The sequence below is a fragment of the Leopardus geoffroyi genome, chromosome E2 (assembly GCF_018350155.1).
Source record: "Leopardus geoffroyi isolate Oge1 chromosome E2, O.geoffroyi_Oge1_pat1.0, whole genome shotgun sequence".
Lineage (NCBI taxonomy): Eukaryota > Metazoa > Chordata > Mammalia > Carnivora > Felidae > Leopardus > Leopardus geoffroyi.
In genome coordinates this window covers 3,131,641-3,238,802 of record NC_059335.1, presented here as the reverse complement: position 1 = coordinate 3,238,802, position 107,162 = coordinate 3,131,641, and the positions used below count along the sequence as shown (strand labels likewise).

Sequence of the window (107,162 nt, the reverse complement as noted above, 5' to 3'; positions counted from 1 at the left end):
TTCCGTCTAGCTTATCTCTAGACTCGAAACTCTAGATTCGAAACTCTAGACTCTAAACGGTTTAAGAGTTTATTTTTTTTATGTCTACTTATTGTTGAGACAGAGAAAGAGCATGAACGAGGGAGGGTCAGAAAGAGGGAGACACAGAATCTGAAGCAGGCTCCAGGCTCTGAGCTGTCAGCACAGAGTCCGACTTGGGGCTCCAACTCACGGAGTGTGAGATCATGACCGGAGCCGAAGTCGGACGCTCAACCCACTGAGCCACCCAGGCGCCCCTAAAAGTTTATTTTAAAAGGACCTGAGGCCGGCAAACTTGAGAGGTCTGTCGGGATTAGCTACAGAATTCCGAATGTGGCCGAATGGAAATCGAGTGTTTCCGAACAGACCCGAAAGGGCAAGCGCCAATAAGAGAAGGCCACCACCCCGGGGGAAGAGCGTTTCCTGAGATTTCCGAAAACGGCCGAGCGGGCCTCCGTGCCTTCGTCGGGAATAGCCGAGAGGTTACGAAGAGCGGAAGGATCCGACGACGCTGGAGCTGGCCTTAGGTAATTCACGCATTGGCACGTTCATTCATAAAACAAATGCTTGTTGAGCGCCTATACTGTGCCAAGCGCTGGTGAGCAACCCCGGAGAGAAACCGCTGAGGAAAGGGACTTGGGGCCTCTCGAACTGGACCCACTCGGAAATCCAGCCGTGGAATTCCGAAAACACACGAAGGGCCCCCGGAACGGTGGCGCTCCGCCTCCGAGAACACGCCCTCGGGTCCCTGCCCGAAGAGTTCCGAAGGTCTTCGAGCGGCAGGAGACCAGCTGGCGGAAGAGGCCGAACATTTCCGAGCCGCCTCGGAGGCGGACGGAAGGAGGCGGGGACAGGCGGGGGCGGTGCGAGCTCACGGAGGAAGCGGAAATGCGTGTTGGTATTAAAGGCGTCGCCCCGCCCCCTGCTTGCCTCTTTCCGTCTCCGGCTGCTGTAGGGAACGGAGGTGAGGTTTGGGCTCTCCGTCCGCCCGCGTGGTCGCAGCACTTTTCCACGGCCCTGGGTCTCTGCCTTTGCGTGGCCTCAGTCGCTGCGCCCCTTGTGTCCTTGGCTGTCCCCCCCCACCCCCCGACTCCACCGCTGGAAATCGCTGTGAATTCTCGAGTTCTCACCCCTGCATCCCCCGCAGTTAGTCTCGACCTCCCGAGTTCGGGCCGCCGCCTCCGGTCATCCAGCCTCGTCTGGCAAAGTGCTAGGTCGCTGTGTGGCCCCTGGGGACCCCTATTCGCCCTGGTTCCCAGTCACACCCTGCCCCTGAGGCGCCGGTCCGGGACTCCCTTTGACTCCTGTCCCTGCCCCTTTTCCCGCAGCTGCCGCCATGTCCGCCCACCTGCAATGGATGGTCGTGCGGAACTGCTCCAGCTTCCTGATTAAGAGGAACAAGCAGACGTACAGCACCGTGAGTGGGGCTGGGACGCCGGGGTCTGAGGGGGGCACCCTCGCGGTCGCGGGGCCCCTTCCCTCCTCGCGACCCCGATGCGTTCTCCTTCCCAGGAGCCCAATAATCTGAAGGCTCGCAACTCCTTCCGCTACAACGGGCTGATTCACCGCAAGACTGTGGGCGTAGAGCCGGCGGCAGACGGCAAAGGGGTGGTGGTGGTGATGAAGCGGAGATCCGGTGAGCATTCGCCCTGGCTTGGCTCCGGGCTGCAGGCCCCTCTGGGGCCACAGCTGTAATGCTGTGGAATCGAGGATTCCCCAGATCGGGAGGGAAGCTGTGTGAGCATCTGTTAAGCGTAGCAGGATCTCATCCACACCAGGTGGTTCTAAGGGCTAAGTTGCAGGATTGCACGGTCGTGTGATGTTTTCAGGTTAAGTCCTTGAAGCATGTCGGGGAGGTAGGTGTCCCCATTGCACAGGTGGGAAAACAGGCCAGCAGGTAAGAAGTGACAGGCTAGTTCTGCATGGGAAGCAGCAGTAGTGTGACCCCCATAAACTGCTCTGGGGCCTGGACAGGTGTCTTTAGCAGGTCACGGGGACAAAGCTTCAGAGGCTGGTAAAGGTTGAGTCGGTATCCCAGCTCCACCATCTTTGTTTGTTCTTGGGGAGGTGGGGAGGGGGGTTAGTTTAAGCGATCGGAATGAGGATTTCCCTGGGCTCTGAGTACGGCTGCTTTCTCTTTGGGTTTGCAGTCCAGCATGCTGTTCAGTGACAGCGGTGGCCACAGCCTGTTGGCTCTTGATGGGACTCCCTCCCACGCTAGAGGGGGATTACTGTCCCTTCTGAGGAGCACAGCACCCAAGCAAGAGAGAGCTTGGAACGAGCTTGTAGGGTTCCGGTACTCCCGAGAACCCTGTTCTGGTGCTCTGGCCCCTGAAAACTACTTTCTTCTCACGTTGTTGGGTGGCCTCCCCTGGGCTGTCAAACTGGACGGACATGAGGAGGTAATGTTTCTGCTCTGAGGTCAGCAACTTGGTCAAGGCCAGTGTTTAAAATCACTGGTGTGGTGCAGCGTCCTTAGTTTCTTGGGTGACTCCTTTTATTACAATTTTTTTTGGGAGCCCGGAGTCTACCCAGGACCCCATTGTTCTACTTGAGATCCTAAACCTAGGCCCGCGGCTTTGTGGCACAAGAAAGGGGGTGCTTTCCTTTTGATCGTGGGTAGCGGGAGTCCTGGCTCTGCCTGTGCAGGCACGCGGGAGGGCAGGTGCTTGGCCCAGGGCTCTTCCTCACCTTGGCCTTACCTGGCCCCTTCGTGGCTTGCCAGCAACTCAGCCAAGCCTCACGGCTTGTCTCACACCCTTGTTCCAGACGGGGTAGCCTGGGCCCTGGGGGTAGGGCAGGAAGAGACCAGAGCTGTGGTGTCCAGAGCACTGGCTGCCTGGCCAGCATGGGGGTTGTGCCCGCAGGGCGCGGGCAGATAGACTGTGTTCACCTAACTGCTGTGTGCCTGTGACCTTGGATGAGAGTTCTCATTCCAGTGCTTCTGCATTCCTTTGTCAAGTGAGTTGATGACTGTTAGGGACACGGGAGAAGACCCGTCAGGGTGCTCGGCTGGGCCTGGCCTGTGGCTGTACATGGGTGGATGGCATTGGCACCCGTGTGTCAGGTGTGAGACCGCACCACCATTGCCTGGGAGGTCCACTAAAGATCCAGACGACTGTCAGGCTGACCCCTGCCACCCTCTAGGCCAGCGAAAACCTGCCACCTCCTACGTGCGGACCACCATCAATAAGAACGCCCGGGCCACCCTCAGCAGCATCCGGCACATGATCCGCAAGAACAAGTACCGTCCAGACCTGCGCATGGTGAGTGGGGCTGCCAGAACTGAGGCGGGGCCTCTGCCGACCCCTCCTTGGGGGAGGGCTGGTGGGCTGAGCCCGTTCCTTGTCGCTCCAGGCCGCCATTCGCAGAGCCAGCGCCATCCTGCGCAGCCAGAAGCCGGTGATGGTGAAGAGGAGGCGCGCCCGCCCCACCAAGAGCTCCTGAGCACCTGTTTCCCCTCCCAAGCAATAAAGATGTCAGCCACCTCGCCTGGGGCTCCGCGCCTGCGTGTGTGTGCCTGCTTGTGCAGGGTGTTCTTCGCCATAACATACAGGTCACAGCGTCCGGGGACCGGAGGGCCCAGGGAGGGGGCTGGTGGAGCCCAGGCCCAGCTCTTGCTGGCGATGTCCAGGCCAGCGTTCCTGCCCCTCAGGCTGGGGGTTGGTACAGGGTCTTCCTTTTTCTTTTTTTTAACGTGTATTTGTGAGCAAGCAGGGGAGGGGCAGAGAGAGGTGAGAGCATCCCAAGCAGCCCGACCGGGGGCTTGAACTCCGGAACTGTGGGATCATGACCTGAGCCGCCCCGGTGCCCGTGGTACCAATTCTTAGTCTGAACATCAGAGGTGACTGTCCAGTGCAGCAGATTAGAAAGTGGACGCCAAACACGTAAAGTTGGCTACACTCCTCACAGTCTCAGACTCTGTTGACACGGGACACAGCTTCAAGAAAGACTGGTGGAGCCTCAACTTCATGGATGGGGATTGGGGCCAAGGGTCGGCCCACTGTCATGTCCTGTTCATGTCCTGGTTCGTGCCTCGTGCATGTGTGGCCTGTGAACACGAGAGCACATAGGCTTTAGGGCTTTGTGGTCTCAGACTGGACAGTGGACCCTTCCTAGAGGGTGTCCAGATGGTTCCTGACGGAAGCGGGTCCTGGGGCAGCTCCCAGCCCTCACGGGGATGAAGCACCAGGCCCACGGGAGTGAAGGGTCCCAGGAGGGATGGGCAGAGCCCTGGCCATGGGGGCCAGGAGTGTGTCCATCTCTGCCTTGCCCGTCTGAACCCAGAGTTGCTGGTCTTGGGCTCAGTGGTGGCTCCTGAGTGCTCAGCCCCCATAGTGGGCAGGAGCCACCAGCTATGGGTGACCTTAGGCGTCCTGTTCGGGCTGGGAACCGCACACAACCCCTTCACTGGGCCACCCCTTCTCTCCCATCCTGAGGAGCTAGAGTAGTTTGTGGTGGCTTCCACCCCTTGCCTCCGGGTGTTTAACAGCTGGTGATGGCTGCTAGGCATGGGACCTGGTTGCCTGGGTCCCACCAACATGTCCACCACTAGCTGTGTGGCTCTGGGCAAGTAACTGGACCTCTCTGTGCCTCCTGTCAGAACTGAGTGGGCTGGCGAGAAGAGGGCCTGCACAAGACAAGTGCTCAGTAGCAGTGGGTTTTTGGTCTTCCAGAAGCAAGTACAGCAAGAAGCTGGTTGTGTTTGTGTGCAAATCTGTGTGTGTGTATGCAGACACATGGGGAGTGGCTGTTTCTCCCAACAGCGGCGGCCACTCCACAAAGCAGGTGTCCTAGGCTCAGGGTGGGAAGGGGTCACGTTGTCATTGCCTTGACCTGTTTCCTGCATACACACCCTGTGCCAGCCAGTATGCCACAGGTCAAGGATCCCACACAGGAGACCCCTGGTTTCTACTATTCTGGAGACCATGTCCTGGAACACCCCTGCTCCCTGTCTCCACTCCAGAGCCCTGCGGCCAAAGGCATCCTGCAGAGGCCCCCCTGTCTGCATCAGGGCAGGACCCCTGCCTCAAGGGGTGCCTTTGTGGGTGGGTCACCTGGTGGCTCGATGCCTCAGTTTCCCCATCTCTGAGAGAAGCATTTCAATTGCCTGATTCTTCAGGGGTCCACAAAGCAGAGATTGTGGTTTTGTTTGCTGCTGTGTCTCCAGCACTAGCTCAAAACGTCTGCAGAGTTGAGTTGAGGGTAGAACACACCCTTGGCTGCTGTCACAGGGTCACTCAACACAGGGGCTTGGCTGAGAGGCTGGCCTTAATCATACTATATTTCCATTAGCACTGGCATATCAGATATGTTGATATGTGTGTGTACATGTATGCATATATATGCATATATACGTATATATCCATCCATTACATACGTACACACACAGATATTTGCATTGCACTCCCTGGTCCTGCAACCTTGGGCAAATTACTAATCTTCCCTATGACCTTGTTCCCTCATCTGTGATGTCTACATCAACAGATCCTACTTCCTAAGGCTGTTGAGAAGATACAGTGTGCAAAAAGCTTAGGAAGAGACCTGCTGTCATGCCCACAAGTCATAGTTGCATGAATGAATGTTTATTATTATAAATCATTTTGACCGGATGGACTCAGACCATCGGAGATGTCTTCCCATGTTTATAACTCTGCTTGCACGGGAAACCACGTGTGTTTTCTAGGGCACCTGGGAGCACACGTGCCGAATCCATACACCCCAATACCCTGTGGTTCCCGAGTTCGTGCAAGCGGCCGTGTGTGTTTGTGAATGTCATGACATCTGCAGCATTTCTGATCCAGGCTGTCCAGCAAATTTGTTGATTTCCCTTTGTTTCTCTTGTAGTCACTTGGCTGGAATAAAGCCATCTATTCTTTTAAAGTCATTATGAAAATAACATGTGCACGTGGTTTGGAGATGTGCAAATGGAAGAAGAGTATCCAGGGTCAAAGGGGCCCCAGCATCCCAGCCCCTGGCTCCACAACCTGTTTGTTGTGTGTTGTTCTTGGAAGTTATTGGAAACTCTTCACAAATACCCACGTGCATGCCCCGTGCACGTGTGGGGTTTGAGCAGCCTGCTGAGTTAGCCCTTACTGTATGTTCACCCCTGGCTCTGGGCTTTCAGCAACACCAGCAACTTTGTTTTAGCGTCTACATTTTTTCTTTTTTAAGGTTTGTTGATTTTGAGATAGCGAGTGCACACACGTGCCTGTGCATGGGGGCGGGGCAGAGAGAGGAGAGAGAGAATCCCAAGCAGGCTCAGCACTGTCAGCTCCGAGACCAATGCGGGGCTCCATCTCACAGACTATGAGATTATGACCTGAGCTGAAGTCGGACGCTTAACTGACTGACCCACCCTGGTGTCCCTAGCATCTACATTTTGTATAGTATTTATGGGAGAGAGGCAGCAATAGGGGACACATTTCATAATTTTTCCATAAGTCCAGAACTGTTCTAAAAAGTAAAGTCTGGGGGCGCCTGGGTGGCTCAGTCGGTTAATTAAGTGGCCGACCTCGGCTCAGGTCATGATCTCACGGTCCGTGAGTTCAAGCCCCGCGTCGGGCTCTGTGCTGACAGCTCAGAGCCTGGAGCCTGTTTCAGATTCTGTGTCTCCCTCTCTCTGACCCTCCCCTGTTCATGCTCTGTCTCTCTCTGTCTCAAAAATAAGTAAACGTTAAAAAAATTTTTTTTTAAAGTAAAGTCTGTTAAAACAAAAAACAAGATAGTCTGTAACTCCCAGACTGGGAAAAATCCAAATGTTGGGTCAAAATCAAAGTGCTAGTGAGGGCATGGGGGAATGGGCACCCTTATATTGCTAACAGAACGCAAACTGGGACAAACCCCACGGGGTACAATTTGGCAATTGTAACACTTTGGCCCAGTAACGTCATGTATAAGATTTGCTGTAAGGACATACTCCCTGTGTGCCACAAGGCCCACCTCCAAAGATTATTTGTTCCAGCGTCGTTGGTTGTTGGTCAATCAATACAGGATGGGGTAAGTCATGGCGCGTGTATATGATGGGACACTAGGCAGCTAAGAGCAGGGAAGTGCTGATTTGAACAGACTTCCAAGACTTCTAGTTACGTTGAAAGAGCAAGGAGCGGCATGTGGTGTGCAGGACGCTGTGTGCTGTGGGAGAATAAAAGGATTAACAGGATTATATATTTGACTCTGCCTCCATTTGTGTAGAATCTCTCTAGAAAAATATACAAGCAGCTGGTAACACTGGTTGTCCCCGATGAAGGGGGCCGTTGGGGAGATAGGAATTAGAGGGATCTGTTTCTTTGTAGAAACTTTTATCTAAAAAAAAAAAAAAAAGTCTTTGTGTTTTGAAAGAGTAACAATCACAAGGTATCCCAAGCTCTGCTTCCTTGAGGCAATTAATATTTGCAGGTTCTTTTTTTTTTTTAATTTTTTTTTTTACATTTATTTATTTTTGAGAGACAGAGACAGAGCACAAGGTGAGGGAGGGGCAGAGAGAGAGGGAGACACAGAATCAGAAGCAGGCTCCAGGCTCCGTCCAAACTGTCAGCATAGGGCCTGATGCGGGGCTCGAACCCGCGAGAACTGCGAGATCATGACCTGAGCTGAAGTTGGATGCCCAAACGACTGAGCTACCCAGGCGCCCCAATATTTGCAAGTTCTAAAGTAACCTTCCAGAAACTTTGAATGCATAGACAAATAACACATATCCTATTTTAAACAAAATTTAAAAAAATAATAGTTTGCACTGTTCACATGTTGCTCCCCACCCCCCAACTCAATCTAGTTTGGAGATTGGTCCATATCCACACATAAAGAGTTTTTTTGTTTTAAAAATCCTCAGGGACACCTGGGTGGCTCAGTCGGTTGAGCATCCGACTTCGACTCAGGTCATGATCCCACGGTTCGTGGATTCGAGCCCCGTGTCGGGCTCTGTGCTGACAGCTCGGAGCCTGGAGCCTGCTTCAGATTCTGTGTCTCTATCTCTCTCTGCCCCTCCTCTGCTTGCAGTCTCTCTCTCTCTCAAAAATAAACATTAAAAAAATTTTTTTTAATCCTGAAATAGTGTATTTCAGGATTCAATACACACACACACACACACACACACACACACACACACACACACAGAGAGAAAATTATAAAGCAAGCATCCACATAATCAACACCCAAGTAAAAAAACAGGACTACCTGCTCCCCAGAAGTCCATCTGGGTTTCTTGCCAGTTTAAGGTAACCAGAATGGCCAACTTTATGTAGACAACCTTTTACAGTTTTACAGCCTACGTATGTATGTTCAGCAGTACAACTTATTTTTGCCTGCTTTGGAATTGTGCACGAAGGCATTCGAATTGTGGGAATCTTTTATGACTTGCTGGTCTGGCTGATCATGACGTTTGTGATTTTTCCCTGCTGCTGGGAGCAGTGGTCGTTCATTTTTTGTCCTATGGTATTGTTTCTTGAACCTACAGCCGCGTTTACAGTACGTGTAATGAGGACAGATGTTGTTTAAAGCCTGCTGTGTGTGTAAGAATGCCGAGTAACAAGGTACGCGTGCTTTCGACGTTTCCGCGTGCGTTTTAGCATTTGCTGCTCCTACCAGGGCCACACGATGGGGTCTGTGGCTCTACAACCTTGGTATTGTTAGACACGAACGACCGTTATTAGTTCCGTGGGAGTGGAGGGTATCACTGTTGGCTTACACTGCATTTTCTCCACTACGAGCGCGGAGTAGCTTTTGGATTTCCTCTTTTGTGACGTGCTTTCACCAGTTTCTCTTTTGTGTTCTTTTTCTTATTGATTTGGAGGGGCTCTTTATACATTCTTTGAATTAGTACTTTTTGGTTATATGTCTTGCAAAATCTTCTGCCCCACTGACTTATCTTCTACTCTAGATAAATGAAGTTACTGGCTTAATTAAATAAGCTTCATTGATACAGTTTACATAAAAATACACCCATTTTTAGTTGAAGTTTTGACAAATTTATGCACCTGTGTGACCACCGATATGATCAAGATCTGGGATATACTCCTCACTCCAGAAGGTTCCCCCTGCCCCTGTACATGTTTTCCTTGATTGCAGATAGCCAGTGACCTGTTCTCAGCCGCTAGTGACCAATATTGCCAGTTCTAGAATTTCATTGTAAGTGGAACCAAATATTTTGTACACTTATGTATAGGGCTTCACTTAGTAGAGAATATTTTTGTGATTCATCTAAGCTGGTTTTTGTATCAGTATTTTGCTGAGTAGTATTCCATTCTATAAACTCACAATTTTAGTCCATCTGTTGAACCTTTGGATTATTTCCACTTTTTGTCCATCAGAAAGGGAGCAACTCTGAAAGTTCATGTACAAGTCTTTATGTAGACATGTTTCCCTTTCTCTTTTCATGATCATTTTTTGACAGGGGACCACAAATTTTGTTAATGGACAATAAGCCAATTTGAAGCCAGCTGGCTGCCGGGCCTCTGCCTTCGAGGTCCCTCCCACCCTCCCACCACTCGGGCTTTACAGCCTTTACCTCTGCCCCACCCCCCATCAGTCTGAGACCAGGACCACCAGCCTGCAGTCCACAGGGCCAGGCCAGTAAAAGCTGCCTGTGTACATGAGGCTAACCTGCCCCAGGTCCTCCTGCACCACCCCCCTCCCCTGGAGTGGTGGGACAGAATCTGTCAATTTGACTGGTCACCTGGAATTAAGCAGGAGCACCTGGGAGGCTTCTGCCCATCAGCTGAGCCCTTCAGAAGGACCTGGCCCTTAGGTGGGGCACTTGAGCTTCCAACGAGCTGAGGACAGCCTCTGGGTGACCGGGTCCTACAAGCCTGAGGATAGCTAAAACCCACCAGGAGGGGTCCCTTGCCGGGACTGGAGATTGGAGATAGGAACGTGGACGGGGCAGATGCCTTCAACTGTGAAACCAGAGGACAGTGGCCAGCTCACCACACCCGGGCTGCAGACCAACAGAGACAGGTGGATGGGCATCGTTTTAGGCCTAGGATTTGGGGAACATGCTTTGTTCCCCTGAGCTGAATCAGGTGTGGAGAAGCCAGCAGCTTCCCCCCCACCTGTCACCTGACTGTCTCGGGAAGAAAGGGACACTGCCGCACACCTACCTCAGGAACGAAGACAACTACCATCAAGAACAGGCCCGGCCCCCCCTTTAGACAGGAAATCGGGGTCCTCCCCCACTGCCACAGGATGAGCGAGCTGCAGCCCTACATGGGGACTTAACAGGGGGACCCGAGTGGCTGAGGCCGTGGTCCTGGGGTGTCTGTGAGGCACAGCAGCTGCTTTTCCAACTTTATTTAGAAAAACAAATCCAGGTCCCGGTGCCCCCATACCCTCCCCCACCCCAGCCATAATTTAAATAACTTAGAGACAGAGTTGGGGGTCAGTGTCGGGGAGGGGGAGGTGGGGAGGGCTGGATTAGAGCCACTACAGCCGCCGCAGCGCCCGCTTCTTGTCCGTCTTTTTCTTGGCTGCCAGCTTCTTGTCCCGCTCACCCGCGTGCTTCTTGGCCATGGGGCCATCGGCTCCTCCAGGACCCCCGGGAGCCAGGGGGTCAGCAGAGGGGGCTGCGCCCGCACACGGGGCCCGGCCGGCCTCGGCGCTGCTGGGCCCGCTGGCGCCCCCGTGGATCTCCGTGAGCAGGCGGGCTCGGGCGGCGTACTCCTCGTAGTTCTCCAGGAGCAGGCGGCCAGCCTCCTCGTTGAGGGCAGACTCGGGGTTAGGGTGGATCAGCAGGCACTTGATGGTCTGCGGGCAGAGGACCAAGGTCAGGGGGCTGGGCCTCGTGGCCTCCACACCGGCTGCTCCCTGTTCCCGATGCTGTCCCCCAACAAGACGCTGGCCCAGCTCACACCTGTGTCCCCTGTGATCGAGGCCCGGACTGGAGAGGGAAGGGACTTGCCCGAGGTCACTCAGGAAGCAAGGGAGACAACTTAGGAACTCACACCTGGGCCTGCTGGGACTCCAGGGCTGTTCATCTCTCAACATAAACAGGACACATAAAAACAGGGCTGTCACCAAAGGTACCAAGGAAGAGCCAGACTCCGGGGGGCGGGCCGGACCAGAAAGGCATCAGGGTGTAAATAAAGGGACCTGGCCCGTGAGGAACCACCAGAGGGAGGTGTAGGAAGGGAGCCGATCCCCACCCACACCCCTTTAACTGGGGGGTAAACCGAAGCCAGACGTGCACGGGCTCCGTGAAGGCGTGGAGCGAGACCAGCTACAGTGGGGTCTGTCCCAACCCCCCTTTTGGCCACTATGAAAGGGAGCCTGCAGGGCCCTAACCGTGCCTCAAGCAGGGGACACGACCCTTCTGGCCTGTAAACAAGGACGAGAACAGGTGGTCCCCTGGCTGCTGTGACAGGCAAGGCACATGGCCCGGCAAACACCACTGATGCTGAGCAGGGACCCAGGACCACACCCAATTCTAAACTCTGGCCCCACACCCACAGGCCCCTCAGGCGCTCCCTCACGGCCAGAGCCAGACCCAAGCTCCTAGGGATCATCGGGGACACAGAGTCACTCTGTGAGCTCACCTCCAGAGTCCCTGGCAGCCGCTGCAGACACGACCGGGAGAGGAGGACAAAGTATGTTTACCTTGGAGCTCCATCCTCCCCAAGTGCCCAGCAGGAAACTCCGCGTCCCCACCCCTACCATCTGCCCCAGGGTCCAGAGCAATTCCATTTTCAAAAAAATGTGCTTTTTTTTGAAGTAGCCCCCATGCCCAACATGGGGCTGGAACTCACGACCCCAAGGTTAAGAGTCACAATCCTACCGACTGAGCCAGCCAGGTGCCCCTCAGAAACCTTTTGTAAGCTTTGAGTGGGGTGGGGAGGCAGCATGTGACCTAAATGCCTTAGTGGCCGTGGAGATGATGGGTGTCTCCACCTGGGCTCAGTGGACACAGAGTCCGAATCACCCTCTGTGAGGCCGCAGAGCAGCACAAGCGCCTGGGCTTCCCGCTCGATGAGACATGTAAGAGTCCCCTACCACACACCGTCCCTGGTGGAGCAGAGTTGCTCCTGGTGGAAACGACAGGTTTGAGCTTCGGCAGTGACGGCGGTACAAATTCTGTGACTCCCGCGTAACCAATGAACCGTATGGTCCAGGAATTTCATACTGTAAATTATAACTTGAAACCAACTCCCCCCTCCCCCGATGCCTGACTTGCTCCCTCAGGAAAGTGTCCCATTACACAAACCCCTTGCGCGTTCCACACACAGCAAAGGTACACCAGGCACGGCACAACCTGTACAACCACGCTCAGTGGGTCAAGCACTGCCAAGCCTTCCAGAATTTTCCAGCTGGAAACCCGGACTTTTACACAGAAGCCCCCAACAACTTCAGAGTTTATTTTAAAAAAGAAAGAATGCACCACAGCCCAGGCGCCACTGGGATGTCCAGGAGGGGGGAGCCCCCCGCCAAGAACTCACCAGCAGCACATGCCGGATGCCCAGCTCCGCCGTCCAGTCCCTCTTGAGCACATTGACGCAGATCTCCCCGTTGGCGCCCACGTTGGGGTGGAAAATCTTGGTCAGGAAGTAGCCCTTTGGCGGGGAGGCGGGAAAGTCCTTCCCCAGCAGGAGCTTCATGCGGAACAGGCCTCCGGCGTAAGGGGTCCCCTCTGGAGTGCAGGAGGGGGCCGCGTCAGGACGCCCAGTCTCCGGTCTGGCTGTGAGCCCAGTGCCCTGCCGCCACCCCCCCCACCCCCCACAAGACCGAGGCTTTGGTGAGAGTGGAGTGAGGCTCAGCTCCCTGCCTCAGGGTGATGGCCCTGACCTGGTGCTGGTAGCCACCCCCGGACGCCTCCTCTCTCCTTCCCGAGGGCAGACGCTCCCACCCACAGATCTTCTAGGAAGCAGGAAGATCTTCTCGGAAGGCCCGCAGGCAAATGATGGGGCTGTTGTCAACTCCAGGTCTGCCCGCCAGCCTGCCTCAGTGAAAGGTTCTCGTCCACCCACTTGCTCATCACACACACACACACACACACACACACACACACACACACACACGAGGGAGTTCTGTACCCACTGTTGTTCCTCGTACCCCAATCCCCACATCCCTCAGTGGTAGCCTGGCGACTGACGTCTAGGCGCCCCTCCTGCACCTGACCCCGCCCCTACGGTCACCTCTTTCCCGAGGCCAGCGGTTAATAGTTTCCTGACCGCCCTGCCCCCTCCCTGTCAAAGGAACACTGCAGCCATCACATCTTTGAACCCACCAATGGCTTCCTTTCCCAACTCCTTACAGACTCTTCTGCTCCCTGAAAGCTTCATCAGTCTCTTCTCTGTCCCTACAAAGTACCCACGGCGCCTGCCTTGGAACCCGGCCTATCACCATCGAGCACTGCGAGATGATAACCCAGAAGTCTTCCCTGACGCCCTCCCCACTGTCCCATGCGCGGCCAAGTCCTTCACCATGCGCTCTCGCAACCTCTTGTGTCACTGTATAGAAGCAGCACACTAATTCACTGCACGGTTAAACGATCACACATAATCACCGGGTTATTACTGTTCCCTCTTGCAACACCGTGTCCAGCTAGTTCCCTGCTCTGTCCCGTGGGTCCCGGACGTGACAGCAAGGAGTGTGCGGTCATCCGGCCCACCCTCCAGGCCCCAGAGAACCCCTACCTGACAAGCCTGCTACAGCCCCCATTAGATGCTCTCACCACCTTGCAGGAAACATGTACACGATCAGTGGTTGTGGCGTCCGGCCCTGCAAGCCGTGAGCGCCAAGTCAGAGGGCTCCCTGGTCCACCACTGCGTCCCCAGCACCCGGCACAGTCCAACTTGTAACTGGAGCTTCCTATTGTTCTAGTTCTGCTTTTTTGGTTCGTTTGTTTGTTTGTTTTCTAGATGCCACGTATAAGTGAAATCACGTGAAAACTATCTTTCTTCCCGACCCATTCTCGTACTAAAGAGGAAGCCACAAGCACACTCCTCCTGCCCACACTCACCAGGGCCCTCGATGGTGACCTGCAGGTCAGTGAGGTCTTCCTCGTTGGGGAACACCTTGATGCCATCAGGCGGGTCAGCAGTCAGCGTGGTCACCTCCTTATACACCAGGCGAATGATGTGGGGGGGCAGGTTCTCCACATTGGAGTTCTGGACACAGAAGAGAAGGGGTGGGTAGCTGGCGGAGCCGGGGCTTCCTGGATCTAAGGATGCAGTGGCCACCCTGGTGTTGATCCCGCAGTCCCCAGATCCCCCACCCAGCATGCTCCAGATGGTCGTCCAAAGCTGACCTCCCACTAGAAATGGGGACGGGCCTTCCAAGAGGCTTGTGGATGGTTCTGCCTTCTCCAGAAGCCCCCAAGTCTTGCTCACAGTCAGGCATGGTCCCCAGTGTTTCGGGGTACGCCCGAGGCCTACCCTGGTCCCCCTCCCTACCTAACCTTGGTGAAACCATCTTCGAAACCCCAGCTCGGGCCTGGAGATGGAGGCGGAGCGTCCTTGCTCCCGGAACACCCACGGGCGAGCCACAAAGCCCCAGAGCCCTCTCCGGGACTCAGCCGGGCCTTCCCCTCTGGGGAACCTGCGGGCCGCCCAGGCTCCGCTCCTGCCCCGCCTCCAGGAGGGCCCGCGGGCCCATCCCAGGCCCGGGACCCCAGGCGGGCCCCCCGATACCCCAGTGAGTCCGCGAGAGGCTCCTGAGACCCCGCCTCCTCCTCCAGGGGGGCCCCTGACCGCCCCTCCCGGGCCTGGCCTCCGCGCTCACCATGACTGTGGCCGGCCGGGGGCGGGTCCCCCCGGCCCCCTTCCTGCGCTCTGCGGGCCGCCGGCTGGGGCGGGGGGCCCAACTGCTGCCGCTGCGGCCCTAGGGAGGCCCCGGCAGCTCCGCTCCACTCCCCGCTGCCTCCGACGCCCGCCGCGCTGAGCGCCTAGAACTCCTCCTGCCCCGAGCGCCCAGCCGCACTGAGCCGGTCGCGCGCGCACCGCCGCCCTTTTGTAGCCGTCCGTAGGCCACACCCCCCCGCGGCCCCGGAGCGCCGCGCCTCGACCCGTGACGTCACCGCGCAAGGTCCTCGGCGTTCGGGGCGCTCGCTCCCTTCCCGCAATCTGCGGGCAGAAGCAGGAGAAGTTGGGGAGGGGGGCGCGCGGCAGGTCGGCCAATGGGGACGCACGGGGGTCGTAATGGGGTCCCCGGAGAATGGGGGGCTCTGAGGCGGGAGAGTAGAGAAGGAGAGGAAGCGAGAGGCAACGCGACCGCTGATTGGGCCGTTTGAATGAGACGCCTCCTCCGCCCGGCGTACGCGCGCGTGCCCTGACGCCCAGGAAATCGCGCACGCGAGTAACGGTCGGCCGCGGAGCCGGGGAGGGGCATGGGAGGGCGGGACTCGGGGGGTTTAAACGGATGACGGAAGGCTCCCTGGCCAATGGGGACACGTAATGGTGGAATGGCGTCACGGGGCTCGTAAGCGCCAGTCCTTGATGGAGAAGGCGGTGCCGGGGGGGGCGGGAAGGAGTGGAGAGTAACCAATGGGGACCTTGTCTAGGTCGGGCCAAGCCGTTCGTAGCCAACGAAGTTCGTCGGTTTTGTATATGCAAATTAAATGTGCGCGGCGGTCCGCGCCCGCTCCTCAGCCCGCGGTGGGGATGGGCGCTGGGAGTCGGCTGCATTTTTCTATGAGGCGCCATTTTGTGTGGGCACTGCCCCGTGACCCGTGTCGCGTGTCGCGGGCGGGGCAGGAGCAGGTTGCACGGCCTTGAGGGCTTGGCCGTCTGTGGCCTGTGACTCTGGCCAGGTGGCAATCACGACGTCGGGTTTCTGTTTCCCCACGCGGGAAGCGGGCGCCGGGCTCCCTCGGGATGTGCCGGAAGGAGGTCGGGGCCTGGCGCTGCCCGCCAGTGATCCTCGGTCTCCACCCTGTAGCCCCGCGGCGGTGTCCCCGTGTCCCCGACGGACCTCGCCACCCTGCAGCCCCGCGCCGGGGACTGGTGTCCCCTTGTCCTCGCCGTGTCCCGGGCACCGGCCTCGGCCTCCCATCCCTGCCCGCCACGCGTCCCGGGAAGACCCCTGAGCTGCCTCCCTCGTGCATGCGGCCCGAGCTCCAGCAGCAGGGACCCCACTGTTGTGGTCGTAAGCAGCACCCATGGAGGATCCGCCACGTACTGGCGAGCCCCACCTGGCCCTCAGTCCCAGCCAGCCGGTTGCAGGGGACTCTGACCCGAGGGGTGCTCAAGGACACTGAGGGAAGAAGCAGGGGCCTCACCCAGGTTCCCCCCCCCCCCCCCCGCAAGCAGAGACAAGGTCGAGGTGGTATTGTAGTCAAGCCGGGCCCTGCTGCAAGGATGCATCCAAAAGACACAACCGTGCCGATAGTGATGGTCATGATGCAGCCCCTGCGAGCTGTGCGCCAGGCACTGCCCTCGTTCCATTGCAGACGGCAGCCCTGTCGGGTGGGAGCGCGATGTGCACGCATGAAGCTTTTGGAATAGGCGGAGGGTAACAACGGGCAAAACCCCTGGCGGCGTGGGGCTGACGCTCTCCTGGGGGTGCCAGGCAGGCAAGCAAATATATAATGTGCTGTGGGAGTGTGATAAAGACCGAAGGAGGGAATATCAGGGCCTGCGCCGGGGGGGGGGGGGGGGGGGGGGGGGAGACAAGGAGTGATGGGGTAGGGGGAACCTTTAGAGAAAGGCAAGAGGCAGGTCTCGGGTCCAGGCCGCAGTGAGCAGAACAGTGTGTTCTTTCCTTCGATCAAGGAGGAGCCGCGGGAGGCTCTGAGCCGAGCGCGACTCCGTGTGACTTCTGGTCGAGAACAGAGAGGCCGAGGAGGAAGTGCTGGCAGCCATGGATGAAGACCGTGCTGAGCAGGTTTGTGGCAGTCAGGGTGGGGAGAGGGGTTGGGGTTCGGTGAAAGTCAACAGGACCTGCTGTGGGGGAGAGGGAGGGGTCGCCTACCCCCTGAATGGTCACTTGAAATTGAGGTCAGCAGACCTTTTCAGAAAAGGCTTTCAGCTTTGTGGACTGTGGGTCTCTGTCTCAACCCACTGCTCAGCCCTGCTTTAGTGGCCTCACCAACATGAAGAGGAAGGGGTGGCCGTGTTCCGCTTAGGCTTTGTTTACAAGAACAGGCAGTGGCCCGAGTGGCCCTTGGGTAGGTCCTTGTTTACCATCCCCTGGAATCCCAATCCCGACAGGTACTGTCCCTGCTGGAAACTTCGCAGGACCCTTCTGCCCCGCTACATTTTGACTAGACCCCAAGCTGCCAACAGCACACTCCCCAAAGCCCCCCGGGCTGCCTTTCTGTTGGTCCCCGGTATCTGCCAAGCTGTCTGACCTGAGAACATTTGGGCGTGGGTCCCTTGTACCTGGAGAACTTTCCACTGCCTTGCTCACTGGCATACTCCACCCTCTTTGATCCCGGTCTGTCGAAATTTGTCATTTCTTGATCACTTAGGACGTGTTTACTGCTGTCACCGCTGATTAGGTGAGCTCCAGGAGATCAGGGACTCTGTCCTCAGCCCCCAGCAGGATGCCTGACAGGTCAGGGGTGTTCATTCACTCAGCAGGTGTTTGCTGAGCACCTAGTGTGTGCCGGGGACCATCCTGGGTGCTTAGGGTACCTCAGGAAACAGACAAAGATCTTTGCCCAAGTGGGGTTTGCTGTAGTGGGCCAGGGCAGACATAAAACAGTCCAATAAATTCGTAAGACTTGGAGTATGTAGAAGGAACAAGAACTGTGGACAAAGAAAGGAGCACAGGAAGGGGCTCGGGGCACGAGGTCCTGCAAATGTTAAGCTAGGCGGCCAGGGTAGGCCTCGGCAAGCAGGTGTCATTTGAACCCAGGTCGGAAGGAAGGCGAGAAGTGAGCTATAGGCTTATCAGAGAAGAGCATTCCAGGCAGCAGCAGGAACAGCTGGAACATCTGAGGAACTGCAGGGAGGCCAGTGTGGCTGGAAGGTGGGGAGGAGTGGGGGGGGGTGGGGATGAGGTTGGGGTGGGAGGTCTCATGCAGGGCCTTCCCAGCCATGGTTAGAACTCTGCCCCTTTCTCTGAGGTAGTAGGGAGCCACTGCAGGGTTTTGAGCAGAGCAGTGCTGTGGTCTGACTCGGGTGTTTGCAGGTTACTTGACTGCTGGGTGGAGAAAAGAATGAACAGCCCTGCCTCCCTGCGAGGAGACCATTGCAGATCCTGAGAAGGGACTGTGGTGGCAGGGAAATGATCTGTAAGTGGCCAGTAAGCATGTGACAAAAATGCTCAACAGCATTAGCCATGAGGGAAATGCCACCTAAAACCACAATGGGATCCCAATTTACACCACCAGGGTGGCAGTTATAAAAAAAAGTCAGCCTATAGCAAGTGTTGGAGAGGGTGTGGACAAATTGGAGCTCTTTTTTTTTTTTTTTTTTTTAATGTTTATTAATCTTGAGAGAAAGAGAGAGTACAAACAGGGGAGGGTAGAGAGGGAGAGAGAGAATCCCAAGCAGGCTCCATGCACTGTCAGCACAGAGCCCAGCATGGGGCTTGATCCCTTGAACTGTGAGATCACGACCCGAGTTGAGGTCAAGAGTTGGACCCTCAGGATGCCTGAGTGGCTCAGTTGGTTAAGTGTCCTACTGAGGTCATGATCTCACGGTTCGTGGGTTCGAGCCCCACGTCGGGCTCTGTGCTGACAGCTCGGAGCCTGGAGCCTGTCGCGGATTCTGTGTCTCCCTCTCTGTCTGCCCCTCCCCTGCTCACGCTCTGTCTCTCTTTCAAAAATAAGTAACCATTAAAAAAAAATTTAAAAAGAGTCAGACACTTAACTAACCAAGCCACCCAGGTGCCCCAAGAGATCAGAACTCTCACCCATGGCTGGTGGGAATGATAAATGGTACCGCTGCTTTGGAAAACATTCTGGCAATCCCTCAGATGTAAATACAGCTACTGTGTGAACCCATGGTTCCGATTATTACTCCAGATAATTGAAAACAGACGTTTGCGCAAAAAGTCACACTTAGGTGTTGCCAACGGCATTATTCACGATGACCAAAAGGTGGAAACAACCCAGAAGTTCATCAGCTGAGGAATGGCCACACCAGCTGGGGTGCCTCCCATACAATGGGCTGTTCTATGGCCACAGAAAGAATGAAATTCCTGCACATGCCCCAAGATGGAGAAAACTTAGATGCCTCATGCTCAGGGAAAGAAGCTAAAGCGGTGGCCTTGGCAGTTGGAGAGAAGAGGACAGATTGGAGAATTAGTCGGGAGGTGGCCTAGTGATGGCCCTGAGTCAGTTTGGGAGAGGTGGGGAAGGGTGGGCAAAGGGTGCCTTCCCTTTGCTAAATACTGGTGACCCGGAAGCTTACTCTTTTTTTTTTTTTTTTTTTTTTTTTTTAATGTTTTATTTTTGAGAGAGACAGAGCACAGGGGAGGGGCAGGGAGAGGAGGACAGAGGATCCGAAGCTAACTCTGTGCTGACAGCAGAGAGCCCCATGCGGGGCTCGGACTCACAAGCCCCGAGATCATGACCTGAACCAAAGTCGGAAGCTCAAACCGAGTGAGCCCCCCAGGCGCCCCGGCCCAGAAACATCTTCTGCATTGAAACCCAGGTTGTCCCTTCAGCCTAAATTCTAGCCTCACAAGTCAATTTTCATTTCTACTGTTTGTTTGTATTACATGATGAGAGAAGTAGGCTCTTGGGGGGAGTTCGCATGGCTACTGAGGTGCAGGAAGGAAAGACGGGAGGTGCAGCTCTTGTCCTCCCCCCACTCACGCGCACCCCCTCAGCTACCGCTGTGAGCACCCCGGGGGTCCCGGAGCGGCTGTGCTCGTGTCTGTGTGCACACGTCCACACACACCTGCCCTGGGGGGTGGGTGTGCCCTGCTCCTCGGGAAGAGCGCCCGCACTTTCTAGCACTCTCCGACCCGTGAGCATTTACTCCAGGTCCAGTCCTTGGCTACAAGCTGCAGGGAGCACACGTGAACATTTACTTTTGGGCCCTGTCCCGAGCTTTCCTGAGGGAGAAGCGCCTAGAAGTGGCCCTTGTTTGGATTCTCACCACCATCAGGACCTGACCTGTTTAACAAGTGTTTTACTGTTGTTGTTGTTTTTAATGTTTATTTATTTTTGAGAGAGCGCGTGAGCGCAAGCGAGTGGAGGAGGGGCATTGAGAGAGACAGACAGACAGAATCTGAAGCAGGCTCCAGGCTCTGAGCTGTCAGCACAGAGCCCGTCATGGGGCTTGAACTCACAAACTGTGAGATCATGACCTGAGCCGAAGTTGGACGCTCGAGTGTCTGAGCCACCCAGGCTCCCTAACAAGTGATGTTTCTTTTCTTTTTTCTTTTTCTTTCGTAAGCACCATCCGTTTGTCAAGCGCTGTTCTAGGTGCTTCGGGACAGATCCAAGAGCGGGACAGGAGACAAAACCCTGTCTTCCCGGGGCTTTCGTTGTAGGGGGAGATAGATAGTAAACACCAAGCCCAAAACCCAGGTGCTCAGCTGTCCTGGTTTGCGCAAGACACAGGACTTTCGGTGCTAAAACTGGGAAAGTCTCGGGCTAGTACGTAAGGAAGGCTGGTGGTGTGAAATGATACTAATTACTGAGAAATCAGAGCAGGGTAAGGAGGACCAGGAATGCCGTGGGAGGTCATTTTAGGCAGGATGGCCGCGGTGGACTTTCTTGAGAAGGAGGCATTTGAGTACAGGCTTAATGGCGGTGAGGGAGCAAGTTTTGGGGAAAAGTGGAGAAAGCCGTTCCGGGCAGGGGTGCAGCCGACGTCGATGTCCTGATTCAGGAATGAGCCTGGATATCAGCAATCTTCAAAATGCATGATCGATCGCGGGCAGACCACGGTGCTTTCCCCTTCAGCCCTGTCTCCTTTCCTCCTGGTGTGGCTGAACATTTTCCATGTGTAAATACCCCCATCTTCATTTCTGAGGCCACCGTCTGTGGTGGTCAGCAGGTCCTCTGCCCCTGGGGGGCTTCAAACCTCTAAGCACTTGGCCGTCTGCGGTTGACTCAGTAGGTGATTAACAACACCGCGTGCCCTTGTGTCCAAGAGCAGGAGTTCGAGCTCTCCTGGGTGGGAGGGACCTTCACTGATTGGAAGGATGCCCCGAAATGGATCAGGTGATGGACACGCTGGTAATGAACCGCTTCTCCCGCCGGCTCTTCCAGGCGCTAGAAACCCTAGAAAGCAGTGCGGACGTCACGTTGGCTGAAAACACACTTTCTTGCACCAGGGCCTGCCTTTACTGGCTGTAAAACCAGTACCTCTGCTGCACACCCAGACCAAGCAGGGTAATGATCAGTGCCGGTGAGGACGGAGGCAGAGAGATGTTCTCACATCCACGGACCCGGCAGGACTTCTGAGGCTGCAGCGTGGCATTTGAGTAGCAAATGTGTAAAACACACCAGCGTGCAACGCAGACATTTGTCTCCTGGGAGCTCATCCTAGGAAACGAGAAGCGAACGCACCAAGCGGTTTGTGAAAGATGTTCCTCCAAGCGTTGTTTACACTAATGGAAAAGGGGAAGAACCCAAACGTTGTGTGGGTAGGGACGGGAGTCTGTCACTCCCATGTGCCATTGAGAGTCCTGGTGAATTTGTTGTCGGAATCAGTGGTGTCTCACAGAGTCTGACGGGGGTACTGAATCCTGTTCCCCTGGAATGATCGTGTGCAAATGCTAAGTAATAAATGCCAGAGGAATGGCGAAATTAGAAAATTATCATTCGGCAGACACCACAGTAAGAATCACCCAGATTCTAGGCAAGAGAATCACCCAGGGAGGCTTGAAGCAGCAGGTACAAGTTTGAGGGGGAGCAAGTCCGAGGGCCCTCAGGCAGGGTCCTTCCTGTTTACCGAGGGGGAAACAGCCCCTCCTCGGTGCCCCGGCCAAGTGGTCCAAGCTAACAGCAGCAGTCCCAGCTGGTGGCCAGCACAGGCTGTCCCCATGGTGATGTGCCAAGAGGTCGGTGTCACTGCTGACTCTCCTGCCGGACGTGCGCAGCCTGGACCTGTTCATGAGGAGACCTCGGACCGGGTGCAGGGACATCCTGCAAAAGAGCCGTCCTGGACTCCTGAAAAGCATCAATGGCGTGAAAAAGACAGAGGGACTGATCAAACGAGACATGACAATCACATGCAGTAGCTCATCCCCAGACAGCAGGGACTGAAAAGAAATTGCTCCAAAGCGGGGTTGGGACAGTCGGTGAAACCGGAACATGGGCTTCATCAGCGTGAAGTGCTTGGTTTTGGTCCCTGTGCTGTGGATGTGGAAGAGAACGCCCTTGTTCTCCAGAAATGCCCCTTCGCGACAAAAGGGTATGACGTGCGCAACTCACCCTCACGTACCTCTGGAGAAGAAAAAGAAGGTGTTTATATGGAAAGAGAATCCCGAAGCAGTGCGTTGCAACGTTAACAACTGGTGAATTGGCGAAGGATGTGCAGGTGTTCTCTGACTTATTCTGGTAGCTGTTGAGCAAGTTTGAAATTATTTCAAAACCCGAAGTTAAAGGCGGCAGAGGGGAAGGCACGTGGACACAGCGTCCGGTGTAGATTTCAGGAGCTCGCAGGCCCTCCTGTCCAGCGGGTTAAGAATAGTCTCGTGGGAGCTGTATTTATTGACACAGCGGAGTTGCAGACTGAGCAAGTGTTAGGCTACGAAGGCAGAAGTGCTCATGTCAGACCATAGCCTTGACTTGCCCATCCAAAGCACGGTGTGCGTGGATCAGATTGTTCTTTTCTGGGTGGAACACAAGTGGAGAAGGCGACTGGACTGGCACACGGAGGCCGTGTCCAGTGAAAAGTACGTGCCTTTAAGCCCTGGCCTTGCGACTCAGTGTGGTCACTCTGCAGGGCCGAGGAGTGAGACTGGGACCTCCCACCTTGCAGTCCCTCCTGGGCACCCACTCAGCGAGGGGAATGCCAGTCAAAGCTGGCACCGTTTACATTTAAATTTATATTTGATTTTAGGGGCGCCTGGCTGGCTCCGTCGGTCGAGCGTCCGACTCGATTTCAGCTCCGGTCATGATCTCACAGTTTATGAGTTTGAGCCCTGCCTCGGGCTCCCCACTGACACAAAAATTCAGAAGCACAAAAGAGTATATGTCGAAAAGCCTCTAGGCACCCATCCCCCCCCCCCCCCCCCCCCCCCCGCCACAGGCAACCTGTAACAGCCAGAATGGACTACACTGTGCTGCAGTAACAAGTAGCCCCCAAACCCCCATTGTTAAAGGAACAGAGTTTATTTCCCCCTCACACTGCATGTCCATCGAGGCTTGGCTGAAGTCCCTATTTGGGGCCCTGGCTGATCTGTCTTGGATGCAGGCCCACAGAGCAGGCATCACCTGAAACATTGCCAGTGGGGAAAGGAAGAGTGTGGGGATCTGTCTGCACATGGGCTCTCAGAAGCTTCTACCTACCTCTGTTCCTACTTCAAGCACATCACGTGGGAACATCTGATCTCAAGGGGACAGGGGAGTACTGTCCTTCTGTGTCCCTACGGGGAGAATTGTTGCGTGCTCAGGGAACCCATACTTAGATGCGCTGCATGGTCACCTCTCCCCCACCCCCTCCAGTTACCTGCAGACAAAGACGCCAATGAGAAGAGGTGATTTCTAAGAACATGCAGACAACCCTTGCGCTCACCAGGTGACACATTTAACGAGGGAGCATAACACCAAGATTCGAGTGCACTGCACGCGTCCCTCCTGCCCCACTAATCTACAGCCAAACAAATAAACCTGACTAGGTGAGCTCTGGCCAGTGCTGAACAGTTGACCACACGGAAGGGGATGAGGCTTTCTCCAAAGCAGATCACACTGTCCCTCCAGCAAGCTAGGAGTGACCACTTCCCCGCAAGAACAGTGCGATGGTTAGATTTCATATCCACTTTGCCAGCCTACCATTCCCATTTGTTGGGTCAAACCCGAGTCCAGATGTTGCTGTGAGGTATTTTGTAGATGTGATTAATGTCTACTATCCGTTGACTTCAAGATCACATGGGTGGGCCTCACCCAATCAGTTGAAGGCCATAAGACCAAAGATAAAGTATCTCAGAGAAGAAGAATTTTGTGTCAAGGCTGTAACATGGGGGCGCCTGGGTGGCGCAGTCGGTTAAGCGTCCGACTTCAGCCAGGTCATGATCTCGCGGTCCTTGAGTTCGAGCCCCGCGTCGGGCTCTGGGCTGATGGCTCAGAGCCTGGAGCCTGTTTCTGATTCTGTGTCTCCCTCTCTCTCTGCCCCTCCCCCGTTCATGCTCTGTCTCTCTCTGTCCCAAAAATAAATAAACGTTGAAAAAAAAATTAAAAAAAAAAAAAAAAAAAAAAAGGCTGTAACATGGAAAGCCTGCCTGAATTTCCAGCCTTTGACCTGCCTCACAGACTTTGGATTTGCCAACCCCACAATCACAGGAAGCAGTTCCTTAAAATGAATACACACACACACGCACACACACACACACACACACACACAGTCTTATTGGCTCCCGTTTTCTGGAGAACCCTGACTAATCAAGTAAAATCTAAAATTTGGGAAACGGGCTCCTGGGTGGCTCAGTTGTTTAAGTGTCTGACTTCGGCTCAGGTCATGATCTCCCGGTTTGTGAGTTTGGGCCCCATGTCAGGCTCTGTGCTGACATCTCAGAGCCTGGAGCCTGCTTCGGATTCTGTGTCTCCCTCTCTGTCTGCCCCTCCCTCACTTACACTCTCTCAAAAAATAAATGTTAAAATTTGGGAAACAAATGCACCAGAGAGGAAGGGATTTTCTTTTCCTTTTTAATAAAGGATTTTATTTTTAAGTAATCTCTGCACCCAACATGGGGCTCAAACTCACAACCCCGAGATCAAGTGTCACACACTTCCCAGGAAGTGTGTTATCTTCGAGATGAAATTAGGCTTCCCAGGAAGGGGTTATCTTCGAGATAAAATCAATACTGGAATGAACTGCACACACAATCCACCCGCAGAGGGATGTGCAAATGAGCCCTTCAACGTAAGATGGAAGTCTACGATTCATGAACAAACACTTTGGTGCCCCTAGGGGACAGGTGTCCTAAAGTTCATAAAGCCTTGGAGGCACCTACTCTCCCCAGTGTGGCTTACTGTCAGCTCTCGTCCTCTTTATGCAAATATTTTAATGCACTGGGGGAAAAATCCTTCCTTGTTATCACAAAAACTGGTAGTTGAATGAACCGTGCCATGTAACACCCCCCGTTATGGCTTGAATTGTGTCTCCCCTCCCCCCAGAATAGAGACATTGAAGTCCTTCCTAATCTCCAGGACCAGTGAAGGTGACCTCTTTTGGGAGTAGGGTCTTTACAGATGATCGGGTTTAGAAGTCACTGAGGATGGGCCCTATTCCAACATGACTGGTTGTCCTTAGAAAATGGGGAAGTTTGTACCCAGAGATAGAAAAGTACAGAGGGAAGATGATGTGTGTGTAGAGTGCCAGCTGTTGCCAGCAAGCCACCAAAAGCTAGGAGAGCGGCACAGCACCAGTTCTGCTCTGCCTCAGAAGGAACCAACGCGGAGACCCTTTGCTCGCAGACCTGCAGCCTGCAGAACCAGGAGGTGGCACATTTCTGTTGCGTGAGCTGCTCGGTTCAGCGGCCCCAGCAAACCAACAGCACAGAGCACCCCGCTTCGGCCAGACTCAGCCAAAGGCCTCAGGTAGAAGGAGGTGCAAACACATGCTTAAATGCACAGAGGGAAGAGGCTTTCTTTGGAAGAAACCGAGGACTTTTCAAGGTGCTGTACCGGTCCCTCCCACACCCAGCTCCTTGCTTGGTGACAGACCGGGGCGGGGGGGGGGGGGGGCAGCCCTGACCACCTGTATGGACTCTTAGATGCCCACCCCCGCCTCGGCCAGTGACACAAACGCAGAGGTGGAAACCCATTTCTTCTCGACAGTAAACCTTGAGACTGGGGCTCAGGAAACATCTGTTTATTCCAAAAAATACCAAGTTACCACTCCACCGCTGTCCTCACCAAGGAACTGGGGGGGAGGGGGGGTCTGGTGTAGAGCCCGGGAGGGGCAGGGATAAAAAGGTGTCCAGCACTGTCTGGTCCAGAATTGTCTTCTCTCTGCACCCCTCCCCTTGCCCCCTCCACCAGAAGTGGGGGGGGGGGGGGAATGTGTGAGTGTGCGCGCATGCGCATTTATCAGGGGCGGAAGACTCCGATGGCGAGGTCCCGGCTCCGGAAGCATCGAGGGTGATCGGGCAGGACAGGGCTGCTTCCTCACCCACCTTGAGACCTCTCCCCACTATGGCTTATTTGAGATAAGAGGTCAAGGCCCCGAGGTCAGGCGGCCTGTGGCAGAGTGAGTGCGGGGAAGCGGGAATGAGATTCCTGGAATCCAGGCCAGGAGAGAGCAAGTTGAGGTGTGTGGGGGCGTGTACAAAAGCTGAACGATCCCAAACCCCCAAATTCTGGGGGCTGGAGAAAGCTGAGTGCTCAGTGGGGAAGGTGAGCAGAGGGTCTGCAAGGGGGGCAGGTGCCCAAGCTGGCTCCTGTCTTGGGAAGTCACAGTCTGCCTGAGGGGCACTGGGCGCCGCGAGGCCCTAGGAGGGATTGGAGGAACCCAGAGGAGCAGCCATACGCATGGAGTCAAAAAACTGGCACTGGGGCCCAGGTAGATGGGGTTGGCTCCCCAGTTCCCCCGGTGTGGTGGGAGCTGAGGGCCAGTTCTCTGCCCCAGGCTCCTGACGGGAAGGGATGAGCTGAGGTGCCAGTATGGGGGGGGGGGGGGGGAGACAAGAGGGAGAGGGACGGCCCAGAGAAGGGAGAAGAGGCCCCCTCGCCTTGCCTTGGGGGCTGGGGAGGGGGTATGTAGCCCTTTAAAAGTGGGGGAATGGCCGCCCCCCTGCAACATGGCTATATACAAAGGGAATTGGGGCAGATTGTGCGTTGGGTGTTGAGGAATCCCCAAAACCCCTGGAGGCTCCCTGGTGTGTGAGGGGGAGGGAGGGGGAGAACACTACCTCTCCGTCGTCTTGAGATGATGCAGATCACCACCCCACCATGGCACTGGCAGTGGCTGTGGCCCTCAGGATGGGCCTGCTCCACGATCAGGCCAGCAGAAGACATGATTGAAGGCCCCAGAGAGGCCACAGCTGCCCACCCAGCCCATGGGGTCAAGTCTGGCCCAAGCCAATGGAGTGCTGTTTTGGATAGGGGTCCAGGTAACAGGGGCAGTGATATCACCTGAGACCTGTAAAGCCCCCCACACATACACACTCCCTGGTGATGATAAAAGGTATCTGTGTTGACCCTGTCACCGATGAGATGGTTGGGTGAAGGGCTGTGAGTTATCAGGAGGGGCCTGGATGCCCTCACCAGGGGGGTGATGGGGTCTGGCCAAGACCAGGTCTGTGGTGGGGTTGATGCAGGCATCAGCTTAAGTCAGGGGAGAGGCAGTGACATCATTAAAAAGGGGCAGACTAAGGATGATGTCATCAGAGGGGTCCTCACCTTATTCCATTTTTGAGGGAATAGGAAAATGGTGTGTTATTGTGCTAGTTCCCCTTACGGGAACGATTATAGGTGCCATGGGACCCCAGAAAACAACTGAAATGCAGCCATTGTAGTACTTGGCCCTCAAGATGATGGATCCTGGAAGATGATGATACATGGTTGAAGTGGATCCTAGTAAATGATGACATATTTGGGTGTCATGGATCCTAGGAGATGATGATGCTATGGTTATGGTGGGTCCTGGGAGGTGATGACACCATGGTGGGAGTGGATCCTGGGGGGTCATGACCCCATTAGCTCTCATGGATCCTGGGAGGTGATGACCCCATTAGCTCACATGGATCCTGGGAGATGCTGACACAATGGTTGGAGTCAGTCCTGGGAGGTAATGACATCACGGTTGAAATGGATCCTGGGGGGTGATGACTCCATTAGCTCTCATGGATCCTAGGAGGTGATAACCCCATGGTTGAAATGGATCCTGGGAGGTGATGACATCATTAGCTCTCATGGATCCTGGGAGGTGATGACACCATGGTGGGAGTGGATCCTGGGGGGTCATGACCCCATTAGCTCTCATGGATCCTGGGAGATGATGACACAATGGTTGGAGTCGGTCCTGGGAGGTAATGACATCACGGTTGAAATGGATCCTGGGGGGTGATGATAGCATTGGCTTTCATGGGTCCTAGGAAGTGATGACACCACAATTATCAGGGACTATGGGAAATGGTGGCATCATCAGTGCTAGTGGATCCTGGTAGAGGATGCTACCATCAGCCATTGAGGATTCTGGAAGGTAATGACATAATATGTCATGATGGGTCCTAGGAGATGATACAATGGTTGTGGTAGATCCTGGGAGATGGACACCGTAGGTCATAGGGAATCCTGGGAAATGATGTCATCATCAGACATGGTTAGCATTTGACCCCAGGTACAATGCCATCATGAGTGGTGGAAGTCTTATGGCACCGATGATATCATCAGCCAAATCAATAGTGGGCACACCCCAACCATCCCCATCCCACCTCACCCCCAACAGAAATCCAGGAGTTTGTTGACAGAGGCAATGATGTCTCTCGTTATGGCAGAAAGAAGCGAGGCCAGCTTTTGGGCCACTGTGAGTCCCACGACTCTGGGAGGCTGGTGGGCCAGAGTGGCCTCCTTGGGAGTCCTGTCCTTGAGGAGTCACACAGGAGGTGACATCACTGCACAGGGATGGGGTCTGAGGCCCAGCCACCCTTTAGAGGGAGAGTCTGGTGGAAGTCCTGCAGGGCATGTCCTTGCTGTCAGGGACAGGAGTGACCAAGTGAAGTCATGGCAGGACAAGGCAGAAACTCCAGTGACACCATCACAAATGATGGCCCTCTAGAGCAGGCAGTGTCTGTGGTGATGTCATCACAATCCCGGGACAGAACCTCAGCGGGGGCCTGCTGCCAACAACCTACAGTCAGACCATTCTCTCTGGGTGGGGTTGCCTCCGCAGCAACAACATCCCTCAGATGTCTCAGCTCAGGGCACTTTCTCTGGTGACCCTGGGGGGTTGTCATGGATTCTGGGCGTGCCCTGCCTTCTCATGATAGGACAGGAGCAGTGCAGGTGTCTTACAGCATCATCTCCGAGCAGGCAGAGTCCAGTGGTGATACCACCGAAGGGGCCTCATCCTGGAGTGCCCCAGGGGCAGGTTGTCACCTCTGGTGATGACATCACGGGAAGAGGCACGGTCCCTCTGAAAATGTCATAGGGCAAGGCACCTTCTCTGGAGATGGCATCACAGGAAGGAGGCAGAGTCCCTGTGACAATGTCGTGGACAGTCCTATGGATAGCGAGGACACAGTTGGCAAGGCATTTTGCTTGCGATGTGTCCCAGGAAGATGGCTTTGTCTGTAGTGACAACATCATAGACAGAGGCATCTTCTCCAGAAGAAAATATCTTCCTGGCGATGATGTCAGAAGAGGCCTTTTGGTGCCGGAGATGACATCATAAGGGTGAGACTTGTCTCTGCAATGACATTCACAGGAAGGAATCTTTGTCTCTAGGGATGATGTCATAGGGTAAGGCATTGCCTCTGCTGTGACCTCCCAGGAAGAAAGTCTGTGATGACTTCATGGAACATAGACATGGCCGCTAGTGTTGACTTCAGGAGCGGGCCTATTCTTCTGTGACGGATTAATGGGGAGGAGGTTTTGTCCCTGTGATGACATCACAGAACACAGACATTTTCACTAGTGATGAGCTCACAGGCAGGGCTCTTCCTCTGTGATAACGTCATGGGAAAGAGGCCTTGCCTCAAACGGTGACATAGGAGGAGGGATCTTATCTACCGTGACATCCCAGAAGGAGGTTTTGTCTCCGGTGACGATTTCATCCAAAGCAGTGTCCTCGGAGGCAGCCCCCTGGCCACAGGCTGATCCTGGGTCCCAGGCCCCTGGAGTGTGTTGAGGGATCCGGGCTGGGATGGGGGCCCCCCCGCGAGGCCGCAGCCCCCAAGCCCCCGGGCCTGGCCTCAGACGGTCACCTCGTTCTTGCTGGCGGTGCGCAGGTGCTGCGGCAGGTGGTGGCCGGGGATGAACTGCAACTGCTCCAGCGTGCCCTGGCGCTGGAAGGGCGGCCTGCGCGCCAGCGTGCCCCCTCCCCCGCCGGCGTCCGACAGCCAGGCGGGCTGCGGCGAGCCGTGCAGACCGTGGTGGTGGTGCGGGTGCAGGCCGGGCGGCGGGGGCAGCCCGTGCAGCGGCGTGGGGGGCCCCCCGGGTCCCAGCAGCAAGTTGGAATGGGACGCGGCCAGACCCGCGCGGGCGGCGGGCTCGGGGGGCAGCGCGGGGCTGCGCGGGGGCGACAGCAGGTGCTCCCGGCTCTGGCGCAGGGCCTCGGGCGACGAGAGGAGCAGGTGCTCCTGCGACACCAGGCGCGCGCGCGGCAGGGTGAATTCGTAGCGCGCGCGGCCCGCGTCGCCCAGCAGGTGCTCCTGGGACATGACGCGCCGCGGGTTGGGCGCGGGCGCCAGGCCCAGCTCCTCGGGGCCGCCCCAGGCATCCATGCGGTAGCCGCCCCCCGTGCCAGGTCGCCGAAGAGTGTGCAGGGGCAGCGTCCCGCGGGGCATCTCCCCCAGGTGCCGGCGCTTCAGGTAGGCCTCATCCAGATCCTTCTCGGCTGGGGGAAGAGGGGGAAAGGCCATACAGGTAAGTCCCCAACCAGTCCAGAACGTGCCCCCGCCCCCCCTGGCTTCCGTACATCCCACACCCATGAGGACCCCAGGGATCACCAGAATGCCCTGGTCATTATTAGCCTGGGCATAGGTAGGTGACATAGGTGACAAAGGTGGAGGGATCTTATTTAAATAAAAAAAAAATTTTTTTTTAATTAAAAAAAATTTTTTTTTAACATTTATTCGTTTCTGAGAGAGAGAGAGACAGAGTGCAAGCTGGAGAGGGGCAGAAAGGGAGACACAGAATCTGAAGCAGGCTCCAGGCTCTGAGCTGTCAGCACAGAGCCTCAGGCGGGGCTCGAACTCACAGACCAGGAGATCATGACCTGAGTCGAAGTCGGCGTGCAACCGACTAAGCCACCCAGGTGCCCAAGTGAGTCTCAAATTTTAGTCGGCCAAAACCATCAGGCTAGCTGTGTGACCAAACGCACATTCCTAGGCCCCACACAGATGGTGGGCCAGTAGATGTGGGGGGGAATTTCCTTCCCCCCGCCCCCCGCCCCAAATTTGGAGATGTGACCTATTCGTGGGTTATGAAGTCAGTTTTGTAGAGGGTGAATGGCATTTTAAAATTAACTAGAATAGAAAATTTTCAGAAAGCATCCACCCAGGGACACCTGGCTGGCTCAGTCAGTGAAACATCCGACTCTTGGTCTCAGGGTTGTGCATTGGAGCCCCACACTGGGTGTAGAGATTACTTTAAAAAAATAAATAAACATTTAAAAAAGTTATTTAAAAAGAGGCATCGGTATACTAGGGGAATAAGGGTAAGCAACCAGTTCCTAAAATTTTTATTTCAGTTACGTTTGTGTTATTGAAATATTGATGGATGCAGTGACAGTACCTGGGGTTTGTTTTAAAATAATCCGCTAAAAGTGGGCCGAAGGGAGTCTAGATTAACAAAATGTTGCTCATTGTTGAGTTGAGCGATGGGAACGTGGGGATTCGTTTTACAATCTCTTCTAATGCTGGGCATGTTTGAAAATGTCCATAACAAGTTTCAAAGTTTTGCTGTAACTAAAAATTATACATATTATATGTGTCTCAGGGGTCATGACATAAAAAGCATTTCTTAATGTGGCTCTCAGTTTAAATCTTTTTTTTTTTTTTTTTAATGTCTATTTTTGAGGGGGTGGTGGAGGGCCAGAGAGAGAGGGAGACAAAGGATCCAAAAGCCAGACTCAGGGCTTGAACTCAGGAACCGTGAGATCATGACCTGAGCTGAAGTCAGACGCTTAACCAAGTGAGGCACTCAGGTGCCCCTGGCTCTCAGTTTAAAAAGTTTGAAGGCTTAGGGTGCTTGAGTGACTCAGTCAATTAAGCGTCTGACTCTTAATCTCGGCTGGCATCATGATCTCGTGGTTTGTGGGTTTGAGCCCCACATTGGGCTCTGCACTAACAGTGCAGAGCCTGCTTGGGATTCTGTCTCTCCCCCTCTGCCCCTCCCCCACTCTCTTTCTCAAAAATAAATAAACAAACTTAAAAAAATAATAAAATGTGGGGTGCTTGGGTGACTCAGTCAGTTGAACGTCTTAACTTTGGCTCAGGTCATGATCTCATGGGTCATGGGTTCAGGCCCCGTGTCAGGCTCTGTGTTGATAGCTCGGAGCCTGGAGCCCGCTTTGGAGTCTGTGCCTCTGCCTCTCTCTGCCCCTCCCCTGCCTGTGCTCTGTCTCTCAAAAATGAATAAACGTTAAAAAATTTTTTTTAAAAATAATGAAATGTTTGAAGGCTCTTGCCACTGACCCAGAAATGTCCAGAATCACAGTGATTGGTCCAGGGATGAGCGTGTGACCCAATTTGGACCAGTGGGATCTAGACCTGGGAATGCTGGGATCATTGGGAAAGACCCTTTTCTGCTGGCAGAATAGCATCTTGAAATTTCTCAGGTCAATCTTTGCTACCACTAAAGAAGAATCTGTCTGAAAATAAAGAACAGATGTAGAATCCTGGAGATAGCTTTTGAACCCCTGGATCCAGCCATACCTGAAGCTCATGATTCATAGGCTTTCCCGTATCAAGCCAATGTAGTTGCCTTTTGTTTTTGGCTTAAGTTGTATTTCTGTTAATTGTAAACACAAGTCCTAATGAATACAATAGATCTTAGGGGGGCACGGATATGCATTTTTAAAAAGCACTTTCAGAGGCCTATTGGGCCTCTGTCCACACTCCTAAACCCAGACCCTGGCCCCACCCCATCACCTTCGCCCTCCCCTTCCTGGGACTCACCCAGTCTCTTGAGGGAGGAGTAGCGGTTGAGTTCAGATTTCACAGCGGCCTCATAGGACGGGGGCAGATGTGAGAGGTTGTGGAAGGACCGAGAGCAGGACAGCGTGGAGTAGTGCAAGGAGGGGCTGGGTGGCGCAGCGGCACGCCAGTCTGGGGCAGAGGGGCATGGCAGGGGTCAGTCCAGCCCCCCCTCCCTCAGACCCAGGAGTCCAGGCTCCCAGCCCCTTCTCCCTTTGACCCAGCAGTTCCAGCCCCCATCCCCTTAGGGAGTGGAAACCAGGGATTCTGGCCCCTCAGGGATACTTGCTCCCCCGACCCCAGGAGACAGGCTCAATGCTGGGGAAGCAGGTCATGTCACAGGAAGAGAGGTAACTGGCACGTGCTCAGCACCTGCCGTGTGCCTGGCCGGAGGCTGGAGGGGCCGTCCACTCCACACATTTCCCCACAAACCCAGGCGGGAGAGAGATGAGACTGGGAAACTGAGGCTAGCTTGGTCACCTGGCTGGACTGGGAGGTCAGGGCTCACAGGATCTCACACCTGCTCTATCCTGGGCACCCAGCTCAGGCTTAAAACAGGCAGGGAAGGAAAGGAGCCTTTGTCCTCCCCCCAACCCAGCCCCAGTCCCTACCCATCGTGGCGGCATGGTGCTTGGGGCTGTTGACGTTGAGGTGCAGGTAGTTGTGGTGCAGATTATCTGTGGGGACCAAGAAGGGAAGTGGTGTCACTGCCATCACCCACTCCCAGCTGACACTGCTGTCCTGGTCTCATGGGAGGATTTCCACTCATGTCCACTGGGTTCCCAGCTCTGATCCCTCCTATCTCCTGAATCTCTGCTCTGACCTTCCTCACCCTTCTGGATCATCAAATCGGCTTCCTGGCCATTTGGCCAGCCCATCTTCCAGATCAGCACCCCCGCCTTGGTAGTACTCCTGACACCCACACCTGCCCCTGCCCCTGTGCTGCTGGAGTCTCTTCCCGCGGCTGACTGTCATCCACAGGACAAAATCTAAGCCGGGAATGGTGTTCGAGGCTTACTCGGCCCTAGCTGATGCCTTGCCTGAATGAGCCTAGCTCAGTCCTGCCACAGGGCCTTTGCAGATGCTATTATGCTGTTCTCTCTGACTTGAATTCCTTCCTCCCCTTCTTTGCCTGAAGAACTACTCATCCCTCAAGATCCACCTCAAATGTCTCTTCCTTATATTACGATTCAAACCCATCTCTTCCCCTACATTTCTGACCCCAGCTCAGGCCTTGTCCTGTGTAGCCTGCATTACTACCCAGCCTCCTCCTTCCTGCACCTTCTTCCTCTCATCTCTCCCCCTTCACATGAGTTCCAGAAAAATGCTACCACTCACTTCTGACTTTGTTGCTCCCCTGTTCTAAAGTCCTCCATGGCTCCCATTGCCATCAGGACAAAGACAGAGCTCCTCAGCTCAGCCTGGTGCTCAGGTCCTTCCTGAGGTGTCTGCCCACCCTCTCCCTGGCCTCACAAACTATGCTTCAGAGGCTCAGACCTTGCCCGGCCCAGGTAGGCCCCTCACCCTCCAGGCCACTGCTCAAACGGTATCCTGGGGGAAGTCTTCCTCCTCCTCCTCCTCCTCAAACCAGACGAGGCTCTTTTTAACCTGTTACAGCTCCCTGGACTTCTCCCTGGTGAACTCATCATAAAATACGAGAACAGCTCATATTTATATGGACCTTTTTTCTGTGCGAGGCACTGCTCTAAGCCTTCCGTCGTTAGTTCATTTGAGCTTTGCAGTAACCCTGTGCGGTGAGCGCCGCGACGCTGCTTGTTTTATGGCCGGGGGAAGTGAGGCCCAGAAAGGTGAAATCGTGTGTCCCAGGTAGCCAGCGGCAGAGCCAGGGTTCAAACCCAGGCAGTGTTCAGGACATTCTAATTCAATAGTTAGGTGCTTTCTTGTGTGTGTGGCTGTTAGGAGCTCTGACACTGGCTTTCTCAAGTGCAGGGGCCGAGAATGTCTACATTGAAATCACCGTGGCGTCCGTGGCACCCACCCAGGGGGTTCACGGGAGGGCAAGGAGGGGTCCTGATTCACAGCAGGGTCCCTCCAGCCTTGCCGGGAACTGGTCGGGTTCAGAGCAGGAAGAGGCTGGAGGGTGGGCTGGGGGCGCGGGCGGGGCCTGGGCACCGGGGGTGGGGCTACCCGGGGGGGGCGGGGCTACAGGGCAGATGGGCGTGGTCAGAGGCCGCAGCGGCATTCCCGGCTCCCAGGTCCCACTCACCGAGATTGGAGGGCTTCACGGTGTTGTAGAGGGTCTTGGGCGTCCTCGGGGGCATGCTGTCGGGGCCCCCGACCCCCGGGGTCAAGGAGCTGCTTCGTACCCGGTCCGGGCGGGTCCCAGGCCCAGCCTGATGCCTCAGAATGTCCACCAGAGCCCTAAAGGTGGCAGAGAGCCGGTCAGCGGCCTGGGGACGGGGGTGGGGGCAGGGAGAGGGAGGCCCCAGCCTTCTTTTCCCTCCCTGCTCTCCCCTTTGGGGGAGTCGGTCAGCTCGGCGGGGCTCCTCGTCTTTGGCCACGCCCATCGCTAATGTCCATCTGAGCACCGCCCGCCCCAAGGTTCCTCCGACCACATTTCTTGCTTGAAGCGCCCCTTCCCCAATGCGTTGGGACCCAGCCCCTTCTGTGGTCCTTCCCACACCGTCCTCCCTGGGCCCCCACCCCACCCTGAACCTGGGGCCTCCCTCCTGTTCCTTTAACAGCCTTCCCTTGGCGGTGAAGTGTGCCTCTTCCGTCCAGTTGTGCGGACCGAAACCCTGAGGCTCGCCCCTGGCTCCTGCTTCTCTTTCTTTTCATGCCCCTCAGCCATCTTGGACTTCCAAAATAAATCCCTAGCAGACCACTTGCCACCTGTGCTGTCCCCAGTGCCTCCTCTCATTGCTGGCTCATTGCTAGTGTCCTAAGGGGCCTCCCGCTTCCACTCTGGTCCCCTGCTGTCCCCAAAGACTCCTCTGGAACCATCAGATGGCTTCGTGCCTGAGCTCCGCGCCCTCCAGACCACCCCCCCCCCCATCACTCTTAGAATAAACCTGCTTTCGCCCACTGCTCCGCAGGCTCAGAGGCTCCGTCGCTGTCCCGCGAGTTCTATCAGGACGTTTATACGTGCTGTTCCCTCAGCCTAGAATACCCTTCCCACAAATACCCGTTTGACTTGCTTACTCTCCCCACCACTCACATCTAATGATAACGGCAGCCAGCGTTTATGGAGGGCTTACTATGTGCCCAGACTTGACATGAATCAACTCAGTTAATCCTCATTACAGTCTGACCTGGGATTGAAAGCCAGTTCACCCAGCAGGGCAGGGACCTGGTTTGGACCACGGCTGTATGCCCAGCTTCTGACCCACACACAGACGGTGCCCAACAAATAGTTTGTTGGATGGATAAAGGCCTGAGCCTCTCCCGTCACTCAGCAGCCGGGCCGGTTCTGTCGCCCCTATTCTTGGGACCCCTTCGGTCTCCCTGGGTATCTGCTCCCGCGCTCGCTGTGGCTGCCTCCCGCATCTCTGAGCAAGCCTGGTTCCCTGTAGCCCTGCCCTCTCCAGATGGCTCCACCCCTGATAGCCCAGGCCCCGCCCCCAGGCGCCCTGCCCTAGGGTCCCAGCGCGCACACACCTGGGCACGTTGATCTCCCGGTGCGCCCTGGGCGCACGGGACGCTTTGCTGAAGGCCACTTTGGCGCCGACGCCCACGGCCAGGGCGAAGCTGATGACCCCGCACACCACGTAGGCCGTGCTGCCCCCGGGGCCCTCGCCCCCGCGCCCCCCTGCGCCCCCCGCCCGGCCCCCTTCCAGCCACCCGGCCTGGCCGGGCCCGGGCCCCCCGCCCGCACCCCCGGCACCCCCGACGCCCCCGGCCAGCGGCGGCGGCGTGGTGGCCCAGCGCGGCGTGTCGTAGTTGGAGCAGGACGCCTGTGCCAGGCGCATGTGGCGGTGCTCGCAGCAGAAGCGGTAATGGCAGGTGCCGCAGCAGAAGCGGTAGGAGCCGGTGCTGCAGTTGAAGGTGGCGTCGTACTGTCCCATGACATCGTAGTAGCCGTGGCAGAGCTCGGCCGGAGGGGGCGCCCGCGCCGCCGCGCCGGTCCCGCTCGCCGTGCTGGTCCTGGTGCCGTTGGCGCCCGGGCCCGCAGCGCCCCCGCCGCCCGTCAGCGCCCCGGTCAGGCGCCGCAGGTGCGCCAGCAGGGCGGGCAGCGGGCCCGGGGGCTCGGCGCTTGTGGTGTTGGACGGGCGTGCCCCGGCCTGGCGGGCGGTCGAGGCCAGGAGCAGGAGGGTCCCGAGCAGCAGGAGGGACGGCATGGGGCGCGCAGGAGGTCGGACCGGGCTGCCAGGCCGGGGGGAGAACCGAGGCTGCAGCGGGGGGCGAGAGAGAGATGGCCAGAGGTGCAGACATGTGGGGGTGGGTGGCCGGACGCGAGGAGGAAGGCAGAAGAATGGCGAGAATCATGCCGCAGGGGACAGAAAGGATGCGTGGAGAGGGAGATGCCCGCGCGCCGAGTTAGCAGCCCCCCAGGGCAGTGGACGCAGGGGTGTTTGGGGAGGGGGAGGAACGGAAATACGCCCCGGACGCGCCGCAGGAGAATGGCCGTGATAATGGGCAGACGCCGGTAGGGTCAAAGCGAGCGATGGGGGGGTGGGGGGTGGGGGGGGGATTGGGAAGGTCCGCGGAGATGTCAGACGGGAGCACAGAAGTAAAGGATGGGCAAAAACCAGAGGAAAGATGTGATGTGGGGAGAAGAAACCGGGGAGAGGAGCGAGCGAGCGACGGCAGGGGGAGCGTAAGAGGGCGGGGGGGGGGGGTGATATGGGGGCGTGGAGAGCGGGGGAGGAGGTCGTGGTGGGTCAGTGCGGATGGGGGAGGCAATGGACACAGATGTGGGGTGGGCGGGATGGGAGGAGTGGGGGGGGGGAGATGGGGAAGGTGAGAGGAAGAGGTGTGGGTGGGGAGAGAGAGAGAGAGATTGGAATTGAGAACTTGAGTTTACAGAGCAGGCAGGTGGACCCAGGTGGTCAGGACTTCTCAGCCTGACACCGCTCACGTTGGGCCCAACCTGTGTGCCACTGGGTGCCAGGAGAGTTCGCATTCTCCGCATGGTGAGGACATAAGATGCCTCCAGGCAGTGCCAAGCGGTCCCCTGGGGCCACAGCTGCCCCTGTTGAGGAGTGCTGGCTCAGACCCGGCTGGTCCTCGGTTGCCCCCAAAGGCCCCTCTCTCTCCTTTATTTAGGTCTGGTAATTCAGGGGCCTCAAGCTTCTCTCTCGCTCCCTCCCTCCTCCACCCTCTCCCTCTGTCTCTGGAGCACACACACAGTTGTAGGTCTGAAGTGTCTCAGGACAGCAGGCGACGCAGGGTGGCAGAGCTGATCATGTGCCTCAGTCTCCCCATGTGTGAAATCGGGGTAAGGATGGTTATCAGGGGGTTGTTAGAAGGATGAGCCGGGTTGATCTTTGTAAGGAGCTCAGAACGCCCTGGTCTGTTGCAGTGCCGCGCACTGTGCACCCTGCAGCCGCTAGTTCAGGGGGTGGCCAGGAACAGGGCCAGGGAGGAGACGGCAGAGTGAGGGGCCAGATGGGGCCGTTTCTAGGCAGCAGGACGGCAGGACGGATGCTTCCACGGTGTGTCCTGAGCCCTGAGGGTGCAGCGGTGACTAAGCCACAGCGTTCCCGCCTTCACGGGGCTTATATTCCAGGGGCGGGAGAGAGCTGGGCGCACAGACATACACCAGGGTGACGCTTGTTGAAAACTGTTAAGGACAAATATGAAGAAATTTTGCAGGAAGTCATGACCAAATGAAAGCAGCATGAGAGAATGGGAGGGTAGGAGCACCTGGGTGGCTCAGTCGGTTGAGCGGCTGACTTTGGCTCAGGGCATGATCTCACGGTTTGTGAACTTGAGCCCTGTGTTGGGCTCTGTGCCGACGGCTCGGAGCCCGGAGCCTGCTTCACATTCTGTGTCTCCCTCTCTCTCTGCCCCTCCCCTGTTCGTGCTCTGTCTCTGTCGCTAAATAACCATTAAAAAAAAAAAGTAAAAAAAAAAAAAAAAAAAGAGGATGGGAGGGTGGATAGGACGAGTTGAATGAGCATCATTAGGTATTAGTTTTATCTGCTCCTTTCCACTGGGGGGGTGTGTGTTTGGGGACCACACCATTATCACCAAAAGTAGTAGGGGCTGGGCTGGGGAGAGGGTCATGGGAGCCGAGGCTCCCCACGCCTCAGTCAGCTTGCCCTGCTCCTGCAAGGGGCCTCAACTTCCCTTTTAGCTCCAGCCCTGGCCCCTCCCTTGAATCTGGGCTAGAATATCCCACTCCCTGCTTAATAGGCATCTTAGAAGTGGCTTAGCTCACACCGTGCAAAGCTGTTTGGTGGCTCCTCGAAAGTTAAGCAGTTATCACATGACCTGGCAATTCCACGTTTATGCATCTGCCCAAAGAACCGAAAACGTACGCTCACACGAAAACTTAACGCGCGAGTGTTCATAGCAGCACTATTCATAACACCCCCAAAGCGGAGACCACCCGCACGTTCACCAACAGAGGAACAGATGCACACAACGCGGTCTATGCGTACAATGAAATATTATTCCGCCTTAGCGAGGAACGGGGCCCTGATACGTTACATCGCGGGTGAACCCGAAAAACAGCACATGAAAGAAGCCAGACACAAACAGTCATATGCGGTATGATCGCTCGTATACGAAACGGCCACAGGAGTCAGATCTACAAAGCCAGAAAATCTGGTTAGCGGTTGCCTGGGGCTGGGGGAGAGTGGAAGAATGGGGAGTGGCTGCTTTGGGGTGATAGAAATGTTCTGATTTGGTGGCAATGGTGGCACATTACCGGTGTCCTAAGTATCATTGAACGGTACACTTAAAAATAGTTTAAAGACTATCGGGCGCCTGGGTGGCTCAGTCCGACTCTTGATTTCGGCTCAGGTCATGATCTCGTGGTTGATGAGATCGAGCCCCGAGTGGGGCTCTGCACTGACAGCTCGGAGCCTGCTTGGGATTCTGTCTCTCTCTGCCCCTCCCTTGCTCATGCACGGTCTCTCTCTCTCTCTCTCTCTCTCAAAATAAACACATAAACATTTTTTTTAATGGTTAAAACGGTAAACTTTACGTTATGTGTATCTTGCCACAATTTTAAGAAACGAAAAACCCACCAGCATAGGTCAGATGACGTCAAGCGTTGCCCTGTCGAAACTGCCCAATGGCTTCCTGTCACACCCAAAATAAAATGCAAACCCTTCTCCCTGTCCCTGTCCCTTCATGCTTTTCCGGGTCCCGTGTCCAAGAGGGTCCCTTCTTCCTGCCTGTGCATTTGTTGTTCCTCTGGCCTGGGACCCTCCCCCTCCCCCCTTGTTGCGGATATCGGTCTGACCCACCCCCTTCCTTCCTTCAGGCGCCCTTCACATGTCTTCTCAGTGTCCCTCCCTGCCCTGTCTAAACTGGCACCTCCAGCCACTCTGCTCCCTGCACCTGCTTTCTGTCTAGTTATGGGCGCCATCTCTACCTGCCGCATTATACGTGCAGTGGCCCACTAGACTACGCACTGCATGAAGGCAGACTTTTTTTTTGGTCTTTCTTGTTCATGGTTGTGTCCACAGCACTATGGCATGGATGAATGTTGAAAGATGTATGAGAGGTGGGTCTTCCCTCTCTCTCTCCCCCTCCCCCACTTCAGACAAAAACACAGAGGTTCCAAGAGGAACTATCACTTGCCTAAGCCTTACAGTGCCCAAGCACTGGAGCTAGGCTTTGAACTCAGGGCTCAGGGTGCTGCCACCTGTAGGGCATGGGTCCCTTTATTCCATGCAGACAAACGTGGGTTGACATGCATCCAGACACACCTCTTTCATCAGTGAGTCCACATGCATGCAGCGATGTGGATTTCTTCATTCATTGAGGGCTGCCACATACGGTTGGGCAGGTTGTGCACTGCACAAGGAGCTCTGGTTGCGAGGCTGGAATCCAGCCAGGCTCTCCTCCTTAAGGCGTGCTGATGGGGCTGCATCCATCTGGGGGAAGGTGCACCCTTTAGAACTCACACGAGGGTGCCATCTGCCTGCCAAACCGTAGCCGCAGGGGAGCTGCATTGGACCAGGGGGTACCTTTGTCTCATTTGCATAAAGGCACCAAATGGGCTAGCGGTTTGCTCACTCAGTCCCCATTCTGTGCCAAGCTTCCGGCTGAGCTCCACGGACACAATTCTTCCCTCTGCTAACAGAGTCCCATTATCTCCTCCAACTGCTTACACATGCACATACCCAGGGAGACACAACTCCAGGCCATTGACAACTCTGGGGAGTGGGGGAGGGGGGCCACAGCATACATCCCTCAAACCCAGCAATGCACCCAGACACACACACACACACACCACCTCTGTTAGTGGAGGGACCCATAACCTCCTACCCTGCCTTATGCCTCCGGAAGGAAAGTGGACACACACCTAGGGACACAGTGGCCTGTCCAGACACAAGGGTACAGGAGGACTGATTCTTCCCTTACACAACACACATACACACACACACACACAACATGATATGCACGCAATGACGGAGAACACAGGACACCCACGCCATGTGCCAGACACAACGCACAAGGACACCCAATGTCATCCTGGCGGCACACCTGTAGGCCTCCTCCCAACACACAGATACACAGATACACAGCTCCATGAGGACACACAACCGTTCCACCCACAGGACACAATCTCAGACATTGTGACACCCTGGGACCACACATGGCTCCCAATACAGCCAGAGACCTGCCCAAACCAGCTCTACATGGACACACGACCATACACATCACAGCCCACAGTCATGCAACCTCATGGACACACACACACACACACACACACACACGTGCAAACACACCCTCACCCAGCGGTGGAGTCTGGAAGCAGGCACGTGACAACTCCCCCCCCCCCCCCCCCCCCCCACAGCCCTTCTCGCACCCCTTACACACACAGGCACTTTCCTCCCCCGACAGCTGAAGAGAAAAGGGGCCCTCACCCCAATCTCTTCCCTCCCTGCACCCCAGTCTCCTCCCTCTCTGCCCCATGCATGCTCAGCGGCTCAGGGCCAGAGGTCTGGCTGTGCCCCTTCCCCAGCCCCCCCCCCCCCGCCAGGACCCGAGAGACATACAGACAGAGATCTGGGGAGCCAACTTGAGGAGGGTTTCCAGAGCAGACTCCTGGGACCCTCACAGCACTGTGCCCCACACTCCACACCCTGCTCCTGTGCCCTCTCCAGATTCTGCCAGCCGGGGTGGGGGCCAGGTGAGTCGCCTTCTGAGATGTGTGGCAGCAGAGAGAGAGGGAGCAGGACAAGGAGAGAGACTTGGGGGTTTGGGGGAGACTCAGAGAGAGGAGGAGAAAGACCCAGGGAGAGGGACACAGAGATGTGAGAGCAGGGGGAGACCCCGGGAGGACAGAGACCCAGAGTGGGGGGGCAGTGAGGGGGAAGACAGATACTCACACGAGGGGCAAAGACTCAGAGAAGTGGGGTTCTGAGATCAACAAACCGAGAGAGAGAGAGAGCGAGAGAGAGAGAGAGAGAGAGAGAGAGAACAGAAGCCCACAGAAGGGTGAGACCCAGGAAGTCAGAAGCCCTGAGCTGGTGAACTGGGGGCCGGAGAGGGGTTTGGAGGTGGTGGTGGAGGGGGACTGAGGGTGCACGGCGGGTATGGAGAGAGAGAGAGAGAGAGAGAGAGAGACGCTGGAGGCACGCAGGGTCCGGGGGGCATGATATTCCCCTAGGAATATCTGGGATTGAGGTGAGGGGTCCATCTGGGGTAGGGATGTGGAAAGCAGGCGAGGGGAGAGGGTGTGGGTTCAAGTCCAGGTGCTCGGGCTGGGGGAGCAGAGCGGAGGGGGCAGGGGAGGGGTCCGGATGGGGGGCGGGGATCGCAGTCCTGGGCGCCCAGGCGGAGAGGACTCAGAGACAAGGACCCTCCCTGGGCACGCTCCCGGCGGCCGGCCCGTCCCTACACCTTCCTGTCTCTGGCACCTCTCTGACTCCGGATATCCCCGCTGTCCACCCTTCTCCCGGACCCCGCCTCCCACCGGCCGCCGGCGGCCTCTCCTCTCCAGCCGGATCTGCCCTGGGCCATGGTCCTCTTAGCCTGTGTCTCTCTTTCCAGGTCTCATCGCTTCTCTGTGTCCCGAGTCTCTGTCACACGTTCGTTTCCCGCCCCCCCCCTCCCCTCCCGGCGGTGTCCCGTTCTCGGAGTCTGTTTTCTGTGTGCCAACACTTCCCTTCTTCCCCTTGTCCCGTCGTCTCTGTCTCTCTCCGGCCTGTCTCTGTGTCCCCCCCCCCCGCCCCCCCTCCCCATGTCTCTCTGCCTCTCTGACTCTGTCTCTGTTCTATGTCTCTTTCCCAGGTTTGCTTTCTACAGATCTCTGTCCCTCTGGGTGTCTCTGTGTCCCCTACCCTCACCCCACCCCGGTCCCCGGTCTCTCTCGCCGGTCCCCCTACTCTCACTCAGGCCCAGGTTGGAGGGGCGGGGTGGGGGGGCGCTGCAGCGGGAGCTGTGTGTTCCCAGCGCAAAATAGACTCCTGTTGCCATGGCGACGCGAGCGCGGCCTCCGAGACGCGAGGCATCAGGCTGGGGGGTGAGGAGGGGGGACACCTGGATCCGGAAGGCGGGGGCCGGGGGCGCCTGGAGGAGCGGGGAGGAGGGGACTCCGCGGTCCCCGGGGAGAGGGGGTGCTGGGCGCTCTGACGCCGGGTTCCGCGGACGGGGCCTTCTGGGAGGGGTCTGGGATTCCAGGATTGGCGGGGGTGGGGGTGGGGGCGGACTCTGATTCCCCGGTGGGGGCGGGCTGGTGAGGGCTCCGACTCCTGGGTCTCTGGGGGATTCAGAGGTTGCCTTCTTAGGTCCCCGAGGTTGGAGGTGGGGGCTGGGGGCCAAGGGCTGAGAATCTCAAGGGGTTGGGGAGCCTTGACAGGGGGGCCTTGACTGGGGGCTCCGCGGAGTCCCGACTCCCAGATCTCCACGGGGGGCTGCAGAATTCTGGGAGCCCCCATGTGGATCCCCAGACTCCTGCGTCTTAGGGGAGCAGGAAGCACTCAGAGGAAGCGGTCTGTCCTTCCCAGCCATTCATCCACTCACCCGCATACCTGCCTGCCTCTTCCTTCCTCCCCGTCCCCGTGTCCCCGTGCCTCAGTTTCCCCCTCCGCACCGGGGTGCGGTCGCGCTCACCTCACTTTCCGGAGTCGGGACCCTTGGGGAGTCGGGGGCGGCGGCGGGCGGCGGCGTGGGGGGCCGGCCGGGGAGGCAGAGCGAGCGCGTGTCTGCGAGCCAACCGGCTGGGCGTGTGCGCGCCGGTGGGGGGCGGCCGGCAGCGTGCGGGGCGGGCGACCCGGCCGGCAGCTCCTGTCCGCGCAGATGTGGCTGGGCCAGCCTCGCCTTTGCCTCGCGCCGGCTGGGAGCAGGGGAGAGGCACCTCCCCCTCCCCACCTGCTGGGACCCCTCTTCCCCCCACCCGCAGCCCCCACTCGCCCCCGGGATACCCCCCAAATCCAAGAATGGTTCGGCCCACAGCCACATCAATGTTTATTCGGCAAGTCCGGGTCCCACAGCCTGTGACACTCCCTCCCCCTCCCCTTCCCGCCTCTTGAAGTGGCCCGGGGCCGAGCCCCGCCCCCAGCTCTGCTCAGCCAACTGCCGCCCAGCTTCCACGAGTCTCATTTGCATTTCCGGGAGCTCTGGCCCAATGGCAAGGTAGCTCTCCACCTCCCCTCCCGAGGGGGTGGCACTCCCGGTGGACTGCACCACTGTTGGGATTCCAAGGATGGGGGCAAAGTGATTCCACTGAGGTCCAGATGACAGGAGGGTGGTCTTCGGGGTGAGGAGTTCAGCGGAAGAGGGGGTTCTGGCCTTGGAAGAGGCCCAGCAGCCCGCTGTCTGGCGCGGGCTCCTTGATGATCTTCTGGATCTGTAGGGGGAAGAGGAGGGTTCAGGGAGTCAAGAGTCCCCATGTCTGTGACAATCTGGAAGGGCACTTCTTCATTTTCATCCGCCTTGCCCTCTTGGCAGCGACAGGCCAAACCAACCACTCCCTCTTCTCAAAACTTTTCCTCGGGCCTCCCTTCCACCACAGCCGCCTGGGTTATGATCACCTGCCATCTTGGTCCACTTGTCTGGCTTGCTGCCAGTAGGCTCTGTCCTGGAGCTTCTGGTCCATACCCTGCTCCTGTCTCACCTCTCCCATCCCTCAGCTCCCAAATCCGGCCCACGCCTTGCCCCTCAACTCCAGACTCTGATCCAAGTGCCTCTTACACAATAGTGTTCCCCCAACCGGTAGACCGCAGGAGCATAGATGCTCAACCCGCCTCTCTGGGGCTGCCTTCTCCCAAAGCCCCACATTGCACCCATCAGCAAGCCCCACCCTGCTTGCCTCCAGAAATAATAAAGCACAATCTGCATCCCCACTGCCTCCACTCTGGTCTCCCGCCCACATCCATGGGCCACCCGGGACCAACCTGCAGATCTGACTCTGGCCAGCTCCCTGGTGCAAACCCCTCCACTCCGGGAAGACACGGATCTGGCTCCTCTCTGCCTCCTCCCCTGTCACGCTCACCGAGCACTCGGCATGGCCCACTCCGGTTCTCTGAATAGGGCGAGTTCCGGTCCACCTGCAGCCCTTTGCCTCAGCTGCTCCTCTGGCCAGGAACACTTTCTGGACGGCCGCTGCCCCTCCCACTGCAGGCCTCCGCTTAAGGGCCATCCCTGCTGTGAGCCCCATCTTCTCTCTCACACACTCTGAACACTCCCTTCCAGCGCCTGACCACAACGTGGAACCGAATACACCCTGGCTTTGGCTGCTGCCCCAGCACCTGCCCCATTGGTTGGCCCATAGTAGGTGCTTAACAAATAACTCAACAGAGCTGGCCTAAGAGGAGGCACCAGGGCGGACCTCAGAGGGCTGGGGCATGTCCCTTCATCCTAAGGGCCAGCAGTGTGACTCAGCTGGGGCTACCTAGTCAGACCCAGGCACTAGCAAGGCCACCTGGTGGTGGTGGTGGCTGCGGGGGACGCAACTGAGGGCCAGAGACGGGAGGAAGGGACGGAGGTGGGGGTCAGGGGCTCTCACGCAGGGCTTCTGGCGGACCGTTTGTTCCTGTCTGCCTCCCACCCTCACTTCACTCTAAACCCACCTTTCACCAGGAGGCCTCCCACACCACCCGCACAACTCCTCCTCTGCACCCCAACACTCCCAGCCCCTCCCCTGCGTTCTCGCTCTCTCCCCCGCCCTCATGGCCACCGACAGCTTCCCTTGCCCTTCACGGTGTTGACGGGACTTAGAACTCGGCCGCCAGGAGGCAGCAGCCTGCTGTGCTCCCAGATGCAGGCTGTCAACCACCACGTGGCGGGCGCCGAGAAGGGAGACCAGGGAGGGTGGGGCGGAGGGTGCGGGGCCAGTACCTCCTTAAACTGGGGGTGGGCGGCGTCGCCCACAAGCTGCAGAATGAGCCCCTCACTGGTGGAGAGGAAGGCGCCGCTCTGCCGCATCCGGGCCAGTGCCACCAGCCTGTCCACCTGGCTGTGCGGGAGACGGAGGCTGTCGGTGCCTTGGCCCACACGCCCAGACGCCCGGCAAGGTTGGCAGGGATCCCACTCCCCTTAGACACCCCACCTGCGCCCACGTGCACCCACCCCTCAGCAGGACCCCCTCACCTGCGGGAGGAGCAGGCATCCACCACCACATGGACCTGCAGCCCCCGGTCCAGGAGGTCCAAGGTCGTGTTCTGGGGGCGAGACATGTCAAGGGCAACCTCGACCCCAGACAAGAACAGGGGCCTGGGGAGGGGGACGGGGATGAGGGAGCCTCAGATCAGGGCACGGGGCCCCCATGTTCCAGCAGGGTCCGAGGGCCCCACGGGAGCACGAGGTAGAGAGGGGTCCTGGGAGGGACGAAGGTCCCAGGTCAGGAAGGGGGTCCTGCCAGGAGGACAGAGGACTCGGGGTCAGGGAAGGCTATCCTTTTGAGGATGGAGGTTCCCAGGGGTTAGCTGGGGGTCTCACCAAGATGCAGGCCTGGGTCTCGATGCCACAGAGGAGCACGGAGCGCAGCTGGGGCCGCGTGTCTAGCTCCTGTTGCACCGCGGGCACCATGCTGAAGCAAGTTTTGGCCAGTGGCCGCAGGCCTTCAGCCCCCAGCTCGGGCACCGTGGGGCCCAGGCCTTCTGGGTACTGCTCCGTCAGCACAGCCGGTACCTCCAGCAGCCTGGCCACCTGCGCTAGGGAGGGGAAACAAAGGCCTGAGCCCGAGGGAGGGGCCTGCGGGGGCAGGACTCCTGGGTCTGAGGGAGGAAGGACTGGGGGCCAGGACTCCTGGGTGTGAGGGAGGAAGGACTGGGGGCCAGGACTTCTGGGTCTGAGGGAGGAAGGACTGGGGGCCAGGACTCCTGGGTCTGAGGGAGGAAGGACTGGGGGCCAGGACTCCTGGGTGTGAGGGAGGAAGGACTGGGGGCCAGGACTCCTGGGTCTGAGGGAGGAAGGACTGGGGGCCAGGACTCCTGGGTGTGAGGGAGGAAGGACTGGGGGCCAGGACTTCTGGGTCTGAAGGAGGAAGGACTGGGGGCCAGGACTCCAGGGTCTGAGGGAGGAGGGGGCTGGGGTCTGGACTCCTGGGTCTGAGGGAGGAGGAGCTAAGGGGTCTGGATTCCTGGGTCTGAGGGAGGAGGGGCTGGGGGTCAGGACTCCCTCATCAGAGGGAGGAGGGGCTGGGGGTCTGGACTCCTGGGTCTGAAGGAGGAGGGGGCTGGGGCCCTGGACTCCTGGGTCTGAAGGAGGAGGGGGCTGGGGCCCTGGACTCCTGGGTCTGAGGGAGTAGGGGCTGGGGGTCTGGACTCCTGGGTCTGAGGGAGGAGGAGCTAAGGGGTCTGGATTCCTGGGTCTGAGGGAGGAGGGGCTGGGGGTCTGGACTCCTGGGTCTGAGGGAGGAGGGGGCTGGGGGTCTGGACTCCTGGGTCTGAGGGAATAGGGGCTGGGGGCCAGGACTCCTGGGTCTGAGTGAGGAGGGGCTGGGGGTCTGGACTCCTGGGTCTGAGGGAGGAGGGGCTGGGGCCTGAGGCCTGGTCTGAGGGAGGAGGGGCTGGGGGTCTGGGTCCTGGGTCTGAGGGAGGAAGGGCTGGGGGTCTGGACTCCTGGTCTGAGGGAGGAGGGGGCTGGGGGTCTGGACTCCTGGTCTGAGTGAGGAGGGGCTGGGGGTCTGGACTCCTGGGTCTGAGGGAGGAGGGGCTGGGGGCCAGGACTTCTGGGTCTGAGGGAGGAAGGACTGGGGGCCAGGACTCCAGGGTCTGAGGGAGGAGGGGGCTGGGGTCTGGACTCCTGGGTCTGAGGGAGGAGGAGCTAAGGGGTCTGGATTCCTGGGTCTGAGGGAGGAGGGGCTGGGGGTCAGGACTCCCTCATCTGAGGGAGGAGGGGCTGGGGGTCTGGACTCCTGGGTCTGAAGGAGGAGGGGGCTGGGGCCCTGGACTCCTGGGTCTGAGGGAGGAGGAGCTAAGGGGTCTGGATTCCTGGGTCTGAGGGAGGAGGGGCTGGGGGTCAGGACTCCCTCATCTGAGGGAGTAGGGGCTGGGGGTCTGGACTCCTGGGTCTGAGGGAGGAGGGGATGGGGGGCTGGACTCCTGGGTCTGAGGGAGGAGGGGCTGGGGCCTGAGGCCTGGTCTGAGGGAGGAGGGGCTGGGGGTCTGGGTCCTGGGTCTGAGGGAGGAAGGGCTGGGGGTCTGGACTCCTGGGCCTGACGGAGGAGGGGGCTGGGGCCTGGACTCCTGGGTCTGAGGGAAGAGGGGCTGGGGGCTGGACTCCTTGGTCTGAGGGAGGAGGGGGCTGGGGTCAGACTCCAGGGTCTGAGGAAGGAGGAGGTTGGGGGTGTAGACTTCTGGGTCTGAGGGAGGAGGGGGCTGGGGGCCTGGACTCCCGGGTCTTAGGGATGAAGGGCTGGGGGTCAGGACTCTAGGGTCTGAGGGAGGAGGGGCTGGGGGCCTGGACTCCTGGGTCTGAGGGAGGAGGGGCTGGGGGTCAGGACTCTAGGGTCTGAGGGAGGAGGGGCTGGGGGCCTGGACTCCTGGGTCTGAGGGAGGAGGGGCTGGGGGAGTGGACTCCTCCAGGTCTGAGGGAGGAGGGGCTGGGGGCAGGACTCCTGGGTCTGAGGGAGGAGGGGGCTGGGGCCCTGGACTCCTGGGTCTGAGGGAGGAGGGGCTGTACCTTGAGCATGCGGGCGGCCACAGAGACTATCTGGGGGAAGTAGGCGACGTGGCGGAACTTCTCCTGCATGTCACACAGGAAGAGGATGGACGACCCCGGGAGGACTCGGCCCAGGTTGGGCCTCACAGCTGCCATGTCCTGGGGGTGGGCAGAGGTGCGAGAGGGAGGGGCCAGTCAGGGCAGGGGCTTTGACTCCCTGTCCAGGGTCCGTGCACCCAGACCCGTGAGGGTCCCACACAGTCCTTTGGAAACCTCCCCCTTCCCAAGTGCAGCGTGTCCACAGATCCCTGGGCCTGGAATCCATTTGTTTCTTAATTCGTCCTACTCGGCTGGGAGGTCACTTTCCCAGGGAAGCCTTCTCTGACCTTGACCACCTGGTGCTCCCAACCTCACTCTCCCAAGGTCCCTGGGAAAGCCTTTTCCTTCCAGGATACACGGCAACATCAAGGTCACCCTCTGCCCTCCACAAGGAACCCTCCAACTGTGATCCTCACCCTGCCCTTCGGGGTGGGGGTGGGGAACAGAGGGGGAGGTGAAGGCCGGAGGGCCCACAGCAGGTAACAGGGCGCGGGTGTGATTCCGGATGAAAACCAGAGCCCAGGTGCAGTGGCAGTGTCCTGAGTGAGGCTCTTCAAGTCTGACTCCCCCTACGCAGCCTCTGAAACTCAGTTTACCCTCATGCAACATGCAGGCTGCACATCCCTGCAGGTCGTAGAAGGAAAGGCCGGTGCACCTGCCCAGGGGCCTGTGATTCATCCGCAGAAAGCATGAGACGCTGCTACATGCTACATCACGGGTGAACCCCAAGATCGCCGCGCCCCCGAGCGAGGCCAGTCACCAGAGGCCACGCGTTGTGGGAGCCCATTCACATGAAACGTCCACAGGGATCCAATCCAGAGACGGGGAGCAGACTGGTGGGGGGCTGGGGCGGGGACAATGAGGGCTGACTGCTTCCTGTGTGCGGTGTTGCTGCCGGGCTGATGAGCACATTCTCAAACTAGGTGGTGGCCACGGTTCTGCGACGTCATGGATATTTGTTAACTGCCACTTAATGGTACTCTTTTTTTTTTTTTTAATTTTTTTTTTTTTCAACGCTTATTCATTTTTGGGACAGAGAGAGAGCATGAACGGGGGAGGGGCAGAGAGAGAGGGAGACACAGAATCGGAAACAGGCTCCAGGCTCCGAGCCATCAGCCCAGAGCCCGATGCGGGGCTCGAACCCAAGGACCGCGAGATCGTGACCTGGCTGAAGTCGGACGCCTAACCGACTGCGCCACCCAGGCGCCCCTAATGGTACTCTTAAAAATGGTCGAAATGGTCAATTTCGTGACTTGTGCTTTAGCACAATGAAAAACGGGGGGGGGGGGGGGGGGGGCGGGGCTGTTGGAATCACCTGCCCAGCAGCCCTGTTACAGGGGAGGCCACTGAGACCCAAGGGGTCCACGACTTGCCCCCGGTCCCACAGGACTAGAGGACAGCAAGCCCCCCCCCCCCCCCCCCCCCCCCCCCGCCCCCAGTCAGAGGGGCTGTGTCTCCAGCATCTGGGCCCCGCCTCCGAGAGTCTCAGCAGGTCCCAGCCCATATGCCCAGGAGGCTTGAGTCCCGGGGTCCCCAAGTTGCTGCTCAACTGGGGGTTCTGGCTCCGCTCATGTCTGCACGTCTCCCGCCCTCGGCGTGTTCACTCATTTACTCGTTAACTTATGTGGGACATGGGAGACCCTGCAGACCCAGGGGAAGGTGAAATGGTTAATACGGGGGAAGTCTGGAGGCTGGCTGGTGGGCGCACAGGCTGTTTATGACGATTCTTTCAAATGAACACATCTACTGTAGAAAATGTTTTCTATGGACAACATAGTGTAGAAACAGTGTAAAAACTCATGGGTGGTTACAAGGAAGAATTTTATGCTATGTGAATTTTGTCTAAAAAGAAAAAAAAAAAAAGGAATGGAAACTCCCACAAAAACAAAACCACACTGAATGAATTAATCACATTAATTACAACTGTGATCAGTGCTGGGATTTCGAGGGAACCTGATCTATCTTGGCAGAGTCTGCAAAAGTCTCCCCCGAGGAAGTGGAGGGAGAGAGAGAAAACGATCTTTCTGAAAACACAAGGTTGACTCTGTTACTCCCCTGTCTTAGCCCCCACCTTCTAGGGCTGCTCTCGGGTCCTCAGGACTAAAATGTAACCTGCTCAGGCAAGGCGCCTGGAACCATCCCAGCCAAGTCCTTCCCCTGTGTGGTTCCCTCCACCCGGGCTGCTCTCCTCACTTCCCTTCTAACTTTTCAGGAGACAGGAGGGACAGGGTCAGATCAGGGCTATCATGGCTGAAAGCCTAGGTAGGACAGGGTGTCTGAAGCCACAGAGATCTCCCTTCCGGGCTGGTAGGAGTGTGTTTTGCAACAACCCCCAGGGAAACACATGTGGCCAAGGTTTCTCAAAATTCTAGTTACATGAACCCTGTGACCCAGAAAATGTGCTAAGTATTTACCCTGCAGACATACACGTGAAATGACACAAGGTTATTCCCTACCAGACTTTTTGGTTATTCATTATGGGACTTTTCTGCTGAGCAAAGGAATGGAAATACATGTAAACATCTATGGTTAGGGTTCTGGTTATGTAAGTTATGATATAGCTGTACTATGGAATTCTTTGTAGCCAGGGAAAATTACAAGGCAGCTCTTTGAGTAACAAGAGATGTTAACAGTGAAAAGAAGCAGAACAGTATACACAGCAATGCTTCCCTCTTTGTCTCCCCAAAGAAGAGAAAACGTGAGTTTTCTGCTATATTTGCTGTCTCTGGTGGGTACACGTGGAGGTGCTTCAGGTGGGGGGTGGGGTGGGTCACTGAGGGACAGGGTATGAAGGAAATCTTATTTTCACTGAGTACTGTTCCTTTTGAAGTGTGGACAGTGTGTGATAGGTTGTCTGGGCCGTAATATATACGATAAAATACTTAGATAAGCTGAGAACCCAGCAAAACCAATCTGTGTTAGTAAAGTTATACTGGTTATCATTGGGCAGCAGTAAAGAAAGGGGCACAAGGCAGGGGGGCTTCTGGGATGCAGTGGGGAGTTCTACTTCTGGATTTGGATGTTGTTTACATCAGAGCGTTGGCTATGTGAAAAGTTATTTGAGGTATTTGTGATTTGTATGTATGGCTTTTCCCCCCTGGATATGCAGTATACTTCCATAAGAAGTTTTCAAAGTATCAGATAAAAGGGTGGAGGCCAGGAGAAAACCGGGGCTGGAGTCTAGGTGGACAAAGGTGAGGCCTGGGCTCCACTTTAGGCAGAGAGAAGAGAGAGGAGGAGGCAGGACAGAGAGATTCAGGGGGCAGGTGCCGCTGGCTGTGGGGGAAGGGGCGAGGAGGAAGATCTACAGGTCTCCGGTCCATGGGTGGTAGGTCCTAGGGACTAACTGGGGACCTGGAAAGGGGAAGTGGTTTGGGGGAGATGAAATACTGAGGGTGGAGGGTGGGGAGTGTGTGTGTGTGTGTATGCACGCATGTGAATGTGGAGAGGTCTGGGCTGGAGACTGACTTAGAGATGCTGTTGGGGAGAAAGAGAGATCTGAGCTCCAGGTGGGGGGAGTCAAAGGCCGGAGGAGGAGGGGCAGTAGCGGGGGAGGGTGGGGCGTGCAGCCCTGCAGCCCTGCAGCCAGGATTCCCTGGCAGTGTGACCCTGGGCAAACTTCACGCTGTCTGAGCCTCAGTTGCCTCATCGGAGAAATAGGGGTCAAACTAACCCACCCCATATGGACGATGCAAAACTCGGCCAGTGATGCACAAAGGGCGGGCGCGATCCGTGGAAGGTTCGAGTCCCCGGTCAGCCAATTCTGTAGGGCCGGCAGGAGTCCTCGCCCTGGCTGTGTCACCTCGGCCCGGACGTCCCGGCAAAGCCTCAGTTTCCCCACTTGCAAAGCGGGAAGGTCAGCGCCCCCGAGGCGCTGGGGGGCCTTACCCGGAAGGCGCTGGTTTCCAGCCTGGCCCGCCCCTCCGCTGGAGAGGCCTGGGGGACACTCACCGCTCCGAGCCGGGACTCACGCCGCTCCGGTCCTCCCGCCCCTTTCCAAGGCAGGGTCACCGTTTTGCACTGTTCCGACACGTGGCCCGCCCCCGCGGTCCGCGTCCCGCCCACCCAGGCCGAGCCGCCCAATTGGCGCTCGCCAAGCTCTGCCCCGACCCTGAGGCCGGCCAACCTACAAGCGGAGCTGCTTAGCCCTCCTTGGAGGGGCGGTGCCGGGCAGGATGTCCATCCTGAGAGCGTGATTGGTCCGCCGGTGGGAGGGGGCGGGAAGGCAGCGCGTCCGACCAATGGGGAGCCGGGAAGGGCGTGAATGGCGGGCCCGGGACAGAGCGGCTCGGTGCGTGCAGAGACAGCGAATTCCAGCTGGGGCGGTGGGTCGCCCTCCTGTGGTCTAGAGGAGACCCCTGAGGCCCAGAAAGAGGGAGTGAGGGGTGTGCCCAGGGTGGAGGCAGGCCTGGGGTTCCAACGCTGGCCTTTGAGTCAAGAGTCAGAAACTTATCAAGAGACCGAAGCACTTTACAAGAAAGGGAACTTAAGTCCTTGCAACCCCGCTCAGTCTCAGTTTCCCCATCTGTACTGCACCTGCCTCCCAGGGTGACGTTTGGAATATTTAGACTCTGTGCTTGGGAATGGGGTTGAGAAAAAATCTCGGAATGAAATCCAAACTACTCCCAATTCATGTCGGCCTTTTTGATCTCTGTGACCTCGTCCCTTACCGCGATCCCCCTGCTTACTCTGCTTCAGCCACCTCAGGGCCTTTGCGCATGCTGTCTCCTGTGCCCAGAACCCCAGACCTTTTCTCAGCCAGCTCCTTCTTGTCATTCAAGGCTTTCCCTGAGCACCAGATGTCAGACAGCCACTCCATCAGGTCTCTGCTTTATTTTCTTCACAGCACTAATTCCAATCTGAAATTGGAAGTTTATGTTGCATTTTAAAAAGGTACCGGCATATTCATTTACTGTCGATCACCCCTACCTGTGCCCTGCCCCCCAAACCCCTTAAATGTTTATTTCACAGTTTATTCATTGCCGAATCCTCAGCACCTAGATGAGGCCTGACACATAGTAGGTGCTCAGTACATATTTGAGAATAAATGAGACAAGACCAGACATTAGGCAGAGATGAGCCAAGGTGAGAGGGAACTGGAGGGGCAGACACTGAGAAGATGGGGCTGGGAAAAAAGAAGAGAGAAGTTGGGGGTGTGGGAGAGTGTGAGGGGCACCTCTGGCAGAGGCAGAAGTGGGGACATGCACCGGGGAGCCCTGTGAGGCCGTGGTCATAGGTGAGGGTCTGGGCTTGGTCCATGTTCCCAGGGGCTTCCAGGAGGGGAGTGGATGGGACAAGGGGTTCCTGGGGGTGTTTGCTGAGCTATCATGAAGGGGACCTCTGATTTGTCCCGGGGTGGGGGGGCGGGTTGGGCATCATGGGGAGCAGCTCCCCCAGCCCTCAGGGGTTCCCTGAGAGTGACAGGCACAAGGCACCTCCCACCTGCCCACCCAGTCCCCCTCAGGAGCCCAGAGCCCGTCCACTTCCTCCAGTGCATTCGGGGTAGGGGGCAGGAGGTTATAGAAATGTGAGGCCTGCCTCAGGTCTGGCTGGCCCCAAGCACAGTGGGATAGACCAGATGGCACTGGGGGACACTCTGGGGTGAGTGCAATGTCATCAAAGAGGTCGAGGGTGGAGGCATCCAGGGCGGCGAGACTTGGGCCGGGGCTGGCGCAGGGCTCCTCAGTGGGGGCCACAGCACAGGCCACCCCCAGGAAGGGGGACGGAGGCGGCGGGGGCGCCCTTCGGGGTGGCGGTCTCTGGGGAGGTGCCTTCTGAGACAGGATAGACAGGGCCAGGCGCTGGGTGGCAGCCTCAATGTTGGCAAACTGCCTGCAGAGAGACAGACATATGAGCTGTGTGGCCGTCAAGCATTCGCCTCCTGTCTGCCCTCCCGGGAGTGGTTTCCCTCTTCCTTTCCTCTCCATCTTTTTTCTCCGTGCTAGTCTCCCCGCCCCTGGGTCCATTTTCTTGAGTCTGACAGTTCGGTTCTTCCAATCCCGTTCATAGGGGAGCCCTGAACGGCTGTGGGGTTTGTGTACTGCACAAGGCAGCAAGTCCAGTTCCGCTATAATGCACGTCTTTTGTCATTTACATTTATTATGGCCACATTCCAACATATAAAAGTGAAAAACGGGGGCGCCTGGGTGGCTCGTCGGTTAAGCGTCTGACTCTCGATTTCGACTCCGGTCACGCGTGGTCTCACGGTGTGTGAGTTTGAGCCCCGCTTCCGGCTCTGTACTGACAGTTCAGAGCCTGCTTGGGATTCGCTCTCTCTGCTCGCCACCCCCCCCCCAGCCCCCACCCCCTGCTAGCTCTCTCTCTCTCAAAAAAAAATAAACTTAGGGGGAAAAAAGTAAAAGACGTCAGAAGGAAAGGATGCCTTAACAAATGTTTTTCACACAAAGGTGCCCTGTGGGCTAGGGGTGCACCTGTAACACTGATGCCCTGTGAGTTCTACTTCCGGCAGAGTTCTTAAATCTGCCCACCTCTCATGTCCACCAATTCTTGGTTCAAGTCGCCAGCATTTCCCACCTGGATGACTACAGCTGCCACTGCCCTGGCCTCCCCCAGCCAGCATTCCTATCCCTCAAGAACTATATGGATGGATCTGACAGCGATGGGCTCACTATTGTCCCCCTAAAATTCGTATGTTGAAGTTTTAACCCCCAGTAGCTTAGAATGTGACTGTATTTGGAGACCCCTGAGGGTGATCTCTAATCCAAGGAGAGATTAGGGCCCGTAGAGGGGAGACCACGTGAAGACACAGGCCACCTACAAACCAAGGAGAGAGAGGCCTCACCCTGCCAGCACCTGGTCTCGGATTGGGTGAGAATGTAAATTTCTGTTGTTTCAGCCGCCCAGCCTGTGGTGCTCGATTCTGGCAGGTCTAGCAGACTAATGCACAAGCATAATGTTGAGCAAAAGCAGTGAGACTCGCAATTAATAGCTGCACGATTCCATTTAAAGGTCAAAGATGGGGTTCCCCCCCGGGGGCGCCTGGGTGGCTCAGTCAGTTAAGCATCCAACTTTGGGTCAGGTCATGATCCCGTGGTCCATGAGTTCAAACCCCGAACCAGGCTCTGTGCTGACAGCTCAGAGCCTGGAGCCTCAACCGCCAGAGCCAGATTCTGTGTCTCCCTCTCTCTGCGCCCGCCCCCCCAACCATGCTCTGTCTGTCTCTCTCTCAAAAATAAACATTATATATTTTTTTAATATATGAAATTTATTGTCAAATTGGTTTCCATACAACACCCAGTGCTCATCCCAAAAGGTGCCCTCCTCAATACCCATCACCCACCCTCCCTTCCCTCCCACCCCCCTAAATTTTTTTTTAAATGGGGTGACCCAATGACAGAGAAATCAGGATGACAACTTCTGGGAAGGAGACACGATGAAGGCCTCCGGGGGCCAGAAGTGCCCTGTTCCTGGATCTGAGGAACCCTGGGTGGGTTCCTTTTGGGAGCATTCATCAAGCTCTATGCTGACAATGTGTGCATTTCTTGTAGTTGTTGTTTTTTTTTTTTAAGTTTTGTTTATTTTTAAGAGACAGAGCACAAGTGGAGAGGGGCAGAGAGAGAAGGAGACACAGAATCCGAAGTAGGCTCCAGGCTCTGAGTTGTCAGCACAGGGTCCGACGCGGGGCTCCAACTCACGAACCGTGAGGTCGTGACCTGAGCCAAAGTCGGACGCTTAACTGACTGAGCCACCCAGGCACCCCCCTCCCCCCAAAGGTTTTATGTAAAAACGAGTCTGATGTTGTATGTTTCTGTGTACATGAAATGTCCACAATAGGCAAATCCCCAGAGACAGAAAGCAAATTGGTGTCTGTCAGGTTCTGGGGAGGGAGGGGTGGAGAGTGACTGCCTACTACCACTACTAATGGGTATGGGATCTCCTTTGGGGGTGATGAAAATGTTCTGGAACCAGACAGAGGTAATCGGTCGCAAAACATTACGAACGTAGGAAACACCCACGAAGCGTACACTTTAAAATATTCGAAATGGTGAATTTCACGTCGTGTATATTTTACCACAAGAAAATAGGCTTATAAATAAGTTAGTGAGAGCTGACACTCTGGAACTGTCTCTGGAGCTAAGGAGGATAGTTCTACTCTGAGTGCCCCTGGGAAAAATTCAGAGAGGGCAGGTCAGGTTAAATGACAGAGAATGGGAGGGGCAGAAGGGGGAGCTGATTTGAACAAACTTAAGTATAAATGACATTTAGGGCCGAAGAGTCATGACGTCTGTGATTTACGTGAGTGGCAGCATTTCTCAAACTTGAGTGCCTGGCGGAACACCCGGAGGGCTGATGGGAACACAGGTCCTCGGGCCCCGGAACCTTGGGCTCTGTAGGCCCGGGGTGGCGTCCAAGAAGCTGCGTTTCTGGCACATCGCCACGCCATGCTGAGGTGCTGATGCTGCTGGTCCGGGGTCCAGATGCAGACCAGATGCCGCTGGTCTGCTGCATCAGACAACTGTCGTGACGTTTCTGTGGGCTGGAAATCCTTCACAACGAAAAGCCAAAAATGCACGTCCAGGGTGGGAGGGGGCTCCTGAGGGGGCAGGGCCTGAGGGGACCTGGGGGGAGGAGGAGGACGTGGGTGGGAACATGCTGAAGGTAGTTTGCCTCTGACCTGGATTTTCTCAGGGTGAGCCCGGGCGCTCGGGGGAATATACTCCATAGCTGCCTGTGCCGCCTCGTGGGTGGCCTGGGTCTCTGGGGGGTATGTGGCAGGGCCAGGCATGGGGGTGGGAATATCTGGGATGCTATAGGAGAGAAGCTGGCCCTGGGAAGTGGGGAAGCTGAGCCGGGGAGGGTAGAGGGGGGACCTGGGAGGTGAGAGACTGGCATTAGCACGGGGCCCAGACTCGGAGTGAGCAGGGAGCCCTCCTGGTTGGGGCTGCAGATGGGGAGGGGTCCTCGAAGTGGTTGACAAGGGGGGCTGGGGAGGAGTTAGAAGGCTCGCTCTGGGACGAAGGGCTGGACCGTGTTTGGGGAGATGCGTGTTTTCCTCTTCGATAATGGGTTTGTAGAGTGGTGGTGGTGGTGAACATTCTGGGCTGGTCAGGGCTGGGCATTCTGGTGGAAGGGGGTTTGCAGTGTGGAGGCAGGAGTTAGGCTGGACGAGGCTCCTATTTGCTCAAATTTGGTTCCGAGACCTCCTGGGACAAGATTCTGGGCTGGCTGGGAGGAACAACCTACTTGCAGAAAAGCAGGTCCTTGGACGAGTAACTTCGTCTCTCTGTGCCTCAGTTTCCTCTTTGAAAAATGGGGATTATAATAACATCTACTTCCTGGGGTTACTATGGGGGATTAATGAGTTCCTATTCATTGTGAGTGAGTATTACCAGTTACCACTAAAGTACTTAGAACAAGCACCTGGCACATATGAGTGTTGATCACCACCATCATCACCATCATCACCATTATTATCACCACCATCACCATCACCATGATGAGACTCCTTGTCTGCAACGTAAGGACAAAGTCAACCTACTGTGCAGGTCTCTTGGGAGCATTAAGTGACATATTCTATGTCAAAGCCTTAGTGTGGTGTACCTGACACCTGAAAGTGCTCAAAAAATGGTCACTGTCACAGAGTGAGGAGAGAGCACAGGGTGGGGTGGGATGGGGCTGGGCGGGGTGTGAGAGCGGGGATAGGCTGGAGCAGAGAACTGCGGAGCTCAGAGGTTCCCATCTACACTCCCAGAGACGGCGAAGGACATTGCCCCACAAAGCGAACAGGATGGGCAAAGGCCAAGAAGTTGGGTGGTCAAGTGCTAAATGGGGAGCTCCTGTTTCTTTAGAACCTAATTCCCTCCCCCCTGTCCCCCTTTCACCCTATTCTAGCCACATTGGTCCTCAAACATTCCAGGGATGTTCCTGCCTCAGGGTCTTTGCACTTGCTGCCCCTTGCCTGGAATGCTCTTCCCTCAGACATCCACAGGTCTTATCCTCTGGCTTCAGTCAGGTCTTGGCTCTGTTGGCACCTTCTCAGCCGAGCCTTCCCTGACACCTTACCCAGTCCTTCCCCCCCACCCCCGCATGCCCTCCATAGCACTTATCACCTTATAACATGCCATATCATTTTAAAAAATTGAAGTGAAATTCACGTAACTGAACCCCTTTACACGTGCAGTTCAGCGGCATTTAGGACATTCACAGTGTGCAACTACCACCTCTAATTAGTTCCAGAACTTTTCGTCACCCCGGGAAGAAACCATGAACCCCCTGCCAATCACGCCCCACCCCCACTTGCCTCCAGAGGTGCCTCCTCTGGCCCCGCTACCCCGCTTTCTGGCTCTGCCTGTTCTAGACATTTCACACAAACGGAATCGTACGACAGGTGGCCTTTTGTGTCTGGCTTCTTTCACACGGGATCGATCAGCTTTCCAAGGTTGGTCCGGGTAGCGTCATACTGTCTCACTGACATTATGTGGCTGTCCCTTGCCGGCCACCTTCTTGCTGGAACACAAGCTCTATGAAGGCAGGGAATTTTGTCCGCCTTGCGCTAATGGATCTCGGGCCTGGCCCACAGTTTATGCTCAATAAATGCATCCTGAGTGTTGATTGCGTCCAGCCCTGGGGTCCCCTTCTCTGTGTTCTGTCTGAGCCTGGTCTCCCCGACTCTGAGGTGTCTGACCCCTCCCCCCTCCCCCTCTGCCCATCTCCCACCCTCCACCCCTCCTCACCTGCAGATCTGGTTGTGCAGAAACCTCCTGTGGTTCGGCCTCCTTTTGGGGGGCCGGGTCCTCCGAGGGTGTAGGGCGCGCAGCACGTGGGCAGCTGCCCCACTCACGAAGGCACACAGCTCCCGAGGGCTGGGCTCAGAGCCCCCAGAGGCTGTGGGGGCCCCGGGGTGCATGGCTGGGGTGAGCTAGAATAGCCCCTCCACAGTATCGCTGCTGGTCAGAAAGCTGCTTCCACATCTGAGGAGAGAGGAGCAGCCGGGGCTGGGGGCTCGGGGCTGGGGAGGCAGACAGGAGGAGAGAGGGCTCTGGGCAGGGTAGGCTGACTCTGGAGGGGGGCCACCGCTCTGGTTGGAGGAGACAGGGCCCAGAGAATTAGGGCAGGCCCTCCCTCCGGTGCCTCATCCCCACCTCCTGGAGGCTGGATGCTGAGCTTTGAGGAGCCCGTGGGTGGAGGCTGATATAGGAAGGTGAGGGGGGGCTTTATGTGTGCCCCCCAGGGGCCCAATTAGCACATAGTTGGACCTGGGATATGGGACAGGGCGGCATGGTGGGGGGCAGAGAAAGGCGCCTGGAGATAGCCAATTAAGGGGACAAAGGCCTCGTTAGGGAAGCGAGACCAGGGGCTGAGTCAACCGGCAGCGATTAGCGTTGAGGACCTTTAATTGGAGGGGCGGGGGCGGCAGGAGGCTTGGGTGCAGGCTGGGAGGGAGGGGGAGATGACCCCCCCCCCCCCCCCCGGAGGGCTGCCGGGAGCCTTCAGCTGTGGAGCCGACGCTTGGACACCGACTCTGCCCACCTACCTCCAGACGCACCCGCCTGGGCCTCCCTGCCTCTCTGTGCCCCGGGCCCAACCTCCTGGGGAAACTGAGGCTCAGAGAGCAGGGCTTGCCTGTGCCCAAGGCCTCCAGCCAGCCGGAAGGGCTGGCTTCTGTGCAAGAGGGTTGTTCCCCAAACCCTGACTTTCCGCCAGAGCAGCTAGTGAGTAGGGAGAGGGGAGGATACACGGGCTGGCCCAGCTGGTTGCTCAGGTGGGTGACGCTAGGGACTGTTTTTGGCGCAGCCTGGCTGTGGCCGTGGGAGGGGAAGACAAAACATGGGTGTGTGGTTTCCCTTAAGGCGTTTTACTGAGGGACTGGGGGGCCCTTGGTATTCGGGGAGGCAGAGAACAGACTGGGGCATGGCGGAGTGGAGAGGCTGGCTCCGGCGGGGGGGGGGGGTAGGGGTGGGAAGGGATCCTCTTGTCTCTGGAAGGGCGCTGGCCGGAGTCGGGGGGGGGGGGGGGACCCTGGTCCGGGCTGGTGTGGGGATAGGTGCTGCGGAGCTTGTTGTGAGGGGGCCGCGCAGAAGGTTCGCGTTGGGGGGCGTGCGGGTCACCTGTGGCTACACACTCACACACACCCAGTGCCTCATAACCACGTGCACTGATTGTCTTGCACTTCTGGAGGTCAGAAGTCCGAGGCGGCTCTTAGGAGCTGAAATCAAGGTGTTCCATCTGGAGGCGGCGGAGGGAGAATCCACACCCCCCCCCCCAACCCCGTGACTTTTCCGGCTGCCAGAGGCGCCCGAGACTTCTCCAAGCTCACGCTGCGAGTTAAGTGGCAGAGCCGGGACCCGGAGGTGGCTCAATGTGGGCCCGACACCGTGTGTTTGCCCGGCAGGTCTGTCTGCTGCAGGGCCAGCAGCAGGGGGTCAGCGCAGGGCTCCTGGCAGGCAGGCTGTGCCAGCAGCGGGCGGCCGCTTGGCCTCCCTCCTCAGTCTCTGTCTTGGCCTGGGCAAGTCGTGTGTGTGTGTTTGCCTGTGTACGCACAGCCTGGACGCGTGTGTGGTGTTGTGGAATCGCCTGGAAGCTTTCCCGTCCTGTTACTTTCAGGCCCCGCGGGGAACGCAGAAGGTCGCTTGGCAAGGGGCTGTTAAGGGAGTGGACCCCCGGGTCTCTGGAGAATTGGAGGTCAGGGCTCAGGCTCAAGGACGGGCCGCCACTGCGTGGCGGGGGCCCGACCTTTGCTAGCCCACCTCCAGGAGCGGGCTTGCACCCATGCCCCCAGGAGCCGAGGGCGACATCTGCTAGCCAGCCCTGTCCCACCGACGGGCAGGGTCGGGAACACACGTAGGGCCACTGGCCGTTCTGGCTCTGGCCTGGGGACGCGCCACCAGGGGGCGCCAACATCCCAGGCAGGGCCGGGAGGCCGTGCGGAAGCAGCCTCACCCTCACCCTTGGGCCCCTCTCCTCTTCTCTGGTGGCGGATAAGAGTCACCCACAGCTGGGGACTGGCTTCATCTGATGTTTGTTGAGGACCCGCCCTTCCCGCTATCACAAGGTATATACACAGGCTCCCTTCCCCTCGTCCCAGCCCTTGCAATTCGAGGCGGGTTATTTCATAAACATTTATCGAGCACCTACAGTAGACCGAGGATGTAGCAGTGAGCGAGACTAGCACAGTCTGTCCCTGGAGGAGTCTGGGAGTGAGATGCTGACAAACAAGAAAAGACCGGTTCAGGGTGTGCTGGACAGTAAGTTGGATGCTGGATGGGGGAAGCATCCTGCTTCAGACGGAGAAGCCCTCTCTGAGAAGGTGACAATTGTCCTGCAACCTGAGCGGAAGAGGGGGCAGCCGGGAGCTTCCCAGGCAAAGGGCACAGGGCATGCAAAGGCCCTGAGGCAGGAGCAAGCTTGAATGAGGTGAGAGAGAGGGAAGGATAGGAGGAGGTGAAGTCAGAGAAGGGGACAGGGGCCAGACCTGAAGGGCTTTGTAGGCCAAGTAGGAGTTGGGTTTTGAAGGGAAGAGTGATGAGGGCCGTGCTGAGTTCGATGTAGGGGTAGCGTCGAGACCTCAGGGCCCTGCCCCAAACTTCCTTTGCTGTCTTTACACCTAGAACGTGGAGACCCAACTCCTAAACCCCCCCTCTAATATGAGGAGGGGGAAGCGAGAAGCTGAGATGTCAGGGCCAGGCCAGGAGCCCAGGCAAAACTTGTCTGTCCTTGCCCCCATTGTGCTCATCTCCCACCTCTCCACCTAGTCCCAGAGGGACTCTGGGTCCCTTAAAATTTATTGTGAAAATGCACAGGTGGCAGGTTCCTGGTGTTTCCAAACCAGAACTCTGAGAGGCCAACACTATTATATTTATTTCCCATGTTTTCTTCTGAGAAGAGGGATGTTATGGGCTAAATTGTGTCTCCCCAAATTCATCCGTTGAAGTCCTAACCCCCATATCTCAAAATGTGACTGTGTTCATAAATAAGGTCTTTATTTTTAAAAAAATGTTTATTTTTTGAGAGAGAGAGGCGGGGAGGGGCAGGGAGAGAGGGAGACAGAATCTGAAGCAGGCTCCAGGCTCCGAGCTGTCAGCACAGAGCCGGACGCGGGGCTCGAACTCACAGACTGTGAGATCATGACCTGAGCCGAAGTCGGACACTTAACCAACTGAGCCACCCAGGTGCCCCAGAAATAAGGTCTTTAAAGAGGTGATTAAGTTAAAATGAAGTCATATGTCTGAGCTAATCCAATTTGCCTGGTGTCCTTATAAGAAGAGGAGATTTGGGGGCGCCTGGGTGGCTCAGTCGGTTAAGTGTCCGACTTCGGCTCAGGTCATGATCTCACAGTCCGTGAGTTCGAGCCCCGCATCGGGCTCTGTGCTGACAGCTCAGAGCCTGGAGCCCGTTTCGGATTCTGCGTCTCCCTCTCTCTCTGCCCCTCCCCTGTTCATGCTCTCTGTCTCAAAAATAAATAAACATTAATAAAAATAATAAAAAAAAAAAGACGAGGAGATTTGGATACAGACAGGTAGAGGTAGACCATGTGAAGACACGAGGAGACAGATGTCTACAAGCCAAGGACAGAGGCCTCAGGAGAAACCAACCCTGCCCACACCTTGATCTTGGACTTCTAGTCTCTGGAAATGTAAGAAAATAAATTTCTGTTGCTTAAGCCACCCAGCCTGTGGGACTTGGTTAGGGTGGCCTTAGCAAAGTAACACAGAAGTGTACTCGTTATCTATGCTGTGTAACAAACCCCCACAAATCCCATGGCGTGAAACAGCGTATACTAATTTTCTCCCAGTTTGCATGGGTCAGGAGTCCAGGCACCACGGCTCACTGGGTCCTCTGCTCAGGGCCTCTCGAGGCTGCAATCAAGATGTAGGCGGGGGCTGCAGTCTCATCCGGGGTTCGGGTCCTCCTCTAGGCTCACATGGAAGTATTCATTTCCTCACATCTATAGAATTCGTGGAGGTGGATGGCTTCAAGGCCAGCAGGAAAATCACTGATGTTTCGCATCTCTGACTTCTAGACCCAGTTTTAAAAAGCTTGCCTGATTATATCAGGCCCACCCAGAACAACCTTCCCGTGTTAGGGTTCTTCGGGGAAGCAAAACTAATAGGACCCATATCTACCTGTATCTATATCATCGATAGCTATATCTACAGCTATCTGTATCTATTCTATCTATACATACAGTCAGAGACACACAGAGATGTTATATATATTTTATATATAAAGAGATTTACTATAAGGTATTGGCTTGTGCCATTATGGAGGCTGAGAAGTCCCATGATCTGCCACCAGTGTGCTGGAGCCCAGGAAAGCCAGTGGTGTGGTTCCAAGTCTTAAGAACCAGACAGTCCATGGTGTGGATCCCAGGGTGGGTCTGAAGGTCTGAGAACCAGAAGCGCAGAGGGCCGGCAAAGATCAACGTTCCAGCTCAGTCACGTAGAGAGGGAATCCAACCTTCCGCCCTTTTGTTCTAGTCAGGACCCCCGTGGATTGGGTGATGCCCGCCCACCCTGGGGAGGGCCGTTGGCTTTACTCAGTCTACTTATGCAAATGCTAATCTCTTCCGGAAACACCTGGGCAGACACGCCCAGAAATCGTGTTTCACCCGGTACCTGGGCATCCTGTGGTTCAGTTGGTGGACGCGTAAGATTAATCATTCCATTTCCTTTTGATTAACATCAGCTGATGGGGAGCCTTGATGGCACTTGCCAAAATCCCTTCACCTTTGCCAAATCACATAACCTATCGCAGGAGTGCCATCCATCATGTCCGCAGGCCACCTGAAGAAAAGGCACTTGGTGTACAAGGACATGGGTCATTGGGGATCATCACGGAAAGTGGCGGCCACTCCTGGGGAGGGCAGTTAGTGTGTATCTGTCTCCGGCCACATTTCTGTACTTAAAACAGATGAATCTGTTTTCTTTCCTTTTTACTTTTATTTTTTTTAAGTTTATTTGTTTATTTTGAGAGAAGACACGGACAGCGCGAGTGGGGGAGGGGCAGAGAGAGGGAGACAGAGATTCCCAAGCAGGGCCCCCGCACTGCCAGCGCAGAGCCTGGTGCGGGGCTGGAACTCACCAAACCGTGAGATCATGACCTGAGCCGAAACCCGCAGTCAGGCGCTTAACTGACTGAGCCACCCAGGCACCCCAGGAATCTGTTTTCTAGGTACAGATGGGACTGTGTGACCTGGTGTCAGCCCTGGTTCCCCCAGGGATGGGCGGGGAGGCTCCTCTGGCTCCCATGCGCTGGGCCATGACCATGAACGTGGGGACCTGCCAGATAGGGCTTGGATTGGGGGTGGGGGGGGTAGACTCTGGGGCTGGAGACACTCTCAGTAAATCACTTCCGGGTTACAGGAATCACTTCCTGGCTATAGGATGTTTCATCACTTCCTGCATATAGGATGTATATCACTTCCTGGTCCTGTGTCTGGCCAAGAGACTTTAGAGGGCCTCTATTTGCCACCCCCTCCTCTCTCACCGCCCCCCCCCCCCCCCGCATTGAAGTGAGGATCACACCCCTTCCCTGGAAAGAGGCCCATTCGGGCAGGGCGGGCTGGGCACCCATGGGAGCCACAAAAGATGTCAGAAAGGAGCATCCTTAGTCTGTGGGAGAAACAGGCCAGCCCTCTTGGCTCCTGCCTACACCCCAGCCCGCCTGCTTAAAGTGCATCTCTGCTCTCTTCCTGCACTAGGGTGAAAATGGATATTTTACTTTTAGTCTTTGGCCCTGGGAATCCTGTCTTTGGTCCAGATACCTCCTGTTGTGCGTCAGGGGGAGACCGGTGCTCCAGGACACCTCCCACCCCAGCCCCTAATCCTCTCCTCTCTAAGCGCAGGTGGCGCCATTACCAAGGCAACGGACTGAATGGCCCAAACCACGGTCCAGTGTCCACTCAGCCCAACACCACACACCTTCTCCTTCCAGAGGGAAGGGATGTGGGTTGGAGGGCTTAAGCATGTGGGGACCAGGAGCATTGGTGCGGGCACAGCGAGTGGGGCCTGAGCCCTTCCCCACCCTGTGATCAAAAAGACTCTGGTCCTTGTTGGGCCACCTTGGAGCTGGACTGTTCCCCAGAAGCCCAGGACACACCTCCCACCGCCCACAGTATGGCTGGCAGGGTTGGGTGGGGGGTGGGGGGGGGCGTCTAGTGTGAGGAAGAGGGAAAGGTCCAGGTTCCCCACTTACTTCCAGGGTTTCTCTTCTCCTTTGACTACCAGTGAGGGTGGGGCTGCCTTTCTCTGGAAGTGTGTGTATGTGTCACCCTTATCAACTTTTTTTTTGGCTGACAGCTTTAGGATGGGGATAGAGAGGGACAACCCCCCATGCACACAGGCCTTTGGGGCACGAGTAATAGCCTAGGTCCCTGGGAAGGGTCAGGTAGGTTTGGGCTGCCTTCAAAGGCTGCAGTCCCCACTCCCAGCTCTGTCCTCTGGGATGAATGGTTCATCTGGCTGGCCAGGCTGGGGAGAGGGGTTCAGAGGGACTGGGCTGGATAAGATGCCTGATCTAGTTGGACGGGGCTGGTATCCCCTGGAGAGAAGAAGGTGGAGGTCAGGGACAGGGGCGCTGCTAACCACCCTACGGTGCACAGGACGGCCCTCAAAACAAAGAACAATCTGGCCCAAGCGTCACTAGTGTCAAGGCTGAGAGACTGTTGGGTGACATGTAGAAGTCACCAAGGCTGAAGCCGTGGTGGGGTGACTTGGAAAGGAGGGAGCGGGGATCCGGGACAACTCGGTGTTTCCCTAGGCCCCCAGGCCTCCAAGGAGGAAGCACAGCAGGGTCCAGCTTCCGGGGACAACCGCGCACTCCCGGGAACTGCGTGCACGTGGGACCTCTGCGGGGTGGGGGTGGGGTGTGACAACCGCGCAGCTGGAGAGCGATTCTAGGACAGACGAGAGGGAATCGGCAGTAAAAAAAAAAACGGGGAACGTAAGACCCCGCCTCCGGGCGGGTCTTCCCGGGCCTTGGGCTGACTTCGGACACAGCCGAAAAGACCGGGCCGTTCAGGTCCGGGGAGGACTACAACTCCCACGATGCCGTGCGCCGCCTGCGCCGGGGAGCGAGCGACGGCCGCAGGCTAGCGGGAGGGGTGGGGCGGGGCCTCGGCGCACGTGGCGTCGTGACGCGCCGACGGCGACGTCGGGGTTTGTGTGCGCGAGAGGCTGCCGATAAAGGTTGGGTGCCTCGCGCCGGGGGCTGTTGGGAGGGAGCGCGCCCCCGCCCCCCTCCCACGCCCCCACTCCTCTCCCGCCGCTGCCAGGGCCCCGTCTTCCCGTCGGCCCCTGCGGGAAGGCCCTAGGTCTCTCCCGCTCATTCCCCGGGTCGGGGCCGCAGGTGAGAGACCGGAGGGGTGGGGGTGGGGGGAGGGACCGGAGGGCGGAGACGTTGGGGAAATGGGGAGCGTGAAACCGGAAGGGATGCCTTAAAGGGAAGGCAGCTACTTCACCTCCGATTTTTGTCCACTAGGCCGGCTCCGCCCTCTTAAAGGGCAAGGGGCTGCTTTTCAGAGGGGCGGGGCAGGTTCTGCAGTTCCCCGCAGCTTCCCGCTTTTTATTCTCTGAGGAAGGATTATCTCGCGAAGGAGCACTGGCAGTGCCCCAAACTTTGAAGGAAGAGCCTCTGAGTCCCTGTGGCTTCCAACCAGACACTAGCTTAGCTCAACAAAGGTGGAGATTGGTGTGCCCTATGGAGCACCCTCTTAAAGGGGAAGTCGGCCTGATGGAAGGGTGTGGTCCGGCCTTTTGAAGGGGATGCTCTTTATTGGACTAGATGGGTCCAGCTCTTCCAGAGAGCCGATGGCTCCTGTCTTAAGGCGTGCTCGGCCTTCTGAAAGGCACATGCAGCTTCCTGGGATAATTAGTGTCTTAAAGGACTTGCTTACATTTTAAAGAGGATGTTCATCTTGTTTGTTTGTTTTTTAACTTTTTTAAACATTTATTTTTGAGAGAGAGAGACGCAGAGAGTGAGCGGAGGAGGGGCAGAGAGAGAGGGACACAGAGAATTTGAAGCAGGCGCCAGACTCGGAGCTGTCAGCACAGAGCCCCATATGGAGCGCAAACTCACGCAAGATCATGACCTGAGCCGAAGTTGGACGCTCAACCGACTGAGCCCCCCCAGTCGCCCCGAGGATGCTAACTCATCTTTTTTTTTTTTTTAAGAGAATCTTTATAGCCTGTCCAGAGGGGATGCCCAGCCCTTTTACATTCAAGATGTGTGCTCACTCTGTGCCAGACGTTATTTTAGGCTCTGGGGTGCAACAGTGATTGAGATGCCACTAACATTTAGAGGAGAGAGGCTAGGGGTGCTGCTAAACACTGTGCAGTGCTTGGGACTGGTCCCTCGACACTGGTCCAGTCCCGGATCGCAACAGTGCTGAGGTTGGGAAACCCTGCTTAAAAGCAGGTTAGAAGGTGCTGAGTGCTAGAGAGAACAACAGAAAGAGGGGAAAGAGAACGGGGAGTGTTGGAAGGGGTTGCAGATGTAGGTCCGGTGCAGGGAATGTCTCCCTGAAGCGACCTGTCAGCAAGGACACTGTCGGGAAGGGGCTCCAGGCGCCGACTAGATGGTGTGGGGGTCTGAGAGGCTAGAGGAGGTCAGGGAGGGGAGGAGGCTGTGGGCATGTATGAGATGTATCTCCTCTGAAATGGGAGCTGTAGAAGCTTGTGGCACGTTCCCTGCAGCCTCTGTGTTGGGAACATACCAGAGGTAGGAAAGGAAAAGGGGTGGAAACAGGGAGATCTGTTTTGGGAGACTGTTGCAGCTGTCCAGGAGGGACACGTTGGTGCCCTGGACAAAGGTGACAATGAGGGGCTTGGAGAGAAGTGGCCAGGTTCCAAATATGTCCCTGCTGGAACAAGGGAACCGGCTGACGGATTGGTCATAGACGATGAGAGAACGAGAGGGCGGTGAGGAAGAATAGAGGGGTTTTCAGGGATGGAGAAGATTGTGGGTGAAGAAGGGAGAAAGCAGGAGCAAAAAAGAAAAAGAGATTTGGGGCATGTTAAGTGTGAGTTGTCTGCTGGGCGTCCCTATGACAACTGTAGCAGGGTTTGGAGTTCAGAGGAGAGGTGTCAGATCTGCATTTTGGAGTCCTTCTGTTTAGACGGAGATCTTGAGGGTGAGTGAGGGCTCCCAGGGACAGAGTGTGGATGAAGAAGGAGTCCAAGGGTCGGCAGAGCCCTGGGCTCTCCCACATTCACAAGTCAGGGAGACGAGAAGGAACCAGTGCCTGAAAGCGAGGAGAGTGGCTTAAGGAGGGAGGGACCCCGTAGGGATTGAGGAGGGGCCGTGGAATTTAGCACCAGGGAGGCCATGAATGGAGTGGAGGGTCTGAGTGGTGGGGTTTGAGATGGGAAAGAGCATGTATTGACCACACGTTTGAGTTGCTTTGCTGCAAAGGGGATGGGGAGAAATAAAGGCATAGCTAGAGGCAGTAGTGGGGTGAAGGCTTTTTTTTTATATTTTTAATTTTTTTAATGTTTGTTTTTGAGAGAGAGAGGGAGAGAGCATGAGTGGAGGAGGGGCAGGGAGAGAGGGAGACACAGAATCTGAAGCAGGCTCCAAGCTCTGAGCTGTCAGCACAGAGCCCTGTGCGGGGTTCAAACCCACAAACCACGAGATCATCAGCTCTTAACCAACTGAGCCACCCAGGCGCCCCTGAAGGGTTTTAAGTTTATTTTTGAGAGAAAGCGTGAGCAGGGGAGGGCAGAGGAAGAGAGAGAATCCCAAGCAGTCTCTGAACCGTCAGCACAGAGCCTGACCTGGGGCTCAAACCCACGGACCATGAGATCATGACCTGAGCCAAAATCAAGAGTCAGTGCTTGCCAACTGAGCCACCCAGATGCCCCTGTTGGTTGTTAAGGGAGGTGCAGCTTGTGGGTACCCAGATGGGAACGGTCCAGGAGAGGAGGAAAGTAGGTGGGAAGTCGAGTCCGTGGGCCAGAGGCAGGCAGGTGGGAAGGTGGTGCATGGATTCTCAGCCTCAGCCCTGCTGCCATTTGGGACTGGAGCATTCTTTGCTGTGCTGGGCCGTCCCATGCACTGTAGGGTGTCGACCAGTATCCCTGGTGCCCCCCTCGCTAGATGCCAGGAGCACCGGCCCCTCCAGTCGTGACAACTTAGCGTCTGCAGGCTCTGCCAGATGTCCCCTGGGGTGGGAGAGTCGATCTCCTTGAGAATCACCGCTACAGTGGTTGGGATGTGGCGACATTCTCTTCTGATTGCATTTATGTTTTCAGTGACCAGATCAATGGCAGGATCACCTGCTAAAAGCAGGAGGGGAGAGGAGAGGTTTGAGGGGAACAGAAACATGTCTGAGTACCACCTGTCGGGTGGGAGTGAATGGACTAGAAAAATGCAGGTATGAGCAGTGCCGGGAACTTGGAGATTCGTGGGCATGAGTGCAGAGGGAGCCCCAGACTAGGGGCGCCTGGCTGGCTCCGTGGTAAAGCATGTGACTCTTGGCCTCGGAGTTGTCAGTTCGGGCCCCATGCTGGGTGTGGAAGTTACTTAAAAAAAAAAAACAAAAACAAAAAAACACATTTTTTTTTTTTTTTTTTTAAAGGGAGACCGAAGGCAGGCAGGAAGCGAGGAGGTGGATGGGTGTGGAGGGTGCAGCGTGGCTATGGATCTGGTGGAGTCTAGGGATTTTCGATTAATGTGCGAGAGGAAATAGGCAAGCAGCGGTGGGGGGTGGCGTGTGGAATGCTTGAAGGGGCTCTAGTTACAGTGGCCGGGAACTGGCGTTGAGGCAGGGTGGCCGATGAGCTCCTCAGAGGGAGCGGGCGCAAGCATCAGAAGCCGGGGTGCTAGAGAGAGCCCGGGCCATCCTCAGGCACAGTGTCTGTCTTTAGAGGGGAGGAGCTTGGCCCTAAAGGACGTGCTTGGCCTCCTAAAGACCACGCCCAGCCTTCTCACACTTGTCCAGCCTCCTGGCGGGGGGGGGGATGACCAGCATGCCGTGGCCGGTGAGCACTCCTCCCAGGTTGCCAGAAGTTTCTGCGTTAGCACCTAAGGTCTTGCTTTGGCGCAGCGCTGGGCCACCGGGGGCCCTAATCCTAAGGGAGGCGTCCTGCCGCGCGCGTGGGCCGGGGACGCACCCTCTGCCGCTTCCGGGGCGAACGTGTGCGTCCAGGTTGAGAGGACCGGTGTCGGGGCGGAGGTGGGGCGGGGTCCCGCCTTCCCCTGACGCCGAGTCCCCCACCAGGTGTGATGGTCGGCTCCCACGCGGACATGGCGCCCGCCTCCACCTCCGAGGGGCCGGCGGAGAAGCCGGGCCCCGCGGCCCCCGCCCCGACGGCCCAGTACGAGTGCGGGGAGTGCGGCAAGTCGTTCCGGTGGTCGTCCCGGCTCCTCCACCACCAGCGCACGCACACCGGCGAGCGGCCCTACAAGTGCCCCGAGTGCCCCAAGGCCTTCAAGGGCTCCTCGGCCCTGCTCTACCACCAGCGGGGCCACACGGGCGAGCGGCCCTACCAGTGCCCCGACTGCCCCAAGGCCTTCAAGCGCTCGTCGCTGCTGCAGATCCACCGCAGCGTGCACACCGGCCTGCGGGCCTTCACCTGCGGCCAGTGCGGCCTGGCCTTCAAGTGGTCGTCGCACTACCAGTACCACCTGCGGCAGCACACGGGCGAGCGGCCCTACCCGTGCCCCGACTGCCCCAAGGCCTTCAAGAACTCGTCCAGCCTGCGGCGCCACCGGCACGTGCACACGGGCGAGCGGCCCTACACCTGCGGCGTCTGCGGCAAGAGCTTCACCCAGAGCACCAACCTGCGGCAGCACCAGCGCGTGCACACGGGCGAGCGGCCCTTCCGCTGCCCGCTCTGCCCCAAGACCTTCACGCACTCGTCCAACCTGCTGCTGCACCAGCGCACCCACGGGGCGGCCGCCGCCGCCCCCGCCCCGCCGCAGCACGAGCCCGGCGCCAAGGTCTTGGTGTCCGACGCCTACCTGCACGCGCCCGCGCCGCCCCCGCCCCCCGCGCCCCCGCCCGTGGTGCCCGAGCTCTTCCTGGCCGCGGCGGAGACCACGGTGGAGCTGGTGTACCGCTGCGACGGCTGCGAGCTGGGCTTCGGCAGCGAGGAGCTGCTCTTGGAGCACCAGCCCTGCCCGGGGCCCGAGGCGGCGACGCCGCCCCGGGACGGGCAGGCCACCGCGGCGCCCAAGGCGGACGCTGCCCCGCCCGCCGCCCTCGCGGTCCCCGCCGGCCCCTCCGCCGCAGCCCCCGCCTGCCGCCGCCGCCCCGGGCTTCGCCTGCCTCCCGTGCGGGAAGTCCTTCCGGACGGTGGCCGGCCTCTCCCGCCACCAGCACAGCCACGGGGCAGCCGGTGGGCAGGCGTTCCGCTGCGGCAGCTGCGACGGCGCCTTCCCGCAGCTGGCCAGCCTCCTGGCGCACCAGCAGTGCCACGTGGAGGAGGCGGCCGCGGGGCGCCCACCCCCCCAGGCGGAGGCCGCCGAGGTCACCTGCCCCCAGGAGCCCTTGGCCCCGGCCGCCGCCGCCGCCGCCGCCCCTGCCGCGCCGGCGCCCGCGCCCGCTCCGGCTTGTGCCGAGCGGCCCTACAAATGCGCCGAGTGCGGCAAGGCCTTCAAGGGCTCCTCGGGGCTGCGCTACCACCTCCGGGACCACACGGGCGAGCGGCCCTACCAGTGCGGCGAGTGCGGCAAGGCCTTCAAGCGCTCGTCGCTGCTCGCCATCCACCAGCGCGTACACACCGGCCTGCGGGCCTTCACCTGCGGCCAGTGCGGCCTCACCTTCAAGTGGTCGTCGCACTACCAGTACCACCTGCGGCTGCACTCGGGCGAGCGGCCGTACGCCTGCGGGGAGTGCGGCAAGGCCTTCCGCAACACGTCGTGCCTGCGGCGCCACCGGCACGTGCACACGGGCGAGCGGCCGCACGCCTGCGGCGTCTGCGGCAAGAGCTTCGCGCAGACCTCCAACCTGCGGCAGCACCAGCGCGTGCACACGGGCGAGCGGCCCTTCCGCTGCCCGCTCTGCCCCAAGACCTTCACGCACTCGTCCAACCTGCTGCTGCACCAGCGCACCCACTCGGCCGAGCGCCCCTTCGCCTGCCCCATCTGCGGCCGCAGCTTTGTCATGGCCGCCTACCTGCAGCGGCACCTGAGGACGCACGCCCCGGCCCCCGCGGCCCCCGCCGCCGGCTCGCAGCCCCCCGCCCCGCCGGCCGCGGCTCCGGCCCCGTCTGCCACCCAAGACGTCCACGTTCTCCCCCACCTCCAGGCCACGCTCTCCCTCGAGGTGGCCGGGGGCCCGGCCCCGGCCCCGCCCCCGGGTCAGGCAGCCCCCAACTCCCAGACGTTTCTCCTGGTGCAGACCGCCCAGGGCCTCCAGCTCATCCCCAGCAGCGTGCAGCCCCCCGCGCCCCCGCCCCCACCCGCTCCTGCCAAGCTCATCCTGCTGCCCTCCTCGGGCACTGCGGCGGGGAGCGGCCGTGGCCGGCAGGGCCCACGGGCAGCTGGGAAATCTGGGCAGGGGCCTGGAGTCGTGTGGCTGCCAGGTCCTGGGGGACTAGGGGTTCAGGGAGGGGGCAACGCAGGGGCCAGCGGGGGAGGGCAGAGCCTCATCGTCCTGCAGAATGTGGGCGGTGGGGAGGCAGGGGCACAGGAAGTGAGCGGGGTCCAGCTCCAGCCCCTCCGGCCAGCCCCGGAAGTGACCACGGTCCAGCTCCAGCCGGCCCCGGAGGTGACCACGGTCCAGCTCCAGCCGGCCCAGGAGGTGACCACGGTCCAGCTCCAGCCTGTGGCAGGCCAGCTGTCCAATCCCAGCGGGGCAGCTGTGACCACGGAGGCCCCCAATCTGCTGGTGGTTCAGAGCGGTGCGGCCGAGGATTTGCTGGCCGGTCCCGGCCCCGGGGAGCCAGGGGACGGTGAGGCCGCTACTGGCGTCGTCCAGGATGTGCTCTTTGAGACGCTGCAGACGGACGAGGGCTTGCAGAGCGTCCTGGTACTGAGCGGGGCAGATGGGGAGCAGACCCAGCTGTGTGTGCAGGAGGTCGAGACGCTACCCCCTGGGCTGGCTGAGCCACCTGCCCCTGGCCCGCCGGGACAGAAACTGCTCATCATCCGCAGTGCTCCCGCCGCTGAACTGCTGGAGAATAGCAGTGGTGGCGGAGGCGGTGCCACGCTGCAGCTGCTGGCCCCACCCCCACCTGGCCAAGCCTCTGTCCCAGTGGGCATCCCCACGGCTCCCGCCTCCCAGATGGTACAAGTGGTACCCACCGGCACTGCACCTGGGGGCGTGGCCCCGCAGGCCCTCCCCTCCATCCAGATTGTCCAGACTCTGCCCGCCGTCCAGCTGGTGCACACGTTTTGAGTAGAACCACTGGTATCTCTTCTTGCCCCGCACGGAGGCCCGGACTCACTGCTTGGGCTGGGCTGGGGGGAGGGGAGCTGCAGGCTGGGCTTGCTAATAAAGACCAGAATCTCCTCCCCTGTGTTTTGTTTTCTTGGCGATGGGTGGGATGAGGGGGAATGTCGTGGTCACAGCCACCGCTTGGGAGCTCAGAGTCTTGTAGCTTTTGCTTCCTGGCTCTCCGGTGACTGACTGCGATTTGGGGCCAGCCACTTCTATGTGAGGTTCAGTTCATCCTTTTAAAAAGATGCAGTGGGGGGCGCCTGGGTGGCTCAGTCGGTTGGGCGTCCGACTTCGGCTCAGGTCATGATCTCACGGGTGGTGAGTTCGATCCCGCATCGGGCTCTGTGCTCACAGCTCACAGCCTGGAGCCTGCTTCAGATTCTGTGTCTCCCTCTCTCGCTGCCCCTCCTCCGCTCTGTCTCTGTGTCTGTCTCTCAAGTAAACATTAAAAGAAAGTAAAAAGATGCAGTGGTCACCATAGTGGGGAAGCATTAGAGTCTAGAATCCTGGTTCTGTTTGTTCGCTGTAAGTCACCCCACCGCTCCCCTCATCTGAAAAATGGGTGGCTGGGAGTCCTTATCCCGAAGGTCCTCCCAGAGAGCCCAGGTGGGCTGGGGTGGAGGTTCCTGGGGCGGGTTCTCTGGGAGCTGGTGGGCCCAGGATGCGGCCCCTCCCTCGAAGGCCCCGGAGCCAACGAGAACTAATCCGCTCCCATCACCGCCCCCCCTCCCCCGCCCCCCGTCCCCCACGCTCGGCTCTCCGCTTGTTTGGCAACCAGGGAAGGTCGGGAAGAGACCGTGCGCTCCTCCTCTGCGGGCCGGGTAAGTACCTTGCCCGCCGGGACCCGCCTGCGGCTGCCCCTGTCTCCGCCCCCTACCCCACCCCCGGCGGGGTCGCCGCGTCCAGCTCTGGTCCCTCTCGCCCCCCCCCCCCCCCCGCAACCCCCCGCGCAGAATCCTGCCAGGACCCTTGGCAACCGTTGCTAAGGCCGAGTGCAGGCCCCGCCCCCACTGTGCGCGAGCTTGACGTCACTTCCGCAGGCGACCCCTTCCCGACCCTGCCGCCCCCACACCTAGTGGGAAGATTGCAGCCACCTGCAGAGGTTCTTGCAGGCCTGCTCCTGCGGCGCGGGTCGGGGACGACTGTGGGACAGGGAACGGGGTCCATGCCCTGGCTGGGGCGGGGGGCGGTGTTCCGCTGACTCCCCAGGGCAGTCCCTGAGTCTGGGAGCGAGCCCCGGCTTGCAGGGTGCTGACGTCCGCGGGGCGTTTAGGGGGAACCGATTGAGCACCGCGGCGGGCGGGGGCGAGGGGCCGGGAGACTTGACAAAGGTCGCTGGGTGGAGGGTGAATCCCGAGCTGCGCTCGTTTGGGGGCCCCGAGCGTTCCCAGTGTCCTGATCTGGGACACGCTGCTGCGGGTCCCCTTCCCTGGGGCGCGGTGGGGACCAGAGGTGCCCTTCAGTGACCTGCTTGTTTTCACCAGGTGCACGCCTGCTCCCTTCGGGGGCGCGGGAGCCTGGGGGCTGCCATGGCCCCCAGCCACCTGTCCGTGCGGGAGATGAGGGAAGATGAGAAACCCCTGGTGCTGGAGATGCTGAAGGTGAGAACGGGCGCGAGGTGGGGGGCGGGGGGGGGGCTCGGCGGCGGCATTGGGGCGTCTTCAGCCACCTGCCTGAGCCAGCCCGGACTCCTGGGAAGGGATTTCTTCCTCCTAAGCGGCTTCTTGGCTCGGTCCCTTTTTCTAGTGCCTTCTTCCTACCCTTAGGGTCAGAAAGGTTTTCACAGCTGGAGGGCCGTGGGGCGACCCTGGCACAATTGCCTCCTGGTCTCAGACTTTGAGTCTGCCCTGCACCAGCCCGCGGAGCCCGTCCTCCTGCCCACACTCTGCAGAGCAGAGCCCTGGGGCCCCCGCCTGGGACCGCATCTCTTCCCTCTCCCAGTCCTGCCGCCTGCGCCTGCTCGGAACTGGGCTGTCCTCTGTCCTGTTCAAGGCCTCAGCCTTCCCTGAGCCTCACACCTGCAGCCCCCCTGAACTGGGCGTCCCCCACAGCTCCTGATGCACTCACTCGCTCCGGGTGCCGGGAGCAGATTGTGTCCTGTCCCCTGCCTGTTCCTTGGCTGCAGGGCCCTTGCCCATCTGGGGGCCCCTGCCCCCAGTGCCCGGCACTGTCCGCTCCCTCTCTTTTTCCCTGGTGTCTCTTGCCACCGGGCCTCCCTCCTCTGACTGCTCCTTCTGCCCACAGGCTGGCGTGAAGGACACAGAGAACCGCGTGGCCTTGCACGCCCTGACACGGCCACCAGCCCTGCTCCTCCTGGCCGCGGCCAGCAGTGGCCTGCGCTTCGTCCTGGCCTCCTTCGCCCTGGCCCTTCTCCTGCCCGTGTTCCTGGCCGTGGCGGCCATGAAGCTGGGCCTGCGGGCCCGATGGGGCTCACTGCCCCCACCAGGCGGCCTGGGGGGCCCGTGGGTGGCAGTGCGCAGCTCGGGTGACGTGTGTGGGGTGCTGGCCCTGGCCCCAGGCTCCAGTGCTGGGGACGGGGCCCGGGTCACCCGCCTCTCCGTCTCTCGCTGGCACCGCCGTCGAGGCGTGGGCAGGCGGCTGCTGGCCTTTGCCGAGTCCCGGGCTCGAGCCTGGGCGGGAGGCATGGGGAGCCCCGGGCCCGGCTCGTGGTCCCAGTGGCTGTGGCAGCTTGGGGCGTGGCAGGGATGCTGGAGGGGTGCGGCTACCAGGCTGAGGGCAGCTGGGGCTGCATGGGTTACACGCTTGTAAGAGAGTTCAGCAAGGACCTGTGACCGGAGCCAGCCGGGAGGGAGATCACTTCTCAAGCACTCACCGTGTGCAGGTCCTCCCTGTGTGAACCCCCAGCCCTCTGGGGGCCCACAAACAGGCCTGCAGAGGGCAAGTCGCCCTGCTGCAGGCTGATGTCTGTGTGTAGTCCGTGAACTTCTCAGAGAGGTCAACCTGTGCGGGGGTTTTTTGCGCACCGAGAAATCTCGGTCTGTCCGCAAAGGCGGCCCCCTTTGTGGTACGGGCCTGGGAGAGATGTGCGGGGAGGAGGAGAGGAGGCCGGACGAGCGTGCCCGCCTCTGTGGGTTAAGACTTGGGGCGGGGGCACCCCAAATGGGGGACACAGCCCTCCTGGGAACGGGGTGGAGCGCGATGGCTGCAGGGGATGAGCAGAGCCTCTGCAGGGGAGGGTCATCGGCTTAGAGAGGCCTGGGCAGGGTCGGGGTGGGCGCAGGGTGGGCGCGGGGCTGCCTGAGGCGGGCCCCTCCCGGGAAGGTGAGCCGAGAGGAGCGGCCAGACCCATCTGGATTTTTACACCCGATTGTTAATAAAGCCTGGTCTCGCTCTCTCTGATGCCTTTTCCAGTCCGTCTCTGCACACCACCCCCCTCCTTCTGTCTGGCTTCTGCTTTTCCCTGAGTTGACATTAATTGTTGCTGGGGGTGCTGGACGGGGAGAAGGGGCGGCGATGAGCTCACGGCAGCCCCACTCCCTGCCAGCCTCTGACTCACGCTCCCCATTACCGAATTTTTTTCCGCCTCACAGCTGCCTGGTGCAGAGAGAGTGGGGGGCGGGGGGAGCAAGTGCGTGTGTGTGTGGTGGCCCCCTCCCTCAGCCAAGACTGGACCCCTAGTCCTTCGGCCCGCCCCCACCCCCAGCTCCCTGGAGTTCAACCACAGCTCCCACAGACAGGGGATCAAAGAGTTTGCATTGAACCCCATCAGGGGGCACAGACAGGGGTTTCTGTCTCCTTTTCCAGTCAGGAAGTCCTTCCTGGTGTCTGGCTGCAAGCCTTCTTGCTGCGGAGCCATGAGCCCCAGATGTACTGGGTCCCCAAGCCCAGCTGCTAGTTTGAATCCACTCCCAGTCCGCTCCCTCCTGGTCTCCCCGTGTTCCCTGCTGGACAAGAGAGGAGCAGATGGGTGGGTGCTGGTGCGTGCCCCCTCCCCCCCCATCAGCTCCCTTTCCTGAGCCATCTCTAAGCACAGCGGGGCGCCTGGCCTGGAGTCTCTGGCTCCCAGTGGGAGTTTGCAGTAGGACACCCTCGCTCCCCGCGGCCACCCCCCTCCTCGCCAGGCCTCAGCTGCTGGCCAGCCCCCTCCCTCCCCCCACTCCTGTCCCCTGCTGCCGCTGCAGCCTCGGCAGGCAGCCTCTCTTCCTTCTGGCAAAGCGTCCAGCCCCTGCCTGCTCCTCCCCGGTCCAGGGCGCCTCTGGCAGGCGCTCCCCCCGCTCCCGCCCTCCCTCTCTCCTTCCCTCCCTCCGGTGGCCGCAGCCTCCTCCCCTCTCCAGCTTGCGTCCCCTTTCACCCCGTCCCTGCCTTGGAGTCTGCAAACATGAGGGTCTTGGCCTGCCTTATCGGTGAGTGACCCCTTCTCCTTGGGGACTCAGGGACCTCTGACCCCTGAGCTCATCCACTTGAACGACTCAGACTTCCGGGACCCTGTCTCTGGTGCTTGGGATAAGGGACATCTGGTCCTCCTTGCCTGATCCCCCGAGGGACCCAGCCTTCTGCACAGCCAGCCCTACCCTCTTAGGACCCCAGGGACCTACCCTCCTCCCCCACCGGCCCTGACCCTGGGGGGGGGGGGGTCACCCACCATTTGACCTTAGCCAGGCCCCTGGGGGAGCACAAAGCCTGGCTCCCAGCCCTGACCTGAGGCATGTGGGGCCCCGCCTGTCTCAGGGACCTGAGTCTTGCCCAGCCCTCTACCCAGAGTCCTGCCTCACAGTAGTGGGGTTTTTGGTTCAGAGGTGTGCACATTCTGTGTGTGTGTGTGTGTGTGTGTGTGTGTGTGTGTGTGTGCGCGCGCGCGCGCACGTGCGTTGGGGTATTTAAGACGAGGGGTCTGCACTGGAGAAAGCACCCCTTCGGGCCTGCCCTCACTCTACCCTACCCCTCCATCCCCCTTCCAGCAGCTCTGATGGGGATCCAGGCTGTTGGTAAGTGGCCCTGAGCACGGCTGCCTGACCTTGCACAGTTGCAACCCACCCCTGCCCAGCCTCACCCTCCACTGCAAACCCGGCTGCCCTGCGTGGGCTCCTGACCTCGGGCACTTCTCCCCCCCAGAACCACCGCTGACCAGCCTCCCACTTCCTGTGGGGGCCACTGTTCTCCTGGGAACCCAGGAGCTGGGCGGCCGGCCTCACACCACACCCTGCAGGACAGACAGCCCCCCACCCCGCCTTCCCTGGGCCCCGCCCCCCCAACTGTCACAGCCTTTCCTCTGTCCCCCCAGAGAGGCTGCGTCTGGCCGACGGCCCCCACGGCTGTGCCGGCCGCCTGGAGGTGTGGCACGGCGGGCGCTGGGGGACCGTGTGCGACGATGGCTGGGACCTGCGGGACGCCGCCGTGGCCTGCCGCGAGCTGGGCTGCGGGGGCGCGCTGGCCGCCCCCGGAGGCGCCTTCTTTGGGGAGGGCGCGGGGCCCGTGTGGCTGAGCGAGCTGGCCTGCCGGGGCAGTGAGGGCCAGCTGGGGCTCTGCCCCCATCGCGGCTGGAAGGCCCACATTTGCTCCCATGAGGAGGACGCGGGCGTAGTCTGCGCAGGTGAGGGGCCCTTGATCCTCCTTCGGGGGCGCTCCCACAGACGCGACCCAGAAGTCCGGGCACCCCCAGCCCCAGACGCCCCCTCCAGGACTCCCAGCTCACTGCCGCCTGCCCGCCCCGCCCCCCCACCCCGGGTCTGCCTGTCTGGGGCGAGGGGGCGGGGGGCGCCCCGGCCACAGCTTCTGTGCTGTCCTCAGGTCAGCGTGTGGCCAACTCCAGGGATGGGGACGATCCACCTTCGATCCTGGAGGGGGACCCCTGGCCGGGGCTGTCTGGGGAGCTGAGCCCTGGCTCGGAGGAGCCTCCAGGGACACACGGTGAGCCCACCCTGGCCACGCTCTCTCCCCGCTTCCCACTGTGAGGGAGAGGGGACTTCCGCTAGCGCCTCCCAGGGGACAGATGGAGGCAGCGGCCGCGTCCCCCGCAGGGCCCTCGTCACAGCCCCCTGCACATCCTCCTGCACCTCCTGGGGCCGTCGGGCAGCGTGGCCTGGTCCCCCCCCCCCCCCCCCCCCGGCGGGAGGGCGAGCGGCTCCCGGCTGAGGTCTCCCCGCTGTCTCTCCCAGCACCCCGCCCGGCTGGGACCCCACAGAACAGCTCCAGGAAGAAGGGTCCCCGGCCACCCAAGCAGGCCAAATCCACCAGGGCCCCTCAGCTGACGGCCGGAGCCCCCCGACACGGTAAGGCCCCTCCCCACATCTGGACCAGCCCAGCGAGCCCTGGGTGCCCTCCTCTTCACCTGTAACGCGCAGGCCCCCAGCGCCACTACGCCCCTCGGGATCCAGCGAGGCCCAGCGCCCTGTCGTCCCCCGCCCCCACCTGATCAGGAGACCCAGGCACCCCACCCCGCTCAGATCCTGGCACCCCTCTTCACGGCCTGGCTGGCAGGTGCATCTCAGGCCACCGCCCCCTCTGGGCCTCGGTTGCCCCGGATGGAAAACGAGGGCTGTTTGAACCTGCTTTTCCCAAGCTGCCCCCCCCCCCCCAACAAGACTCAGCACTCCCTCCTTCCCTGCCCTCCCCCCCCCCCCAGAGCGGCTGCGCCTTGTCTCGGGCCCCCACGGGTGCTCCGGTCGGCTGGAGGTGTGGCACGGCGGGCGCTGGGGGACCGTGTGCGACGACGGCTGGGACCTGCGGGACGCCGCCGTGGCCTGCCGCGAGCTGGGCTGCGGGGGCGCGCTGGCCGCCCCCGGAGGCGCCAGATTCGGCCCGGGCTCAGGGCCCGTGTGGATGGATGACGTGGGGTGTGGAGGCGGAGAGCAGGCTCTGCGGGACTGTCCCCGAAGCCCCTGGGGTCGGAGCAACTGTGACCACAGCGAGGATGCGGGGCTGGTCTGCACGGGTATGTCCCCCGCCTTCCGGACGCTTACCCGAAGCTGCTGCTTGCCCCCCCTCATCTGCCCCTACTCGCAGGCTGCGGTGCCCGCACCTGCTTGATAGAGCTCTCCTCGACTCTCTCCTTCCCCCTGCCCCTGCCCTCCCCTCCCTCCTCCCTGCCTTCCCCTCCACCCTCCCTGCCCTGCCCTCCCTCCTTCCTTCCGTTCCCTCCCTCCTCCCTGCCCTCCCCTCCCTCCTCCCTTCCTTCCCCTCCCCCTGCCCTCCCCCTCCCTCCTCCCTGCCCTCCCCCTCCTCCTCCCTGCCCTGCCCTCCCTCCTCCTTGCCCTTCACTCCCTCCTCCCTGCCCTTCACTCCTTCCTCCCTTCCTTCCCCTCCCCCCTCCCTGCCCTACCCTCCCCCTCCCTCCTCCCTGCCCTCCTCCTCCCTCCTCCCTCCTCCCTCCCCTGCCCTCCCTCCTCCATGCCCTCCCCCTCCCTCCTCCCTGCCCTCCCCCTCCCTCCTCCCTTCCCTGCCTTCCCCCTCCCTCCTCCCTGCCCTCCCCCTCCCTCCTCCCTTCCCTGCCCTCCCTCCTCCCTGCCCTCCCCCTCCCTCCTCCCTGCCCTGCCCTCCCTCCTCCCTGCCCTCCTCCTCCCTCCTCCCTCCTCCCTCCCCTGCCCTCCCTCCTCCATGCCCTCCCCCTCCCTCCTCCCTGCCCTCCCCCTCCCTCCTCCCTGCCCTGCCCTCCCTCCTCCCTGCCCTCCCCCTCCCTCCTTCCTGCTCTTCTCTCCCCTCCCTGCCCTCCCCCTCCCTCCTTCCTCCTACCACTCTCCCTTCTCTTCCCTCCCCTCCCTGCCCTCCTCCTCCTACCTCTTCCTCACTCCCTCCCCTCTTCCCTCCTCCCCTCTCCCTTTCCTCCCTCCTTCCCCCCCCTCCCTTCCCTCCCCTCCCTCCTCCCTCTCTCTCTTCCCTCCTACTCCATTCCCTCCCCCTCCATGTCCCAGGGGGAGGGCAGGGAGGAGGGAGGGCAGGGAAAGGAGGAGGGAGACGGGGGTGGGAAGGGAGGAGGGAGGGAGAGGGCAGGGAGGGGGAGGAAGGGAGGTAAGTTAAGACTCCAGGGAGGGCTAAGTTGCTGAGGAGAAGTGAACCCCATGAGGCACCTGGGGAAGCTTGGTGCCCCACCACACCTTCCATTCCTGGGGGGGCCCCCGGGGGAGCCCCTCGTTTCCTAGGAGCAGATGCGAGTACAGGTGTGTCTGACGCCTCTGGCTGGCTCGTGTCTCTAGAACACTGACTGGGGGTGATTTGCCCCCCAGCCCATCTGGGGGGGGGTGGAAAGACGGACTCCACGCTCCCCAATGGACCCAGGCCTCACACCAGAAAGACCTAACAGAAACGTACCCTGAAACCAGAAGAGGTTCCTATGTAGCAGGTGGTTCTCAGCGGTGGCTGGGGGGTGGTTTTCCCATCCCCCACTCCCCAGAGGACATTGGGCGAAGTCCGGCCCTCACGCTGTAGATGCCACTCTCATCTGGGGACTGGAGCCCCGGGAGGCCGCTGGACATCCTATAGTCACAGGACAGCCCACGGCAAGGAACGACCTGTCTCCCAGCTTGAGAAGCCCTGCTTTACAGGACTGAGGCAGGCGGCCGGGGAGCAGGGGGCGGGGCAGGCCAGGGCGGTGGATGGAGGGGATCAGGGCCAATGTCACCAGGGCCTGCCCCCGGGGGAGGCAGGGGCATTGCGGGCAGGCCACAGCCGGACTCTTGGCGAGAGACTTCCCATCCTGGAGCCTTTTCCTCACCAGCAAACTGAAGTTGGAGCGCCTGCTGCGCAGCGTCACCGCGGCCCGGACGACGGATGGCTCGCATCCGAGTGTCTGTGCTGGTTTCCTGCACGTGGGGCTTACACTTGCTCACCCGTCACAGTCTCCCGTCTCTCTGTTCTCCCCCGTCTCCCCACATCCAGGCCCAGCCCCCCGGCTGCGTCTGGCCGACGGCCCCCACGGCTGTGCCGGCCGCCTGGAGGTGTGGCACGGCGGGCGCTGGGGGACCGTGTGTGACGACGCCTGGGACCTTCGGGACGCCTCCGTGGCCTGCCGCGAGCTGGGCTGTGGCGGCGCGCTGGCCGCCCCCGGAGGCGCCTTCTTTGGGGAGGGGGCTGGCCCCATCCTCCTGGATGACCTTCGGTGTCGGGGTAACGAGACAGCCTTGCGATTGTGCCCAGCACGGCCCTGGGGCCAGCACGACTGTCACCACCGGGAGGACGCCGGGGCCGTGTGTGACGGTGAGGAGGACAGCAGGGACCGCCTGGCCGGGGGTATGGTAGAGCCACCAGTAGAACTGCGGAAAGCTGGGGGGGGGGGGGGAGGCTCGCGTGGTCTCATAGCGTACACCCCATGGGCCCCTCTCTCCTTCCGTCCTGACTGCTGCCTCGCCCCATCTTGTCCCCATCCGTGCAACCTCGTCCTGCAATGGCGGTCCTGGGCTGGAGGGCGGCACGTGGTGATCACCGTCCCTCCGCCCCAGGGATGCCTCTTGGATATGTCCCTCCCACGGCCCCGGCTGCGGACGGCAACCACTCTGCGTCCCGCGACACGGCGTCCGGGCCCCCGCCCCCCACGGCGAGCCAGGCCTCACGAACCGCAGGCGGCGCCTCCCCTCCGCCTGCCTCCCCCACTGCCCCGCGGGAGCCTGGACCCGAAGCCGGTGAGTCTGGAATGCTCCCCAAGGAAGCGGGGTCTTCCCTTCTGCCTCCTCCCCCGTGGTGCCCCCCCCACACCCTTTCTCCCTGCTCAGAGACCCTCTCATCAGGGGTGGAGGAGAAAAGAGAGCCCCACACCCAGAAGGGTCTGTGCTCGCTTGAATACTCTGCTGTCACCATCCTGAGTGTTTGGAGGTTGTCTCCTCACAAACGCCGAAGGGACCCACTCAACGATAGTTGTCATTTTCATTTTTTAAAAATGTGTATTTATTTTGAGAGAGAGTGAGCATGAGCAGGGGAGAGGCAGAGAGAGAGAGAGAGAGAGAGAGAGAGAGCGAGCGCACAAGTGTCCCAAACAGGCTCCCAGCTGTTGGCGCAGAGGCTGATGCGGGGCTCGAACCCCCAAACCGTGGGATCGTGACCTGAGCTGAGAGCCGGAGGCTTAACCGACTGAGTCACCCAGGCGCCCCTCGTTTTGGTTTTTTAAATGTTTACTTCTTTTGAGAGAGAGAGCTAGTGGGGGAGGGGCAGAGAGAGAAGGAGAGAAAGAATCCCAAGCAGGCTCCAGGCTCCGAGCTGTCAGCACAGAGCCCCACGCAGGGCTCAATCCCACTAAGCGTGAGATCACGGCCTGAGCCAAAATCAAGAGCCAGACACTTAACCAAACGAGCCACCCAGGTGCCCCAGTAGTTGTCATTTTTTAAACACCGGCGTTAGTAGTGTTCGGGGGCGGTGCAGCCAGCCGATCAAGACAGGACCGTCATTGGAAAGATAGTGGGTTTCTCTCCCACCCCCCGGGCAGGGGCCACCCAGGGAAGCCCCAGGGGCGGTCAGCAGGCAGAGGGAGCGAGGGGCAAAGGCCAGCAGGAGCCGTGACTGTGGTTTCTGTGGGAAGGATCGGGCAAGGCCAGGTGGGCAGGGGTCAGGACCGGCTCGCTGGAATCGCTTCAGGGAGCCGTGGGGCGGAGGGGCTGCCCCTGGTTGTGGGGCATCCGGCCCTGGGGGGCTGAGGGCAGGTGGCCGGTGGCCCAGAGCGTGAGAGCCGCGTGGAGGCGGTGGGGGGGGGGGGGTGGGCCCCAGACGGGCTGGCCTGCACAGACAAGGCACGCTCCGGCGGCGTCTCTAGGAATCAGCCAACCCTCCGAGGGACAGGCTGTCCGGGTCAGCAAGGCCCGACGTCACAGCAGGAGAGATACAGAAAATAAGAAGGCAGGGTTGGCGCAGCTGTCTCCTCGAGGGTGGGAAAGGCCGCAGAGAGGGGAAAATTGGTTCTCCTACGGGAGGCCTCTTTCCCCTTTTGCTGAATGACGACAACTACGAGCATTCACTCAGCACTCGCTGGCTTGTGTGTGCGAGTGCTGTTCCAAGTACTCTACGTGTCTACGCCAGGTGACGCTCCCAGCCACGCGGGCCCTGGGTGCTGTCTGGTCTCTGTGTCACTCATGAAACCCCGTGATTAAAAAAATATGGGAGGGGCGCCTGGGTGGCTCAGTTGGTTGAGTGTCCGACTTCGGCTCAGGTCATGATCTCGCCGTCCGTGAGTTCGAGCCCCGCGTTGGGCTCTGTGCTGACAGCTCGGAGCCTGGAGCCTGTTTCAGATTCTGTGTCTCCCTCTCTCTCTGACCCTCCCCCGTTCACGTTCTGTCTCTGTCTCAAATAAACATTATAAAAATTAAAAAAAATATATGGGAAACTCAGGACTCCAATGAAAGCAATTTGTTCCAGGGCCCATATTCTCTTTTTTTCTTATGATACAATATATACATAATATAAAATTGACCATTTCAGTCCCTGGTAAGCATACATTTCAGCGGCATTAAATACATTCGTAAGGTCGTGCAGCCGCCAGCATCCAGCTATAGAACCTTTTCGTCATCCAGACAGACACCCCAACCCATTAAACACGGACTCCTTAGTCCCCCAGCCCCTGGCTTCTTCTACTTTCTGTCTCTATGGATTGGACTCCTCTGGGGACCTCATAGTATTTGTGCGAATGCCCTCCAGCTTCATCCATGTTGTGACACGTCTGAATTCCCTTCCTTTTAAAAAAGTTTTGTCTTATTTTATGTTTGAGAGAGAGAGTGCGAATGAGGGAGGGACAGAGAAATGAAGACAGAGTCCGAAGCAGCCTCCGGGCTCGGAACTGTCAGCACAGAGCCTGACATGGGGCTCAACGAGCTCAACGAGCTCACGAGCAGTGAGATCATGACCTGAGCCGAAGTTGGAAGCTTAACCGACTGAGCCCCCCGGGTGCCCCCAAGTTCCCTTCCTTTTCAAGGTGGAATCATATTCCGTTCTGTGTGTATACATACCTCATTTTGCTGTCCCTTCATCTAGTGACGGACGCTTGGGGTGTTTCCGAGAACAGTGCCGCTGTGAACGTTTGTGTGAATAGCCATTTTCACTTTATCTGGGGTATATCCTGGGGAGTGGGATAGTAATTCTGTGTTTAACTTTTTGAGGAACCGAGACCGTGCCCGACCCTGTCCCTGTGCCTAAGGCGGACGGTGGCACAGCGGAGGACTAATAGGTGGCTGGATGGAAGGCAGGTGGAGGGACAGAGAGAGCTGGACGGCTTCCTGACTCCCATCCTTTGGGTCTCTTCCATCCTAGGCTCCCCCCAACTGCGCCTGGTGGCAGGGCCCAGCAGGTGTTCGGGCCGGCTGGAGGTGTGGCACGCAGGGCGCTGGGGGACGGTGTGTGACGACAGCTGGGACCTACGGGACGCTGCGGTGGTCTGCCGCGAGCTGGGATGTGGCGGAGCTCGGCAGCCGGACCCTGCCGCTGGCCGCTTTGGCTGGGGGGCCGGCCCCATCTGGCTGGACGACGTGGGGTGCTTGGGGACCGAGGCTTCGCTCTCTGACTGCCCCGCTGCGCCCTGGGGGAAGCACAACTGTGCTCACAATGAAGATGTTGGAGTCACCTGCACTGGTAAGGAGGCCCTAGCCACCCACTAGTTCCTGGAGGGCTTCCTGGAGGAGGGAATGGGAAGTACCATCTGTACTAGCATCTACTGAATGCCCGTCTCCTAAGCCCGGGCCCTGGACTGGGTGTTTTCACACATGTGACCTCACAATAGGTCCAAGTGAGTGGATGTTATGCTCAATTTACACGATGAGGCTGAGGCACAGAGAGGTTAAGTAACTTGCACAAGGTCACACGGCAACGAAGTGGCAGAGTTGGGATTCTTTCTCTTCCTCCCATTCCCAAGAACGCTCCCCAAGATGAAAGGAAGTGAAGACAGGGCCGCTGGGAGATGCACAGAAGCCAGAGTGAGGGCCAGCCACAGTAAAATCAGGCTTCGTGTTCGCCGTTCGCTTCCAACATTTATCGAGTGCCAGGCACTGAGCCAGGTGCTGGGGCCTCCGGATGCAAAGAACACAGTCCCGGCCTTTGGGAAGCTCGCAGCTCACTGACGCAAAGGTGTACCAACAGATCACTGCAAACCTGTGTGACACGTTACCATTTGGGAGGTCCCCGAGGCCAACTTCCGGTTCCATAATTTCCTAGAAGGACTCACAAAAGTCAGAAAAGCTGTCTTAAAAGCCAGCCGAGGGAGGCAGCACAGGGGGCAGGTTCAGGAGAGACCTTCATGGAGCTTCCAGCCACCCTCTCCCAGGGGAGTCATGCGACATGTGACAGCACATATGAAGCACTGCCGGGCAGGGACGCTCCCCAGACTCGGGGTGCAGGGTTTGTATAGGAGCTCGGTTACAAGCTGTGCCTGCCCACCCATCACCTGTCCACGGCGCAACGCGGGTACCGATTCTCTGGTCGCCCCGGGAGCCGGGGGGCGAAGGGCCCAACCTTCCTCGGGGCACAGTGAACATTTTCCTGCGCACAGTGCTAATCCGAGAGGTGAGAGAACGGTGGCAGTCGTAGCGATGGAGCCCCTGCGCCTACGCCCTTTCCCTCTCCTCTGGAGGCCGTGGGAGCCACGGCAGGGTTTTCAGCTGGGGAGTGAGCTGTCGGATCTGGTACCACCCTGGTGACTGGTGAGAGGTGGACAGTGAGAAGTCACAGGAAGTGAGGCCACGCGTGGCCAGAGAGAGGAGGACGACAGGTCGGAAGTGAGAAGGGCACAGAGGGCCAGTCACATCACTGTGCGAGACAAGGAGGCAGGGGGTGGGGTCAGATTTGGCTGGCCGCGGTATCCCCAGGGTCTGGCACAGTGCCTGGATCGCAGAAGATGCTCAACAAATGTTTGGCACGTGAATGAGTGAATGAATAATGAGGGGATTAATGGAAACGTGGTGATTGCAGAGAGGGGAGGTGTAGACAGATAATCTTGTCATTATGGTGTCCGCCATCTTCCCTGTCCTCTCCTCGCACCTTCCAGAGACCCCTGGCCTGGACTCTATCTCAGACCCCTTCAGTTGGAGCTGGATCCCCGGCCTGGGTAGAGATCCGGACGCCTGGCTCCCCGGGGAGCTGGCCACCAAGCCCTCTGCGAGGCTGACCCCCAGCGTTCCTGAGAAAACCACCACCAAGGCCCCAGGGAAAATGCCCAAGAGTACTAAGAAGTGGGTGACCAAAAATGCAAAGCGACCGACCACTCAGCCCCCCGTGACGCCAACCACTAAACATTCCAGGGTCCTGGGCACCCAGAGGCCCCTTGAACTGACCTCACGGACCACCACAACCCTGACCACTGAGGCCTCCCACAGACCAGTTTCAGAGTCTACTGCAAAGCTGACCACTGGGGTCCCCCACGGGATGACCTCACATACCACTGCAACACGGACTCCCCGGGCCCCCCGAGAACGGACCTCTAAGGCCGTGGCAACGTCAACCACTCAAGGCCCCCGAGAGGTGACCTCTGAGGCCACCGCAACGCGAATCCCTCTGACCCCCAAGGAGTCATCAGCTGAGATCCCAGCACAGGGTTCTCCAGAGTCACCCAAAGACCCAGCCCCCTCCCCCACTGGGAGCACCACTCGAGGATCAGGTGAGTGGAGGGAACACAAGAGGTGAGGCTGGCCCCTCTTGACCCCTCCTGACTTGGGGCCTTCTACCGGCAGGCCCGTTCCGCGTGCGTCTGGCTGATGGGCCCAACCGGTGTGCTGGCCGGCTGGAAGTGTGGCATGCTGGGCGCTGGGGGACAGTGTGCGATGACAGCTGGGACCTGCGGGACAGTACCGTGGCCTGCTGGGAGCTGGGCTGTGGAAGGGTCCGGCCCCGAGTGGGCAAAACCCACTACGGCCCCGGGACGGGCCCCATCTGGCTGGATGACGTGGGCTGCAAGGGAATCGAGGCCTCGCTGAGTGACTGCCCTGCTGGGGCATGGGGCCAGCACAACTGTGACCACGAGGAAGACGTGGGGCTCACCTGCACTGGTACTGGGGATGGGGTGGGGGACCCAGAGTCACTGCAGGAGATTCTGGAAGGGTAGTTTGGAGCTGCAGCAAGGACCTCGGAGACAGGGCAGGGCTCAATCCATGCCCCACTTTCTCCCAAGGCTACGCCGATGAGGATGATTATCCCCCCTGGACCTGGGATCCCACCTCGGGAGAGGACCTGGCCAAGGGGACCACCGCCGCAGGGGTGCCTGGACACATGCTCTCCTGGGGCACCACCAAAAGCCCAGGGGGACCCTCCCCAGCAACAAGGCGTCTTCCACATACAGGTGAGGGGCACGGCCAGGGTGCGGAGCGGGCCATCATGGACCTGTGCGCGCCTCCCCAGTCAAGTTTTCCGTGGCCCTAGGGCCCCTAAAACGTTCCCTCTGGAACTCTTTGTGGAGAGGCTTGAAGAGGAGAACCCCCCCACCCCATTCCCACCCCAGGCACCCTGTGTCTCCGAGAATCAGACTAGACTTCGCAGGGTCTGAGCCCATGGTCCTCCCGCAAACCAGCCAACCAGCAGTCACACCTGAGCCTGGGCCCTTCCACCCCGACAGCCCCAGCTGGCCCAGGTCACCGCGTTGTCATCCCCCCAGCGCCCTCCACTTGGTCCTCCCCTCATGCTCTGGTCTGGGTCAGGGAGTGGTTCAGTGGCGGGGTGAGGAGCCCCGAATGGAGGGTTCCCCTCCCTTTGGCCAGTGGGGCGGCCTTCAGCCCCACAGCTCGGCCCGCGGCCCCTCTCACTGCAGCAGGAACTGTCCTTTCCGCCTCTGTGGCCACACCTGGGGGCGTGGGCCTCAGCCCGGCTCTCTCCGGCTTCACAAGCGCCTCCCTCCCGGGCCAGCGCCCTTGCGCTTGCGTGTACGTGCGTGCGCGTGCTTTCATGGGCGTCTGCGCGGCCCACGTCCCTGCGCGTGCGCGTACGTGTGGGCGCGTGCACTCGTGAGCGTTGGCGCGGCCCGCGGCCCTGCGCGTAGCGTGCTGTCGCGGGTTTCTCTGTGGCCCGCGTCCCTGTGGGTGAGTGCGCTCCCAGGCATCTCTGTGGCCCGCCCCCGCGTGCGTGTTGGTGCTCTCGCGAGTTTCTCCTCGGCGCGCGTGCGTGCGCGCGCGTGCACGCGCCCCTCCATCCTCTCGGCCCTCCCCGCTCTCCCATCCACGCCGCCCCTCCGTCTCCGCATCTCCGCGGGTCCGCCTCCCGCTCCCCGTGGCTCTCGCGTGCTCGCATCCAGTGCACGTTCCCAGCCTTCCTGTGTTCCACACTCTACGCCTCCGCCTCCTCTTCGGGTTCCGCTGTTTCTCAGGCCGGGTCACTACTTTCCCCATCTGACCACCCCCCCCCCCCCCCGCGCTCCCTGTCACCCTCGTGCTCCTTGCCTCGCACGGTGGCTTCTTCGCCTTCTCCTCACGGCTGTCTCCTCCTGCCCCAGCCCCACCGTTGCCGCCCAGTCCAGCCTGCCGCACCCGCTGCGCCTCGGGCTGCTCTCGCCCTCTGCTTCTTCGTGTGCCCTCCCATCTCCTGAAGGTCCCCCTTCTGCCTGTCCCCCCGCGCCCCTCTGCCTCTTCTGCGAGACTCGTCCCCTCGGGACCGCCCCTCCCCTCGCCCCCTTTCCCGCCTTTTTGTGGCGCGCAGCACGCACGCGCACTCGCACTCCGCCGCCCTTGGCGAGAGAGCCCGGCTCCGGCGGGCTCACGCCGTGTGACGTCACAGGCGCTCTGCGCCTCCTGATTGGCCGGCCAGCCCCCGCCCGCGGTAATAAAAGCCGGGTGAGGCGCCTCGGGGGCTTCTAGAGCGGCTGCCTGTCTGCGAGGCTGGGCTTCTGGTGCGAGCGAGAGAGGGAGGGGAAGAGCAGGCCGAGGGGCCGCGGCGCTGTAGGGTGGGGGACCCGAGTTGTGAGCCAGGGCCCGTCCAGCCCAGTTTTAGAGGTGCTGCACCTCGGTGCATTGTGGCCAGGGTTCTAGAGCTCTTGTTCTCTGCAACCCGGAGCGGGACCCCTGCCTGTCCCGTGGCGCCCCCTCGCGGTGAACACGGTCACACGCTGGGCGGGGGGGCCCTTCCCTGGGAGTGGGGGGGTGCGGGGTGAGAAGGCATTGCTTGAGCACCGATAAGTGCGAACTGTGCAGGGGGAGGCTCGGGGTAGTCACGCGTACCGTCTTCACAGTGAGGCCAGCTGGGGAGTGGGAGGAAGCATAGACGTGGATTCCTGTCCTCACTGCAAGGTGACCTCGAAAAACATGACTCCACCTCTTTGGGCCTCACTTTCTTCCTCTGAGGAAACAGTGCAGGAGAGCTCACCTTTTCTGTGCTGGGCACGCGTGGTTCCAACAACCAGGAGACCTGCGTCCTGTTGTTAACGCCCGTGTTTCAGGTGGGGGAAAAACACTCCGACTCAGAACTTGAACTCAGGGAACCCCCATGGCGATCCATTTGAAACGATTTCACGCACAGTTTGCCCATTGGGTTGGGAAAGATTACTGAACTACTGAGGTAATTAGCGCTGAGTTCTGGAGTCCAACTCCTTGGGTTCCGGTTGTGGCTCCACCAAGATGAGAACTAGCTGGGTGACCTCCGGTCGCAAACCAACGAGCAAAAGGTGTGTGAAATAGTTTAAAACCACAGAACGTTGGTTGTTAGATTTATTTACCGTCTAATGAACAATCCCGGGGAAGGAGTCGTTCTTTCTAGCAGAGCAGTCGGGAAAAGCCTCGCAGAGGAAGTGGTATTATCCCCAGCAGCAGACACCAGGAGGAAGGGATTTCTCAGAGGAGCAAAAAAGCTGACGTGGAGAAAATTGCGCTGCCAGTCTGGCCCATTGTCATCTCCACTGGACTTTTAGTTCTGTCGTGTGTCTGACCGTCCGTTTGTGTTGCTACCCTGACACAGAACCACACATTTAGTGGCTTAAAACAACACAAACTTATTTTGCAGTTCTGTAGGTCACAAGTTCAACAGGGGTCTACTAGGGCCTAAAACCGAGGTGTCAGCAGGGATGTGTTCCTTCCGGAGGCTCTAGGGAGACTCCATTGCTGTACCTTTTCCAGCCTCTAGAGGCGCCCACATTCCTTGACTCTTGGCCCCTTCTTCCATCTTCAGAGCCAGCAATGTTGCATCTCTCCGGACTGCCTTCACATCTTTCTCTGTCCTGATTTTTTTTTTTTTAATTTTTTTTCAACGTTTATTTATTTTTGGGACAGAGAGAGACAGAGCATGAACGGGGGAGGGGCAGAGAGAGAGGGAGACACAGAATCAGAAACAGGCTCCAGGCTCTGAGCCATCAGCCCAGAGCCCGACGCGGGGCTCGAACTCACGGACCGCGAGATCGTGACCTGGCTGAAGTCGGACGCTTAACCGACTGCGCCACCCAGGCGCCCCTCTCTGTCCTGATTTTAAGGAGTTGTCCCAATTGGATTGGGTCTCCTTGGACTGATGCAGGACAATCTCTTCATCTCAAGGTCTGGACCTTTAATCACATTCTGCAGTATCCCTTTTGCCACATCAGGTAACATATTCACAGGTTCTGGGGATTAGGGCATGGACATCTCTGGGGGAGCGTTGTTCTATCTACCACAGAATCTGTGTTGTAGAGACTCAGGAACTTAAATGTTTGTCGAATGATTGGTTGAACGAATGAATGAGAAACCACAGTGTAAGTCTGGAGACGGCATACAGCCGAAGCTAGACAAAGTCTAGCTGAAGCTCACAAAGCTTGGATTTTCCCTTCCTAGTTCACTGAAGTAACATTTCCTGAGGCTTCTCAGAATTTGGACACACGGACATTAACTTTCTGTTAAATGCCCACTGTGTGTCAGGCACGAATACTAACCCCTGGGAACGTAGCAGTGATGAGCAAGGGAAAGGGAGGCTGAGATTTACAATTTAGAGTAGGATGGGCAAGATATTCCTTACTGAGAAAGTGCCCTGTAAGTGATGACCTTAAGAGAAGGGCAAGGACATCAGCATGGCTGGAGCGGAGTGCGCCGGGCAGGGGGAGAGTGATAGGAGAGGAAGCTAGAATTTGAGTTTTGTTCTGCACGCAGTGGTGGAGAATTTTCAGTTTGGAAGGACATGATCACATGTGTATTTTCAAAGCAGTCACTGAGGATGCCAGATGAGAAATGGATGGGGAAGCTAGAGTGCATGGCGGGAGACCCGGAGGTCTATGGAGAGGTGACAGTGGTCTCGACTGGGGTGGTGGTGGAGACTGAGGGAGAAGTGGATGTACGTAAGCTGTATTGTGGGAGTTTTGAGCTGGGGTATTTGAGTGATGGGTCAGGTAGGGTGTGAGAAGAGGAAGGTAGGGGATGGGAACCCACCTTCCACTGGATCTGGGGACACTGCGGGTGGATGCAGAGGACCACAGTGGGAATATAGATCCGTTGGGGATGCATTGGACACACTCAAGTGGACACATTAGATACGCAATCCTGGAGCTCTGAGGTGTGCCTGGGCTGAAGCTATAAGTCGACAGATGGAATTTGAAGCTGTGGGGATGGATGAGGCTATGCAGACGGACAGCCGTGCCTAGCGGACCTCCCACACCCAGCTCGGAAGGTGGGATGACTCATGGATTTGGGCTGTTGCCATATGTTATGGCTGCATGAGCCCGTGCAGAGGGGAGAGGACCCAAGATCGAATGCAGGATTAAATGTAGAGGTTGGACGATAATAAAAGCAGTAATAGCTAATATTCATCAAATGCTCTCCATGTGCCAGGCACCATCTACATGTGTCACATGGTTTAATTCACTTCCTCCCCATGGAACCTTATGAGAGGAGCACTATCCTTAATACCGTTTTACAGATAAGGAAACTGAGGTGCAGAGAGGCCAGGACAGCAAAGGGCAGAGCTTGGCTTCATACTCCATCATTTACACTCTTAGCCACTCTAGCCACGGAGACAGGGAAGGAGCGTTTGACAGAGTTAGTTAGCTCTGAAGAACCCAGGAAGCATAAAGCAAGGCATGACTTCATTGAGGGGGAAAAGGGAGGGGGCTTTGAATAAAATCCTGAAGGTTGAATAAAAGCTCACCACGGAAGGAGTGAAGACTCGGGAAATTTGCACCCCGAGGGAAAGAGGTCTCCACTTAGGACCAGGTAGACCTGTGTGGGTCTGAAACCTAATACTGCGCCTTAGCTGTGTGACTTTGGGAAAGCCCCTTGCCCTCTCTGGGCTTCAGTTTGGTCATCTGTAGTGAGACAGCAGCTTCTCCACCCACCCTCTCCGCATGAGATTGCCAAAAATTAATATGTCCGACAGCACCAAGGATGTGGGATAAAGGTGGGCATGAGCCTCTGTTCCTGGGTAGGAGAGCAGTTTGACACTAGGGAGATGCATTTGCCTTTCACACAGCAATTGTACAACTAGGTGTTGAGCTCTCACTCATGAGCCCAGGGACACAAGTATAAATTCACTACATTTGTATTTGTAACCGCAGAACATTGGCCACAGCCTAGCCCTCTGTCAACAGGGGCGTCGATGAACCAACAGATGTGTATTTCTACAATAGAACAGTATCCAAAGGTTAAAAAGAAGGAACCAGACATATATGGATTCAATTCCAAGAATAAGCTTATCACATGCCATTCAGTAGATGCCACCACGGTACCCACTCTACAGGGGAGGAAATTGAGTCGTGGAGAAATTGGTGGCTTGTTCACCCAGCTAGGAAGGGACACGTCCGAGAAGTAGCTGCCCAAGGACATGTACGGGATATACGTGGATGTGCATGGTCTTAAACTAATCGTAGGAAGTGTGGAGAAACAATATGGCGTCGGGGAGTACTTCCTCTGTAGCCAAGCTGTAAAGGCGTGTTTGGCAGTGATAAGCTGGACTTTGAGCAGCGGCTCCCTCCCCCTGATGCAGGGAAGGGATGTGGTTGGGTCTCATGAGGGCTATAACTCTGCCATGCTGCTGCTTCAATTAAAAATGCATACATTTCAATGAAAAAAAAAATCAAATCGATCACACACTAATGGACCATGAGCAGGTGGCCATATCTTAGAGCACATTTCAAGAACACAGAGACCCAATGCGTGTGCTTGCAGTTGGGGGACTGACACTTTAACAGGAAGAGAGCTTCCATTTGTGTTCTTAATGGAGCCCTCCTAAAACCCAGCATCCTGAGAAGAAATCTTCACAGCTAATGGGTTTTTTTTTTCCCTCTAAACTCTTTTTTCCATTTTTAATTTTTAAATTAATAGTGCTGCTAATGTTTTTTAAAATTCCTAATGAGTATGACCATGAGGTAGGATTTCATAGCTATCCTCTTAAGGTATTTATCAGGCATGGGGAAGGTATTTAATTAAGAACAGTTAACAGGGAGACATGACTATAGTATCTGCAATGCTGGGCATCGGGATGAAGACCCTTGTTCTGTTAGCATGCAATGTATTAGGTGACAAAGCCAGGGATTTCTGCACCTGGGACAGCTAGCCACAGAGCTCAAGGCGACCAGGACAAACATGTCCAGGGTGGCAGACACCATCCTTCTGAGCACCTCAAGGTTTGGGGTCCAGTGTGAGCAGCAACGTGTGGAAGGTGCTGGAGAGGTGGGCAGGGACAGTTAATGAAGGGATATGAGGAACGTGGACTTTATGGTTGCACAGTTTGAAGACCCCAAAACCCACTGAATTGTACAGTTTAAGGTATATGAATTATATCTCAACAAAGCTATTGTTAAAAGCTAGAAGACTTATTTCAATCTTTCTATTCTCCCTATATAAAATGGTATATTTTACATTTATAAAATGGCATATTTTTTTTTTAATTTTTTTTTCAACGTTTATTTACTTTTGGGACAGAGAGAGACAGAGCATGAACGGGGGAGGGGCAGAGAGAGAGGGAGACACAGAATCGGAAACAGGCTCCAGGCTCTGAGCCATCAGCCCAGAGCCTGACGCGGGGCTCGAACTCACGGACCGCGAGATCGTGACCTGGCTGAAGTCGGACGCTTAACCGACTGCGCCACCCAGGCGCCCCAAAATGGCATATTTTTATATTACACAGCTGACCATTGAACAGCATGGGGGTTAGGGGCACCGACTCCCACGCAGTTGAAAATCTCCATGTAACTTTTGACTCCCTTAAAACTTAACTACTAATAGCCTACTGTTGACAGGAAGCCTTACCAATAACATAAACAACACACATTTTGTATGTATGTATGTATGTATGTATGTATGTATGTATGTATGTATATAATATATATGTATGTATATATGTATTACACTGAATTTTTAGTAAGCTAGAGAAAAAAGTTACTAAAATCATAAGGAAGAGAAAATGCATTTACAGTACTGTACTGTGTTTATGGAAAAAATCCACATATAAGTGGACCTACACATTTCAAACCCACAGTGTTCAAGGGTCAGCTGTATATTATACATTTCTATGTTATATAAAATTGTCATGTAGAGATTATCTAAGAGATCTAGAAAAAATATTATGGAAATATTCCTGGTAGTTCATTACTAAATATATTACAGGGTTTTTTTCCCCCTGGGAAAAAAAATAAAGAATGAGGAAGAGCAGGGACTTCAGGAAAGCGAAGTAATAACTGTTCTTATTGTAAAAGCTAGTTTAGTCCCAGTTTCTGTTATTGGTAGTTGAAAGCATCTCAGCTGAGTCACCAGGGTGGCTGTGGGGTCAGGGAGGAGATTGGGGTGGTGGTCCAGGTGACACAGGATGAGGCCTGAGTTGAATTCCAGGATGAACAGAGGGTCAAAATCAAGAGAAGTGAGACTCAGTTCTCCCTATATCTCTTAAGGTGACAAGGATGGTTATGAGTCTTTTCGGACATGGGATACACCTTCAGGAGGGGCTCTGCCCAAGGGGACACCCACCACTCTTACCACTGGCACCACCCGGGACCCAGACCATCCCTCTCCAGCTCCAAGGATCCGTGGAGACACAGGTGAGGCATGTAGCTGTGGCGAGGGACCAGGGTGTTTGTGTTGTGGGGCAGAGATGGACTGCACATTCCCCAGTGGTGACCCCACTTTTACCCCACAGACCCAACAGAAATGCACCCTGAAACAAGGGGTTATTATCTACATCAGTGGTCCCAACTGGGGATGATTGGCAATATCAGAATATGTTTGGGATCTTCACAACTAAAAGAAGGGAGTCTACTAGAACCTAATGGGTAGAGGCCAGGGATGTTGTTACATACCCTACTCTGCACAGGACAGTCCCCCACAACAAAGAATCCCAGCTCCAAATGTCAACAATGCCTGGATTTGAGAAACCCTAACCTATACTATGCAGTTCACTCTGACAAATCAGTAAGAAAATGACAGGAAACCCTCTAAGAAAATGGGTAAGAGTTATGAACAGGTGATTCACAGAAGGGGAAGACCAAATGGCCAACAAGTTTATGTAGAAACATTCACACTCAAAAGAAATCAGGAAATTCAAATTAAAATGATGACAAGCTTGGAAAAAAATGGAAAGGTAGCTAATATCAAGTGTGGGTGAGGACGTAAGGAGACAGGCATCCCAACTGGATACAGCGATTCAATAAAAACAATTCAGTGAAATTAGGGGCACCTGCCTGGCTCAGTCGGAAGAGCGCGCAACTCTTAATCTCAGGATCGTGGGTTCAAGCCCCACGTTGGGTGTAGAGATTACTTAAATACAGAAAACTTTTAAAAATTTTGGTGAAATTAAATATGATTGCACATTATGACCCAGCAATCCTGCTCCTAGATATGTATTCCAGAGAAATTCTTAAATAGGCTTATAAGGGAAACCTATATGAAGGTGTCCTTTGGAATGGTGTGGTGTCAGGGAGTTGGAGGCAAGTTAAGTGTCTGACAGTGGGTAACGAGAAATGCAATGGGTACACATGATGGACCCATGCAATAGCTAAAAGAATGAATAGCTGCACACACGGCAACACACACAGTTCATGGTAGGTACGAACACCATGATATGGAGGAAGGAAGTCAGAACCAGAGTGAGAGCTCCAGCAGAATGTGATTTACAAAAACTCAAAGCACAAACACAAAAATACATGTACGCTTAATGTATTCACACACACACCTATATGGATTCTATATTGTGTGAGAACATACATATCTTTAAGGACCTATGTCAAATACATTAAAGGAGGTAGCTATGGGAGAAAGTGAGAGGGATGGAGGTCGGGGAGGAAAAAGGAGAAAAAGGAAGAGGAGACCCTGCAGGACTGTTGGTGACAATGTACACAGGAGTATGATTAGCTTAGCTCTCTGCACCGTGGGTCTGAAAAATTAAAAATCAATACCACTCTAGATATCTGAACCCCTACAGTACCTAAGCAAGCTGAGATTCTTGAAATAGTAACTAAAACCAGCTAACATTTATAACAATATGCCGCATGTCAGGTATTATTATTCTAAGCAATATGTGTGTGTGTGTGTGTGTGTGTGTGTGTGTGTGTGTGTATATATATATATATATATATATATATATATATATATTACCCCTTTAGCCCTCATGACATCTACATGAGCCCTATGATGTAGGTGTTAATGCCCATTTCACAGAAAACAGAAATTGAGGTACAGACATCAAGGCCTATGACAGTATTAATAGTCATGAGAGTGTCTATTACGTGCTAGGCATTGTGCTAAGTGCTCCGTATACACATGAGCTCCCTGAGTCCTCATGACAGCTCATCCACAAACCGAGATTCAAGACAGTTTTGTGACTCGTCCACAGTCACCTAGTTAGGAAGCGATGGAGCCGGGGTGTAAGCCCAGGCAGCCTGGCTGGAGGCCAAGCCCTTTACTTAACTGCTTCTCCAACGTTGTAAACACAAGGCAGGAACAAGATGCACCTAAAAAAAATCCTACAAGAAAACTGGAATCCTCTAGCGCTGTGTCATTCAATATGGTAGCTACCAATACAGCTGGCTATTTTAAGTGTAAATGAATCAAAACCATTTTCTTGGGCAGACTAGCTACATTTCAAGTACTCAGTAGCCACGTGTTATCATTTCCATCACTGAGAAAGTGATGTTTAATGGTCTAAACTCTAAATGCAGAGGACCTTGCTTTGCATCTTTTCCCCGCAATTTGTGAACTGTATCCGTGCCACCTATGGCAGGTTACCTGCCATCTAGGCCTGATTCCCTGCATCTGCAAAAAGGGATACAATCCGTTCTTACCTGGAAGCTAGGCCAGGAAAAGAGGGCGAGGCTTCTCACTCTACTCAGGCCCTAAATTTAAGGGACTGCCCAAACACTCAGCAATCAAGGTAGATAATACCTTTATATTTTTAAAATAACAAATTAATGCAAAACATTCACAATGAGCTACATAGCAAAAATTTAACTAAAGGCAAAAATTTAACTGAGTCTCTTTTTTGGATCTTTTGCGATAATTTTACTTAAAACTGACATAAAAATCTTGATTACTGAGATTGCGCTTTGGAACCGCTCTGCATCCCCCCTCACGCTTCTGCCCCTTCTGGCATTTCCCACACCCCTCCCCCAAATATCCCTGCGGCCCCTCCTGCACCCCCAGGTAAGCCTCCACATCCCCCACACTTTCGCATCTCACTGCAAGCTTCCAGTCCCCCACCGTCTTGCTGCCCCCCACATTTTCGCTGCCTCGTGCCTTCTGAGGTGGCCCTCTCCGTCGCGTCCCTCATGCGCAGTGGAGGACGCCAGGTGGCGCCTGGAGACATTGCAGGAGGCGGGGAGGTGGGGCGCTGGGGGTGGGTGAAGTCTGCCGGTGACTCAAGACGTCACGAGGCCTTGCGCCTTCTCATTGGTCAGCTCTTCCCTGGAGGGGCGTGGCGGGCCGCGGGAGTAGGTGGGGCGGACTGACCTCGGGCCATCCGTCTTTCCAACTCCTCCAGGTTCCGAGAGAAAACTGTGGCCCCAGCGTAGGCTGCTGCGCCCCACATCGTCCCGGACGGTGCCCCCTGCCCCTTCCCCAGATCCCTCCGCCTCGTCAGAGCCCCCGGGCTCACCGGTGACCTCTGTGACCTCCAACCCTGCGCCATGGTTCATTCCTGAGGCAGCTTCAACGCGGAAGGTGACCTCTGACCCTCCTGACACATTGCCACCCAGCCCGGACCTGGCCTCCTGGATGAGCTCTGACCTCACCTTGACAACCCCTGGCTTCACTTTGTCTACCCCTGACGCCACTGTGATTTCAGCATCGCCGTCTGATCTCTCACCTACCCCACCACCCGCTTTGCCCAAAGAGCTGACCTCTGACCCCTCTGCACCAGAGGTGGTGACCCACCTGTTTTCTACCTCAGAGTTGACTACAGAATCTGTCACAATCCCAAACTTGGACGCAGCTCCATACCCCAACTCAGTTCCAGATCATTCCAGATCCCCAGACCCCTCCACAAGCCCCTACCCCACTACCACCCCTCACTCTGCCTTGACCTCTCACCCCTCTACCTCCACTACCTCTCAACCCACTACCGCCTTTCCCCCAACTACAACACCTCACTCCACCGCCACGCCTCACTCCACCACAACCCCTCACCCTACCACCACCCCTCAACCTGTTACACCCCCTCAACCCACCACACCCCCTCAACCCACCACACCCTCTCAACCCACCACACCCCCCCAACCCACCACACCCCTTTACCTTACCACAACCCCTCACCCCACCACAACCCTTCACCCTACCACAACCCCATACCCCACCACGACCCCTCAGTCCACCACACCCCCTCATTCTACCACTGCTCAACCCACTACAACCCCCCACCCTATCACAACCAGTTACCCTGCCACGACCCCTGACTCCACCATGACCCCTCATTCTACCACCTCTACTCATCCCACCGTGACTGCTGACCCTACCTCAACCCCTGTGGTTACTGTCAAATCCATTCTAACTTCCTTGGAAACAGAGTTCTCTCCCACTCCAGTGCCAGCAGTCAAGCCCAGCCTGCACCCCTGGTTGACCTCCATGGGAGCCGCTCATCTCTCTCAGATGTCCAGCCTAGCACCTTTTCCAGCCTCAGAGTCCAGCCACCCCAGGTCTTCTCCAGGCCCAAGCTTGGACACACTGTCCACTGAGGATTTCCAACCACCAAGAAGCCAGAGCCCCAAACCAACTCCACCACCCACCCAGACCCCACACTCAGCCTCTGACCCCACAGGGACCTCTGACCTCCATCTGTCTTCCATGGTCCACCCCTTGGATCAACCTCCTCCTGACCATTTCACCCTAAGGCCAACCCCTGGGCAGGACCCAGACCCCGTTGGCCCATGTGTGACTCCAGCACCACCTGTAAAGGTCATGGCCTGTGAGCCGCCTGCCCTGGTAGAGCTAGTGGCTGCTGTGAGGGATGTGAGTGGCCAGCTGCAGAGGCTGACCCAGGTCCTGAAGCAGGACCAGCAGCAGCGCCAAGCTCTGGAACTGGGGCTGACTCAGCTGGTGGAGGCCACCCGGGGTCTGGGGCAGCTGGGTGAGGTTGTAAAGAGACTGGCCGAGAGAGCCTGGCCCCCCAGCACACCTGCACCAACCACCACCACCCCAGAGGAGGAAGAAAGGCCTCTGAGGGGAGATGTGTGACCCTATATGGGATTTGAGGGGCTTAAAATGCTCCCAATCAAAAAATGAAAACCAAAGTATCTAATTAAAAACAAGATGTCAATGACATTTGTGGGGACCTAGGGGAACCCCAGGGAGATGGAATCACAAGAGTGACCTTGATTTATGAATGCCACAGGCACCATGCAAGGCACTGATTTTATGATGAGGATGTTGGTGATGATGGGTGATGATCATGATGGTCATAGTGACTATATGTAGTGAGAATGATGATGGTGATGGTCATGATGGTGACAATGTGGTCACAAGGATGATGGTGATGGAAGTAATGTGGGAGATGATCATGGTGGTGATGATGACAATGGAAGTGATGATGATGACGATGAAGGTGATCATGGTCGTGGGCACGATGGCGATGATCATGGTGATGAAGATCATGGTGGAGAGGATGATGATGGTGGTGGTCATGGGAATGATGGTGATGATTGTGGTGATGAAGATCATGATGGAGATGATGATGATGATGGTCGTCATGGGCATGATGATGATGAAGATCATGGTGGAGATGATGATGGTGGTCATGGGCGTGATGGTGATAAAGGTCATGGTGGAGATGATGATGATGTTCATGGGCGTGATGGCGATGAAGATCATGGTGGAGATGATGATGATGGTGGTCATGGGCGTGATGGCGATGAAGATCATGGTGGAGATGATGATGATGGTGGTCATGGGTGTGATGGTGATGAAGATCAGGGTGGAGATGATGATGGTGGTCATGGGTGTGATGGTGATGAAGATCATGGTGGAGATGATGGTAGTAATAGTGGTGATAGGCATGAGGGTAATGATCATGGTGATGAAAATCATGATGGAGGTGATGGTGATGAAGATGATGCCACCATGGGAGCTGATGAAGCCCTATGAAGGCAGAAATCTTTGTCCTATTCACAGATGTATGCCCGGCTCTTAGAGCCTGATGCAGCGTACACACTCCATAAATATCTTTTGAATGAGTGAGTACATGACAATAATAATAATGACTAATATTTGTTGGGTACTTCCTTTAGGTCAGGCTCTGTTTTCAGGGCTTTATGTGCCTAACGACACTTTATCTTCATGAACACCTGCTGAGGAGGGTACTGTTACCACAGCTCAGCAGAGACAGGGTGAGCTTTGGAGCCTGAATGCCTGAGTTTGAGTCCTTGTGCGTGTGAGACTGAGCCAGTTTCTTAATTTCTAGGTGTGAGTTTTTCCAGCTATGAAGGAGGGATAATAAAGACACACCTTATGGGTTGCTGTGCCGATTAAATGATAAATTAACACGTATGTAAGTGTGGATAACACAGGGCCTGGCTCTTGATAAGTGCTCGTTCTGGGATAGCTGTTATTGTACGTATCCCCTTTTTTACGGATCAGGGCACTGAGGGCCCGGGTCATTCAGGGCATACATAATGGAGCCGTGACTGGGACCCAGGCTTGTCTGACCCAGGGTTCTTGCTCGTAAGTCAGAGTATCCTGGACTCGAGACCGTGACCAGGCAATGGGACTCTGGTGGTTTGTTTCCTTTCTCTGAAAGGGAACGTTCTCCACCTCTTCACTGGTGCACAGAGATAGTCATAGTGTCCGCCTTTGGGGTGGTGGTGGTTGTGGGGACTAGATGAGGTAGCGTGGGCTAGGACAGAGCTCGGCACATCATGTGCTCAGTTAACAAGAATGATCACGATCCCTTTCTGAATGCACTTCTGTGTGCCTGACCCAGTGTGCCCTCTTAACACACTACATTCCATCCTCACCACAGCCCTTTGCAGGAGGAACTCGATCCTCATTTCAAAAAGGACACTGAAGCTCAGAGAGGGCAAGCTCTTTGCCTAAGGCCACACAGCAGAGTAGGAACTCAAACCCAGAATAATACAATGCATACTCGCCTGCTTTGACATTGGCCTGGGGTTCCGGGTTAGGACTCCCATGATGGCCCCTCCCTGAGTGACCTTGGGTGTGCCCCTTCCCCTCTCTCGGTCTCGGCTTGTAAACTGGGGACCGTCTTGAGAGGCCCAGCTCTGATTCGGCTTCTGTGGCCTCAGGCAGGAGATGGTTCCCTCCTCCTCCTCTCCCCGGTTGGGAGCCTGGCTCAGAGGTGTTGGAAGGTCATGGAGCTGGCGCCCCCACAGTCCTGCAAAGGCCAGCGGGGTCCAGTTACTTGTTGGGGGTGGGGAGGGATAACGTCGGGGGGTCCTGATAGATGGACTCTCTGCCCCCGTCAACAGGCGAAGGAGCACGCGGAGAATTCTGTTCCCTGGGTCTCATTAAGCCCCAGACTTACAGAACTGCTGACTGGCAAACTAGGAGGGGGCTGAGGGGGGGCCTCTGCCTGTCTTCCCCTTCCCTCCTGGGTAGTTAGGGGCTCACAGGACTGCACACCAACTGGGAGGCAAAAGGTCTGCTTTCCCATCTGTAGATTGGAGCAGGTGCACCCCAACTCTGGGTCCCCCCCAGAGGGCCCCACGGGGTTTTAGGCTTCGGGCTCCCCCCGTCAGTGGGCTGAGGTTGGGGAGGGGACTCTGGCCCAAGGTCCCTCCACCCTCTGCTGCCTTCTGCCAGCCCCAAAGAGGCGAGTGCTTAATTATCCGGTCACTCTATCCCTGCTTGGCCAGGCAGCTAAGCCCAAACATCTGGCCCCGGGGCCCAAGGCCAGGGTGGATGGCCAGCCTCCACCTACTGCTGGCCCTGACCTGGACACCTCCCACGGGACGGCTGAGCCCTCTGCTGTGCCCGCCAGCTTTTGCACCAGGCCCAGAACAGTAGCTGCAGAGGCCTAGCAAGGTCAACTGATGCCGAAAAAACATTTGATAAAATTCAACACCCATTCACGGTTTACACACATACACTCTTAGCAGAGTCGGAGAAGAGGGGACTTCCTCAATCACACAAAGGGCGGACAGAGAGACACAGATCTGTCCCTTCCTGTGGGCAATAATGACTGTCCGCGTAGAAAACCCCAAAGAATCCAGTGCACAAATGATTGGTGTTAGTAAGAGTTCAGCTAGGGTGCAGGATCAGTACTCTTAAGTTGTGTCCCTTGCACCAGCAAGTGTGAACCGTGCTCTGGCGGCATGGGGCTCACCAGCACCGCCTCAGACCCACCAGATCAGAATCCGGGTTGTAACAGGGAGGCAGGTGATTCATGGCTGGCAGGCTTCATGTGTGAGAAGGATGGCCCAGGCCATTTGCATATCCGTGTGAGCACCGAACTGCAGAAGACTGCTGCCAAAGAGCTTGTTTCTAGAGGCTTCTCTGCTGGCCCTGCTCTGGCCCGAGGCAACCCCCCCTCCCCTCCATGCGAGCAGGGTGCAGGTTGGGTGCGGCCGCAAGGGTTTGATTCTCTGCAGCAACCGTCCTGACGTTCCTCATGAGTTTTTGTTTTGTGTTTTGTAAGTGAGGTGGATGGGACAGTGAAGCACGAGCCTGGGATCAGGCCAAGTCACTTCCCTAATGGGCTCTGGTGGCTGGATCCTGGTCCCATCCCTGTGAGGATCTACCAGCCAGTATCCCCATGCAGAGGGAGAGAGAGAGGACGGAAATACTTTTTTTTTTTTTTAAACGAGAAACTCCACATTTTCACTTTGCACCGGACACCCACATGGCCCATCTTGCAAGCTTGGGGTTCCCCAGCTGGTGGGGGGCAGAATGTCCTTCGTGGCCACAGGCCCGGGGAACACTTTAGAATTGCTGGGTGGGTTTTAAGAACAAAGACTGTGGAATCAGGCCAGAGCTGGGATGGAATTCAGGCTCTTTGGAAAGTAGGGTGTTTCCTGTCGGGGCCTCAACTGTCTTTTCTGTAAATCGGAGGAGGAGTAGGGAGTGGGTCCTGAATTCAAGGGCTTGGTTTGTGATTAGTTCAGAGCGATTACAAAGACAGAAGGGCTTTTTCCTTTCTCTTTAATGGGGATTCAGGGGCCGGAGAAGGAAAGAAAACCGATCAAGGCATGAGAACCTGGGAAAAGCCTGTTTTGTGGTGTTTTGTTTGTTGTTGTTGTTGTTGTTGTTGTTTTTCATCTCATTGAGATGAAATTTACATGTCATAAAATTCACGCTTTCTCCATGTACAATTCAGTGGCTTTTAACATAGTCAGAGAATTGTGCAACACATACCACGATCTAATTCTAGAACGTGTCCACTACCATCACCACCCCCAAGAAGAAACGCTGTGCCCCTTAGTGGCTATTTCCCATTGTCCCCCAACAGCCCCACCCTCAGCAACCACCAGTATTTCCTCCTCTGTCGATTGGCCTATTCTGGACGTTTCCACAATGGAATCCTACGATGGATCATCTCCCACGACTGGCCTGTCTTCCCGTGGTGTTTGTGAGGTCCGTCCACGCTGTGGCATGTATCGGTGCTCCCTTTGTCCCTTTTCATGGCCAAGTAATGTTCCAGAGTATGGATGGACCACATTTTGTTCATCCACTCATCTGGTGATGGACATTTCGGGGGTTTCCGCCTTTTGGCTCTTGTGAGTAACGTTGCTGTTAGTATCTGCGTGGATGCATGTTTTCGTTTCCTGTGGGCGCGTACTAGGAGCATAATTGCCGGGCCACATGGTAATTCTGTGTTTAATGTTTTGAGGAACTGCTGACTGTCGTCCACAGTGGCTGCAGTGTGTCACATCCCCCCAGCACGGCACGGGGGCCCAACTTTTCCACGTCCTCATCAACACGTGTCAGTGGGTCTGGAGGCTCCTGTGACCTCCCATTTCTATCTCCATCATTTACTCCCGACCCCCAATGCCCGTGTCCTCCCAGGAAAGAGTGTCTGCCTCACAGCCACAGGCATACGCTCACACAAGCCCCCACGCACACTCACGCACACACGTATACCCACACACACTCCCTCATGCTGACTCACGCTCACACAAACCCCAGCCCGCTGTGCGGGACCCTTTTGGTGCTGACAGCCTGAAGATGCAGTCTGGGTTTGACTCCTGGCTCCGCCCCTGCCCCTGCCCCCAAGGTGCTACCTTGGCTGCCCTGGCTGCCCCTGTGGCTCCTACCTGTGAAATGGGGAGGGTCCTAGCGAGCGGGCAGATGTGTCTGCAGCGGGCGGAGGGGGGGGGGCGCTGCTGCTCGAGGAGCATGGCTTCTTTACTGTTAAGTTTTACGATCAGTATTAAGTTTTATTTAATAAGTAACTAATATTAATTAGCACTGCCCCTGCCCCTTTCAGGCCTTTCCTGGGA

General features: G+C 57.6%; 8 protein-coding genes and 1 long non-coding RNA gene across 13 annotated transcripts; 5 read left to right on the top strand and 4 right to left on the bottom strand.

Annotated features, from left to right (window-relative positions):
* The first annotated feature begins 860 nt into the window (after positions 1-860).
* On the top strand, positions 861-3,508 carry RPL28 (ribosomal protein L28). Its single transcript, XM_045441443.1, has 5 exons — positions 861-982; positions 1,347-1,435; positions 1,531-1,654; positions 3,166-3,284; positions 3,376-3,508. The coding sequence occupies exons 1-5, from the start codon at positions 907-909 to the stop codon at positions 3,463-3,465; spliced, it is 498 nt and encodes a 165-aa protein (XP_045297399.1). The 5' UTR covers positions 861-906; the 3' UTR covers positions 3,466-3,508.
* A 6,782-nt stretch (positions 3,509-10,290) lies between these two features.
* Positions 10,291-14,946, bottom strand: UBE2S (ubiquitin conjugating enzyme E2 S). Its single transcript, XM_045441437.1, has 4 exons — positions 14,728-14,946; positions 13,967-14,114; positions 12,444-12,634; positions 10,291-10,758 (listed from the first exon to the last, which is right to left on the bottom strand). The coding sequence occupies exons 1-4, from the start codon at positions 14,728-14,730 to the stop codon at positions 10,438-10,440; spliced, it is 663 nt and encodes a 220-aa protein (XP_045297393.1). The 5' UTR covers positions 14,731-14,946; the 3' UTR covers positions 10,291-10,437.
* Positions 14,947-15,083: 137 nt separating this feature from the next.
* LOC123578558 lies at positions 15,084-25,869 on the top strand. The gene is made up of 2 exons (XR_006702406.1): positions 15,084-16,827; positions 25,490-25,869. It is a non-coding gene; the product is annotated as an uncharacterized LOC123578558 (long non-coding RNA).
* A 2,438-nt stretch (positions 25,870-28,307) lies between these two features.
* Positions 28,308-44,421, bottom strand: SHISA7 (shisa family member 7). The gene is made up of 5 exons (XM_045441436.1): positions 44,074-44,421; positions 36,493-37,223; positions 35,102-35,256; positions 32,857-33,006; positions 28,308-30,572 (listed from the first exon to the last, which is right to left on the bottom strand). The coding sequence occupies exons 1-5, from the start codon at positions 44,419-44,421 to the stop codon at positions 29,929-29,931; spliced, it is 2,028 nt and encodes a 675-aa protein (XP_045297392.1). The 3' UTR covers positions 28,308-29,928.
* ISOC2 (isochorismatase domain containing 2) lies at positions 44,415-53,244 on the bottom strand. 2 transcript variants are annotated; one of them, XM_045441438.1, is made up of 6 exons: positions 53,116-53,244; positions 49,087-49,224; positions 46,900-47,109; positions 46,552-46,622; positions 46,300-46,417; positions 44,415-44,809 (listed from the first exon to the last, which is right to left on the bottom strand). In XM_045441438.1, exons 2-6 carry the CDS (start codon positions 49,219-49,221, stop codon positions 44,729-44,731), a joined length of 615 nt encoding a protein of 204 aa, XP_045297394.1. In that variant the 5' UTR covers positions 49,222-49,224; positions 53,116-53,244; the 3' UTR covers positions 44,415-44,728. The 2 variants fall into 2 exon arrangements, with proteins under 2 accessions (XP_045297394.1, XP_045297395.1); XM_045441439.1 differs by having other exon boundaries at positions 53,053-53,156.
* A 734-nt stretch (positions 53,245-53,978) lies between these two features.
* CE2H19orf85 (chromosome E2 C19orf85 homolog) lies at positions 53,979-60,278 on the bottom strand. Its single transcript, XM_045441444.1, has 2 exons — positions 59,859-60,278; positions 53,979-54,996 (listed from the first exon to the last, which is right to left on the bottom strand). The coding sequence occupies exons 1-2, from the start codon at positions 60,029-60,031 to the stop codon at positions 54,540-54,542; spliced, it is 630 nt and encodes a 209-aa protein (XP_045297400.1). The 5' UTR covers positions 60,032-60,278; the 3' UTR covers positions 53,979-54,539.
* Positions 60,279-67,260: 6,982 nt separating this feature from the next.
* ZNF628 (zinc finger protein 628) lies at positions 67,261-74,578 on the top strand. The gene is given in 4 exon segments (XM_045441435.1): positions 67,261-67,470; positions 70,989-71,102; positions 71,342-72,315; positions 72,317-74,578. Coding segments are annotated over 2 exon segments (3,117 nt in total). The 5' UTR covers positions 67,261-67,470; positions 70,989-71,102; positions 71,342-71,346; the 3' UTR covers positions 74,465-74,578.
* Positions 74,579-75,211: 633 nt separating this feature from the next.
* On the top strand, positions 75,212-77,866 carry NAT14 (N-acetyltransferase 14 (putative)). Its single transcript, XM_045441434.1, is given in 4 exon segments — positions 75,212-75,327; positions 75,991-76,107; positions 76,751-77,147; positions 77,150-77,866. Coding segments are annotated over 3 exon segments (618 nt in total). The 5' UTR covers positions 75,212-75,327; positions 75,991-76,035; the 3' UTR covers positions 77,299-77,866.
* Positions 77,867-78,130: 264 nt separating this feature from the next.
* Positions 78,131-102,033, top strand: SSC5D (scavenger receptor cysteine rich family member with 5 domains). 4 transcript variants are annotated; one of them, XM_045441425.1, is made up of 14 exons: positions 78,131-78,870; positions 79,429-79,452; positions 79,749-80,057; positions 80,255-80,374; positions 80,623-80,736; positions 81,090-81,398; positions 83,339-83,656; positions 83,899-84,078; positions 86,687-87,004; positions 88,413-89,021; positions 89,095-89,409; positions 89,532-89,699; positions 97,179-97,325; positions 100,259-102,033. In XM_045441425.1, the coding sequence occupies exons 1-14, from the start codon at positions 78,846-78,848 to the stop codon at positions 101,944-101,946; spliced, it is 4,644 nt and encodes a 1,547-aa protein (XP_045297381.1). In that variant the 5' UTR covers positions 78,131-78,845; the 3' UTR covers positions 101,947-102,033. The 4 variants fall into 4 exon arrangements, with proteins under 4 accessions (XP_045297381.1, XP_045297380.1, XP_045297383.1 ...); XM_045441424.1 differs by having other exon boundaries at positions 79,426-79,452; XM_045441427.1 differs by lacking the exon at positions 89,095-89,409 and having other exon boundaries at positions 78,134-78,870.
* Positions 102,034-107,162: the final 5,129 nt, after the last annotated feature.

Bases quoted from the DNA above. Each gene is read 5' to 3' on its own strand.
- RPL28 (XM_045441443.1), top strand. From the start codon at position 907: ATGCGTGTTGGTATTAAAGGCGTCGCCCCGCCCCCTGCTTGCCTCTTT. The intron at 1,436-1,530 runs GTGAGTGGGGCT...TCTCCTTCCCAG, and splicing joins ACAAGCAGACGTACAGCACC to GAGCCCAATAATCTGAAGGC. The intron at 3,285-3,375 runs GTGAGTGGGGCT...TTGTCGCTCCAG, and splicing joins ACCGTCCAGACCTGCGCATG to GCCGCCATTCGCAGAGCCAG.
- UBE2S (XM_045441437.1), bottom strand. The intron at 12,635-13,966 runs GTGAGTGTGGGC...CCTGCACTCCAG, and splicing joins GGTCACCATCGAGGGCCCTG to AGGGGACCCCTTACGCCGGA. The intron at 10,759-12,443 runs GTGAGTTCTTGG...CTCTGCCCGCAG, and splicing joins GCATCCGGCATGTGCTGCTG to ACCATCAAGTGCCTGCTGAT.
- SHISA7 (XM_045441436.1), bottom strand. From the start codon at position 44,421: ATGTGGCTGTGGGCCGAACCATTCTTGGATTTGGGGGGTATCCCGGGG. The intron at 37,224-44,073 runs GTGAGCGCGACC...CCCCCGCTGCAG, and splicing joins TCCCGACTCCGGAAAGTGAG to CCTCGGTTCTCCCCCCGGCC. The intron at 33,007-35,101 runs GTGAGTGGGACC...CCTCTGCCCCAG, and splicing joins CGTGAAGCCCTCCAATCTCG to ACTGGCGTGCCGCTGCGCCA.
- ISOC2 (XM_045441438.1), bottom strand. From the start codon at position 49,221: ATGGCAGCTGTGAGGCCCAACCTGGGCCGAGTCCTCCCGGGGTCGTCC. The intron at 47,110-49,086 runs GTACAGCCCCTC...TCCCTAGCGCAG, and splicing joins TGGCCGCCCGCATGCTCAAG to GTGGCCAGGCTGCTGGAGGT. The intron at 46,418-46,551 runs GTGAGGGGGTCC...TCTCCCGCACAG, and splicing joins GATGCCTGCTCCTCCCGCAG to CCAGGTGGACAGGCTGGTGG.
- CE2H19orf85 (XM_045441444.1), bottom strand. From the start codon at position 60,031: ATGCACCCCGGGGCCCCCACAGCCTCTGGGGGCTCTGAGCCCAGCCCT. The intron at 54,997-59,858 runs GTGAGGAGGGGT...GTCTCTCTGCAG, and splicing joins CTGCACAACCAGATCTGCAG to GCAGTTTGCCAACATTGAGG.
- SSC5D (XM_045441424.1), top strand. From the start codon at position 78,846: ATGAGGGTCTTGGCCTGCCTTATCG. The intron at 84,079-86,686 runs GTGAGTCTGGAA...CTTCCATCCTAG, and splicing joins GGAGCCTGGACCCGAAGCCG to GCTCCCCCCAACTGCGCCTG. The intron at 87,005-88,412 runs GTAAGGAGGCCC...CGCACCTTCCAG, and splicing joins TGTTGGAGTCACCTGCACTG to AGACCCCTGGCCTGGACTCT.